Raw genomic sequence first — 144,179 nt, forward strand, 5'->3', positions numbered from 1 at the left:
CGAACTGACCAGTCATAATTAAGAAGGGTATCCCTAACCAAGTTACTGGACGTTCACAATTCATGGCTACAGACGATGACTTTAAAATGAGTGATCATTGTACCTCTTAACAGTTTATCTGACCAGGGCTGTGATGACTGTTGGGATGGGTGTTCCTAATCATACCATGAGAGACAGGGTATCTTGCACCCAGTGCATGTTATTCTTCACTTTACCTAACCATAGTTACTGGCCGTTCACAATTCATGGCTTGGGGGGTTGCCGATGACTTTAAGGTGTGTGTGTGTTAATATTGATGGTGTTGTTAACTCATTGTATTTCTGTCTGTGTTGTCAATTTTGTGAATTCACAACTTGCACTAAGCACTTTGGAAATAAACACAATGTGTTTTCAAGTCTGTGTTACAATTTCTGCATCATGTTTATTGACACTGTACATACATAACAATCATAACTATTTATGTTCAGATGAAAGCAGAGTGAGACATACTAAATGAAATTATAGGTTTTGGCTTTCATGTCACCATGTTGGGTGAGTGAGTTTAGTTTTACTGCTTTTAGCAATACCATGGAAATATCATGGAGGGGTGACAGCAGAAATGGGCATCACACATTGTACCCAAGTGGGGAATCGACCCGGGTCTTTGGCGTGACAAGCAAAAGCTTTAACCACAAGGCTACCCCACCGCCAGTCACCCTGCTGGAACACTTTCCAAATTTGATGATCTTGATTATCAATGCACTGAGAATTCCACAAGTGTTCAAAAATTGGATTCACATTTTTCAACCAATCAATGCAGCGCATACTTCCATTAGGTTCAACTGGAACTCATCTTTAAGCCATGTTGCATTTATTGTACATTAGAGCAGAGATACATAAGGCATTGGTACATTATGAACCAAATCTACAGTCGTATACTGTATAGTTGTTTTCCGTTAGTTTCTATTATCTCTTGCTTCGAGAACTTCTGCGTGTTGCTGTTGTGATCGCCCTCTGGCTGCGAGATCGGGTACTAACAGACACCTCTGCAATCTCCTCCTCCTCACCGTCCACTGGAGGGTCCGCATCGCCAGCCCTTACTGTAGCCGCGGTAGACTGTAACAGTAAAGTCGTATTTGGTGGTCGGGGAATTTGGAACCAGAACTGGTTCTTGAATATATGCTTGTCACTGGAAATTGGTACCAGAAGGAAACTGGGCCCTATCTCAGATATCGTAAGTTGGCGCTCGCAAAGGGAGACGGAAACCAGCTTAGTTCCGGAAGTAGCACCTCTTACAGGCACTGTTGTATGCCAAACACTGTTTTATTACATCTGTGTCATATGATATACTCACCGATGGTTTAATGTTCCACGGTTTTACTCTAGGTGCTCTGTAAAGAGGAGAACATAATATAATTCAGAGTGAGTGAGTGAGTGAGTTTAGTTTTACGCCGCACTCAGCAATATTCCAGCTATATGGCTGCGGTCTGTAAATAATTGAGTCTGGACCAGACAATCCAGTGATCAACAGCATGAGCATCGATCTGCACAACTGGAAACGACATGTGTCAACCAAGTCAGCGAGCCTGACAACCCTAGCCCGTTAGTCGCCTCTTACGACAAGCATAGTCGCCTTTTGCGGCAAGCATGGGATGCTGAAGACCAATTCTACCCTGGATCTTCACGGGTCATATAATTCAGAAGTTCATATAATTTCAATTCTCAGCTGATAGGAATGAAAAGTATGGAGTGACTGAGTTTAATTTTATTCCGCACTCGGCAATATTCCAGCTGTATGGCGGCAGTTTGCAAAATAATCAAGTCTGGACCAGGCAATCCAGTGATTGGGATACAATGAATTTGTGTCAACTGAATCAGTATTGATATGATCGAGTAACAGGCATCTGGTCACTTACAGAGGTGGCTTGAGTAACAGAAGTGTACTCACGGTTTGTCTGGAGAGTACATGTAGACAAGGTCATCTCGAGGCTTGTTCCGACCTCGACGCACTGGGGATGCTGAGGTTGCTGAAACACACATCATTCTGTTATTATGTGAGTGAGTGAATTAAAATTTAAAGACACATCAGTAATATTTCAGCCATGTCATAACCAGAACAATACAATACATTTTTAGACTACAAAATCTGTCGACAAAGGACAGTAAAAGAACTAGTCTATCACAGATTTACATTCAAACAACATAACTATACACACAAACACAATTAAAGGGCTACACATCGCCAACAAAAGAAGGTAGATCACCCTACTATGGACTTTGGGAACAAAGGCAGGGTTCTTCATGAATCATGCTTTTGAGTGAGAGAGAGAGTGAGTATGGTTTTACGCCGCTTTTAGCAATATTCCTGCAATATCACAGCAGGGGACACCAGAAATCGGCTTCACATATTGTACCCATATGGGGAATCAAACCGGGTCTTTGGCGTGACAAGCGAACGCTTTAACCACTAGGCTACCCCTCATGCTTTTGATGCAAGTCTTTAAGAGAATGATGTTAAGGACTGATACTTGTTCAGTTTGTGGGATTACAATCCTGCTTGTAGATGAGTGATAGAGGAATGAGTTGAAAGGACACTGGGTTCATATGCAGTAGATTGAACCTGGAGTCTTTCCTAAATTGTTAAGTCAATAAAAATGTGTAGTGCTGCAAATGTAATGACCCAAATAATTTACCTTTTCAATCCTGAAACAAAATAATATTCTGAATACATTCAGTTTTGTTCATTACACTGTTACAAACACCTCAACAGTACTCACCATCCTCCGATAGATCAGGATACACACGGACAGGGACCGAGGTTGGGATCGGGGGATGGAGGTATCAGCGTGATGTTCTGCTCGCCAGCGAACGTGATGTTGCCGAGGACATCTGAAGTCAAAGTGAGTGAGTGAGTGAGTTAGGTTTTACGACACTTTCAGCAATATTCCCGCAATATCACGGCGGGGACACCAGAAATGGGTTTCACACACTGTACCCATGTGGGGAATCGAACCCGGGTCTTCAGCGTGACGAGTGGATGCTTCAACCATTAGGCTACCCCACCGCCCCTAAAGTCAAAGTAGAGACACAAATACAGTATTTCGAGTTAGCATGGTCACATATCACTGCATATGGTGCCGTGTCAGTACTGTCATTGATATTTCTAGTAAACAGTTTCAATTCTTTCAATAGTTACTTTTTCAACAATAATGCAAATCACAAAAAATTGGAAATTAAATAAAAAAATCAAACAAGCCCACAGGGGTAGTGGGATGGCCTTGGAAAGGTTACTTGTCCTTATAAGATGGAAGACTTTCAAATTAATCTTTAAGCTTGAAATGCTGTACCATAGATCTACTTTGGTGATTTGACATGGAGAAACACGGATAATATATAATTCACAGCAAAGATAGACTGACTGAGTTTAGTTTTACGCCGCTTTTAGCAATATTCCAGCAATATCACAGCGGGGGACACCAGAAATGGGCTTCACACATTGTGAGCAAAGATAGAACACATTTAGCAGTTCTCATTGGCACTAACTATAGTAAGCAAGCACTGTATGCTGTTCTCATCAGTGGTAGTCATAGAGAGAGTAAGTGAGTTTAGTTTTACGCCACACTCAGCAATATTCCAGCTATATGGCGGTGGTCTGTAAATAATCAAGTCCGGACCAGACAAGCCCCTGATCAACAGCATGAGCATCGATCTACACAATTGGGATGAAATGACGTGTCAACAAAATCAGCGAGCCTGACCACTCGACAAGCATGGGTTACTGAAGATCAACGCTAACCGGATCTTCACCGGTTGGTGGTCACAGTGGCATATTGCAGTCTTCTCACTCAATCTGACAATATGAGAGAAGACCAGGGTGCGTTGTACGAAACAACCTAAGCACTAAGACTATCGTAAGTCTATGTTAAGGTATAGGAGTTATGATCACCTTAGGGCTAAGGTTGTTTAGTACAATGGCACCCAGGGCACGAAGCAACAAGATGCAACAAGATGCAACAGGAAGCAAGCAAGAAGCACTAGGAAGCAAGAATTACAAGCAGTCAAGTAAGTCTACAGTACAGGATGCACTATTGTTTGGTTAGATTCGCAGCACTATGAAGCAAGAAGCAGGACTATGATAAGCAAAAGCAGTCACTTTGTACAAGAAGCACTATGGAGCAAAAAGCACTATTATCCATGTGCACTAGGGAGCAAGAAGCAAAAGCAGTCAAGTAAGCCCACGGTACAAGGAAGCACATTGAAAAAGCACTGTGAACAGGCTAGCAGCACTAGGAGGCAATGGGGACAGATCTCACTACAAAGTCATAACCTGTGGGACAGGTGAGCTGTAAACATAGGAATATAATACTCAGTCTGGTTCAAGTGACAATATGAGAGAAGACCAGGGTGCGTTGTACGAAACAACCTAAGCGCTAAGACTATTGTAAGTCTATGTTAAGGTATAGGAGTTATGATCACCTTAGGGCTAAGGTTGTTTAGTACAATGGCACCCAGGGCACGAAGCAACTCGAAGCAACAAGATGCAACAGGAAGCAAGCAAGAAGCACTAGGAAGCAAGAATTACAAGCAGTCAAGTAAGTCTACAGTACAGGATGCACTATGAAGCACGCAGCACTAGGAAGCAAGCAAGCACGCAGCACTAGGAAGCAAGCAAGCACGCAGCACTAGGAAGCAAGCAAGCACGCAGCACTAGGAAGCAAGAAGCAAAAGCAGTCAAGCAAGTCTACGGTACAAGGAAGCACTATGGAGCAAAAAGCACTGTGAAGCAAGCAAGCACGCAGCACTAGGAAGCAAGAAGCAAAAGCAGTCAAGTAAGTCTACGGTACAAGGAAGCACTATGGAGCAAAAAGCACTGTGAAGCAGGCAAGCAGCACTAGGAGGCAATGGGGACAGAGACGGCTACAGTCCTACCTGTTTGAGCCAGGTGAGCTGTAAACATAGGAACTATGTAGATACTGTTGTCATATATACACCGGAATCATGCGTTGTCTAGTGTCATTGAGTAAATGCAGCTTTAAGCCTAAGGAATAATATTCCAGCTAAATCATGGCTGGGGGCACTTGTTTACATCCTGGACGTCAAGTGGTCTATATGTCCAATCATCTATCTGTTATGTCTTAATCCTTCTTAACCAAAATCATATCGTTTTAAGTTGATACTCTTCTACGTCAAGTCTATATCCTTCAAACACCAGTTCCATATCCTTCTACCTGTTTATATCCTTGAACCACAGTCCACATCCATCTACCCTAAGCCCATAACTTTCTTAACTCCAGTCTGTATGCTTCTACCCCAAGAATTATACTTCTACTAGTTTATATTCTTCCAACCCTTGTTTATATCCTTCTACCCTATGTCTATATCCTTCCAACCACAGTCCACATCCTTCTTGCCCATATTTACATCCATGCAACCCAAGTCCACATCCTACTGGTTTATATCCTTTCAACCCTTGCTTATAATTTCTCCAAAGTGTTCACATACTTCCAATGCCAGTCCACATCCTTTCTGCCCATGTTGAAATCCTTCTAACCCAGGTTAATATTCAGTTGACGAAAATCCGTACACTCCAGCCCATGACTATATTCTTCTATTCCATGACTGTACATTCTCCGGCAACCCATGAGGCCTTCCCTTTTAGTCTGTATCCTACAAGAGCTGCTACAGACTTATCTATGCTTGTGTGTTATCTGTAGGATGCTGCTGCATGCTCTCCTCAATGCTGGACACTTACCACTGGGAGTGCTGATGGCGCGACTTGTGTTCCGCGTACGCCGTGGTGGTGTTCGTATGTTCTCTCTATTGTTCTGCAAAATGTCACAGATTTACACATTACAGGCACGTAATCTTGAGGCATATTTCTTTTAAAACTATTCTAATCTTCATGAATATATTCATTTTATTGAACAAACTTGAAATTATTTCAATTTTTCACTTTCCAACTGACTGAAAGATTGAAACTAGGAATACAGAATAAGTATAGGGAGAATGAGTGTGATAACTTGCTGTTGTCTGCTTGAGCATCTTACTGAGTCGGAATTCTGATTGTTACATTGCTTAAAACTGAGAAAATGATACAATATCATTCATTTCATGAATTTCTTTATCAGAATGAAATAAAATAAACTATTTTATCATCTGTCCCTTGTGGATGAATGGATGAATGAAAGAAAGAATATTCTTTAGTCAATAAAGTTTTGTCATCATAAATATTAAACAGTCAGTCCCTAAAAGGACAAAACTGAACACCAAAAGTTATGTAGTTTCCAATATTTTTGGTGCTATGCATCTCTTTTCCTCAGGCATAATAAACGCTATGGAAACACAGAGAAAATATATTTCGCACCTCAACCTCACTTGGCGACACCTCTTGTTTTACCCCACCATCCTTGTCTGCCCATTTGACCGCCGATCGCCGACGTTCCTTGTCCTTCTCAGCAGCCTTGACCTTCTCCTTGGGTTTGGGTGAGTTCCGGACTTCCCGCAGCACCGTGTTGAGGGTCAGAGCTTTCCTGGCAGAGTTCAGGATAGCGAGCGTGGCCAGTGGAGTGCATCTGGTAAAGTTAATATATAGGGGCAGGTACATACAGGATATAGAAAGGGGTATATGAGGCGAGGTGAGGTGAGGTGAAAGTGGTTTAACGTCGTGCTTGAGAATATTTCGCTCATATGACGACGTGCATGCGTGTGTATGTGTGGCTGCTTGTACTAGCCCAGACTTAAGCTGGTTTTATAGTGCTAGCCCACTGAGATACCATGCCGCACTGAAGCAGGAATACCCCACTCAGACACATTATACTGACTCCAAGCCGACCAGTCCTTGGTGTACTCTTTAATGCCGAGAGCCAGGCAGGGGCCAACAAGTACCGTATTTTAACGTCTTTTGGTATGACCCAGTCGGGGATTGAACCCGCGACCTTCCGCTCTCCGGGCGGACGCTCTAACCTCTACACCACGGAGGCAGTTAGAAAGGGGTTATATTGGTATTCCAACAGTATGAGGGCACATTGAATGTCCCCAGTATGTTTATTGTTTGTTAACACACTTAACGCTTAATTCCAGGTACATGATGGAGGCCAGTATATAATAGTGTCTGGACCAGACAATTCATTGATTGACAATTTGAGCATCTAGTGAATATGAACACCTTTATGACATAGTAAGTTCATTCAACACATATCTTTTTTCACTACATTATGCAAACCAGGCAAGTACAGTGTGAGTGTGTGTGTTTTTTTGTTTAATGTCGCACTGAGCAATATTTAAGCTACATGGCAGCGGCCTTTAAAAAAAAAATTAGTCTGGACCAGTGAGTGAGTGAGTGAGTTTAGTTTTACGCCACACTCAGCAATATTCCAGCTATATGGCAGAGGTCTGTAAGTAATCAAGTCTGGACCAGACAATCCAGTGATCACCATCCTGAGCATCGACCTATGCAATTGGGTCCTGTTAACAGGGAAGTTTATGAAATGATCATGTGACTACACTCCACACTATATTAGAAACAGTGTAAGCATTTAGTATGTGGACTTTTTTCTACTGCAGAAAACTGACCCAAATATTGAGCTTCACAAACATGTTCACCAGCCAGTTTGAGGTAACTGGCAATGTAAATTACCATAGAGTAGCAAACAGCAGAGCCTAACTCTGGGCTCTGGGGTTAAAGACTACCTGCTGGGTGTGCCCTGTCTCTCCGGTGTTCTGCCCGCACCGAGAGGGGTGGAGAGTTTGTTCGTTGCTAGTGGACTCTGAGGCTTAGCCCCTGGTGTCCCACTGCCAGGTGTGGGTGGCTTGGCCACCCCAGGGGTAGGGGACTTCCCCTGTTGAGGGGTGCCGGGAGACTTGGCTGGGGTAGCTGGCTTGGGGGAACCGCCCGGTCTGGGGGACCCTGATGCAGGGGACATGGATAGCCGGCCCTGCAATAACAGTATCTTGTTGTGAAAGATGAAAAGATTAATAGGTTCAAGGATAGAAAGGCCCAAAATATTCAGCAATGTTCCTGTTATATGATGGCGGTCTGTATATAATCAAATCTGGACCAGACATCATGAGCATTGGTCCAAGCAATTGGAATACGTCAACAAAGTAAGCGAGTCTGACCACCCAATCCAATTAGTGGCGTCTTACAACAAGCATGGGTTGCTGAAGACCAGTACTAAACCAGACCTTTACGAGCATGGAGGCACCCAACATGAAGCAGGATGGAAATGTTTATCACACACACCAGCATCGCGTGTCATAATTCAAGTGCAAAAATTTTCAACAACATGTCAAACCCCGGTTCACAACACTTGCCCACCTTGACTATAAATACTTTACCTGCATCACAACATGCCAGTTGTGTAGAAAGCCCCAAGTGAAACATGTCGAAAATGTTTCTTGCTTTCTTGAAACCCTTTCACACAGGTGTTGTGTTGATAGGCCAAGCATCAAATTAGAGTGAACCTTTTGGCACAGATAAGAGACACAACTAGAAATGGATGCCCTGAACTACACATACCTGTACTGAGATTCTCTGCATCGGAGTGTTCTCATGTAGTCGTTTCTCTGCCGCGGCTTGCTGTTCCTCAAATATACGAAGGTCATACTCAATCTCTGTCGCCAGCTGCTTGTCTGCTGACAGAATGTCTGTGAAGACAAAAGTGTGAGTGACTGTCACGTACCATTCCAGAAGAACTCTGTGATAGTAAATAAACCAGTCCGGACCAGACAAACATACATTGATTTACCTATTAATCTGGACTGATACGCTAGGAGTATATATATCACTACAACATCTATATGCCTATGATAAAGCAGGGGTGGAAATAACCCATTGCCTGACGTCCGAGTCCAGTGTTTTTTTCTGTCGGGCAAGCAAATTTGTATATCACACTGTACCAGTGTCCAGTTGACTTTCCAATGTTAATTACGTTGTTTATTTAAAAAATCAGCAAGAAACGGTCGGTATAGTGGAAAAATTATCAGGGCAACTTTACATGTGCCACTGTACCAGAGAACACTATCAATTTTAGTTATTTCCAACCCTTGTAAAGTATATAGCTATGACAGGCTGTGACGCTACAAACACTGTTGATCAAGACCCCGCAATTTCACAAAGCTATGACTATCAGAAAGTGACGATATGACGACAAGACCATAGCCTGTCTATGCTACAGTATAAGAGGTGCAACGATTGCTAACAAGAAAAAAGTTCACGAGATCTTAGGTTAATGAGAGTTTTCTAAATAAAATGGGGACCAGGATCCTGTGCTACATGGGTTTTCTTTAACTTTGGGGATATTTCTTATGTAAACACAGTGAGTGAGTGAGTGCTAGTGGGAACAGTCCTTCACATCATCCTTCATGTGCCAGCTTGTTGTGGGAGGAATGATTTTTCTTTTCTTTGCACATGCATCATATTTTGTGTTCGATAAGACCCTACATACTTTTCTGCTCATACTGACATTCAGCTAAAATTTGACCTCTCACCTTTGACCTCATTCTTGTAGTCCTTCATGAGTTCACGCAGATACAACATAAGGTAACGAAGTACTGGGCTTTTCTGTTTCTCCAGCTGTGAAAAACAACATGGCAACGGTCACACAGAATAGTATTTGGTTTGGGATATCAGTGTCAGTTGAGACATCAGGAACCATATAAACACAGGCCCTTGTTCCACAAAGTAATAATAATAATATTGTCCATTTTCATGGCGCTAAACTCCACTGGGGCATGCTCATAGCGCATACAAGAGTCAAGGGAAAGTAAAAACTTGGTGGCAGTTCAAGGTCACTTTAAAAGTACAAACAGAACAGATGAGTCTTTAAGAGACACTTGAACTGTTCCAATGACAGGGCGTCTTTGAGAGAGTCTGGCAGTAAGTTCCATCTAGTGGCAGCTGCAACACTGAAGTAATCTTTGCTCTTTGACCATCACAACACTGATACTCAAGACTTTGTATAAAGGTCTCTTTGTGCAACTGGTCACCAGTTAGTTGTAATTCTGTGGTGTTTTCAACCCATTTTTTCACACTATAAACCTTGAAATCACAAGCTAAACTGGCTGAGCATTTGTTAGTTATTACTGTTGTACATATAAGCAAGGTCAATAACTTTTACTATCATACAGGTATTGTCTTGATATTGCTGAAGTTTTATTTGTAATTGTCTCCATCTTGGAGCCTCTCACCATTTTCTTCAGTGACGTCACTATAGGAACGATGTTCTCAATGACATTCTTCTTCAGCACCTACAAAACAAAATTGTGAAAATATATTTCCAAACATTTACATGGATAATGATTTTTGTCATATTGTAACATAGTTCTGTCCTAAATTAATTAAACAAGTAATACCTGTGTGATCAAGGTCTTCTTTGCAGTTGCCATGACAACAGCAGCCATGTCCTGTTCCTCGGCAACATCATCGTGAGGTCGGACCTTCAGGGAGGACAGCTTGATCTCCTGGAGAGAGTGAGTGAGTGAGTTACATGATGTTCAAGCAACTTTCAATAGTAATTCATTTACATTTCAACATGAGGAAGCTAGATCCCCCCTCACAGACCAAACAACACAAAAGAAATGCTACACCTTCTTTCCAAAAGTAGGTTCTAAGTAAAATCAGGTGGGGGTTTAATAGAAACTACTGGTAAGTGAATTCAAATAGGGAGGATCCAACAATATAGGGAGCTCCACAAATTGGTGACTGGAGTTTGGGCTGCAAACTTTTGACTTGTATTTTACCCCATCATACCTTACTGCCGAGGATCGTGAGGGCATCTTGCAGGACAGCGGTACTGTCCCCGTCCAGTGGTAGCACACCATCCACTGCACTGGCAAGGATCTGTACAAGAGCAAATACATGTGTTAACAACAGGGACTCGTGCTACAACAGGGACTCACAGGGACTCGTGCTACAACAGGGACTCACAGGGACTCAGGGACTCGTGCTACAACAGGGACTCACAGGGACTCGTACTTAGTGTTCTCCAGTTTGACATAATGCAAGATACTGCATCCAAAACTCATAAAATTATGTCTGTCAATGCACTTTTCACATTTTTATCCTGATAACAATAGAACATTTCCCCACAGTTGAAGAATCGAAAATAAATGTCTGTTTCATGTGTTTAATATTTAAGCTGTCTGGAGGGCAAGCGGAAGATCAGGCTTTTCAGGGGTTGTCCTATACGCAGCATATAAGTGTACATGTGAGAATCTATGGATATACTAAAGCCGATCCACAATTACTTTCAGACATACCGGGATATGCAAACGAAACAATGTAACTTAAGAATATTTCATATCCACTTTGTATTGACTAATGACAGCAAACAAATTTTACCAGCAAGCTTTTTGTAAACTGACATGTCTATTGTCCATCTCATATTTTAAGTGAGTATGGCATGTACATTCCATTTGTCAACTTTTACTTTATGTTGAATAATATACACCCTCAGAGTAAGGCACCTAATCCCCAGCACAAAAGTCAGCCGCCTAACCCAGCTTTCGGACATGGGAGCCGTGCCAATTTACACTTATCAGTGAGGTACACAAATTCCGCAGTCTAGACTACCAGTTGTTCGACTTCCATTTTAATGGAAGTCATGGTGGCTGAGTGGGTTAGGAAGCTGATTTTGTATTCTGGTGATTAGGTGCCTGACTGAGGGTGTGGGTTCGGATCTCGCATGGGACTCAACCCAACAAAAGTACTAGAATCTGTGCTATACTAAGAAAGTGTAATCCCTAATATAACATATGTTGTTCAAAAATTGTTTGATCAAGGTATCAAGTCTTACAAAATGTCTTTTAGTAGACATATGGAGGACACTTCCACTCAGATTGAGACTTTAGCCACAGGTTCTAAGTCTGGGTCTAGCAAAATGCCTTTCAGGAAGTTTACTTTGATGATGAAAAATTAACCAAATATCTACTGAACCTTTAGTCAAGTTATAGGTTTTGGCTGGTACACTGATATACCTTTGGCGGAGACTTTCCACCTGGTATCATCTGTATTTGATAGACATAATAAACACATGCATATGATTCAGTCAACATTGTACATTGAATTGTGGAAACGGTTTATAATATCATTAGCACTATTCCTGCCACAAATACTACTCAAAGGACTTAAAGACCTCCCAATTCTTTCACAGTATTTCAGTTTATGTGTCATGGCATGACAAACCAACAAGTAATCTGAAAATACATGGATTGTCCTTAACTCCTTTTGAGTGGTATATCAAGGCTGGGACAAGAATGTGCTGACCACACACTATCTGGAATCAAACCCGAATTACGTGTCAATGCTTTAACCACGAGGCTATCAAAACTACCCCTTCCCTTGTGTAAAGTAAGAACTGAAAATCGACAAATCACAAAGATCTTTAAATGACATTCTCTAGGTCTTGTAAACTATCTGATCCACTCACATCCTGACATATTTTTGCGGAGAGCTGGAAGCGATGTTCGTCCGTCATATGTTCCAGCATGAACAGATACAGCTTCAGGCGCTTTCTGGAAATAGAATCATTGGAGTGAGTGAGTGAGTTTAGTTTTATGCCACACTCAGCAATATTCCAGCTATATGGCAGCGGTCTGTAAATAATCGAGTCTGGACCAGACAATCCAGTGATCAACAGCATGAGCATCAATCTGCGCAATTGGGAAGCCGATGACATGTGTCAACCAAGTCAGCGAGCCTGACCACCCGATCCCGTTAGTCGCCTCTTACGACAAGCATAGTGGCGTTTTGTGGCAAGCATGGGTTGCTGAGGACCTATTCTACCCCGGATCTTCACGGGTCAGAATCATTGGAACATCCAAGAACCACTAAATAGAGGAGTGACTGTTGTTTGTCAAACCTGCAAGTAATGAACTCAAGGCCAGACAAAGAGTCAACGAGTGAGTAGGGGTTTATGCCGCTTTCAGCGATATTCAAGCAATATCACGGCAGAGGACACCAGAACTGGGCTTCACATATTGTACCCACTTGGGGAAACAAAGCCGGGTCTTCGGTGAGATGAGCGAACGCTTTAACCACTAGGCTACCCCACTGTCCATATTCTGCTGAAAATGTGCGCCAGACCGAGGAGACACGCAATCAACTATGTCATACATTGTTAACCCTTGAATATTATTTTAATCATCTTTAAACACAAGCAATCATCATAGTACATACCATATGGTGCAGTGAACCTATCTGAGCTCCAAATTATGCATAATAATTCACAATGACCCAATTAATTTTTTGTTTGTATTTGTCACAAGAGCAGACTAATGGGACTCTGTCATTCTATTCAACTTGCGCAGTTCAATGCTCATCATGTGGACAGGCTGGTCCAGACTTGATTCATTATAGACCGCAGTCATGTAATAATAATAATAAGTCATCTTCTATAGCGCACAGTCTCCAACCACCAAGTGATTGCTCGTGGCGCTTAATTAGAATCTGATTCTTATTACCCCGGATAACCCAAGCAGCCTGTTAGGCACTAGAAAGTTATAGTCACATGACTTTATCCAACCGGGTACCCATTTTCTGCTGGGTGAACAGAGGCAATTTGGAACAAACTCACTTGCCTAAGGTGAGACCACATGTATCACATGTGCTTCGTTGTGGGGCAGGACTGAAGTCCTAGAAACTCTCAGGAGTCAGGCTGCCAAACACGGTCACCCATCCAAGGACTGTCCAAGCTCGACGTTGCTTAACTTCAACTGATTTGTGACCTGAGCTCTGTTCACAGGACCACACGCCACCACATGTAACTGTGATATTGCTGAGTATGGAGTTAAACAACCAAGTAATCCAGCTATGTGACGGCTGAGGATGCTGAACCGGGTTCCAGTAATTGACAGCATGAGTGTCAATCTACACAATCTGGATACAACAACATGCAGCGAAGCGGTCACGGGTTTGAGTACAACAAACAAACAACTTACTCAGCATTCTGTTTGCCACTGAGAGAGAACATCTGCTTTTCCCGGTCTGACTGGGTGAACTTGTTGTACACTGCAATATGGAATATCGTCAATCAAAACAAGGATTTACACAACATCAGTATAGTCTTGTCTATACTGATGCAATTGCAAGATTAATTTTAATGTTCATTATGTGTCACTGTAAACAAAAGGCATCCAATGTTTTCTCTTGTAAAATGAAAATAAAAGACAAAGTCAGAACCTTTGTTGATTCCTGCATTCAGTCATATTATTTTGTCAATAAAGCTAACACATGCACCAATTTCAAAAACATACACAACAATCTCCATAAATCCGGTTTCCCCAAAAAGTGAACCGGGTTTTGACAAGCATTTTCTGAGATAGATACACCGAATTATTAAAACTGTTCAGAGAAACCCCAGGGTATCATCAACAAGTCTACAAAATATCTAAGAGATTGGTTGCAATTTATGCAAGTATTGTCAAATTAAAAACAGCATGTCCAAAAATGCAATATGGGACTCTCTAAAGGAGAAAGTGTACCGAGTAGTGCGAGACAAATTGACTGAGCAGGCGTTAAAGGACAGGATAATTATGTCATGGGAGGAGATGTCGGTGGAAAAAATACCTAAAAGCATTTCTGCTCGAAAGAAACGGCTTCGTTTGCTTGTGGAGGAAGACGGACGCCATAGACTGAAATGAGTGAGTTCTCATATGGTATTGCCTTTTTTGTTGACTTGTTGATGATACCCTAGGCTTACTCTGTGAAAAGTTTTAATAAATTCGGTGTATCCATCGCTGAGAAAATACTTGTCAAAAACCGGTTCGCTTTTTTGGGGACACCCGATATATACCGAGTACTTAGAAATTGACGGGTGAGGGAGAAGAAGATGCACTTAATGGTTAACAAACTTCAGTGAGTGAGTGGGGCATAATGCTGTGTGTCAACTAATCGACACATGTACTGTATGGTCTCATTAGGTAGGGTTTACACAGAGAATATGGTCAGGTGGACCTTATTGGAGCAGGGCCTTCCTACAATGGAAACAGTACTAGAAATGTGGTGGGAAGCATTGCTGGACAAAGACTGAATATAGCTGAATAACCTGAGTGGTCTTGATAGGAGTTGAAGTGGAAGATGCACTCTACGAAGTGATGGAAGAACATGGTGGGCTGTCTCTGGAGGAGGAGGTGGACCAGGCAGAACTCCGCTGTGGACAACAGGACAATTTTACACTCTACATGACTCTCACAGTTAACACATCAGTAAAGTAGATTCAATCAGCAGATTATGAACAAACATGTCTTAAAGTTCAGGCAAATCATAAAATTTAGATTACTGTAAACGTACTTATTTTCGCGTGGTGCAATTTTCGCGGAATTGACAGTTTAGACTACATCGCGCGGTCAATTATTCGCGCAATCAGTAATTGCCGGAACTGCCAGCTGTCTCTTTGGCCGCCACTAATAGCAGTGAAAACAAACAGAGTGGCTTAACCTGTCAGGCGGCGTTTATTGCTTACTCACAGGAAATCCCTATCTGTGCGATATACTAGTACACAGTAATCCGTTTACTCCCGGAAGAGATGAAAAACACATCAGTCTTATGTTCCGAATTCTGACGATTTGTCGAATTAACTTCTACTGTATATGAAGCTCTTTGTGATTTCAAACAAGCCGGGTTGTTGTGAATTAGATGATTGAGTGTTAGTGACTATTCGCTTCATGATGTACTGGTGAATAAAATCTTAATGAATAAATAAAAAAATGCTGCATTATTTCTTTCCGAGTCGTTTCACGGTAATCTGTTTTGTATCAAACCATGTCATGTGACCAATTTCCATGGCAGCCACAACACACATTGCTGTTTTCGCTAATTCGGCAATGGGATTTGGCTCATTATTTAATTATGTTTTGGGAAATCCATTACAGCGACAGTTAAGTTTGATCAGTCGTCATTTTAAGATTCCCGTTGATTTCTGTCTTCAAACGTGATGTGTTATGGTAACAACTCAGGGGCGAGCGTGGCTAGACTGAATGAATGACAGGTTTATTCGCGGTGTATAATTTTTCGCGCTAAAATGTTTTGCGCGAAAAGCGTGAAAATAAAACCTGCGCGAAATATAATACGTTTACAGTAAGTATAAAACAACTAATAATCCTAATATTATATCGGTGAATCAATACACTGGTCAAAAGTGATGGAGGTCAATGCCACTTACAATCTTAGCAAAAACCAAGAGCATTAGCATTGTGTTGACAATCATAATCAGAACAAATCTCAGAATTAAACTAGGGATTACTGGATCCTTGCGTGAGTAAGGGACATAACTTCGCAGAAAACACTGTGGCATCAAAGATGGTTGAGTCATTGATGTTTATCTATGCATTAATAGCCCAACGAAGCTGCCTGCTTACCAAAGTCCCTGATGTGAGTGTTGGTGTCCAGCAGCGTGGTGATGAACCGATAGAACAACACACCCTTCCACTTGAGGAAGTCCTCCTGGAAATACAGGACAGGCTTACAAACAGAATCTCATAAAGTGACATCCCCCACTATCCTACCCACTTGATGAAGTCCTGGAAATACAGGACAGGCTTACAAGCAGAATCTCATAAAGTGACATCCCCCACCAACCTACCCACTTGATGAAGTCCTGGAAATACAGGACAGGCTTACAAACAGAATCTCATCACATGACATCCCCCACTATCCTACCCACTTGATGAAGTCCTGGAAATACAGGACAGGCTTACAAGCAGAATCTCATAAAGTGACATCCCCCACCAACCTACCCACTTGATGAAGTCCTGGAAATACAGGACAGGCTTACAAACAGAATCTCATCACATGACATCCCCCACTATCCTACCCACTTGATGAAGTCCTGGAAATACAGGACAGGCTTACAAACAGAATCTCATCACATGACATCCCCCACTATCCTACCCACTTGATGAAGTCCTGGAAATACAGGACAGGCTTACAAACAGAATCTCATCATCACATGACATCCCCACCAACCTACCCACTTGATGAAGTCCTGGAAATACAGGACAGGCTTACAACAGAATCTCATCACATGACATCCCCCACTAACCTACCCACTTGATGAAGTCCTGGAAATACAGGACAGGCTTACAAGCAGAATCTCATAAAGTGACATCCCCCACTATCCTACCCACTTGATGAAGTCCTGGAAATACAGGACAGGCTTACAACAGAATCTCATCACATGACATCCCCCACTAACCTACCCACTTGATGAAGTCCTGGAAATACAGGACAGGCTTACAAACAGAATCTCATCACATGACATCCCCCACCAACCTACCCACTTGATGAAGTCCTGGAAATACAGGACAGGCTTACAAACAGAATCTCAACAGTGACATCCCCCACCAACCTACCCACTTGATGAATCTCATCACATGACATGACATCCCCCACTATCCTACCCACTTGATGAAGTCCTGGAAATACAGGACAGGCTTACAAACAGAATCTCATCACATGACATCCCCCACCAACCTACCCACTTGATGAAGTCCTGGAAATACAGGACAGGCTTACAAACAGAATCTCATAAAGTGACATCCCCCACCAACCTACCCACTTGATGAAGTCCTGGAAATACAGGACAGGCTTACAAACAGAATCTCATCACATGACATCCCCCACCAACCTACCCACTTGATGAAGTCCTGGAAATACAGGACAGGCTTACAAACAGAATCTCATCACATGACATCCCCCACTATCCTACCCACTTGATGAAGTCCTGGAAATACAGGACAGGCTTACAAACAGAATCTCATCACATGACAGGCTTACAAACAGAATCTCATCACATGACATCCCCCACCAACCTACCCACTTGATGAAGTCCTGGAAATACAGGACAGGCTTACAAACAGAATCTCATCACATGACATCCCCACTAACCTACCCACTTGATGAAGTCCTGGAAATACAGGACAGGCTTACAGAATCTCAGAATCTCATAAAGTGACATCCCCCACTATCCTACCCACTTGATGAAGTCCTGGAAATACAGGACAGGCTTACAAACAGAATCTCATCACATGACATCCCCCACCAACCTACCCACTTGATGAAGTCCTGGAAATACAGGACAGGCTTACAAACAGAATCTCATCACATGACATCCCCCACCAACCTACCCACTTGATGAAGTCCAGGAAATACAGGACAGGCTTACAAACAGAATCTCATCACATGACATCCCCCACCAACCTACCCACTTGATGAAGTCCTGGAAATACAGGACAGGCTTACAAACAGAATCTCATCACATGACATCCCCCACTAACCTACCCACTTGATGAAGTCCTGGAAATACAGGACAGGCTTACAAACAGAATCTCATCACATGACATCCCCCACCAACCTACCCACTTGATGAAGTCCTGGAAATACAGGACAGGCTTACAAACAGAATCTCATCACATGACATCCCCCACCAACCTACCCACTTGATGAAGTCCTGGAAATACAGGACAGGCTTACAAACAGAATCTCATCACATGACATCCCCCACCAACCTACCCACTTGATGAAGTCCTGAAATACAGGACAGGCTTACAAACAGAATCTCATCACATGACATCCACTTGATGAAGTCCAGGAAATACAAGACAGAGGCTTACAAACAGAACCAACCTCCCCCACCAACCTACTTCCACTTGATGAAGTCCTGGAAATACAGGACAGGCTTACAAACAGAATACAAGACAGGCTTACAAACAGAGATCTCATCACATGACATCCCCCACCAACCTACCCACTTCTGATGAAGTCCTGGAAATACAGGACAGGCTTACAAACAGAATCTCATCACATGACATCCCCCCACCAACCTACCCACTTGATGAAGTCCTGGAAATACAGGACAGGCTTACAAACAGAATCTCATCACATGACATCCCCCACCAACCTACCCACTTGATGAAGTCCTGGAAATACAGGACAGGCTTACAAACAGAATCTCATCACATGACATCCCCCACCAACCTACCCACTTGATGAAGTCCTGGAAATACAGGACAGGCTTACAAACAGAATCTCATCACATGACATCCCCCACCAATCCTACCCACTTGATGAAGTCCTGGAAATACAGGACAGGCTTACAAACAGAATCTCATCAGGTGACATCCCCCACCAACCTACCCAACTCACACCCAAATCTATCGCCCACCTACACCCAACCACCCAAATCTATCGCCCACCTACACCCAACCACCCAAATCCATCCTACCCCGGACTTCTGCACAAACGCGCCCCACCCCCTCCCCACCAAACTGTCCCACACCCATCATCCCAAATCCACCTCCTACCAACCACCCACACCCTGCACCCAACAAGAAAGACCCACCTGCAGGAGTCTGGTCATGAGGGTTAGGGTCTGCTTGCGGACAAGGGGTGATGGATCCTTCAGACAGGAGGCAATGTTGGCCACATATCTGTCTACCAGGGTCGTGTACCTGCCAACAATAAACATGTACTGTCATTGTATCATATTCTAGAGCTACTGTCTCAGGATAATTTAGAAAACATTGTAACAAAAATGCATGGAAAATACAGGGAATTGTCACAGGTTAGACACAGCAGTGCAGGACATTGTAACCTGGTTTGTTGTTAAACGCCACACTCAGCACAATCCCAGCTATATGGCAGCGGTCTGTAAATAATCAAATCTGGACCAAACAATCCTGTGATTGACATCATGAACATCGATCTACACAATTGGGATATGATGACATGTGTCAACCAAATCAGCGAGCCTGACCGCCTGATCCCGTTGGTTGCCTTTTACGACAAGCATTCGTTACTGAAGACCGATTCTAACCTGGATCTTCACGGGTTTTAGACATAGTGACTTCATGAAGGACATTATGACAAGCTCTAACCTGACACACAGGTCACACATAATGATGATGACGTTGTTCCTGATGTTGGGGTCATGTGATGTCTCTAGCTCGCGGGCCAGAGCTGCGATACATTTCTTGGCCAGGTTTTCGTTCTGGAGACACAGTTTGCCTGGCGAATTTACAGAAAACAGATCAGCAAGATAACGTTCGATATCCAACCAAATCAAACGACAAATAATAGATAGACAACTTAAGTCAGTGCAAGATGTTCATTACTGCCACAAAAACAGAAGTAAAAATCATTAAAGGTTTGTGTTAGTGGTGTTCCGATTAATTGAAATAATCGAAGATTGGTCGTAGTGACTAAATGACCAAGCAATCGATCATAATTTCTCATAATCGAACACAAACAATTCTGGAACACTTGTTTTCATTAACAAAATTTTTCACATGGTTGGTTTTGTCTGTTACATTCCGTAAGCACTACAAGCTCGTTTCAAGTCATGATTGAATTATTCTCAAGATTCCAAGAAATTTATGTTCCTAACATACTACTCATCCTTTAAAGATGTGAAATTTTGCCAAAAAAACCCAGAAGAACTACACACACTCCCCCCTATTTTAATGTGCATTAACAAATTTCATAAATGACGCTAACCAATTATTTTCGATGACTGATCGGTAGCAATGAACCAATCATCAATTATGAGATTTTAACCAATTCCCAACACCAGTTTGTGTAGATCTAAGGGGAATAGGGAGAGTGGGGAGGATAGAAATGAGGGAAGAGAGGACAGCCAATGTTAGTGATACCCACCTAGTGTGATGAAGGCGTGTGCTCGTATCTTGCCTGACATCTTGGAGTCCCGGAACTGAGAGAGAGGCTGTGAGAGCACGGTGCCCTGACTACTGGTGACCTCGACCGAACTGGGGAAAGTCTGGGAGCAGGGGATGTCCTGGGTACCAGACTCATCTACATCAGGGGAAGAGAAAACTAGTGAGTGGGTGGATAAATATTAACATGGATCAAAGAAAATATGAGAAGACTAATTTGGAAGTTTAGCGTGCTGTCTGTACCATGCACTTATGATAAATAGTGATTTTATACCTAATATACCTAGGCTATATATGTACTGTGGTGTACTTCTGATGCATGATTGAATGACCTTGACATTCAAGGTAACAGTGCGAACCTGGAATCAAACAAGAGTTTTCACTAATTGACACACTCTTAATAATAACTCAATACCTTCATATGTTACCTACGTCAGTTATCAAAGTCTTGATATTACAGGGAGCTGCTTTATTTGTCAATATATTTTCTTACCGTCAATACAAGGGGCAGCTATGAGAGACTGCACCAGCATGAACACACGCTTGGGTGTCTTGGCCGGGCACAGCTGTGCGATCTCTCCCAGGGTGAACAGGTAGCGAACTATCTGATCCTCTTCTTCACTGCCAACTACGAACAGCGAGTCAGCGGGTTTAACAAGAGCCAAGTATTTCAGTTATATCTGACAGCATGAAATGATAGGAAACCTAAAAGATGCTGGCAGTAGATTTTCTGTCTTTGTTTCTCTACCTTACTGTTTCCGTGGATTTATAAAGGATTCTAAACAGAGTGCCTTTTTTGACAAAATGTATGATCATATCTTAAATCAAATTGTCAGATTTTTTTCCGACAATAATTCACAGGTTTTTTATGCACTACATTCCTTCTCCATCCCCACGAGGACTATTAAAACAGATTGGCACAAAATCTATGGATGGAAAAATTCGAACAAACCTGTAGAGGTTGCTGATTCTTTGATGAGAGTCCTCCTTGGGGTACATATAAGCATTAAAATGTCCAATTTAATCTCTACGACAGTTGTAACTATATTTTGAATAAAATATTTACAAAACAAAAAACAACATTTTTGTCTTGTTCGACCACCCCTATGGAACCCAGAATGGACCCGTCTGCCAAGAACAGGTAACTCTAGGTGCTAACCTCGTACCTCACTTTCCATGCTGAAGAAATACAGACAGAATGTGGGGAGGTGGGTGGCCGTACCCCAAGGAGGACTCTCATTAAAGAATCAGCAACCTCTACAGGTTTGTTCGATTCTTTTTCATGAGAGATCCTCCTTGGGGTATAAGACAGACTCCTAAAGACAAGAGTCCTGGGAGTGGTATTCTGTCTGATAAACTACGCCCCCGACAAGTGGAATTTCCCAACTATAAAAAGGAAAAGGAACAGCTCACTTACCTGGCCACGTGACCTCTTCAGCCAATCAGGCGAGGGCGTGGTCCAGGGTCAGGGGTTATCTATTCTGCTCATATGCAAATGAGGCAGTGAACTACTCATGTAGTAAACAATAGTGCCCCACCCCCATCCCGCAGTTTCATAACTACCTAGGGAGGGAGAGACATTAAATCCCATGAAACCACAGCCAAGCCTAGATTTCTAAGGAATAATGTGCCAAATTGACATACGGGGAGAACAAACCATCACCATAAAAAACCCAACACCAAGTAAGGGTAAAGGGAAGGAAAGTTGACCGCAAACCCGCCACCAGTAAAAAACAGATAAAATCGTAAATCTAAAGCTCAATTGGCTAGAGAGTTACGACTCTGCCCACTGGAGAGAACTGACTGACCCAACCGAGCACGCTCACTGGAGTGTCTGTCAAGTTGATAATGCCGGATGAACGTACTCGGCCGGCTCCAGATAGCCGCGGAGCAGATCTCCTCAATAGGCAGAGCCGCAGCATAAGCCTTAGATGTGGCTACTGCTCTAACCGAATGAGCTTTTAACCCTTTCTGTGTATAGCTCGTACAAATGGCAGAGACAAGCCACCTAGATATGGTCTGCTTGTTCGCTGGAAGACCAGCCTTACCTCCACCATAACAGCAAAACAATTGGTTATCTCTCCGGATAGCCAATGTCCGCTTGATATAAGCCTTGAGGGTCTTATGCTGTGACATGAAAGGCACTGTCTCTCTTAGGACGGTAAGTATCTGGCAACCTATTGCTAACTCTGTCTTTATGGAAAAAAGTCAGCTGGGGTTCGGCCGACATTGCATGAATGTCACCTACTTGCCTGCCGGAGGTTACCGCCACAAGTAAAGCAGTCTTCCGAGTCAACAGCTGGAGGGAAACAGCCGAGAGATCGTAAAAGAGAGGACCAGACAGCCAATCAAGAACGATTGACGTCCCACTGGGGACTGATCTGCCGGACAGCCGGACGGATTCTGTCCATGCCTGCTAAAAACGCTGTACAAGAGGTGCTGCCCAAAGAGTGCACCATCGACAGGTATATGAAACGCTGAATAGCCGTTGAGTAACCTCGAACAGTAGAAGCGGCTAGCCCGCTTCCAACCGAGACTGGAGGGACTCAAGCACCGTGACTAGATCTGCAGAAAAGGGATCGAGAATCCCCCTGCCGACACACCAGCGCGTATAGCAGGCCCATCTATCCTCATATTGAACGTTTGTCGAATCCCTCTGCGAAGCCAGAATTGTGTTTGCAACTGCTGCAGGAATTCCGCTCGCATGGAGGCGATTCCGGACAGTGGCCATGCCACCCACTGAATCCTGGGATTCGGGTGCAGCGCTCCGTTCTGGGATAGAAGGTCCGGTCGAAAGGGTAATAGTACAGGAGGCTGAGCCAGAAACCTGAGAATTACCGGAAACCAGCTTTGAGCTGACCAAAGAGGTGCAAGGAGCACTAACAGTCGAGCTGGTTGGGTGGCCAACTGCGATAGGACCTTGGATATCAGTGGTATCGATGGGAACGCCCACAGTACCCTGTCCGTCCAATCGAGTTGGAAGGCATCGTTGGCTACCGCTCTCGGATCCAGTGTCATAGAGCAAAACACTGGTATCTGGTTCGTCGCCCCAGAGGCAAACAGATCCACCTGGAACGACCTGTATAACTGGGAGATAATCCTGAATATCCCCCGGTCTAGCATCCACTCGTGTGGAGCTAGTATACAACGGGAGAGCGCATCTGCTTGAACGTTGTCTACCCCCGGGAGATAGACTGGGATCACCCGTATGTCGTACTGGTCGCACCATAGCAGAAACTGCCATGCCTCCTGTAGCAGGGACGCTGATACCGTGCTGCCTTGCTTCAGGATATAGGTCATGGCCGTCTGGTTGTCCATCTCTAGACGAACCACTTGGCCACGAACCTGATCCACTAAGCTCTCGAACACCCTTCAGACTGCTCTCAATTCTAGCACATTGATATGCAGACTGATCTCGTGCTCTGCACAAAGGCCCGAGACTGACCTGTCGCCCAGAAAACACACCCCCAACCTGAGAGGGAGGCTTCTGTCTGAATCGAGAGCGTGGGTGTTGGGGACTCCAGAGGAACACCCCTGGATAAGTTCCCGGCGTCCGTCCACCACGCAAGTGAGGGGTTAACCATTGGTACATGTAGGTAAGCGTCTTTGAGATCGATTGACGTGAGCCAATCCCCTGTCTCGACTGAGGAGATCACTGAGCGCAGTGTCTCCATCCTGAAAGACGGCACTTCTATCATTTTGTTCAGCCCTTTTAGATTGAGTATGGGTCTGAACCCTCTGTCCTTCTTGGTCACTATGAAATACGTGGAGTAAAATCCCTCGTTTTCATGACATTCTCGAACCACCTCGATGGCTGCCTTGTCCAGTAGAGACTGGACCTCGGCACGGAGAATGTTCGCTTTTGCCCGGGAGATGGGCACAGGAATGTGCCTCACCCCAGTGAATGGTGGCAGACCTCGCTTGGGTGTGGACAGGACCCAGGGATTTGAAGTGACCTTCACCCATTCCGGGAGGAAGAGTGTAAGCCGGCCGCCTACAGGGACGTGTGGCATGAGGCAGTGCACTCCCACAGTCGGCAAGTCTCCGCTTGTGTGTGTGGGAGGCAACAAGGGTGTCCGAGGGAGATTTAACGGGAAGACAGGGCTGGCTTCCCCTTTCCCGGAAAAGGCTGCTGCGCAGGTGCAGCCTTTCCCTTGCCTCGTGCCCTCCTGCTCTTCTTAAGCTGCAGTGGAGCAGTCCACTTTGCAGGATCCTTCGCCGGCGGAAGGCGCAGATGTGAGGGTTGCTCTGGTTATATTAGTAGGGGTTGCTCTTAAGGGCGGAGTCCTTAAAAGTACTTACCGCCTCAGCGCCTCGTGAACTACATTCAGTGACCCATGGAAGAGTGTGGAACCCATATTGTAAGGCAGAGAAAGTTGCGCCTGCTGAGTGGCTGGTGAATAGCGCACCACCGACAGCCACAAACGGCAGAGGCCCATGCCAGGGCCCATCATCATGCTAGCACAACAGCGGATACTGTCGCGTGCAAGATGTGAATGGGCGCCTGTCAACTGTCAACGAGGGTGGCTTCATCATCCCCACATGCTCCCCTGTCTACCAGTTCTTCTTGCAATGCAGATAGGTATGCTGAGTAGACTGCCACCCGCAACTGCTGAGCCGCCGTCCTATGCTACTCTTCAAAATGAGCGATAGGCCGACTACAGAGCTGGGGCGTTGGCAGGGAATGGCGGCAGTCGCCGGCCCTGCCTGGCCGAAGCCAGGGAGGAAGAGGAACCACCAAGTGTGACAGACGTAAAGACGCACTCATCCACCACCGGCGGCTCAAACAGTGCCTCCTCTCCCAACGGGTACCGCCTGCTAAGCTCCGGTAGATCGCAACGAGAGTGAGTACCCGAGAGGAAAGGATTAATCACCTCGCCAACAGGTGATGGGAGAATATGAAGTTTAGCCTCAGCCACTCGCGAAGGTGCAAAAGCCTCCCCGGAAGGCTAAATTCGAGGGGTCAGGCCCAAGCACAGGAACAGTAACCTGAGGCAGCGCTTGGCGCACGTCTCGCGACACCTGCCTCAGAGACGAGAGTAACGAGACCTCACCCTCAGGCTTGTCTCTCCCCATCCTCCTCCATGTCAACATCATCACATCCCTTGGTAACCTAACCCTTAAAGAGGGACGGTGGGCACCGTTGACATAGAACACGAAGGGCTCAAGGGAGAGATCTGAACCAGAGGGTTCGATCGCCTGTCCCCGCTCGACCCGGAGCCGTGGGCTGAGGCAACAAGGTAGGAACTGCCGAAGCAGGTCGCCCAGCAGAGCCTCTGGGCGCCGAGGGACCAGACCAGGACCAGGTATGCTCAGGCGCCATCGGGCGGCAGAGGAATCCTGCGCATTACCGGGGCCAGGGCCCGGGTCAGCACTAGGAACAGCAGACAGACCATCCCCGAGCTGAGACTCGGGTAGGTTGCCCAGGGATAGGTGCGCTCACGGACCTGAGCCCAGGCCGCCACCATCCCCAGCAGAGACACCTTGACCATCGAGATTTACACATTGCGAGCCGAGGCTCCTGGACGGAGCCCAGACATCGCGACTTCAATCATCAACTTCACATTAGTCATCTGCTGCTGCATTTGTTGCTGAAATAAGGAAGCAATTGAATCAATATTTAAGGCAGCAGCAGGGGTTTGGAGGTGGAAGGAACAGGTGACGACTCCTTAGAGACCCTAAGCTTTCGGCGTCCCCGACTCAGACGGTGGCTTGAGCTAGTGGAAGATTTTTCTTATGTGATCTCTTGGAAGGGGTCCTGATATAGATATCGCCCGCCCGCATGAGATAGGAAAAAACCCAAAAGTCGGCGTGTCTCGACTTTTGGGTCTTGGGTCGAACAAGACAGAAACATTGTTATTTGTTTTGTGAATGTTTTATACAAAATATAGTTACAACTGTCGTAGGGATTAAAATGGACATTTTAATGCTTATATGTACCCAAAGGAGGATCTCTCATGAAAAAGAATTAAGGATATGAAAATATAGAAGGGAAACTGACTGCAGAATGTTTGCTTAGAAACATAAATTTTGAAGGCACCATTACTAAACTGTCATAGACAGTCATGTAACCACTCACGCTGACTGCTTGATAACTTTTTCCCCTCATTTATTATAATGGCATATGTATTTCATCATTTTTACCGGTGTCTTTGACTGACTGACTGACTGAGTATGGTTTTACGCCGCTTTTAGCAATATTCCAGCAACATCACGGCGGGGGACATCAGAAATGGGCTTCACACATTGTACCCATGTCGGGATTCGAACCCGGGTCGTCGGTGTGACAAATCAACGCTTTAACCACTAGGCTACCCCACCGGTGTCTTTGAAGATTGCTTCAATGATGATTGGCAACATATTACTGAACCGAAAATATATGACAACTTGTATTTTTTATGAATAATGCCCATCATAATCATGCTGTATTGTGTGAATATCACAACTATGGAGGCCTATCTACTTCGCTGGGATGGCTGAATGAAAGGGAGACAACTCACTGGACGAAGCCTCTTCATTGAGGATGATGTGAGAGAGGTACTCATCACATGCGTTCAGCAGGCAGCTGCACCAGCTCTCCCTCACTCTCCGACTTGTGCTCTCATCCGACCCAGCCTCACACAGCTGCAATACACATGAAAACATCCAAAATCCTTGACTTCTTCATTATCTTTCCATAAGCTCCTAAACTGTCTGTACTAGTGAGCTAAGTGTATAGTCAAGCATATATGTCCAGAAAACAATCTTTAACAACCAGTTCTGAATGTAAATAATACAGGCAGGGCTTTTATATTGTGGATATTTTACAGACCCCGTCATTTCTAACACCATGGCATCTACCCAGATGGTCAGCAGATATGTCAGCACTAATTAGCCATGCTAGTTGGAGTATCACATAACTATCAAATAACTGGTTTTCATACAGAATGTCTGTTTTCTTCTCAGCTTCCGACTCAATGTTGTCTAAGTTGGTTATATGCACCCTAACCCTGAACTACTGCAGCAGCAAGACAAGTGGGCGTGTACCTTTGAGAGAGTGTTGATGATGACAGCTATCAGCTGGGGCGAGGAATCAAACTTCTTCAGTCTTTCTTTCAATGCATCTGGAACATATTGGCATTGTGCGGAATCACAGGACAAGCAAGAAGACTTGATGTGAAGAGGCAGTGGCTATTTCCATTTTAGGTAAATAAATACTACAATTTTTGTAAGATTAAGTTACTATGAGCCAGGTGAAGAGCCTGGCAAACCTGTGATTTCAAGTTCTCATATGCTTCATTGTCCTATGACCATGTGTGTAATGCGTGACCTGATGATTCTGCATCCAGTAAAGAACTTTGTTTTATACAAGGGCATTGTTTTGTTCAAAGGAGTTGTTTTGTTCAAGGACCTTGTTCAGCTCCTCCTTTTCAATATTACACATTGTAAAATACATCACTGTCAGATTCACCATGTTTCATGTGGACAGATGGAGGGTGATGATATGCTGAATAGATCTGTACCATGATACAAATCCAAACTATGTACCATTATCAGACTTCGAAATTAAGCATGAAAGTCATCAGGTCCATGTAACAACCCAAATGTTGAATGACATACAGCTGCTAGATTCAAATACCAAGGACCATAGAGTGAGTGAGTTGAGTTTTACGCCACACTCAGCAATATTCCAGCTATATGGCGGCGGTCTGTAAATAATTGAGTCTGGACTAGACAATCCAGTGATCAACAGCATGAGCATCGATCTGCTAGCCTGACCACCCGATCCCGTTAGTCGTCTCTTACGACAAGCATAGGTTACTTAAGGTCAATATTCTCACCCGGACTATCACGGGTTCCAAAGACCATAGAACATCCTTTCATGTCAAAATTAATGATTATGCACAACACCAGGAACTTGTATCTACACATCAATGAGCACCACCTACCAGCAATGTCAGTGCGTTTGTCAGCAGGGAGATGCTTGGCGACGCATCCGATGACGGAGATGATTTGAGGCCAGGTGCTGTTGTCACCTAAATTATTTGAATGAGAGGAGTTCATGAAACGAGCACACATGTTTAACAGTATTATGGCTTCTTAATTAATAATGGAGGTGATGAAACGAGCACACATGTTTAACAGCATTATGGCTTCATAATTGATAATGGAGATGATGAAGCGAGCTTACATGTTGTTTAGCGCTGCATTTTCTCAATATTATCACTTCATCAGTGGCCTGTTCACAATTTAGTCTGGGCCTGACAAACCAGTTACTGAGACAGTGAGCTACAATTTATACAGGACACGATGACAGGATGGAAGTGGCCAAATCACTTTTTGTTGTTTTTGTCAAAAGAACGGGATGCTGATGACCTTATCTTCCATGTAAGCCTACTTTCCAAACTACACTACGCCACAAGCTTCCTGGTTGGAGTGAGTGAGTTTAGTGTTACGCCACTTTTAGCAATATTCCAGCAACATCATGGCAGGAATCACCAGAAATGGGTTTCACACATTGTACCCATGTGGTCTTCGCCATGACAAGCGAACATAACCACTTCATTGACTTGGCTTCCCCACCACCCTTTCAGTTTAGAGAAGGTCCTGCATGAAAAGTTGACCTAAAATATTTGTTGTGTGATTTGATAACTTGGTTGGTTGTGTTCATACTTCATATCAGATCATAACAATGACTCTCTGTATCAATCACTGGACTTCCTGATCTGATTCTTTACAAGCCAAGGTCATAGGGGGACAATATCGGCAACTACCGCACTTTGCATCATGAAAGGCAACATACTGCTCATCTCACCAAGGTCATAGGGCAATAATATCTGGAAATATGACCGCAATTTCTGGGCATGATGCCAGGCAAGCTAATGCTTAACTCAAATGAACATATTTAAATGGCAATTCACCGCACTTTGCATCATGAAAGGCAACATACTGCTCATCTCAGTTGAGTGCTTGTCCCAGTATGTCATCAGGAACTCATTCTTCATCTTGGGGAAGGACGTCGCAATCTCAGCCAGAAGCAGCCACGCCCCCTAGGGAAACATGACATGTTTGTTCAAGAGCACAAAATGATCACACTTGTATTTTTGTAATTTTCTAGTCATTGAAAAAGAACATCATTAAGGATTTAATGTTTAGAAACCATGACCCTAAATTTTACAGTTCACCATTTTCCCCTCAAGATGCACAAACCTTATTGTTCTGTGTGTCCAGGTGAGTGTGCAGGTGGTTGACGACAGCACCCTTCAACTTCCCCTGCCGCGACCAGTGTTGACATGCCCTCTGCAGGTAGCGCCTGACGGTTGTAAAATATTGTACAGATACAATACCTTGGTTAGTTGGTTTATTGTTTAACGCCACACACAGCAATATTCCAGCTATATGGCGGCGGTCTGTCAATAATCGACTCAAGACCCGACAATCAAGTGATCAACATCATGAGAATTGATATACACACACAATTGCGATGCGATGACACGTGTTAACCAAGTCAGCAAGCCTGACCACTGATCCCGTTAGTTGCCTTTTACGACAAGCATGGGTTGGTGAAGACCAATTCTAACCCGGATCTTCATGGGTGTACAATACATACACACACACACACACACACACAGTTAACTTTCCCTACGAAGAAGTTTGACAAAATGAAAATGGAAGAAGTTTGGGTCAACATCACTGTGAGCAGTATTTCACTTATCGGTATGTCCTGGGTGTCAGTTTTAGATGGGAGAAGGTCCCAGTGATGCAGCTCTCGGACATTATCACTTTGGTGAAACCCATGAGAACAGGCATGAGGCTGATAAACTTAATAATAATAATCGGATTTGAACCAATGTTCCTGGCATCATTAAAGGAGGAAACTCAGAACTGCACAAAATCTACACACCGAGTCATGATGCAGACTTATTTTGAGTGTAAACTCTCATACTGAGTAATTATACACAGATTTTCTTCATTGATTTTTGTAAGTTATGTTGCACACAGCAATATTCCAGCTAATTTGGAACAGTTTGAAAGATCAATTCTGGATCCATGAAACGATTGATATTATAAGCAAACCATCAATTATCACAGGGTGTGAAGAGAACTAATTAGCAAGGTCACCAAACTAAAGCAATTGGTAGTCTCTGCCAAGATGGGTTGGCAGTGAGGGACTCTAACTAAGGAAATGGAGACTTACTTTAAGTCAAGACTCTCATACTGGGTCATGATGCTGAGGAGGCTCCACACCAGCTGGTGTTCTTCATCCTTGGATCTGAAACAGAGCCCCACTGGTTACATGGCTCTCCCCAGGTGAGGTGAGGTGAGGTGAAATTGGGTTTAACGTCGTGCTTGAGAATATTTCGCTCATATGACGACATGCATGCGTGTGTATGTGTATGTGTATGTGTATGTGTATGTGTATGTGTATGTGCGGCTGCTTGTACTAGCCCAGACTGATGCTGGTTTTATAGTGCTAGCCCACTGAGATACCATGCCGCAGTGAAGCATGAATACCCCACTCAGACACATTATACTGACTCCGAGCCAACCAGTCCTTGTTGTACCCATTAATGCCGAGCGCCAGGCAGGGACTAACAAGTACCATATTTTAATGTCTTTTGGTATGACGTGACCTTCTGCTCTCCGGGCGGCTCTCCCAGGGTATGTTGAAGGTCAGGTAAGTGCCGACAACTCACCCAGTGCTTTTGTAATGGATGGAAGTTGGTGGTAATGCAGTGTATGAAATAAGGCCCGTCAGACCACCAGAGACGGGTTAAGATTTCAGACGGACGGTCTAGATTTACAGCTAGCCAGCCCGATGGGCTGGTAAAAAATTGAGATGTTATATACATCTGAGTCATATCTTGGTGTCTGGTGTGATTAAATCCATTTTGAACTGGTAACATTTTGAAGTTACCAGCCCTGATTCTGACTGGAGTTTTGGCTTATTTCATACACTGGGTAATGTCTGATCCATATGGACATGAGATTGTTGAAAGGGAAGAACGAGTGCACTTAAATCCCAGAATTGATTTATAACAGATATGAAATGAAAATGATAACTTTCTATTTAATATTGCATTGAGCATACAAGCACAAGTGCCCACCTGAATATCAAATCTATTGAATGGGCAAAATACATGATGTTTGTGTCTCTAATTAAGAATACTTAGCAACCTACCTGTTGTACGGCACCACGTTATTCAGGACAATATCCTCCAGTGTCTCAATACACTTGTCCTGAAGAGTTGACTCCCTGTCCATGACAAGGGGGAGAACTCCATCCAACCACGCCCTGCAACATTAAACACAACACAATTTGATGAGGTTGGTTTAACACTACCTTGAACAGTATTTCAGTTATAAACATTCCAGGATGTCAGTTTGAATGGGGAGGAAAGTCACGAGTTCAAGCAGAGAAGAGTGAATTATGCACCATTTGAAAACAGACCTGAAGAAGAAGACAAACTCAATCTCAGTCACTTTGTCATGATTGATCAACATCTGGCTATCTAAATACGATGACATATGTCAACCAAGTCACGGAGCCTGACTAACCGATCCCGATAGTCGCCTCTTACAACACGCATGGGTTGCTGAAGATCAATTCTAACATGGGTGTGTGCAAGATGGAAGGAACAAAAATAACGACACTATTATGATTTTGATCCCGTACTGCAATACAAGGACTTTTGAGGTGAGGTGAGTTGAGGAGAAATTGGGTTTAACGCCGTGCTTGAGAATATTTCGCTCATATGATGACGTGCATGCATGTGTATGTGTATGTGCGGCTGCTTGTACTAGCCCAGACTGATGCTGGTTTTATAATGCTAGCCCCCTGAGATACCATGCCGCAGTGAAGCAGGAATACCCCACTCAGACACATTATACTGACTCTGAGCCGACCAGTCCTTGTTGTACCCATTAATGCCGAGTGCCGAACAGGGACCAACAAGTACCATATTTTAACGTCTTTTGGTATGACGCGGTCTGGGATCGAACCCGCGACCTTCCGCTCTCTGGGCGGACGCTCAAACCACTACACCACGGAGGCGGTCCAAGGACTTTTGAGCCCTGGATCAGTGGACGGTTTATGTTGCTTGACCGGACACATCAGGCATAAGTGCAACAAGTTTGTATAAGTTTTCAAGTTCAAGTTTCACCTTTTATTGAGATCAAATAATTCTAAAAATCTTTCAGAAATGGCATCAACAAGTTGTTTTCTCTGATATGATGAGATACAACTGATGAGATGTGATGAAGTAACATCTTACCGCTGTATCTTGGGGTCAGTGGTGTGCTGCAGCAGAAGCTCCGTCAGGGACATCATGGCCTGCTTCCGCACCGACAGCGCAGGGTCGGCACAACGTTCCTCCAGTATAGCCAGATCCTATGAGTATAAAGAGATCATAGTGTTTGTTTGTTATATTACATCACACACAGCAATATTCTATCTACATGATGATAGCTTGACAGCCTGGATCAGACAAACAAGTGCTTGTTATGATCAAGATGACGGAGATTCGAACTGAAAGTTAACATGAATTACAATGATTTAAAATGGAACTTATGTTATTTAGGATCAGCTTGAGACGAGGCAGCATGACGCCTACCTCTTTCCTGTAGTCGGGGGCCTCGAAACGGATCATACATTCCAGGGCTTGCAGAGCTGCCTTCCTCACGTTCACCTTCTGGTCTTGGCTGCGACGGCGCAGCATGGAGATGACGCCATCATCGTCTATCAGGTCTGTACAGACACACAATGACAAAGAGACATTTAGGAATATCTTCATGACTGGGTCATAGTGATATTTTAAAAACAAGAAGTAAAAATTAGCATGTCTGAGTGTATGTTTTAATGAAAATACATCCTTGTTTGCACTGTATTTCATCAACCAAATCCTCAAAATATTTAAACCACTGCCAAAAATAACAAAAAGTATAACAACATTAACAGGAATCCTTTTCTTCCTTTCCGCCTATTAACACGTTTCAGCAACAGCAAACTACATGAGGCTGGACAGTCCAAGTGTTAGACAGGGATCACTTTGAAATGGGGTATATGTCCTGCAAACTCATGAAACTTCATCACAGAAAATCTGGGACTTGAACCTGTGACAATTGGTGCCTGAGACGCCCAAGGGAGACAACTTTGCATAACAACCCGCAGCACCTCGGACATCACCCACTTAAGCATGATGACCCTTAACTGACTGAGTTAGGTTTCTACGCCACTTTTAGCAATATTCCAGCAACATCACGGCGGGGGACACCAGAAATGGGCTTCACACATTGTACCCATGTGGGGATTCGAACCCGGGTCTTTGGCGTGACGAGCCAACGCTTTAACCACAAGGCTACCCCACCGCCCCAATGACCCTTAACAAACAGCAAGCAAGGCTAATGTGTCCCTAAATGGTCCTGCCTCTATCATCACAAGCAATTGATCTACTCACTTGCATTGAAGCCAGGAGTCAGGTCTATCTGGTTGAAAGGTGTTTTAGCCTGGCTGTCCACGGTGACACCCTCAGCAGATTTCTCTGCTGTGGAACCCTCAGCCTCCACCGTCTGGTCGTTCTGATTCGTGGGGGTGCCCTCGGTGTGAGCAACTGTCCTTGTGTCAACCCCTGGGGTAGGGATCAGTCTGATAGGACCACCCACTCGGGGGCCAACTTTGGGTGTGACCATCTCTCTCAGGGTGCTGATGAGACCCCCGTCACCCGATGACAGAAGATGGGCAAACGCAGAGATAGCCCTTGTCCGAACACTGTATAAAGAATAGTGTATAGAATTAACGTGACCAGGGTTCCAGGTCATTTCTTTTTAACCATTCACTACTTACTCGCAGGTTATTCACAATGGGCATTGACAGTTACCTTTGGGTAACATGTATTTATTTTCTTGGGTCCTTTACAGATTTTATGTTACTAGGCTCAAATACTTCTTGAGCCATTTAGTTTTTACTCCCTTGTTATTCACAGTGGGCATTTAGTTTCCTTTGGATATTCAATAAATATTTACCCACTATGGTCTAGTCTGTTGGGTTTTGCAAACTGTACAGGGTTTTAATGTCCATGCTTAAAACTAACAACTCTGTACATATTAACACAGCATGTGAGCAGCAGGGTCACTTACGTAGGAGCAATATCGGAACATCGGGATATGAGCAGAATAACCAGAAAGCGATGTGTTGTGTACACCGCCTGCTCAGCTGGAATCTCATCTAAAACAGAGGATATTTTCCTTTGTGAATATTACTGGAAAATTCATTGTGAGTGAGAGAGTTATCTGAGTTTGAGCCTAGTTGTCTGTCATTAAAAGCTTAAACAATGCATCTGATGAATAAACTGTTTAAAAATATTTCTCTTCCCTGCTGATAAATTATTGTGCATCCCTTCTTGAGACAAAACATTGATGCCATTTACAAACTTGAAAATAAACCTCACAGATTTCAAAACTCATGGCATTAAAGCAATTAATTCTGAAGTGTTTTCCACCATGGACACGACTACAACTGCAGCAACTACAATTCATATGCTCACCCTTCAGTTCTCTCTGGGGAACTGCCAACAAGAGGGCAACAACTTCCAGTGCCATCACTCGGCTGTTTATCTGAAGATCATCATCATCATCATCATCATCATCATCATCATCATCATCATCATCATCATCATCATCATCATCATCATCATCATCATCATCATCATCATCCATATCCATAGTACACTGACTGCCAATCTAATTTCTGTGGGAAGATGTCATTACCCCCATAGGAAGTCTATCAGCAGAACTTATGTTGAACTATCAACCTACTTAAGTCTAAAATTGTCTATTATAAGTACAGTCAAGAGAAGCATTCACATATCAGAGACAACAGTCAGACTGAGAGGCCAAAGTTTGCTCAGGGTTCACCTGACCTGAATATGTCAATGAGACAAAACAGGTAACACTGGGCAGAAACAATGCTATTAATAGGTATTTTGGTGCACTTTCCAAACGTAATGCCTGCATCACTTTTTTCAAAGTTAATCTGATTCTTCACAGACTTACCTTTAGTTTATAATTATAGAATCAATATTAACATAGACAAGTCTCACTTTTTGATGTTTGCTGAGTCTCTTCACCCACTCCATCATCTTCACATACGCCTCGTCAGGCAGATCCTCGAACAGAGAAACTACTGTCTGGAACACAAAACCAACACAATAACCCTGTATTACTGCTGAGACCTGTGAAGATGGGGGTTACTTATCTCATGGTCTCCATACCACAGCCATACAACAATTACAAGTTAAAAGTTAGTATCACAGAGTGAAAGCTGCAGCTGATCTTGATGTGTAGTTCAGTTAAAATGTCAACAAAGACAGTCCCTTGACGAAAGATTTACGCATAAGTACTCGGGACATAAACACTAAACACTGAAATCAAAATAATCTGTACAAAATATGATGACATCATCAGAAGAAATATATATGATCTGTTTGATTGGCATTTAGAAGTTGGTGACTAATAAAAAAGTAAGATTGTTTATGGATAACAACTCTTGCTTGACAACGGTATAAGAATCCATCTTGAAACGTCGCATCATATATAATAAAAGAAGTTGTTATCCATAAACAATCTTACTTTCTTAGAAATATATATGCTGATGGTCAGCTTCCTCAACTTGTTTGAGGGGCGGTGGGGAGGCCTAGCAGTTAAAGGGTTCGCTCGTCGCGTCGAAGACCTTGGTTTGATTCCCCACATGGGTACAATGTGTGAACCCTACTTCTGATGGCCCTGCCATGATATTGCTGGAATGTTGCTAAAAGCAGCATAAAACTGAAGTCACTCACTCAACCTGTTTGAGAGATGTTTAAAGAACACTGACTGACTGAGTTTGGTTTTACGCCGCTTTTAGCAATATTCCAGCAACATCACGGCGGGGACACCAGAAATGGGCTTCACACATTGTACCCATGTGGGGATTTCCGGTCTTCAGCTGATCTATCAACGCTTTAACCACTAGGCTACCCCAACCGCCCGTTTAAAGAACAAGGTGTGCCTTTTGAGAGAACCTGTGCAAAAGCATGGTCAAACAAAGGTCAACCTGCATAATATTTCAAGACAAATCCAGAACATATGTGTCAAGCCCTATTACTAACTACATATACACCAATTATTTTCACGGACTGAAACAAAATGGCTGAGTAATGGTCACAATAGTTTTTCAATATGGAGTGAGTGAGTGAGATGTGCTATTATGGGAAGAAACATATGAAGAATATGAAGAGCAGCTCAACTCTGGTTTCTTGGAGATAGATTACAGAGACAGAAGAATATGAAGAGAGAGATAATTACAGAGAGATCACAGAGAGACAGAGAGACAGAGAGAGACACAGAGAGAGAGACAGAGAGAGAGAGAGAGAGAGACAGACAGAGAGAGACAGACAAAGAGGGAGAGAGAGAGACAGACAGAGAGAGAGAGAGACAGACAGAGAGAGGGAGAGACAGAGACAGACAGACAGAGAGAGAGAGAGACAGAGAGAGAGAGAGAGAGAGACAGAGAGAGGAGAGAGAGAGACAGAGACAGAGAGAGAGAGAGAGAGAGAGAGAAAGAGAGAGAAAGAGACAGACAGACAGAGTGACGTTGCTTTTAGCAATATTCCCGCCATATCACGGTGGGGGACACCAGAAATGGGTGAATCAACCTTGGGTCTTCGGTGTGACCAGCATTTAATACAATAAGAATTGTTGAAGGTTATATAGTACCCAAGACTTTTTCTATATATACAGGTTATTGTACCTGAAATGGCCCTCAAATGTGAGCTTTAACAGGACAGGGCAAACAGCCTATTAGAACAGGTTACACTGATATGAGTCAAAATTGTTGCTCCATTGTGATTGAAGAAAAGAAAATTCAAATACTTGTTTGCTATTGTAAATCGTTTATAGGGTTTACATCACAAATAAAAGACTTGTGTCATTGTGAAATAGTAATGAAACATACCTGTGCAACTTTGGTCCTATATTCCGTCTTGTCAGGAACCTTTGTACACAGGTGCTGTAAGAGATGCATTGTAGGGGAGATAACTCTCTCATCTCCTTCTTTGATCAAGAACCTGAAACAATTGTGTCTATGTCAAGGCAGGTGAGGTCTTGTGTGTAATCTGGTGTGCAATGTGGAGATTGAGGGTAGTAATGTACCTATGGGGAACCTAACCAGGGTCTTCCGTGCGACGAGCGAAAGCTTTTACCACTAGGCTACCCCACCACTACTCTAGTAGGAAGAAAATACTCAGTGACTAAGTAAGTCTGGCCAAGTAAATATTCAAGTCTTGGCCAGACAATCCAGTGATTGATCAACCTCAGAGTATGATGATGCCAGCATGATGACACAGGCCATCATGCTGGCATCATCATACTCTGAGGTTGATCAATCACTGGATTGTCTGGCCAAGACTTGAATATTTACCACAGTCATTTTGTTAGCATATTGTTGAGTGTGTCATCAAACTACAGACAAACAATGAACCCTTACAGTTTAAGCTGGGAGGCCCATGAAATCTTGCATGTAAAGTTGTCTTTTAATTTACAAAATAAACTAAATATGCAGTGGTAAACACTTTCAAGTATATCAAAACATTCAAATGGCACAAGCAAAGGTTGATGTATCATATTTAAGGCCTTTTCAAGAGTATAATCATATTTGTGGACAAGTCAATTTCAAACTTTTTTTTGAACCGTGAAGATCTGGGTTAGAATTGATCTTCAGTAACCCATGCATGTCATAATGGGTGACTAATGGGATCAGGTGGTCAGGCTCGCTGACTTTCTTGACACATGTCATCGTATCCCAATTGCGTAGATCGATGCTCATGCTGTTGATCACTGGATTGTCTAGTCCAGACTCGTTTATTTACAGACTGTCACCATACAGCTGGAATAGTGCTGAGTGTGGCGTAAGACTAAACTCACGCACTCTTTTCTTTGGACTAGTGAAATCAGACTATTTTCTTTCTTGCATAGTTGAAGTGATCATGTGGAACATACCGTATGAACTTGACAGCATTGTCCCTGGTGTTGACGACAGGCCGAGGTATATTCTGGGCTATGACAGACTTGTTGTTGCCGATCAGCATTAGAACATTCTGTAGCAGGTACTTGAACGTCTGGAACGCATCAATGTCAGAACGCTTACTACACTTCAAGTCATATATCCTGAAGGCTATCCTAGTAGGTTTAATCCACCAAAAGATGACTCAAAGACATATATTTGAACACATGAATGCCTTATGGTTCCCTTTTAAATGAAATCTCAGAAATGGGAAATCTTATGGCCACCACTTTGGAGCAAATTTTCATTTCTTTAGAGCATTATAAACATCAAACTTTGACAACCATTAGGACTAGATTCTATCTCATAAACTGAGTTTATGCTACCATGGTTTACATGTTTCTTTCAACTACACTTCATTTCGAGGAGTGAGTAGATGCAAAAATTGTGATTGCTGTGAATAATAAGGATCGGATCGGAGGGACAGATGATTTCGCTGCAGTTAACATAATATTCTTGAATTACGCTTTGAGCAAAATTACACTAGGCTGCAAACATAAGTCCAAATATGCAAAGAACATGTTTTATTACGCGATAGCATAACAACAGGATTTACCAATACGAATTTGTTGGTAATCTATTTCCGATGACTGCCCAACACAAGAAGATGAATGATGGTTATGTACAGAACATACCATTTTGATACTGATTTTAAGGGTCAAGTTAGGACCTCGGCTTACTGAGATTGGCTTATCTGCGGTCACATATCATAGATCATAGCGCTGGGACAGATAGGTCTGGCTGATTGGGTCTAAGGTAGGACCCTGTTGGCCACAGACTAGCGGGACTCAAAATTGGTTTAATGACAGTAACAAGACGCCATGGTTATACAAGTTGCAAACACTTGCTATTCGTGCTGACTATGCATGCAAACTCTGACTTTACTATGTTTCAGTTAAAGTAAAGCTTCATAGGATAATATTTAAAATGTGAGTAACTTGGTTTTTTTGCCAGGGCTACAGTACAACAATCTCCAATCGGACATCTTGAGTCCTACAGTAGGTACCCATGTTGGATGGCTAAAAATGGTGTAGTAGGGGGTTGGTTACCAAGGTAAATATAGACCCATCCCTTCATTATAAAATAAGCAAGTCTGAAGTGAAATGAGGACAATATGACTTAAGTTCACTACCTCTGAACTCACAGTGTGTTCCCCGTCAAAGTTACAGTAAACAGAATGACTCTTTTCACTTTGGGGTGATACTAAATATTACTATATCATCACTAAACCACCAATATCGATTCAAACATGAACAAATTTAAGAATGAAACAGATCTGACAAGTAAGCCCATTTGATAAACCAGGGTATTTTTCATACATTCTATTACAATTATGACCCTCAGTCTATCTGTGAAGCTGCCTACTAACGTGGTGTACTTACTGCTGTTGTCATGGAAACGACATGGCCATGGATAGGTGAGCATATCGCAGTCATCCCCTGAAGAAGAAAGTAATTGAATGGTTGACATATGGCTCAGGCAATTCTGGGAAAATACACTGTAAACATTGTACTGGAACTCTACCCTTGTTCTACTTGGTGAGAATTGTGAGAATTGTGTCCTGCCAATTTATCTTATTGCAAAGAGCAGAAACAATGTCGGAAGAGAGAGGTCCAGGGGACTAAAACAAGTTGGGTTGGAATAGCATCAGCAGTTCGTGGGTTGGTAACACTCGTTCTTCCAACACCCATGTATACGTAGGTTTGATCTGAGGTTTTGGTGTGTTATATAGCACAGGTATTTCTGTTAGTTCTCTGTTTACCACAGAAACTTGTGAAGTATGGTTGATGGAATGTCTTACCTTGTATGCAAAGCATGCAGGAGACATATGACTTGGTCTGGGCCTGTAAACACATAATGTTGAACAAGATACTACGTCATCTTAGTCCACATGTAAATAAATCTAACATATGTCCTAATATTATACTTCAAGCAAATGAAGCACACACATATGTAATGGAGAGTTACAGTGATAATACCATACTGCAAGGTCATTACATGATATGTCTCAAGATGTACATAGGTCAGAATGTGTATCGTGATACACACATTCACGTCAAATCCTATGGAAACTTTTGGACTAACAATATTCCAGGTTCCAATTTAAAAAGGCTAGCTGTAGATAGATATTGCAGCTATATGGCGGTGGTCTGTAAATAATTGAGTCTGGACCAGACAATCCAGTGATCAACAGCATGAGCATCGATCTATGCAACTGGGATACAATGACATGTGTCACCAAGTCAGCGAGTCTGACCCCTGATTCCGTTAGTCGCCTTATACAACAAGCATGGGTTGCTGAAGATCAATTCTAACACGGATCTTCAAGGACCCAGTATAATTATAACAGTACGAAACAAACAGTACAGAGATATGAAACCCTAGGTAATAAATGGTATCTCACCAGCTGCCAAACTCTGTGGTGATGAGATCCCCATCCATCCTTGATATCTCTGCCAGAACCATAATGGCGTGATGGGCTGTCGACTCCGAAGACTTGAGCGAGAACGTCTCCAGTAGAGCCACAAGATCCTGCACACATAAATAATCTGTCACGCATCTTGTATTTGTTCTTCTCAGTATAAATCTATAGATGCCTACAGCATACAGCATCAGGAAGCCTTGACAGTAGCCTGCGTTTAGTGCAGTTCTGAACAGTGTTTCAGTTATGTCACTGTGTAATGAGATAAGACATGACATCACACTGTCATGTGACCAGACATGACATCATACTATCATGTGACCAGACATAACATCATACTATCATGTGACCAGACATGACATCATACTGTCATGTGACCAGACATGATACCATACTGCCATGTGACCAGACATGACATCATACTGTCATGTGACCAGACATGATATCATACTGTCATGTGACCAGACATGACATCATACTGTAATGTGACCAGACATGACATCATACTGTCATGTGACCAGACATGACATCATACTGTCATGTGACCAGACATGATATCATACTGTCATGTGACCAGACATGACATCATACTGTCATGTGACCAGACATGACATCATACTGCCATGTAACAAGACATGACACCTGGGTATATTGAGAGCTGACATCACATTAGGGCAACATGACATAAACAAGTGACATGACACTTGTGTATGTGATTCCCCATGCCATCAGTAAGTGCTGTAACTTTACATGATATCAAAGGGTGATTTGATCCAACATGACATCACATGATAAATGACCGGACATGACACCATGGCATGATGTCACCCATCATGACATTATGGCATGTGACTGACCTGAAGCAGGTCCTTCATCATGGCATGGAAGCGAGCTAGCTGCCTCGGCGTCAACTCCTCCTCCTCCAACCCATCATCCTCCTCATCTTCATCAGGGAACTCAGAGATGTGTAAATTCTGGAATGATATACATAACACACATGCTGATATAAAGTCCAATGTTGGAACTAGACCTTTGTCAGCTACTACAATTGATATATCGATAATTGTGTAACAGTCTTACTTTTACTGAGAACAGCAAGAATGTTGAAGAAAGGTTGTTACGACTGCCTCAGTGCTATGATTGCTTTAAGAAATGGAGTAATTGAGTGGCAGCAAATTTAGGTCTTCATACAAATGAACAAATTCTTATGTAAGCATTACGAAAATAAAGAAAGTGGCAGAATTAGCGTGTCTTGTCTAATGCAGTGAAGCCGAGACAGGTCAGTACTTTTTCAATTTAGCCACTAAATGATAAACTAAAGAAAAGACACTGATAACGTACAGTTTCAACAACACATGCTACATTCTACACAAACAACCGCTAGTGACTAACTGTGTTCTCTGCCGAAATCTTCCTGCCTCTCTTGGCGCCACGCCCCTTCTTGCTTCGCTGGCTACTCTGGCTCCTGGAGGCTGATGGAGAAGTCCGCTTCCTCTTACATGATCCTGCAATGCATTGTCATATTTAGGTGAAGATAAGGAGTTGAACAAGAGAAGAGCATGCATGTTTCAGAATATTCATAATACAAATAACACAGGGCTATAACCACATTCATAAAAACTTCTCATACCATTTAGAGTGAGTGAGTGAGTTTAGTTTTACGACGCTTATAGCAATATTCCAGCAATATCACGGCAGGGGACACCAGAAATGGGCTTCACATATTGTACCCAAGTGGGGAATAGAACCCGGGTTCTAGAACTTCGGCACGACAAGCAAACACTTTAACCACTAGGCTACCCACTGCCCCCATACCATTTAGAGGCATTGAACATGGTCTCTATAATTCATCAAATACGGTAATAAAGTCAGAACACTCCTCTGTATCATATTTATGTAATTACACAATGAAATCAAATTCTTTTTCCTGGCAAATTCGATTTCCAACGGTTTTGGGCTATATATAATATGAATGGCAATGTGAAAGTTGATAAAACAAAATAAAATAGCTGCATATGAAACAAATACTGACCTGAACATATTACCTCCTCTCTCAACTATGAATAAACAATGGATGACTATTGTTGACTGTTGCTTCACTAATATTCTATCAATAGTTTAACTGTAAACACAAAAATACCAAATGGACGTACGTCACAAACAATATGTGCAATCAAACCTGAGTCATTAACATGTTTAAGTGCTTTAAGCACTGCGCTACTCAACTTCCTATCTTGGGACAGTGAACACAATACTAACCAAGTTTATTCCAGAGCTTGAAGACATCCACAGCCTTGATGAAGAGCTCTGGGCTGTACACCTTGAAGGCACCACTTCCTGGTTACAGAAACACAGGTAGTAACACTACTGCATGGAACACAATCTCTAACTCCAGCTATCACTTCAAAGCTTAGGTGAAATTCTTGTTGATCTACGTCACCATGCTTAGCTTGAATGACAATAACCTGTGTTAACGATCTACTCACAAAACTTCAAAAATTAATTACTTTCTTCATTATACAGTACTACATCATGTACTTGACGTCATTTTGTAAATAATTATGTCTAAACAAAACACTCTTCTGGGCCTCTTCTGGCTGGCTACACCATTTACATATTTTCAAAATGTCTATATTTCCATCAATCACAGATGTGTAAACATTAGACTGTAACCATGGTAACCATGCATCAAACTATCGATGGATTGCAATTGTTGAGTCTCCGATAGCAATTAATCGATGGTAGAAACAAAAAACTATCGATGCATCGATAGTATGTGTGACTATCGATAGTTTAGTAATTGACTTCTGTTGATAAATGCGTAGCGTAAAATACAGATGTTTGGGTGCAGACTTGCTGCTTCATTGAGTTGATCTGGGTTTCAAGTTTCTTGTCAGTTATTAAAAGAGACTGAAACTACTCCAACTTGTTCTTATTTCATATAAACTATACATTCATTTGGGAAATGACTTCAAATGAGACAATTCAAGGAGAGAAATAATATTGCAATAGTTGGTGTCAATAGACTATCGCTATTGCAATGGTATGTTGCAACAGACAATCGTTATCGTAATAGTTGTTCCCCATCAATAGTCACCCCTAGTAAACCTGAGTTAGAAGATAATCTCACAGCAAGAGAGATACAAACAAGATGATGATGATGGCTGCTGTATGTTAACAAAGTTTCACAAACATTCAGGTTTTGGCAAACAGAGCTGAGGTGTAACTTGTAAGAGACTTCTGCTTACCTGGTACAGTGATAAGCTTGAAATAGGTGGCAGCAGACAAGATGGCTGCTTCTCTCTGTCCAGAGCCAGATGTTAACTGCATGTTGAGATAACACACAACGTGGTGATTGTTTGAATTCAGAATAAAAGTTACAGGTCCAGTAACCCTAATCATCAAGGTTATAATTACACTAAAATGGTAAAATCTGAAGTAGTTCCCACATTCAAATACTACAATATACGTTGTTCACTGGTCTCGAGGGGGACATGGTTTGATGTACTCTCGATGTTTGTTCATGTTCCCTGCGCCCAAAGGAACATAAAGAAACATCGAGGGTACATCAACCCATGGGTCACAAAGGGACAAGAGAACAACATATTTATCATACCGAACACCTCAATAGTAATTTTGAACTGTTTGAAGCATGGGTATCGGATCATAGTATGTAGTACCAGACGACAAGACAAGAAAATCAAATTTAGAGTTATCTCTCTTCCATCGATTTGCATTTGCAAACCATCAGTGATTTCCGACATCATATTCATATGTGATTCAATGTTATTCGAGATAAAGAATTACTACAATGAGAACAGCATTCCCAGCGGGGTACATAGAAAATGTTACTCGCTTGAAAGTGGGGTACACTGAAAATAATAGGAGACAGCTCAGCCAATCAGAAAGCGACATTTATGTGTGAGGCAAGATAATAGACATGATAGATAGAAAAATCAAGGATTTCAAGATACCTTCTTTCTGAGAAAGATGCTTTAGATGTGAAACTAAATTTTGACAAATCAGTTACCTAAAGAGTATACCTCAACTAGTAGCTGCCATCCAATTCCTACCTTACAACCGCTATCTATGAGATATCCCAACACGGCAATGATGGCCTTCACGGACACATCATTCTCCACCAGAACAGTCCAGAAACCTGCAAGTTTGAGCATTTCCATTTGCATTTGATGTTAGAAGAAATCTCTAAGAAATGTACCAGTAAGATAATGCATTTAAAATAATATTCCTCACTATTAACATATTAACTATCTCTAAAATGAACAATGTGGTTCAGGTGAAATTGAGTTTGAGTTTGGTTTTACTCTGCCTTTAGCAATATTCCAGCAACATCATGGCGGGTGACACCAGAAGTGGGCTTCACACATTTTGCCCATGTGGGGAATCAAACCCGGATCTTCAGCGTGACGAGTGAACACCTTAACCGCTAGTCTACCTCACCGCCCCTCAGATGAAATTAATATTATAGCACATTTAGCCTGTTTAGCCAAGCTTGGACATGCTGAAATGAATATAATATACAAAGAAATATATCAAAGAAGGTAATATATAAGGCCAAATAAAAAAAATGTTGTGGTTCCGATTACACCTCTTTAAAATTTAGGGTAGGTAGGTAGGTAGGATTTTTTTTTTTTTAAATGTTGTTTTAGAAGTAAAGTACGAACTAATAACACATTTATCAATCTGTAATTGTTTATTCAATCAAGCTTGTGGCCATCATGTCAACTTTCTCTCTCAGAATGATAATGAGTTATTAATGACCGATATCTGTCGGTGTCGGGAAAACAACCATGGTATCTGAAAGGTCATTTTATTCATACCGCTTTAAAAAAAATATGATCGGCACAAGAATTCAAGGGTCGGTCGGGTAATCAAAACCACAACATTTTTTTTAGTCCTAACAAAAGGGTAAGAAAACCAAGTTATCAGTCATAAGAATTTGTAAAATACGTCCACAATGCTCTCAGTTTAGCACAATCAGATATGAGTGATGAGTTCATATGCTCAATGGAATATTCTTATAAAACTCATACCCTCTCCTGTGTTGACTTCTTTCTGCACCAGCCAGTCGGATAGAAGTGACTTAAACTCCTCCAACTGGGTTGTGAAATAGCTGTTGGACTGGAAATCTTCCAGGATGTCCTCTGGTAGGGCTTCGATCTCGGTGAAGTCATTGTCCCACACACTCTTCACCCAGTCTGAAATTAGTTTGTAAAGCATACACTGTTAAAATCTCTTGGGATTATCAGATCAGTGCTAAAGCCTAAGGCATGGTTTAAAACATAAACATGAATTTGATAAAGACACAGTTAAAATATGTTTTGATGTCTAAAGAGCATACTTAGAAATAATCTTTTACCAACATGGATTTATTTGCAGAACATTGGAGGTGCATTAACATAATTTTCACATTTTACAACATGCACAGGTTCTGCTCATTCAGAAAACTGCACAAAAATTACCTTTGTAAGTTCATGTAAACATAATAAGTTAACTCAAATAATTATCATGATTATGATTTAAAGAAGGCACCTTTGTTTTTGGCTTGGCATTAGAGATATTAATGACCGAATTGTCAGATACCATTTGGCAATAACAGACCTCAATACCCTAATAATATCCTTTAATGAGGGAAGGATTTCACGAAAATAGTGGAAAGTGCTTTTCATAGACTTAGTCACCATAGGTGCATGTATGGTTGTGGTGAGAGACTCAAGGAACACATTTTATATACATCACACAGGCCATTCTATCAGTGAAACAAGGAGCGTTTCTTAATCATTTGCATTACATCATCAAACCAATGTTGTTTAAATAATTTAGTTGACAGGATTCTTTGAATGTTGGCGATTCTTGAAGCATGTTAATTAGGTTAGTCCACTTGGGCCATGCTTATCAGTCCGGTAAGACTTCCGCCCATATCCCCCTAAATGTTAACAATGACGAACAATTTCTTTGAGTGGCATTTTTAGAAGCAGAATATGTCTTTCAGTATGTTCAGATACAATTAAAGAAATATGTTAAAACTTATCCTAATGAGGAATATATACTATTATTCAAGTGATATGATTTGACTAGAATGAAATTTGAGGGGGATATGGGTGGAAATCTTTCCCTAAATCATACTTATTAGTAAGTTTAGGGCACTAATGATCATGATGATGCTGACATGGTCAGCTGACCGTCTGATACACCTGTACCCAGTGTGTACCGGAACATTATGATCATGCATTTCCATGAATTACATCAACAACTGAGGAAGGCAACAAGATCTATCTGAACCAAAAAATGGCAACAAAGTTTACAAATATCCATTATTAATTATAAGTGAGTGAGTGAGTTTAGTTTTAGTATATGTGATCTGCTTCTCATAAATCTAAATTCAAATGTGTTCGTTGTTTCCATGCCTGCTATGAACACATAGGCGCTTGACTCTGATATGTTTATATATAAGTATGACCTATATATATATATATCTTATATATATATAGGTCATACTTATAAACATATCAGTCAAGCGCCTATGTATGAACATGATAATATGTGTCAATATGATATAACAGGTCAACGTCCTTTGTTCATTAACATGCATGACGTGAATAAAAAAAACCCAAACATATGAAGTACAAATTGTATTTTATAAAAGTTTCACCTCTTGCAGGAAAAGGTAGTGTCAGCCTGTGTAGTGATCATGGTGATAAATTCGCAATTCATTTTGAACTGTTTCGTAGTTATGCGTTAAATCCCCGCATATTATGTCTTTCAGACAAATTCTGTTTAATGTCCGTATACATGATAGAAGACCTTTATGATCATATCAGCGAACGTCTTGTCAATATTTGTCAACAAACAAACTGTCACCAATTTGAGAGGAAAAGTACATATGAAATTTGGTCTAAAGAATATGAACCGACGTGGAGGGTAAAGTCTATGCAAGGTACATCGTTTCACAAAATATTCGAGGGAATACACTGGTTATTACCTTCGGAAACCAGGGAAATTGAAGCGCTGACGCGACTTCCACAGTCCGCTCTATCTCCGCCATTTTTCAATTTTGCCGCTATTTCGTCCACTTCCGCCTATGATTTGAAAACTAAACTAAAATACGAAAATGGATTTAAGGGATAACATAAATAATAGCTCTGGTGTATTGGTTGTGCATCATATCGATTCGACAACTATCAATACCATCGTATATTAGTGAATTTAACACAACTGTAATTAACAGGGTTTTCTTTATTATAAATAACATATAAGGTTTAAAAACGGGCACTTGTTAGATAAAATCTAAATCGAAACGAAAGAACGTAATGATTGGCTGCTGGGGACACACCTTCGACACCCATTGGCTCGACCTACCGAACTGGGTCCACTCGAGGTCATCGTTTTGTGGCAACAACATGGAGGTGTTGAGAAAAGGTAAGACTCGCGTGAAAGATTAAGTTCCGTTGTGTTAATCATTCAGGTTTTCTAATGCATTACGCTAAGGAACCCGAAAGATAAATCTCCAAAGATGAAAAGACGCCTCCATGTTTGACATAATTTCCTGATGTGCAGTAATCTTGGTTCGATTGAGTGAAGTGAAGTGCAAATGTTGAAATGTGTTGACGTGTTTTAAGTTATTTAACCAACAAAAAGCCAAAAGAGCTGCAAAATAATGTCATGTCATACTCAAAGTTTATGGAATGGAGCCCATGGAATGACTCCACAAATACTCAGTTGTTTTAGACAGCTAGATCTTTACCAGAAGTCCGCCATCACAAATGTTGTCAATTGGTATCCAGTCACCTGGTCACTATGTTCAACTGTTTGATGCTTACTTTACCTGGCTTGGTCCAAAGACGTATATACGTCTTTGCTTGGTCCTATTCCGCACATGGGTACAATGTGTGAAGCCCGTTTCTGGTGTTCCCAGCTGTGACATTGCTGGAATATTGCTAAAAGTGACGTAAAACCATACTTGTAAACTCACTCACTCACTCACTCACTCACTCACTCACTCACTCACTCACTCACCTCACTCACCTCACCTCACTCACACACTCACTCACACAAAAGTATACATTTTGCAGAAATGTTTAAGTCATATCTCAGTGTGCACAAATATATATGGAATGGATGCTGACCAAAAATATTGGGTCCTAGGTCAGAAGTGATAATATTGAAGTTCCTGTGAATGAAATGATTATCAAATCTTACAGTACACTCCGCTACACTGTTTCATTAATTTATCAGATCCTCATCAGTCTTGCAAGAAATTTTAAAATTAATTTCCGGGGCCCTCTTGGATCCCAGATTTGTAAGTCAGTGCAAAATCATGATAATCCAGAATACACCTTTGGAAATCTAAAATCTTTTTTTGCCTTATTTTTTGGGTTCGATAGTAGATACAGTTTTGTGGATCACTTACATGGATTTTGTTTCGGTAAACAATATAACCCAAGGATTTGTCATTTATGATATATATATATGATAAATTATGTCATGTATAATTATTTTTCCTAGGTTTGACAGGAGTTAGCTCCCTTGTACAAAGGAGTCATGTGATTCGACGTGGCACTGCAACTTTGTCTGCTACCAGAGATCTGTTAGAGCAAGAGTTGGAAGGCATCAGGGATGCAGGCACATGGAAATCGGAGCGCGTCATCACTTCTCGTCAGGGATCTGCCATCCAGGTTCAGGGCCAGTCAAGTAATATCCTCAACTTCTGTGCCAATAATTACTTAGGACTGTCGGTGAGTGGGACACAGTTGCATTATCATGATTATTATGTCTGCAATGCCAACTTCTTACACTCTATGTATTAGTGGTGGTCCGGTTAATTGAAATAATCCAAGATTGGTCGCAGTGACTAAACGACCAAGCAATCAATCATGTTTTCTCATAATCGAACACAAACAATTCTGGAACACTTGTTGGCTTTCACACAGTTGGTTTTGTCTGTTACATTTCATGAGCACTACAAGCCGTCCAAGTCATGATTGAATTTATCTTAAAGACCCCCAAGAAATTTATGCTCCTAACATACTAGTCATCTTTTAAAGTTGAGCAATTTGCAAAAAAAACCCAAAACCCCCAAAATAACTACAGTGCACTCTGTCTAATTCGGACCAGCTTGGGACCGACTAAAAAGTCCGAATTATACAGTAGTCCGTAGTACACACATTTTAATGATGGAGTTATGGAGTTATCTCCCTTTGACGAACATACGATCGTGCATGAAACACATGTTACATGAATGCGTATAATAAAGACGAAACACTGACAAAGTACATTTACATTTGTTTATTACATACAGCTTCAGTTTGTGAAGAAATCAGTCATCAAAGACTGTGACTGGCTTTTAAGTGACTGTTTTAGAATCAGGGTTGTTTATTCAAGGTTTGTTGGCCAAGCGGACTTCCTGCTCAGTCCGAATTATATAGCAATGTTTTTACGTGTAAGTACCTTATCGGGCCGACACTTTGGTCCGAAATCCGACATAATGAGAGTCCGAGATACAAAACATTTTTATTATGACAACAAAGAAGGATTACGTCGGGACCGTGAGTTTAGTCCTGTTTATACAGCAATCCGAGAAAGACAGAGTCCGAGAAAGACAGAGTGCACTGTACATGTTTTTTCTTTATGTTTTTGTGCAAACAAACATAACCAGGAAAATCTGATAAATGACGCTAACCAATTATTTTCGATGATTGATCAGTTGTAATGAACCAATCATCAATTATAACATTTTAACCAATTCCCAACACTAATATGTATACAGTGATTGATACACTATTACACAGCACACACTAGTATTTGATCTTCGTAAAAAAGAGGCCTGTGAAGATCCGGGACAGAATTGGTCTTCAGCAACCCAGGTGACTTGGTTAACACGTGTCATCGTCATCGATGCTCCTGCTGTTGATCACTGGATTGTTTGGTACAGACTCGATTATCTACATACAACCGCCATATGGCTGGACAAACAAACAAACAAAATCATAGAAACAAGTCATTCATGCAGGCTAAGTTTCATGAGATTATTAGAAACCTGTTCTTTTCTCATTTTCAATGATGTTTACTTGAGGAATTTGAGTCTTATGATTTTAACTTCTTGTTACTCTGTACAAATGAAACTCACAGTGCTGATTAGTGATAATGCCATTTACTAGATGAGTGAAAAACATGCATTCGTGTTGAGGAACTACTTCTCATTATTGCAAATGCCTTCAAGGGTCACCCAGAGGTCATTGAAGCTGGCAAGAAAGCTCTAGAGTCTCATGGTGCTGGTCTCAGCTCCGTCCGATTCATATGTGGAACACAGGTAGGTGTGATGTCTTACTCTGGTTGAGGTCAGCTGAAATAAATTCTTGTTCCTTATGACCTTTTTCAAAACTGCAAAAAGTGCTAAGGAGGATTGTTGTTTTTTCTAATTGCTCCAACTTTTTGATAATTTATTGAGTCCTGAATCATATTTGCTATAGTCTGTTTGCAGTGAAAACGTACCGATAAATTACACTCTAAATAAAAAAGTAAATCGATTAAAGCGAAATTAAGATTGAGAATCCTCATGATTTTACCTTGCCAATTGAACATTCAAATCTCAGAATTTTATTCAACTTAGGATAAAAGTTGTTTAACAAATGATCATAGTTTCAAATCGCTATTATTGGTTTGTATTACAAGGGGGTATACACATTAGATGAAACACCTAGAACAAGTAGGGCTGGTCTAAGTTAAAGCTCATCACGTACCGCACGTGCATTTGTTTCACTGTTCCATCTACTGCACTTACCCCTTGTAATACAAACCAATAATAGTGATTTGAATCTATGATCGTTTGTTAAACAACTTTTATCCTAAGTTGAATAAAAGTTCGAGATTTAAATGCTCATTTGGCAAGGTAAAATTATGAGGATTCGCAATCTTAATTTCACTAAATTTGATTTACTATTTTGTTTAAAGTGAAATTCATTGGTACGTTTTCACTGAAAACAGACTATAAGTGTCTTTATTATCCATATTGTGAAACATACCCAGTGTCATATATATATCATATGTGCACATGTCACTTTTTGCCTAGCAACCATTGTTTCTCTATTTCGTTGTCAATGAACGTGGTGTCAATGAACAGGGCAGTCACACTTGCTTACCATGTTTTACTGCACAAATGTACATGAATAAAATGGATAATAAAGAAATTATTACACGAGCAAGTGTGCCAGACGATTTATACGAAACTTGTGCAAAATTGTGTATTATTTTTTGCCCTCGTTCTCGCTCGGGCAATACAAAATTTCACACTCATTTCGTATAAGTCGTATGACACACTTGCTTGTGTAATAATCTCTATTTATGTTGCAAGGACCCTTTAAAGAATCCGTGTCACGGCTACACGGTACCTCTACAAATCTGACACACAGTGACTTGAATGAGGGATATACCATAAGTGATTGCAATAATCAGAGTAGAAAAAGATGTTTCTTGAACATAAATGAAGTTATTAGTGGAGGAGGCATAGAAAGCAAGAAATTGGTTTATACAAGCCTTATCTTGGATTGTATATTATATATTTTGATTGAACACGGTTACCATGGTTACTACGATGTTAAATCTCTCCAGGATATCCACAAAGACCTTGAAGCTAAGATTGCAAAGTTCCATGGCAAGGAAGATGCCATTTTGTACATCAGCTGTTTTGATGCCAATGCTGGCATCTTTGAGGTGCTGTTGTCGCCTGAAGATGCCGCCATTTCAGACGAACTGAATCATGCCTCCATCATCGACGGCATCCGCCTCTGTAAGGCACAGAGACATCGCTACAAGCACAGGGACCTCAAGGGTAGGGGCTGTTATAAAGTACATCATGGAATTTGTCTAGGCATTCTCAGAAGCTCATGTCAGTTCATGTCAGTATAGCTGTTACTTTGTTTGTTTCTTGTTTAAAACTGCACCCAGCAATATTCCAGCTATATGGTAGCAGTTTGTAGATAACTGAGTCTAGACCAGACCAGTGGTCAACAGTATGAGCATCGATCTACCCAATTAGGAGTGAGTGAGTGAATTCAGTTTTACGCCGCTTGTAGCAATATTCCAGCAATATCACGGCAGGGAACACCAGAAATGGGCTTCACACATTGTACCCATGTAGGGAATCGAACCCGGGTCTTCGGTGTGACGAGCTAATGCTTTAACCACTAGGCTACCCCACTGCCCCAACCCAATTAGGAAACGATGACATGTGTCAACCCAGTCATCGAGTCTGTCCACCCAATCCTGTTAGTCGCGATCGCCTCCTAGTTGTAACTAACGGTATGGTTTTGACATCGTAGTGATGATAGCGGCAAAGAAGAGGAAGAGGCTATAATGTTTTCCTGGATCAAACAGAAATTTCAGGTTGGAATAGGTTCCTAGCTACCTACGCTTGTCGAAAGAGAAGACTAAATGGAAAGGATGGTCAGGCTTCCTGTATATCGTCTTATCTCAACTGTGTATATCGATGCTCATGATGTCGATCACTGTTTTATCTGGCTCAGACTCACTTATTTAGAGACACCATCATATTGCTGGAATATGCATTAAATGACAAACAAATAATTGTCTTTTTCAGATCTTGAGAGCCAGCTTCAAGACACCCAGAAGCTTCGCCAACGGTTAATCATCACTGACGGTGTCTTCAGCATGGACGGAAACGTCGCACCTCTGCCGTAAGTATGGCACACCCCTGTGGGGTTCCAGGTTAGAATCCTTGGCAGTCTATGCTGGTTGTAGCAGACAGCTAAATGGATCAGCTGGTCAGGCTCAATGACAGCACTGATTGTGTGTCATCAGAGGTTGAATGGTTTTGCTTATGATGTAAATTATTTTATCATCTGGTCAGGTTTCACTTACTTGAGGCTTCTTTCACATTCAGTAAACTATGGTACTAACAAACACAATCCCCCATGAAGCACCGGGTTGGAATTGGTCTTCAGCAACCTAAACTTGTCGTAAGAGGCGACCAACAGGGTCTGGTCATCAAGCTCCGTGACTTATTTGATGCATGTCATTGTATGACATTTATGTAGGTAGGTGCTCATGATGTCAATCACTTGATTGTCTGGTCCAGACTCGATTATTTTCAGACTGCCATCACAAAGCAGGAGTAATGCTGAGAGTGGAATTAAACAACACACAGAGAGACAAACAACTCCAAGAGACCACTAATGTTATGCATTACCAATATACACACAGAGCTCCAGATACGATTTAGCTCATGTGGGTACTGTACCCACTGTATTTTTTGGGAGTGGGTGTTATGAATGTTAAGTGGGTATTTCATTTTCCGTTACCCACTGCTTTCAAATATGTGCATATTTCGGTCATTTTACTCACCTAAGTATTATGTGACTGAGTAAGTTTACTGAGCAGGTATGTTCTGCCTTATGTCATACCCAATCAAAACCAACTTAAAATGTAATGGACATGATTTCATAAAAAATCACTCATCCTATACTGACAGTACAACACTTGTCCTATACTAACAGTACAACTTGATAGCAATCGATGTCTTTTTCATTAGGCAAGCGATTTTTATAAATATATTCCGTACACATTTGTTTTAAACTTTTTGCGTATCTAACATTTTAAATGTGTAATTGGTACGCAACAATTATTTTTCAATGCGTAATTGGAAATTTTATATGCATATTTTACACGGATACGCAGCTTATCTAGGCCTCTGTACACATCTCAACTCAAGTACAAGGCAAGAGTCTGGGATGAAATGTCTTTACAAAACAGTTTGTTATATCGATAACTTCATTGTAAGCATGTTGATTATAAGAATAGTTTACTGAAGATTGGTGGGTGTGGGAGTGTGGCATTCAACGCTACTGTCTTCATGGTGCTGGGTGTCCTTCCTCCTCAGTCAATAACTTGCTGCCTGCTCCATTGTTACCAATTTACCGATTCCGTGAGATTCTGATTTCATATATGTGTATCTGTTCACGGAACACTTTCCATTCATTACCATCTGCAGAGACATCTGTGACCTTGCTGACAAGTACAAGGCCATGGTGTTTGTGGATGAATGCCACGCCACTGGCTTCTTTGGCAAGACAGGCAGGTGAGAATACTTAATCCACTGCTGGAAATGTTGTGATGAAATAGTCCAAGGGTTGATACAGCCCATTATCATGCTTGTTCAACACCGGAAATGTCACATGATTTCGGTACACTTACAGAATACCGGATACATACCAACCATATTATTTAATGTCACGTTACCCTGACCCTAACCCGAACCCTAAACCTTACCCTAACCCTTAACCTTGCCCTAACCCACCCGAACCCTAACCCTTACCCTTAACCTTGCCCTAACCCTAACCCTAACCCTAACCCTAACCCTAACCCCAAACCTTACCCTAACCCTAGGGTTAGGAAGGTATCCGGTATTCTGTAATCTTACCCATGATTTCAACCACACTCTAACTGCATAAGATCGTTTTATTCAAGTTTAAATACAGAAAATAGTGTCGAGCAACCTTCATCATCAGAAATATTTTAGTTTCTGTTACAGTTTTCTGTATTATTCTGTGATATTAAACATCTTACAACTGTAGTCATTGCCAACAGCTATCCATCCTCGATAATCTCCAGGGTATACGTTCCAATATACTTCACTACACCCTGGATGTATCTACTGCTCGGCCCGATAGTTTTATTACCTCCCTAGGCTGGCTTTTTATCCAATCAGGTGTCTACGCTTGGAAGTTGAGCACACCAATCCCAAGGCTTCTATCACAACTCAATTTCACTTCTTTTCTAACCGATTAAACCTGGCAAAACAATTGTTGCCGAGGCACCCTGAAAGAGGCAGTAGGAGTTCTTGCATGTGTTTTTTAAGGTTTTAGACCTGTCAATTTGTCTGTATGATTTTTCCCCTAAATCTGAGTTGCACAGCGAGCAAACCTTTCAGCTGCTATTTATGTTGACACTGGCAAGCTCACTTGTAACGACTTATCTAACTGGCTGCTGTGAGAATGCAGAGTCAGCAAAGGGAGGTAATAAAATTACCGTAGATGCAGCCAGGGTTCTAGTGGAGATTTATCAGACCACACCTGTGTCGGTTGTCGCAGTGATTTTACTTAGTACTTCAGGGTTCACCCGTCTCACATACACGTTATGTCATTGACTGGTAATGCTGTTTCTCTACACAGAGGGACAGAGGAGTATTTCAACCTGAACAACCGAGTAGACATAATCAACTCAACTTTGGGCAAAGCTCTAGGAGGAGCAGCAGGTAGGGTTGCTTCAGGGTTTACAACATTTTACTGGTTGTTGATGCAAGTTGTTAAGGCCAGACACGGCACCTTAAATTGACATTTTTTTACTTAAACATGTCAAAATTGAGATTTTGATATTTTTCATATATTTAACACATGTACTTCGCTATACAACACATTGTTTTCGATATAGAGTCTTTTTTAATTTATGCAAGGTGCTTTTGCGTACATTAAGATTATGCATGATGCTGGTATGCCTCTAAAGGGTATGCAGGTAGCTCTGTATTCCTATGTAGGGTGTGCAGATGGGAAGGGGCATGCATATAAAGGATTTGCAGCTGGGTATAAGGTATTCCTGTGGAGGATTTGCAGCTGGGTATAAGGTATTCCTGTAGAGGATTTGCAGCTGGGTATAAGGTATTCCTGTGGAGGATTTGCAGCTGGGTATAAGGTATTCCTGTGGAGGATTTGCAGCTGGATGGGGCACAAATATATATGCCACCGTATAGGGGCTGTGGTGTATTGGGTTGACAGGCTTGGAGATGGTGAGGATTCATAAGGTTTATTGACTGGAACCTTTAACATGCCGTTTCGGCCATTACAGACCATCCCAAGCTGCCTTGGGGCAGGGAGCGATCCTTTACTTCCACTCCAGGGACCATTAATTTACACAGATGTATTTTTATGTTAACACGACAGAGGCATCCATAGAAAGGATGTGCAACTGGGTGGGGGCACACATATTAAACATGTGCAGCTGGATAGGGGCACATATATAAATCATGTGCAGATGGGTATGGGCACACATATAGAGGATGTGCAGATGGGTAGAGGCACGCATGTAATGGATGTGCAGCAGCTGGGAGGGGGGCACACATATAAAGGATGTGGAGCTATATAGGGACACATGTATAAAGGATGTGCAGATTGAAGAGGCACACAGAACAAATGTGTGCAAATATAAGGTATAACTGCAACAAATAACCATCGCTGATGCTGACAATGCAGTTTTGTATCTCCAGGTGGCTACACTACGGGTCCAAAGCAGTTGATCGACCTCCTGCGCCAGAGGTCGCGACCATACCTGTTCTCCAACACTCTGCCACCACCAGTAGTGGCCTGTGCCAGCAAGGTGAGAAGGTCAAGGGTGTGACAGGCACTAGGGTGTTAAAAGCAAGGTGTGTTTGGTTGTTACAAGATAGCTTTTGGTTTTTACAAGATTAGTATCCCTGATGTAACAGGCAAGATGTTTGGGGTATTGCAAACAAGGCTAGGTATCCTTGATGTTATAGGCAAGGTATTCTATGGTGTTATATGGAAGGTGTGGTTTGGGTGTCACAACATCATTATCCTTGATGTTACAGTCATGATGTTGTAGAGTGCTACCTGCTCCATATAGTTTGTCTTGTGTAACAGGGAAGGGGTTCAAGGGTGCTACAGGCTCAATGTCCTTGATGTTACAGTCATGGTGTTGTAGAGTGCTACCTGCTCCATATAGTTTGTCTTGTGTAACAGGGAAGGGGTTCAAGGGTGCTACAGGCGTCAATGTCCTTGATGTTACAGGCTCAATGTCCTTGATGTTACAGGCTCAATGTCCTTGATGTTACAGTCATGTTGTTGTAGAGTGCTACCTGCTCCATATAGTTTGTCTTGTGTAACAGGGAAGGGGTTCAAGGGTGCTACAGGGTCAATGTCCTTGATGTTACAGGCTCAATGTCCTTGATGTTACAGGCTCAATGTCCTTGATGTTACAGTCATGTTGTTGTAGAGTGCTACCTGCTCCATATAGTTTGTCTTGTGTAACAGGGAAGGGGTTCAAGGGCTACAGGCTCAGTGTCCTTGATGTTACAGTCATGATGTTGTAGAGTGCTACCTGCTCCATATAGTTTGTCTTGTGTAACAGGGAAGGGGTTTAAGGGTGCTACAGGCTCAATGTCCTTGATGTTACAGTCAGAGTGCTACCTGGTCATATTGTTGTCTTGTGTAACTTGTGTAACAGGGAAGGGGTTCAAGGGTGCTACAGGCTCAATGTCCTTGATGTTACAGGCTCAATGTCCTTGATGTTACAGGCTCAATGTCCTTGATGTTACAGTCATGTTGTTGTAGAGTGCTACCTGCTCCATATAGTTTGTCTTGTGTAACAGGGAAGGGGTTCAAGGGCTACAGGCTCAGTGTCCTTGATGTTACAGACTCAGTGTCCTTGATGTTACAGTCATGTTGTTGTAGAGTGCTACCTGCTCCATATAGTTTGTCTTGTGTAACAGGGAAGGGGTTCAAGGGCTACAGGCTCAATGTCCTTGATGTTACAGGCTCAGTGTCCTTGATGTTACAGTCATGTTGTTGTAGAGTGCTACCTGCTCCATATAGTTTGTCTTGTGTAACAGGGAAGGGGTTCAAGGGCTACAGGCTCAGTGTCCTTGATGTTACAGTCATGATGTTGTAGAGTGCTACCTGCTCCATATAGTTTGTCTTGTGTAACAGGGAAGGGGTTCAAGGGTGCTACAGGCTCAGTGTCCTTGATGTTACAGGCTCAATGTCCTTGATGTTACAGGCGTGGTGTTATAGAGTGTTGCAGGCTCAATGTCGATGTTACAGGCGGGGTGTTATAGAGTGTTGCAGGCTCGGTATTGTTGATGGGGTGTAACAGGGAAGGGGTTCAAGGGTGCTTCAGGCTCAGTGTCCTTGATGTTACAGGCTCAATGTCCTTGATGTTACAGGCAGGGTGTTATAGAGTGTTGCAGGCTCGGTATTGTTGATGGGGTGTAACAGGGAAGGGATTCTAAGGGGATGTTCCAGAATCAAAACATGCTGTCTTGGTTTGAATAAGTTTTCCTCTGACATTCATGGGTGGTGTCCCTTCCAGGCTTTGGATCTGATCATGGCTAACACTGACCTCCCACAGAAAGTGCTGACCAACACCAACAGGTTCCGATCCAGGATGATGGATGCAGGATTCAACGTTGCAGTACGTAGAACTCAGGTTCCTCTTGATGCAGAGTGTCTTGTTCATGTTCATATACTAAAGTACTGTCGGAAATAGAAAAAAACCTGTTTTTTTGCATTTATATCTACAATTTATGTAGTTAATATGTGAAAGTGTGAAATATCTGTTAAACTAAGTTCGGCCTAACTAAAGTCTCAGGGGGGAGGAGATAGGAAACGTAGAAAAAGGACTTTACTGAGGAGAGATTAGTGCAGAAATGAGTAATGCGGGGTTTTTAAGCCCAAAGCGACTTATTTTGAACAGACCATGGTTTTATGCAAATTAGTGTGTGATAATACTTTATTGCAAAGGACACTTTTTAAATACCCATTTCAAAAATAAACTTATCTTCATTATAAACAATAGCTGACGTAAACCATAATAACTTTAATACTGAAACTATTAAGGATGTAGCTACCATGGAGTCTCACTATCACTAGAAAAAGAAACAGGTAGGAGGGGTCGTCTCAAACGGTGTGTCAGCACGAGTTCGCAGACGGTGGTTGGGGTCGGGCTGGGCGATAGAGATATCAGTTGAGATAAGATAATCCCTTAGGGGAAATAGACTGGGGAAGCAAACGGCATGTCATAACAATTTACAAATACTATCCAGTCCTGTCGGTGATCGGGTGGTCATGCCACCTATATATTTTGAGACTTTTAATACGGAGGCTGATTTAAGCTTTTTTTCTATGGGTATCATAATCTTTTACATATCTTCTTATCTGTCAATCAATAAATGAGACAGATGTTCAACACACATGATAAAGCATAAAATATCTTTGAGATGACCCCTTGGGCCCGTAGGCAGTACATGCATTTCATGCCAGGTGAGTCGACGGTCTGTCGTCATACCTGGCTACGCGACGTAATTGCCATCTATAGTCTGATCTAGTTTTGCCCAATTTACGAGTAAACGCGCTTTTCTGGATATCCTATTATGCATTCCACTGAATGCCCAGTAAGGCTGATGTGGGTTATTTCGACATATGCTATTTGCAATTGTGTAAATTTTAGGGATACAGAGTATCAGCCTAAAAACAGTTTTTTTTCTATTTCAGACAGTACTTTAGTATTCACATTACCATTGGCAGCTCTTGTTACAGTATCAGTACATTTTGAATCCTGTCAATGATTAGGAAACATGAACTTTACTGATGCTTGTGTTTCCTCAGGGAGACCCAGACCATCCCATCTGTCCGGTGATGCTTGGTGATGCCAGATTGGCCAGTAACTTTGCTGATCAGATGCTGGGTAAGGGCGACTGCCAAATACCTGTAACACTATCCACCAGACACATCACTATCCACCAGACACATCATCCTATCCACTAGACACATCACTATCCACCAGACACATCATTATCATCCACCAGACACATCACTATCACCACCAGACACATCACTATCAACCAGACATATCACTATCAACCAGACACATCACTATCCACTAGACACATCACTATCCACCAGACACATCACTATCCACTAGACATATCACTATCCACCAGACACATCACTATCCACCAGACATCACTATCACTATCCACCAGACACATCACTATCCACTAGACACATCACTATCCACCAGACACATCACTATCAACCAGACACATCACTATCCACTAGACACATCACTCTACACCAGACATATATCCACCAGACTATCACTATCAACTAGACACATCACTATCCACCAGACACATCACTATCACCACTCTCCACTAGACATATCAGACACATCACTATCCACCAGACACATCACTATCCACCAGACACACACATCACTATCCACACAGACACATCACTATCCACCAGACATATCACTATCACTACCAGACACATCACTATCCACCAGACACATCACTATCCACTAGACACATCACTATCCACACATCAGAGACACATCACTATCCACCAGACACATCACTATCCACCAGACACATCACTATCCACTAGACACATCACTATCCACTAGACACATCACTATCCACCAGACACATCACTATCCACCAGACACATCACTATCCACCAGACACATCACTATCCACTAGACACATCACTACACTAGGACATCACTATCCACTAGACTATCACTATCCTACCAGACACATCACTATCCACCAGACACATCACTATCCACTAGACACATCACTATCCACTAGACACATCACTATCCACTATCACTATCTATCCACTAGACACATCACACATCACTATCCACTAGACACATCACTATCCACCAGACATATCACTATCCACTAGACACATCACTATCCACTAGACACACCAGACACACACTATCCACCAGACACATCACTATCCACTAGACACTACACACTATCCACCAGACACATCACTATCCACTATCCAGACACTATCCACCAGACACATCACTATCCACTAGACACATCACTACACATCACTATCCACAGACACTATCACACTATCCACCAGACACATCACTATCCACTAGACACTATCACTATCCACTAGACACATCACTATACCAGACACATCACTATCCACTAGACATCTATCCACTATCCACCAGACACATCACATCCACTATCACTATCCACTAGATCACTACACTATCACACTATCCACCAGACACATCACTATCCACCAGACACATCACTATCCACCAGACACATCACTATCCACTAGACACATCACTATCCACCAGACACATCACTATCCACCAGACACATCACTATCCACTAGACACATCACTATCCACCAGACACATCACTATCCACCAGACACATCACTATCCACCAGACACATCACTATCCACTAGACACATCACTATCCACCAGACACACACATCACTATCCACCAGACACATCACTATCCACCAGACACATCACTATCCACCAGACACATCACTATAAGATCACACATCACTATCTATCCTCTAGACATATCACTATCTACCAGACACATTACTATCCATTACACACATAACTATCCATTAGAGACACCACTATCCACCAGACACTTACTATCCACCAGACATGTCACTATCCAGTAAACACATCACTATCTACCAGACACATCATTATCCATCAAACACACCACTATCCATCAGACATGATACTATCCACGAGACACATCACTATCTGCTGTACTCATCAATAACAGTAAAAACACAAAGTTTCTACCAGACATGCAGCTCTCCACCAGACACTTCACTGGACACTCTCTATCCACAGGATATGTCACTAATGACTATCCACCAGACACATATTCAGTCTCAGATATTCCATATTCAGGAGTTTTCAGGTTTCTTTTTCTTCTTCCATAGATCGAGGTATCTACGTTATTGGGTTCAGCTTCCCAGTTGTACCCAAAGGTAAGTACAAAATTTGGTGCTTCCCAATTTGTTTCATCTGTTACTATGGTTACAATGTCCTCTGATGGTTTGGAAGGAGAGTCAAACTTTCACTTCATTTATGTTCGACTGCCAGTGCCAATCACTATTCTGTCTATTGTTCAATAATAATACCATTTTCATAAATGGCAACAAAAATAATGTGCAACATCTTTTATACGTTATAGTTATATAGAAAATGCATTCTTTATCATGATGTACAAAATGTGTAAACAAAAAAAGTTTTGATATTTTGTTTATTTACATGTGTAAAAAAATTATACTAAATCTTGAATTTAGAAGAAGGGAGAAAAGGATGTTGTCAAACCAAGTGGACATTTTAAGATATAGTATGGATAATTTTACAGGTGAGGTGAGGTGAAATTGGGTTTAACGTCGTGCTTGAGAATATTTCGCTCATATGACGACGTGCATGCGTGTGTGTATGTGTGGCTGCTTGTACTAGCCCAGACTTAAGCTGGTTTTATAGTGCTAGCCCACTGAGATACCATGTCGCAGTGAAGCATGAATACCCCACTCAGACACATTATACTGACTCCGAGCCGACCAGTCCTTGTTGTACCCATTAATGCCGAGCGCCTGGCAGGGACCAACAAGTACAATATTTTAACGTCTTTTGGTGTGACGCGGTTGGGGATCGAACCCGCGACCTTCCGCTCTCCGGGCGGACGGATAATTTTACAGTGAAAGATGAAACTTAATTCACATTTGAACTCTTACAAATGTAAAGCTATATAGAACTAATTGGATACTGTCATTGTCAATGTATTCTACATCCTCGATAATCTCCAGGGTATACATTACGATCAGCCTCCACTACACCCTGGATGCATCCACGGCTTGGCCCAATGATTTTATTACCTCCCTTTGCTGGCTTTCTATCCAGTCAGGTGTCTACGCTGGGAAGTTGAGCGTACCAATCACAACTCACTTTCGCTTTTTAAATCATCTAATTGATTAAACTTGGCAACACAATAATATATTGTTGCAGAGGTACTCTGAAAGAGGTAGAAGGGGTTCTTGCATATATATTTTTAAGGTTTCAGAACCTGTCAATTTGTCTGTATGTTTCCCCCCCAAATCTGAGTGGCACTGAGAACAAACTTTCGCGGCTGCGACCGCTATCTTTGTTGACACTGGCAAACTCGGATGTAAAGGCGGCTTAGCTAATTGGCTACTGTGAGAATGCGGAGCCGGCAAAGGGAGGTAATATAATTATCCGGCCAAGCCGTGGATGCATCCAGGGTATAGTGGAGAGTGATCGTAACATATACCCTGGAGATTATCGAGGATGTGTATTCTATAGACCTATATAAACCTTTTGGTAATATATTAAGGTAGGTATACTGTTGACATAGGATTAAAACAACAGTCACACAATCCTACTCTCATAGATTTGAATGTTTTTTCCACAGGAAAGGCAAGGATCCGAGTTCAGATTTCTGCCTCACACAGTGAGCAAGACATTGACAGGGCAGTAGATGCCTTCATTGACATCGGCAGAAAACTCAACGTTGTGCAGTGAAAGTCTCACACACATATCTCAGAGGATTGGTCAAATGTTCTATGGTTAAGGTATCTAACTGTCCTATTCTATTCACAAACTACAATATAATTAAATACTGCCAGTACATAATGCTTTGGGCACACTATGTTCTTCTAAACTTTCTGTGTAACTCCCAGAAGTCCAAACCTCCCTACACTTGCATGACGCCAACTGTACAGTTGACTATTGTTGAAGCAAAGTGCAGGGTTGGAATTACTAGGCTATGACATGTGTTGCATGACAAATATTGCAGATGTAATCTCATTTTATAGGCTGATACGTCGATGTTGACTCATCTCTGTTGGCTAAATATGATGTAGGAGGAAGGGAAGGGTGTCAATGATAAGCCTCCTTGTGCAGTCCTTGGCAAGACTGGCATGCAGGCAAGGGAGATTATGATTTTACGCCTATTTAACACCATTCCAGCAATAATATAACATGGGGCCAAACATGGGTTTCACACATTGTACCCATGTGGGGAATCGAACCAGTGTCTTCGGTGTGACTAGCAAACACTTTAACCACTAGGCTACCCCACCACGTTGTCCAGGTATGAATGGTTGGTGAGGGGAATAATTGACCATAAATAATTATTACATTTGTTCCTTTGAAACACCAAGACCAACTAGTAATTTTGGTGGGGCGGTGGGGTAGCCTAGTGGTTAAAGCGTTGGCTCGTCACGCCGAGGACCCAGGTTCGAATCCCCACATGGGTACAATGTGTGAAGCCCATTTCTGGTGTCCCCCGCCGTGATGTTGCTGGAATATTGCTAAAAGCGGCATAAAACCAAAACTCAGTCAGTCAGTCGGTCAGTAATTTTGGTAAAGAATTACAAAAACTTCATCTGACAAGGAAATGAGAAATACAAGATGAGGCAAGAAGTTCTAGAGAAATGTCAGGGATGCCAGTCTTGTTGTGACAGTATATTCATGATGATGATAAAATCAAACCGCTGACATGTTCTTGCATAATCAGCCACAACTATGCAATGTTTATAAATAAAAAAAAGAAATCATTATTGTAGTACTAATTGTTGTAAAAACAAATTCAAGATGATCACATAACAAAGTGATCCTTTGTTAAAGTGATACAATATATGTCTAGGGCATGATGTCATGATATTGAGATTATATATTTTGGAGGCATAATTTGATGTAGAATCTCGGTTGATGTTGCGGTTGTAGGGTTTACATAGGTTGTGTTGTCAAAGTTATATAAATATTTTATCTGACATTGTTGTACCTGTATATAGTACACTTAAAACAATGCACGAGTCATATTTCACAACCTTGTTGATGATGTGATACACTAGTTAGAAGAGAATATGTGAATGTTTGTATTTTAGATATCAAGAGAACAAAAACATTTGTTTCAACGTACAAATTGCCAGTATTTGATATTGCAGGCAATTCAAAACTTGATCATATTGATCACTGTGCTCACAAACCCAAATAACAGTATGTATGAGTAATGCCAGGCACATTTTGATTCAGTGTTTTTCAATACACAATGAAATTATTGATAGTGATATTGATCTCTTGAAACAATTGTAATTTTGACTGATGGATGATAGAACTTAACAGGGGGTATTTGTGTTTCAAGTCCTGTTTTGGTTCCATGGAACCTCTTTCTGTTACATATTTGTGTCAAACACATTATAGATCAGAATTGTCAAAATCATTGGAATATGATCTCTAGTAAAGAATTGTGTTATGATCCAGGGCCTAGATTTTCAAAACTCTCTTGGCACTAAGACAGTCATAAGTTAATGTTAATGTATGGCACTTTCAACTATCTTAGCACTAAGAGAGCTTCGAAAATCTAGGCCCAGATTGATGGGTATCAAGTATCTTTTGAAACTTAACGAGTAATGGGTATTCCATGACAGAAAGATAGATGTTGTGTATCTCATGAAGCAATACACCGGGTGTTGCTTATCACGACACAGAAGGGTGCATTTTGGGTATCCCATGATGAAGACTGAGGGATGTCATTTGTCATCAGCTGATCATATGACCAAATTTGTTAATACCTGTTGTCATTATTCAAGCCTTGTTCTGGTATGGAATATTGTGAACTTCACAATCAGCTTCATAATTTTATCAAAATCCCTTGCTGTCCAACATTCCATATTCATACTTTGTTATATTTCCGATTGTTTTTGTGGTGGTCCGGGCAATTTGTTTTTGTAACCTGCGATGCATATTGAGATCTCAGTCCATCTGTCAGTCATTGTGTCTGTTTGATGTGACCCAAATGGTGACATGATGTTAGCTGACAAAAAAGATTCTACTTGTCATACATTTGTATGTGACACTCATTATATTAAAAACTGGTTTAAGGGACCATTCATAATTCATGGGTGGGGTGGGGTAGAAAGTAAGGTAAGTGACCCCCCTGCATGTCTGGTACAAAATCAATGACCCCCCCTCCCATAATTTTTAAGCATAAATCTTTAATATTTACATGTACAAAATTGCTGACCCCCCTATTACGTGTGTACAAATTGCAGAACAAAATGGGTGACACACGCACACGCGCACGCACACGCACACACACACACACACACACACACCAATCATCAACCCCCAGGCCATAAACTATGATAAGCTTCATCTTACAGGTATGGCAATTTTCCGCAGATTTTATTTCAAATTGATCAATTCACACACCCCATTCGGTGACACATTATTAGGTTTTCAGCTGAAAATAGATTTTCCTGTTGCCATCCCCGATCTTATGACAGGTAAGAACTGTTGCAGTGTTGCCAACTGAACTAGTTGTCCAAGTCCTGTTTTAAGGTCTGTCCGAGTTACTGAATGTTTGGATGAGAATCTCATGGTTTTGATCAGGGTATATTTGTCTCAGAGTAGATTGGTGATTTGTTGACACATCACGGACATGTGCTCACATTAAGTGCTATTTTATAACTATGAATACATAGTTTCTGCTGTGCCTTTTCTGTTGTCCAGAGTTATTTTACATATTCTCTATATTGCTTTGTTGCACGTTAATCAGAAATATCTATGCTTTGTATTGCGTTTTGTCGATAAATTGTATCTGTATTGTGAATTAATGCATGTATACATATATTTTACATTTGGCATTGACAAGAAAATCAGATTATGAGAATAAAACCGGTATGCCCTTTATATATTGCTAATGCTGTTGTAAGAGCCATTGAAGAGATTATGTGAACAGTATTGTTCTATGAAATACACAATGCCATTTTCCGTCGTGGGAGCTGTGCCAATTAACACTTATCAGAGGGGTACACAAAGTCTGCAGTCTAGACTACCAGTTGTCAGACTTCCATTTTTGTGGAAGCCGCGGTGGCTTTGTGTGCTGGGGAAGCGGTGCCTGACTGTGCTGATTTGGTGGGACTCTGAGGGTGTGGGTTCAATCCCAGATGGGACTCAACCCCCAAAAAAGTACTAGAATCTGTACTTTACTGAGAAAGTGTAATCCCAAATATAACATATGTTACATTTGACCACTTTCTAATATGGCATTGTGTAATTCATAGCTTTCGGCCGTGGGAGCCGTGCCAATTAACACTTATCAGAGGGGTACACAAAGTCCGCAGTCTAGACTACCAGTTGTCAGACTTTTTGTGGAAGCCGCGGTGGCTGAGCGGTTTAGGTGTCTGACTTTGTGTGCTGGCAATTAGGTGCCTGGCTCTGAGGGTGTGGGTTTGAATCCCAGATGGGACTCAACCCCCAAAAAGTGTAATCCCAAATATAACATGTTACAGTATTGTTCTATGTTGGAATGTTCCATGCAGCATAGATCATGCTCATGCTATCAGCCATCGGTTGATCAGTGATCACTTGCAGGCTGCTGTGATATATAAAACCTGAAAGGTTCTACGTTTGGTTGGTTTATTGTTTAACGCTGCAATATTCCAGCTATATGACGGCGGTCTGTAAATAGTCGAGTCTGGACCAGACAATCCAGTGATCAACAGCATGAGTGAGTATGGTTTTACACTGCTTTAAGCAATATTCCGGCAATATCACAGCAGGGGACACCAGAAATGGGCTTCACACATTGTACCCATGTGGGGAATCGAACCTGGGCCTTCGGCGTGACGAGTAAACGCTTTCACCACTAGGCTACCCCACCGCCCTTCAACAGCATGAGCATCAATTCTACGCAACTGGGATACGATGACGTGTCAATCAAGTCAGCAAGCCTGACCACCCGATCCCATTAGTCGCCTCTTACGTATGTTTTATTGAAAACCAATTCTCACCCGGATCATCACAGGCTGGATGGCATTGTAGGGATGCAACTCTTCAATGAAATGCTGCACCTTGGACTGAAGGGAGGCACCAGCGGACGTGATGCTGGTAACTGAATACCATGCCACACCTACAAACACAGCTATGGTAATGGTAGACCGAGGTTCATCAAGGACCTAACCATAAACAGCATATCCTTGCACTGCTGAGGTATGCAATTCTTCACCTAATTATGGTGGTGCCTTAATCTTGGTTAAGTCCAGACACAGCAGCCATTATGCCCACCTGATGGTAACTTGGGGATGTGTTTATAAGCATATGCTGCATGTTCATTTTATGGAAACCATAATATATAAATTTTTATGTTTTTATTATTTTTATGCTAACATTTGTATAACGCCAATATCCAGCTCAGCTGCTCAAAGGCGCTTTGTTTTTCCCTGTTTTTGATGTCAATCTCAATGGCTCAATACAACTCTTGCAGCCACTATTAGTAATATAGTATATAGTAAATATTGGCAGACAAAATGGGCAAGCACGCATGAACTTCAAATAAATGTTTATTTCTCATATCATTTTATTCAAAGACATAAAATCAAATTGAATCAGGTCTTCAAGTTCATTTACAATGCAACAAATTGATCACTTGCTTATGAAGCAATTACAAATTAAGCTGTCCTTCAATGTTGATATTTTAAATCCATGCTAATGAATTTCCTGCACATATTTCATTTCAAAGGTGTCGCACTTGATGCATATAATTTTCAGATGAGAATTCTAAACAAAGTAATTCAATGGAGATTTCAAGTTCAGGTTCTTGTGAACCAACTAGACAATCTTTTCAGTCAGCAGTAAAGTAATGTCAATAAATATTTGGAAAAAAATATTCTGAACAAGTGATAAATTTGTTGAGACCAAAACTGTTATTTCTCAAAACAAAGGTTAACAGTTCTAACAAAAAAAGATGTTTGAATCACATTATAAACATGTACATCACTGCTAACGTGTAAGTATTTTAGAAATATTTGAAATAGTATACACACACCTGCCATTTACATTGAAATATTAATCTATTATAACTGCATAGTAAACCGTACTTACGAAATGGTGGTAGTAACTGAAACATCTCTCAACATTTGGATACACATCCAATATGGGTGCTCATGGGTGAATGAGTTTAGTTTTATGCCACACTCAGCAATATTCCAGCTATATGGCGGCGGTCTGTAAATAATCGAGTCTGGACCAGACAATCCAATGATCAACAGCAAGAGCATCGATCTACTCAATTGGGATACGACGTGTCCACCAAGTCAGAGAGCCTGACCACCTGATCCCGTTAGTCGCCTCTTACGACAAGCATGGGTTACTGAAGACCAGTTCTAACCTGGATCTTCATGGGTCGGTCGTACATCCCCAAAACACACTAAGCCAAGTACCAGAATTTCACCTTAACCCTGAATAACTCCATCATTTTACAGTGCTACCTGATATAAACTGTTAAACAGAAACCAACAACAACCATAAGAAACAAACAAGTTTATGCCAATACAATTGGCACATATGTATATTGCTTGAAACCATTATATGCACATGCAAAAATGAAAAACTTACCATGGATACAACACCAGCAGAGTGACATACAGCAGAAAACTTGCATGTCTAATTTACATATCTCTACAGCAGTACCACCTAATTTTAATGTTACACAGATGTTCAGAAGATCACACCTCCGAGGTTTAGGTTGAAAATGTAAAACAAGGCGAACGAAAAGCACAGCGGTCTACATAACTTGTGCCCAGTGAGTGAGTATAATTTTACGCCGCTTTTAGCAATATTCCAGCAGAAATGCACGTCAGCATTGTAGCCATGTGGGGAATTGAACCCTGGTCTTGACTGAGTAAATGCTTTAACCACTAGACTACCCTACCATCCCATTTGTGCCCTGTGAAATGAGACACTCTCTCAGGAGAATTAGGACAAGTTATAACTGCCAGACTCAACACATTATAAAATATTATTTAGTTGTCATTCAAAGTGATGATTAAATTTCTTGCTAGCACATCATGAGCTGAACCTGAGCACCATAACAGGCTCTCTATACATCCTGATGAATATAACAAAATTGCGAAAGTCAGTATTTATCTGCAGCACTAATTCTAACAGAATGGCATGAATAACATGAAATCATAACATATTGTCACAACAAACATACACTTTGTAACATTACGTTCTCATATGCAACGAATAATAATACAATCATTTGACATTAAGTTCTCATATGCAACGAATAATAATACAATCAATATTGTAAAGTTTGATACATGCAGATACACAGTAATTATGTACATAAAAATGAAAGTTATAAATTAGTTAATTTCTTATTTATTGACTAAAACATACATAACATATTACCACATTGTTCATGTTGAATTTCCAAGTATTAACAAATAGTATGATGTATGAGTGAGTTAAACTTCACTTTAAACAGTATTCCACTAATATCAAGACATGCCTGCTTATTGTGGGAGGAAAGCCCAGAGTAACGTAAGGTCTGAGATGTTTTACCACTCTGGTTTGACCATGAAGCACTGATACAGTGTAACAAACCTAACAACATAATCGGATCAAGCTGGAATCGGAACGACAATCAGTTTTCCAGAGTGTTCAAGGGACACAACTCTGCTCAGCCAGAGACATTATCTAGAAGACTTCATTTAAATACTGATTCCAGTTGCATAAATATAATAAATAGCAAATGAGTCCTTGGCATGCCTGTACTCGATTTTAACGATAAGGAAAAAAGTTGGATCAAATCTTTAAACATCCTCAAACAACTGCTGTACCTTGTTGACATTTGTTAATTATGTTGATTTAAAATCACCCGGCTGGTATTGGCAAATCAGGGCAAGTAATTTTACATGGCTGTACCAGAGTACACTAGCAATTTTAAAGTTATTTCCCCCTGGGAGATGTTTTAACAGATATAATAAGGACTCTATCAGATGAGGGATATATTTGAGTGGAGAATTTTAAGTGGGGGATAAGTTGGATATTACAGCACTAAGCCATATGATTTCTTTCAGTTTTATGCTTTAGAATGTTATAATTAAAGATTGTTGACACAATAATTGACTAAAACTCCTGGTTATCAGATGACACAGGGATTTCATCAAGTTCTAATATAAATATGAAATACTAGTATGTAAGTATAAGAATGTCAGAGTGCAATAAAAATAAAATCTCATTTCCAATTATGTAAAGCCCAAAATATGTATGTGCTTCAGACTTCATTCTCTGGCATTTGTGCACAACAATTTTATGAACAGCACTTTAAGAAAGGCTAGGATGAATCAATAAACTCAGTATGTCAGCAAAATTGGAACAGTGTTGATACAATTGGAAGTTAATAATACTTGAGAAATAAAATAATAATGTATACCTCCTGGAGCTCTAGATTTAGGACTGGAAAACCCAGAAACACATATTTAATTTATTGGGGGATGTGGAGAGGCCTGAATGCATTTATTGGTTGTACTTATTCAGGCCTTTCTTTCCTGAAATTAATTTTGCATAGAACTAGTCACAGTACAAAGTTTTGTGGCCATTGAACTGCAGCAACGTGTTCTTCAGCCCTGAGAGCACTCTACCCCCAAGGGAAATTGAGCCAACTGTGGGGCCCTTGAACAGGGCGTGTCCGTGGGTCATGTGACAGGGTCAGGGGTCGTTTGGTAAAACTGGCCTGCAGGTAACAGCACTAAAACACAGCATCATTTTCCAAAGGCTGAAGGCTAAACCTTATCACAGAGTTCCAGCTTTAATGTTTCCGCGCAGATTTTATTTGCTTTTTGATGTTTCCTGGTAGTTTTGTGACCCACACAGCTTGGACGTCCCCGACAGCTGGTGAATTGCCTTGTTCTCGTACACCTCTTCCTTGCGCTCACTTGGTGCCACGGCATTGTTGATCAGGGCTCGGGCCACAGTTTCGGTCGGTGTTGTTATTGCAGTAGGGAATAGGTAAGAGATTGGCTTGAGCAGCACGCGGGCGACTCTCTCGCCAGGACGATCTTCGGTTCTGTCACACATCAGGACCCTGGAACATACAGGTGTAAAAGTTTATTTCTTAATTCCAGACTCAATTTTCTTACTGAGTAACCGTAGTCTTAAAATAATCAAATCTGAAAACCTGTGGTCAAAATCATGAGCAATGTCAAGGGTCACTCAACCTGACCACCCTATCCATTAATTTGCCTCCGAAGACCTGAGTTCTTTTCCCCACATGGCTACAAAGTTTGAAGCCCATTTCTGGTGTCCCCGACCATGATATTGCTGGAATATTGCTAAAAGCGGCGTAAAACCATACTCACTCACTCATGACGTTACTAGAGACCAATTTTAACCTGGATCCACACAAGTTAAAATCTAAATCTTAGAATGAGTGAGTGAGGGAGTGTGGTTTTACACCACCTTTAGCAATATCACGTCTGGGGACACCAGAAATGGGCTTCCCACGTTGGACCCATATGCAGAATCGAACCCATGTTTTAGGTGTGACGAGCAAACGCTATAAATACAAGGCTACACCAGTGACCCCTTGAATCTAAATAATGTAGGCATGTCACTGCTGCCTGTCCTTTCGTTGTGTAAAGTGCAAGTCAGCAATACAAAGCATGTACAATGATCCACTGCATGTGGACACAATGACATACAATAGGCAGTTCATACATCAGAACCCTAAAATCCCGATTTCAATTAATCTTACATACGTAGGTTGCGAGAGACAGTATTTGACCTCCTTACCCTGGTCTGTAGATAGAGATCCTGTCAAAGTGCATGACCTTCAGGGCCTCTTCCACCTGACCCTGAAACATACAAACAGGGGCATGAATGACAAAACGGGGGCATGGATCACACAATGGGGCATGGATCACACAACGGGGCATGGATCACACAACGGGCATGAATCACACAATAGAGGCATGAATCACACAATAGGGGCATGAATCACACAACAGGGGCATCAATCACACACAACAGGGGCATGAATCACACAACAGGGGCATGAATCACAACAGGGCATAAATAGAGGCATGAATCACAACACAACAGGGCATGAATCACACAACAGGGCATGAATGAATCACACAACAGAGGCATGAATCACACAACAGGGGCATGAATCACACAACAGCATGAATGACACAACAGGGCATGAATCACACAACAGGGGCATGAATCACACAACAGAGGCATGAATCACACAACAGGGCATGAATCACACAACAGGGGCATGAATTACAACACATCACAACAGGGCATGAATCACACAACATGGGGCATGAATCACACAACAGAGGCATGAATCACACACAATGGGGCATATAGAATCACACAATATGGGCATGAATCACACATCAACAGGGCATGAATTACACAACAGGGGCATGAATCACACAATGGGGGCAAGAAATGAACAGTGGCATGAATCACACAAAGGGGGCATGAATCACACAACATGGGCATGAATCACACAAAATGGGCATGAATGACATAACAGGGGCATGAATGACACAACTGGGGCATGAAACATGAACAGTGGCATGAATCACACAACACTGGTAATGAATCACATGAAAGTGGCAAGAAACAAATACAAAATACGCTACTTCTTGCACAAAGTATTAAATGCTGAAGTGCTGAAGATGAATGGTTACTGCTGAAGTTTGTGGTGACCCTGACCTTGGTCCTGGTGTACAGCATGCTGCTGTTCTTGTTGGCTCCCTGGGAGGACACCAGGCTGAAGTGCTTACAGCCCCTTGCCTTGGCCATTTCAGCAGCAATTAGCACGTAATCGTGGTCGACACGAACAAAGCCTTTCTGTGAAAAATACAACAACAAACAATTATCATGAGGTATGATTATTTGACTGACCTTCATGATCATACTTGCTGCAAATAACTGATAACTTTCACTACAACTAATATATCCAAGCTCTGATAATACTTCCATGTGGCTAGCTGCTGCACTAACTGGACCTTCTGTGTCACTAGCTGCTTCACCAATTGGACCTTTTCTGTGTCTGTGGTGGTGTGTGGTCCTGTGTATAGAGCCAAGGTCACAAATCTGGTGAAGCTAAGCAACGTTGGTCACAGAGAGTCCTTGGATGGGTGACCATGTTTAGCAGCTTGACTTCTGAGAGTTTCTAGGACTTCAGTCCTGCCCCACAATGAAGCACATGTGATACATGTGTTCTCCCCTTAGGCAAGTGAGTTTGTTCAAAATTGCCTCTGTTCACCCAGCAGAAAATGGGTACCTGGTGGGATAAGTCATATGACTATAACCAGCAGCTTGGGTTATCCAGGGTAATAATGCTATTATATTATATTACAATATGTGCTATTCATTGTTAGCGCTATGAGCATACCTGTAGTGGAGTTTGGCACTATAAATGGACACATTATCATAATTACTATGATTAGCAGTTGCATTATCTGAGCCTTCTGTATAACTGACCACTACCTGGCCAGTCTGTGTGACTAACTGCTGAATTACCTGAGCCTTCTGTATAACTGCCCACTACCTGGCCAGTCTGTGTGACTAGCTGCTGCATTATCTGAGCCTCCTGTATAACTGCCCACTACCTGGGCAGTCTGTGTGACTAACTGCTGCATTATCTGAGCCTCCTGTATAACTGACCACTACCTGGCAGTCTGTGTGACTAACTGCTGCATTATCTGAGCCTTCTGTATAACTGCCCACTACCTGGGCAGTCTGTGTGACTAACTGCTGCATTATCTGAGCCTTCTGTATAACTGCCCACTACCTGGCAGTCTGTGTGACTAACTGCAGCATTATCTGAGCCTTCTAGGTGACTAACTGCAAGATCTTCTTGGTCTTCTGTGTGACTGGCATCTGCACTGAACCTTCTGTGAGATTAGCTGCTGCACTAACTGTGTACCTCTGTTCTACTCACCACACCAGCCTTGCCACGAGTCGTTCCCAAAGCACAGTACCCTGTATCCAGACCTTCAAAAACCTCAGCATGCTCCTCCAGCTTCTCAAAATCAACCACCTTTTGCTCCTACAAACAAGACATCAGCCTAAAATGTGCTTCTCAAGACATCTTCTTGGGCATGATCAGTAAACTTCATCCCTTAAATCCCTCAATTGTTATGGAAGTGCAGTATTTCAATATATCATGAGCCACTACTGTTAGGTACATACACTAGGACTGAGGGCAAAAACAAGCTCTATCACTACTGCTCCCAGATTTGATGCTCAGATTTGATGGATTTTATGGCGCTTTTAGCAATATTCCAGCAATATCACAATGGGGAACACCAGAAGTGGGCTTCACACATTGAACAAATGTGGGGAACCAAACCTGGTTCTTTGGCATGACGAGCGAACGCTTTAACCACTAGGATACCCCAGTCTTGTAGAAATTGGAAATTGGTTGCCTATAACAACAGTCAATAACTATGGCTTTACGTTACTCTTGGCAATATTCCACAAAATCAAAGCTAGAGACACCAGAAATGGGGTTCACATTTTGTACCCATGTGGGGAACTGAACCTGAAAAAGACAAGCGAACATTTTTGCCACTTTGCTATCCAACCACTAGTGCTACACAGGCGATTTCAGGAATATGGCTATATGTTTATGATGTTGTCAAGTTCAAATTGTTTTCTTGATAATCACTATGCAATTTCATGCTTGAAAGCTTTTCCATGACAAAATACCTATGATGAGTGAACATTTTCTATCTGTATCAAAGAACTTAGTCAGTTCATAATACATTAATCCTCACATGTTTACACCACTTCAAAAGGAGGTAAACAGGTAAAACAATGTTTGATTGGTTAGTTGGTTTAACACTGCACTCAGCAATATTCCAGCTATATGACAGCGGTATGTAAATAATTCAGTCTGGACCAGACAATACAGTGATCAACAGCATGAGCATCGATCAACACATTTTGGACACGATGACATGTACCAACCAAGTCAGGGAGCCTGACCACCTGATCCCGTCAGTGGCCTCTTACGACAAGTATGGGATGCTGAAGACCAATTCTAACCCGCATCTTCACGGGCAAAACAATGTTTGATGGCCGTGATTTAGGTATTGGTTGTACATGTTAGTTATAGACCTAATCAGAGACCATATAATAGATTATATTATATGGTCTCTGACCTAATACAGACAATACCTCAACAGTTCATATCATAAATATACTTTTCAAACAACCAAGGTAGCACCACAACCAAACATTGCCCATAACATCAATCAGTAGATTTCCTGCTCCAAGCTTGTTTTTTTTTCGGACTGCTGAAATACACATAGCAACAAAGAAACAAATTCTTGCATAACCACAAGCCACATACACATCTGTTGACAATTTATAGGCAATAACAGCCTGCATATTCACTGTCACTTCCACTGGTTTGGACATAAAGGAACACTTACAAATTCAGGTCCAAAGCTAGGATCCAGCTCCACTTGACGTCTACCGATCAGAACCACCCTCTTGTACAACTTGGCAGCAGCCAACTCCTTCATCAGCTCCTTGCCCACCTCGCCGGTGTAGCCAAGGACGAACGCCTGATGCCCCTCTGTTCTGTATCTCTCCCAGTTTGACTGAGCAGCCTCGGCCATACTGAAACACAACCATCGGTCAGTGAGCGAGTGAGTAAGTGAGTGAGTGAGTTTAGTTTTATGCCACACTCAGCAATACTGCAGCTATATGGAGGCGCAGAGCTCCAGATAAGATTTAGCTCATGTGGGTACTGTACCCACTGTATTTTTTTAATGTTGAGTGGGTATTTCCTTTTCCGTTACCCACTGCTTTCAAACATGTGCGTATTTCAGTCATTTTACTCACCTAAGTATTATGTGACTGAGTAAGTTTACTAAGAAGGTATGTTCTGCCTTATGACTATGTCATACCTAATCAAAACCAACTTAAATATAATGGAAATGAGTTCATAAAAAATCCCTCATCCTAAATGGACAGTACAGCACTTGTCCTATACTAACAGTACAACTTGATAGCAATCGATGTCTTTTTCATTACGCAAGCGATTTTTATAAATATATTCCGTACGCATTTGTTTTAACTTTTTGCATATCTCACATTTTAAATGCGTAATTGGTATGCAACAATTATTTTTCAATGCGTAATTGGAAAGTTTATATGCGTATTTTACCCGGATACGCAGCTTATCTGGGCCTCTGGAGGCGGTCTGTAAAAAATCGAGTTTGGACTAGACAATCCAGTGATCAACAGCATGAGCATCGATCTACACAATTGGGATACGATGACAAGTCAGCAAGCCTGACCACCCGATCCTGTTAGTCACCTCTTAAAGAGAGGAACAGCCAGGTGTACGCGAAAACACGAGCACAAGTGCCAACAAAGTTATTGATTCATTTAGCTGTGCTGTGCCGTCTCCATCCTTTCTCGCACACCTGGCTGTTCCTCTCTTTGCAGTCATCCCTCGTAACAAATAGTGAACTGTGCAAATATTTCAATGACAGTTTGTTAAACAACTTTTTTATTTCTCTGACATAAATTCTGCAAAAACATCACAGAGTTGGTCTAATGTTTGATTATGATCAGCTTTACATTTAGTAATATATGTTTATTAGTTTTCGCAGTTAGATAACAATTCATCGGTCCGCTTATAAGCCAAATGGACTATAGTACAACACAGGAAGTGAGGAATGACATCATGATTTAATCAACTTTAATAAAGGAAAATATTATGGGAAACATTCCAGTTGAAAACAAGCATTGTCACTAAGGTGACATAATCCCCCACAGCAAATTATCAAATCAAACTTATAAAGTAATGAAAGTTTAAGATGAAGTTAAATGTCAACAAAAACATGACCAGTCAACCTCTCTTGATATCTTGCTCTTTAGTTGTTCAAACACACTCATGTTTTCAAGACTGACTTTGACCTTGACATGAATGTCATAGTGTATGAAATATGCACAAATAGTACTAAAGAAATTGCTTATTGAAAAACATTCAAGGGAAGTCTTGAAAGTCTATGAAGATCCAGTGAATCGTTCTTGAAATATCTTGCTGACAATTCAGGTGAACATGCTGAAATCTTCAAAGTGTCGTCGTGACCCTGAAAATTATGTGAAGGTCACCAAAATTGACTGGGCCCTGGGCCTTCCCTAGATGAAGCTTGGTGTCAAATATGAAGAAAATCCAGTGAATATTTTTTGTGATAACTTAACATGACTATCTTAACATGCTGAAATTTAACATGCTGAAATCTGTGACCTTGAAAATTAAGTGAAGGTCACCAAAATCGACTAGGCCCTGCGCCTTTCCTAGATAAAGCTTGGCATTGAATATGAAGAAAATCCAGTGTAGCGGTTCTTGAGATAGCTTAACATGCAGGTAAAACGTTAAAGTCCCCTTGTGACCTTGAAATGAAGGTCAAGGTCACCAAACCTGACTTGGACCTATCTTATACTGTGATGAACCTAGGTACCAAATATGAAAAGAATCTAGTGAACGGTTCTTAAGATATTCCAATTCATACGTAAAAGCCTAATACTATATCCCCCGCAGCTAAATGCGGTGGGGATAAAACCAAACTGACAGCTAATTTACTGCAGGCCACAAGGGCCTGCAAATATTTGAAACTTCCGGCCCGATACGATAACAACCGACGCTGGGCCTCCGGGCCGGCGATTATTTCAAACGCTGTTTGTAATACAATTTGTTTGTATCTGCACTGTGACATAGCTCTGCCTTGGAGACATGTCAGTTGAGATACATCTGTACATACAGGTACTGAACTGCAACAACTCCAAGATGGCTTTATTCTGCATCACATTAGTCCAACCGGGCTTCCATCTCCAGCGACAAGGCCATTAGGTGACACTGCAGCAATCTGTGTCATGTATATTTATTAGATTGTGTCAGTATCCTTAATGGAGGTTAAAGTACTGTAAACTGACAGATTTTTTCAACCCAGCCAAATGCAGTGATTAAGTTTGAATCCAAGTTAAAATTAGTTAATTTGGCAGAGGGATAGCCAATAGAAAAGCAAGCTCATCATGTAACATTTTGATTTAAATAAATAACAATATGGCCAATAAAACATAAAAGGATTTTATTTTTGAGCAGTCCAAACTTTGGGAAAATTAATTTTTATTTTTTTTCTTATTCTTGAAAAATTACGACCGGCGGATCCGTAAAACAAGAAATCAAATTGGTCTGGCCTAAATAGAAATAACAGTACATCATCTGTGCAATTACCAATCTATGTTTGTCACCTTACAACCCTATTTTTCTGTACACATCTGAATTTACTGATGAAAAGCAGGCATCACACATGTGCTGAACTCTACCCCAGTGAATAATGTACAGTCCTACATCCTACTAACTGTTAATGAGATATGTATGTAGCTCCTGTAAGTCATGTCCCACTGCAACGCCCAAATAAATACAAAATAGAAGTCACTTGACACATTTCTAGCAGAATTTGTTAGAAATGACTAAATTTGGTTTATAGTTAACTAACAGATTGGCAACAAAGGGAGCAATATTATATATACCCAAGGAAACCCATCAATATCCACCATGGATGACAACTTATTAATGTATCTGAAGCCCTGGTTGATCCAGGAAGGATATTTATAGTCCTACTGAAAACAAACATTTCACATTATGACTAACTATTGGTGATGCATTTTCCACAAATTAACAAATCCCAAAATTCACAAAAAGCTGTGTCAATTTCATAATACCGTTTTCACATTGGTCAACATGAAGCTGAAAATGGATGAACACCCCACCCAAATCCATGTACGCTTCACTGACAAGAATCATGAGCCTGTAATGGAGAATAACTGCAATGCTGAGCACATGCTAAAGTACACAGGTACGCACCCCTTTCCACTCAGTGCTGCGGCTCCCATGTTGCTACCTTGTTCTGGACTGGTCAAGAGTTGCACAGTGCGGTCAACACGGCTAAAACACCTGAGTCACGGCAATCAATAACCTGTGACTTCATTCCACAAAAGTAGGTCACCACACAGGTGAACCATACCTGAAGTTTGTTTAGTTTGTTTGATGTTTAACGTTGCACTCAGCAACATTCCAGCAACATTCCAGCCATATGGTGGTTGTCTGTAAAGAATCTAATCTGGAGCAGACACTTCACTGATCGACAGCATCAGCATTGGTCTACGCAACTGGGATACGATGACATGTGTCAACCAAGTCAGCGAGTCTGACCACCCGATCCCGTTAGTTGCCTCTTACAACAAGGGTTGCTGCAGATCAGTTCTAACTCGGAACTCCAAGTCAAATCTAAGTCAAGAAGAACATGCAGACTAATTCAATGCAGTGATAGCTACGTATACATTAAGTCATGGAAATCAGCTGCACAGATCACAATGTCACTGTTCCGTTGTCCTTGTGCTGTAAACATGGCAGTCTGCAAAACCGGTAAGACAGATTTCTTTAATATCTGAACATATTTTTGATGTCTGTTGCACAATTGCCATAAATGGTTTATAAACGTTATTTCTGACAAAAATTCGGCACACATTTTTTTTCCCAATTTTTTCAAAATAACAAATCTTATTTTGTTGTAACCATAGCAACACTGTTTGAAATCTGATAATACTTTGTTTATAAGCCCCCGGGAAGATTTTGACAAGAAGTCTGTATAAAATTAGTATTAACATAAAATCAAAATGCTTTGCTGTGCTGCCATGATTTTTTTCAAATGTTAATATTAACTTTGTTGTAACCAGTCATGAATGGACTATTGCGATGTTTTATTAATCTGGAGAAGAGAAGTTCCAACGCTAGTGTTTTGGCAGTTGACAAGGTCAAGATTACCTGAACATTACACTTCACTTACCTGGCAAGCTCGTCAGACATTATTCGTAATGAATATCTGCAGGTGTGATCACAGGTGGTAAACGAGAAAGCGCTTTCGCCATCAGGACTGTACTCGGGATATATTTCAGCAACATATACCTTATTACCATGGAAACGGTAACACATGAGCGACAACAACAAAACTGTAACAATGCTGACAAGTCTGTGACTGATGTATCGATTCGCTGCTCCTGATTTAGCTATTAGGACATGCACCAGTGCAACCAAATATTTATGTCTAAAGGCATGTGCATTTAATTTTTTTTTAACAATTCAAATTTCTGTCTTGACTAACCCTTACTTTTTTGCACAAAAACAACATCTGAACACCCTGTGTAACTGTAAGCTTCATGTACTACACTTCACTAATCCCTGTGTTATATGTAATTCGCCATGCTGTCTTGGGCTTAGTGTCAAACGGTAATTCAAGATAATGTGCACATGTACCAATTACCGTACGTCTCACACAGTCACAGCAATACATCAGTGATTGACTAATCATGACACAGGGCCCTCAAAGATCAAACATTTTATTTATTTAGAATATGCATCTATACTTTAACTTGGATAAATTCATAAGACAAGAGGGCGACCTGGATTTGTCTGCTGCAGGTGACAGGGCTCAATTTAAGGAAATAAAACCTACTTGCACTTGGTGCAACCATTGGTAAATAACCTTGCATAAGATTAAAACAGGTTGCACATTCTGAATGATATAAAATTATATATAACGATTGTGTTTTGTTATGGATTATTTAGAACATCACTACAAAAATGTAAATGTCATTATTCTGGGTTTAGTAAGATCATTTTATCTTACTTCATAAATTTCATGACATGAACAGTAAGAGTCATGCAGTCAGGGTAGTCATCACTGTTTTCCAGCTGAAGTCAGCAGCAAAATATTAACATGCACTGGGTACAAGTTGGTATATAGAGAATCTCACCCAAGTGTCTTCAGATATCAATTATATAAACACGAGTTGATAAAGTTACAAATATCCAAGACTTGCCGAGGATATTTTAACTTTTATCAACGAGTGTTGATATATTTGATATCAGAAGACACGAGGGTGAGATTCTATTTATCATCAAACATCACTCTTCTTTAGTTTTCAATGAAAACTGTACATCTCTGAACACATTACTGCCATTAGACTTGCAGTGCAGCGATGTCATAGCATTGTGACGTCATCAAATACATGACGTCATAGCATTGTCAAGGCATTGTACAAAATCTACTGTCAAAACGATATCTCCTAGGAGATATCGTTTGATCTCACACAAGCAATATCTCCTGTGGAACACAGTTTTGGATGATAAAAACATGAGGTTGCATTCTGCAGTTTCAGGCTGCACCGGTGCAAGTTCTAAATGTTGATCATCACCATATCGTTTTTCAATAGTGTATGAAATTTATTGGATTTCATACAGGAAAGTGAATGAGTGAGTTTAGTTTTACACAGATTTTAGCAATATTTCTGCAATAGCACAGCGGGGACACCAGAAATGGGCTTCACACATTGTACCCATGTGGGGAATCGAGCCCGGGTCTTCGGCATGACGAGTGAACTAGGGCTGGGACGAGTAGGAAAAAATGGAATCGAGTACCCGCATGTACTTACCCGAATCGGAATCAAGTACCCAGAAATGTAAGGAATACAGCGCTTCTGTCAACTTTCTGAATATTCAATCACGATTTGACAGAGTTTATTATAGAAAACTTATAAGGGTGGCAATAAGACATTAAAAATGATCTTAAGCTATATAATTTACGTCTGTTTGACCGATATAAAGAGTAACACCATTACTAACATTGCTCGTTAAAATAAACTTTTCGTTCCTACTGTTACTGTAACTTGACTACTCACTGCTCATGCGCAGATAAATTACAGTCGTTAATAATAACCTCCATTAATTGGACGATACCAATCATGTAATGTGTGTTACGTCAATAATGAAAAAGACAAGTTATTATTTGCCCTTGTCATTACAGAGTTCTCTCCTTTTCCGGGTACTTGATTCCTAGAAATAGGACTCGATTCCAGCTGTACCCGACCCGGATTCGAGAACCCGAGTACCCGTCCTGGCCCTAGAGTGAACGCTTTAACCACTAGGCTAGCCCACCGCCAGGACCGCCCCCATACAGGAAAGTAGTAAGAACTTTTGAAATAGTTTGTCTTAACCACTAGACACTGTGTTCCTAAAATTTTAGCAATGCTAATATAGATATGTATGTAATGCACTTTTAGTTCACAATCATTATAATTTTTTAACATTTCCATTTGAAAGCTGTTATTTCATTTTTACATTGCACAACCAATGTAGCAGTTCAAAATATTTCAATGTTGACCCAGCAGAAACTTCAGGACTGGTTAAAGTGATTGATAATCAGAGAGTTCTGTGGAACTCCCTTCCACTGGACATTATGAACAGTACCACACTCAGTTCCTTCCGGGATGGTGGGGTAGCCTAGTGGTTAAAGCGTTGACTCGTCACGCCGAGGACCCGGGTTCGAATCCCCACATAGGTACAATGTGTGAAGCCCATTTCTGGTGTCCCCCGCCGTGATGTTCGCGGAATATTGCTTAATGCGGCGTAAAACCAAATTCAGTCAGTCAGTCAGTCAGTTCCTTCCAGCAAAAACTCAAAACGCATCTCTTTGCAAAAGCCTACCAGTGATCAGCGCTCTTGAGCAATCTTTCTTGGAAAAGGCGCTATACAAATGACTAGTTTTATTTATTATTATTATTTATCATTATTGATGGGAAGAATTATTGAAGAATGTTGATATGAAAATGATTATTTGATATCTTACATAAACTATTGTGATGAAATAAATTAATTAATACCCACAACACACAAAAAATATGTCTTTATCCATGGGCTACTCCTAAATTAAATTCAGAAAGCTCCTTTTGTTTGCAATCCATGCATACATGAGTTAACACTCACCAATGATGTGAAATATGTTGATATCATGCAATTTTTTTTCATCTTTGAACAAAGTTACTTCTCCGCTATTTATCTATAATCAATCATTATTTAGTTAACTGTTGTCAATCTCTATGATTTATATTGACAGCCAGCTCTATGAAGAATGATTTGTGAAAGACAATGTACAATGTGAATGACCCCCAAAGATTTATGTAGTAAAGTACTGTCGGAAATAGAAAAAAAACCTGTTTTTGCGCATTGATATCTAATCTTTATGTAGTTAATATGTGAAAGTGTGAAATATCTGTTAAACAAAGTTCGGCCTAACTACAGTCTCAGTGGTAGGGAGATAGGAAACGTAGAAAAAGGACTTTACTGAGGAGAGATTTAGTGCAGAAATGAGAAATGCGGGGTTTTTCAAAGTCCAAAGAAACTTATTTGGAACAGGCCATGGCTTTATGCAAATTAGTGTGCGATGGTATTATATTACAAAGGACAATTTTTAAATGTCCATTTTGAAATTAAACTTATCTTCATTATAAACAATAGCTGACGTAAAAAATAATAACTTTAATACTGAAACTATGAAAGAAGTAGCTGTCATGGAGTCTCACTATCACTATAAAAACAAACAGGTAGGAGGGGTCGTCTCAAAAGCATATCCAGGAAGGGTGTCGCAGACAGTGGTTGGGGTCGGGCTGGGGGATAAAGAAATAAGCTGAGATAAGATAATCCTTTTGGGGAATTAAACTGGGAAGCAAACGGCAGGTCATAACAATTTACACATAATATCCAGTCCTGGCGATCATCGGGTGGTCATGCCACCTATATATTTTGAGACATTTAATACGATGGCTGATTTAAGCTTTTACATGGGTATAATACCTTATAGGTATCTCAACATAAACTTTATGACCAATAAATGAGACATATTCAACACAAATGAAAAAGCATAAAATATCTTTGAGATGACCCCTTGTGCCTGTAGGCGTGCATTTCATGCCAGGTGAGTCGACGGTCTGTCATCATACCTGGCTGAGCGACCTAATTGCCATCTATAGTCTGATCTATTGTTTTGAGCAGCTATTCATAATTTTTCCCGATTTTACGAGTAAACATGCTTTTCTGGGTATACTATTACGCATCCCACTGAATGCTCAGTTAGGCTGATGTGGGTTATTTCGATATATGCTATTCGTAAATTTGTCAATTTTAAGGATACAAAGTAACAGCCTAAAAACAGTGTTTTTCTAATTCCGACAGTACTTTAAGTAAGTGACCCCCCTTACCATAATTGTAAGCATACACTTAAATATTTTTTTATGTACAAAATTGCTGACCCCCAACACCAACTCCCTCACCCACCCACACACTACATGGGTACAAAAATGATGAATCCCCCCTACCTCCCCAGATCAAAATAGGTGACCTCCCCTTAAAATCATCATCACTCTGCCTAGTCATAAATTAGGAATGGTCCCTTAGCATCACTTGTCAGTTTCAAAGTATCTTGGGGGAAACAGATGGGAACATCCAAAAATGCCAACATCATCAGCGTATGATGACAAACACAACCACGTCCGTTAGCCTAACCATCACATCCATTAAGTTACCACCAGTTCAAACTGTTTGTAGTGTTCTCTAAAGGCAATGGTCTCACGGGATTTTAACATTAATTTGTTGACTGGAGCATAGCACTTATGCTCAGTGGGGCATAGGGTGCTTGTATGTGGGTCTATGACTTGGTGCATGTATGTGGGTCTATGACTTGAGTACAGCTGCTTCAATTATTGAACGTAACGCATTGGGTTTTGTCACCTAAGATGCCTAAATTTACTATCACTAGTATCAGCAACTTTCATTGACTGAAAATCACAAATGGCCCCAGGGCTCGATTTAGTGCTTTGTTACTTGCACTGGAGCAACACAATATTACAAAGTGCAACCTAGTTATGAATCTAACTGCACAAGGTTTGAGAAATACCGAAATAAATCAACAATAAATCTAACATTATAAGCATAAATATGTCAGCTCAATTTTCTTCTATACTTTGAATAGCTAGGGCACTAAAATATTGCTATTCATATATACGCGTTTCAGTTATGACAGCTCTTGTAAACAGGGATCAGCTGTGTCTCTGTGTGTTGCTATGGTTTCATAGGTACTGCATCACGGAAACATGTTTATGTGCACTGAAACCTCTGATGTTTTAACACACTATGTTGCAACTGGAATTTGGCTGGCTAGGTTTCAATCTTAGGTTGCACCTGGTGCAAGTAGGTTTTCAATCCTGGGTCCTTATATTTTGCTAATATAGTAATAATGTTCTGAGGTTTCTGTTTCTAACGAGGCCAGTATTGCAGAATGGGTGACCTGTCAGTCATCACGGCGACAGACTGAGGAAAGGTAGACAGAAGGAGAAAGGTGGAACTTTCAATGAGGTTAAATATGATATACATGGTATGCTGCAACATGTCCCATCTGGAACAGATGTCATACAAAACATTGTGCATCACTAACATTATTTGTGCAAATTGACCATGCATCAATAACCTGCACACTGACTACTTCATGTGATGCCTGGAACATGGCCTCATGATAAATGACGACACGTAATTATGCTGAAAGGGTCATTGTCTCCATTTTTTTGTTGGGCAAAACATTGAGTGGGGACCTATTCTAGCCGAGAATCCTGATACTGTTTAGATTGTCAGTGATTCTGCTATAAATAAATGGGACATTTTCAATTTTTCACTGCATTGTATTGCAAATTCTCCTGTGTAAGAAATAACTACAAGAAAGCCATGATAGTGTTACAGAAAACGAATCTGATTCTTGGCCTGATTGTCAGTCATCACTAAAACTTCATACTGAACAAAACCCAACAAAGATAAATCAAATCACTTTTCTACATGACCAAAAGGGTCACGTGTCTTCATCATTGTAAAAACCTGTGATTAGGTCCGGGTTAGAATGAACCTTCAGTAACCCATGCTTGTCGTAAGAGGCGACTAACGGGATCGGGTGGTCAGGCTCGCTCACTTGGTTGACACATGTCATCGGTTCCCAGTTGCGCAGATCGATGCTCAAGCTGTCGATCACTGGATTGTCTGGTCCAGACTCGTTTATTTACCGACCGCCGCCATATAGCTGGAATATTGCTGAGTGTGGCGTAAAACTAAACTCACTCACTCACTACATGGCCATATGGGACATGTGTCTTCATCACTGTCAATATATAGGATGATATGTTTGGCATTACACTTTCTCAGTCAAGTACAGATTCGAGTACTTTTGTTAGGTTGAGTCCCATCCAGGATTCGAACCAACACTCTCAGAGTCAGGCACCTAATCGCCAGCACACAAAGTCAGCAATCTAACCAACTCAGCCCCCGTGAAGTCAACAAAAATGGAAGTTGGACAACTGGTAGTCTAGATCACATACTTTGTGTACCACTCTGACAGCATTCAGCCATGAAAGCCATGCCAATTTCAAAGATATGTTTGTCATAAATGTTGTATTCACCAACAAATTCTACGGCTTTCAAGTTGAGCAGAAATCCCAGGCTTTTCTAGATGGATCTTTCAGTTTGTCTATATCCAATGCCCACCATAGTGAGTGAGTGAGTGAGTTTGGTTTTACGCCACTTTTAGCAATATTCCAGAAATATCACAACGGGGCACACCAGAAATGGGCTTCACACCTTGTACCATGTGGGGAATCGAAACCGGGTCTTTGGCATGACAAGCAAACGCTTATTAAGTTTAACCACTAGGCTTCCTCACTGCCCCACCTGCCCACCATAGATTCAATTGCAGACTTTAACCAATTTCTGCTGACCACTACCCCAGCAGTTATAAGAACACCTATTTACTTTTGGATTAGAAATTTAAAATACTGAGGCTTTTATCAAAAAAGAAGATAAATTATATTTGAGCATCAGCTCCATTCCATGTTCTATCTTGACCCTACAGTTTCTCAAAAACCGGAACGAATCCTTCCCGAAGATAATACATATACACCATGAACATGTTACTATAGAAATACTGAAAAGATATTTGCAGTTTTGGGTTTTTTTAATTTTGACTGAGCCAATCTAATTATCTGTAACAAAGTGTAAAATAACAGAAGTCCAGGTTCAGAACTTTCTCACCTAAGATAAACTTTTTCCTGCCCCTTGGCCACTGAGTACAAAACAACAGCCATCTCTATTGTTTTCTTCCAGGTTGAGTAACATCTGTGAATTCTTCTAGGAGTTGGAAAATGCACATAAATGCATTGACAGATCCAGTGTAATGACTGCCATTCACATCTGGGAACCCAGTCACAGTGACAATGCATCCTAATTCCCTACAGGGAGTCTCTGTGAGCATAGTTGTGTAAGCTTGCTGGCTAACGAGATGAGCAGTCATCACCATATTTCCTCAGCTTTGTATTGACTCAACTAACCAATTTACCATAAATCCTTCAAATGTGGCCTGTTTTTCATTTATTTCTCAAGGTTCTAAGACCAAAGTTCTGAAAGCACCAGGATAAAAATATTAATTTTGTTCAACAGTAAATTGGAACAAGTACAATAATTGTATGCTACTATTTATGTATTTCTTTGTGAGATTTTACACTTTGATGATAAAAATAGGGGAATGTGGAAGAACAGTTCAATCTGTATTCCGACACAAAAGTTGGTTACGGAAATTGAAAGCTGTTTTAAAGTAAATTAGTTCTCAAAAATTGTTCAAGCTAAATCATAAATCCCACTTCTAAGTCTCTATCTACCACCAGGTTTGAAAAGGGGCATTACATAACCCTATTTCTTCATCAGATATTTGATCCAGTCTGTATTCAATCTGACCCGTGAAGATCTGGGGTAGAATAGGTCTTCAACAACTCATGCTTGCCACAAAAGGCGACTATGCTTGTCGTAACGTAAGAGGCGACTAACGGGATCGGGTCGTAAGGCACGCTGACTTGGTTGACACGTCATCGGTTCCCAATTGCGCAGATGGATGCTCATGCTGTTGATCACTGGATTGTCTGGTCCAGACTCGATTATTTACAGACCGCCGCCATATAGCTGGAATATTGCTGAGTCGGCGTAAAATTAAACTTACTCACTCACTATATTCAATCTGGTGCCTATTTAGGCACCTGTTAATTTTGTTCAGTCTATCAGTAGAACTAGAAGAAGAAGAATGAGGACAATTTTTTAAGATATACAACTTCTTCATCATCTTATTCTGTACAGGCAACGATTCGACATAGAGTCTAACGTCATTGTCAATGCCAATCGAAGAAGTCAGTCTATCAGTGTTTATTCACACATTCATTAGTTTATTCCAGGAACTACGGTACATGGATTCTGCAAGCACCACTTGGTCAAGCTGGACAAGTCTGAGGACAGGAGCTTGGGGTATCTGGGGTTTGTGGTACAATGATCTCATCATGACCACCTGCAACCATGGTAATAACTCATTGCTTCTACACTGACATTAGATTGGCAAATTGGCAGTCCCAGGTAGTTTTACTATGTTCAAGTTATACAACCTTTTAAGTCGAACCACCATGTTTATGATGCATATCAGTGAAGTACTTAATGATTATCTTCAAATCAGGAAACAACAACCAGTGTATAAAACATAGCCCGTCCCACCATCCTTGACGGTCTATTTTCGTGAAGGAAGGTCTAATATTATTGAATAAGTCAAACCGTCCTTTGGTCGGGGGAAATATTTGAAAAAATAAACTTAACTTGGTTTGATCTTTGCCTTATCTGTTATTTTTTCATTGTTTTAGTTTTTGGGACTGGCTGTATTTGTTCAGGACTGGTCGCTTTTTGGACAGCCAGTCCTTGGACAGGTCATATTTCAAAACTATATTATACACTGCAACAGCATAGTTTTACACATGGTGCATATTACAAAGTGCAGACCTGTGCTGCAAAGTGTACCAGACTCATTAGTGATGATTCTCCTTATCGGAATAGAATGAAGATCATGCAGGTATAATGATTAAAGCCTAATTATCAGTCATTTGTGGTTTAAACATATTTTTATTTCGCCAAAGCAGAAACCTGGAGGGGCTGTGGGGTAGCCTAGTGGTTAAAGCGTTGGCTCGTCACGCCGAAGACCTGGGTTTGAATCCCCACATGGGTACAATGTGTGAAGCCTATTTCTGGTGTCCCCTGCCGTGATGTTGCTGGAATATTGCTAAAAGCGGCATAAAACCAAACTCAGTCAGTCAGAAACCTGGATAGGCGAACAAGCATAGTGGCTTATATAAACGCCGCTCCAGTACATTGTTCAAATAGCTGGATACATAAATGAAATAATCTGACAACAAAAGAATAATACCATAACAGATATATGATTGAGTAACAAATATGTTCGTTGTGGTGTTGGTTATGCCTAGCAAGTAATGGGCTGAAAATCATGTTATATAAAATTTGTCTGACACTGAATATATATGTTGAGGGGATAATAACTTTGTGCTTGTCCTGGGTCCCTATCCACAAAACGTTCGTAGCGTTACGACATTCTTAAGTCTATGATAAACTATAGAGTTACGACAGGTCGTAACGTTACGAATGCTTTGTGCATCGGGACCCTGGCTTCCACAAATATATCCTTATAGCACAATATATATGACAGCTTTCAGGTGAAAGTGTATACTAATAAAATCCCCATCTGTAGTGATAATGGTGGAACATATTGCATTAATAACAGATGTATAAGACTATGCATCTGGAGCCTGTGGGGGGCCAGTAACCAGAATGATCCTTTGTAACATGATCAATGATTATGAGTGACACAATCATCATCATCATAGATGGTTAACATTAGTGTTGGGACTCGGAAACCAAATCCACTATCAATTATCAGAGGGTTTGTGGTCAATGATTATCGATTATAATCAAATGTATACATTTTTAATGCACTCAGCAATTTTAAGGTTTTTTTTATAACTAATACTGTCATGCAATGAAATGCACGCATGCAAGAAAGACACTGGAATTGTAATTATACAATAAAAGTGGTTTAAGTTTTACAATGCACATAGCTTTATGCTGTTGAGTGCATGTTTGTTCGTGAATATTCATCAAATTTAAAGGTTAGTTTACTTCATTCGATCAATCCCAAATATGTTTTTTACAATCGATAATCATTTTTAATCCTTCTTTCGATCGATTTTCGATTACTTTCGATCATCGGAACACCACTAGTAAACATACAGTGAACAAACCCCTACCCTCACTGCAGCTGCAACACGTACACTACATAAAGTCATTGTACGGCATTTAGAGCAAAATAAGTGAGTGAGTGAGTTTAGTTTTACGCCACACTCAGCAATATTTCAGCTATATGGCGGCGGTCTGTAAATAATAGAGTCTGGACCAGACAATTCAGTGATCAACAGCATGAGCATCGATCTGCGCAATTGGGAACCGATGACATGTGTCAACCAAGCCAGCGAGCCTGACCACCCGATCCCGTTAGTCACCTCCTATGACAAGCATGGGTTACTGAAGGTTCATTCCAACCCGGACATTCACGGGTGAGCAAAATCAGGTGAATATGATATTTTTTTAATATTACGTAATGAGCACAAATGTTTACTCATTAGTACTTTGTTTAATATCAAGGTATTAGTATTAAAATAACAAATGTAATGAAATTGCTTTGGTTGAAACATTTCAATATTTTTGTAAAGCCAAAGAGCAATGCAATGTAACTTACAGCCTAATGACAATATACTGTAAGGGGTCTTGGCAAAATTACCTCCACAAGTCATGCTTAACAGAATACATCGAGCACAAATGTCATTAGTACTTTGGGATGTGTTTGTTTAATATCAAGGTATTAGATCTTGAGTTAATGCGTTAATCAATATCTGTAATTTTTACACAAGCATGCTTAACACACAAATAATTGACTCGTAGATCTTGAGTTAAACGTTTCTCTATTTTTGCACACACAAATAATTGACATACATATCGTTTAGCTGTAAAATTAGTGATCTAAATTCAGATTTGTTGTCAAATACTCCATGATTTTCAATATCTTTTCATCAAAGGGTTTTTTAATCCATTTCATGTAATATGTGTTTCATGCACAATCGTATGTTCGTCAAAGGGTGATAACTGCATTAAAATCTGTGTACCTATAATTCGGACTTTTTAGTTGGTCCCAAGCTGGTCTGAATTAGACAGAGTGCACTGTATTTCTTTATGCTTCCCTTGGTAACATTCCAACCATACAACTACAAGTACAACAGGATGTATACAAATACCAGCGTGATGAATAACGCTCGGTCTTTAGCATCCTGGAGCTGTTGTTTGATGCTGCATTCAGCAGTTTTCCACTATATCAGGAATAGATACCACTAGTCATATGAAACTAGTCTGCAGCAATTGGACAAGTGATTCATGCGAACTATCTTTGAACTATTTTTGTGAAATCCACCAGTCCCTCTAGATTTTCACCGACTGACTTTAGGCGGTGTTTGCTGGTTTATCATAGTGTTGGGAATTGGTTAAAATCTCATAATTGATGATTGGTTCACTACTACCGATCAATCATCGAAAATAATTGGTTAGCGTCATTTATGAAATTTGTTAATGCACATTAAAATAAGGGGAAAAACATGTAGTTCTTCTGGAATTTTTGTCAAAATTTCACATCTTTAAAGGATGACTAGTATGTTAGGAACATAAATTTCTTGGAATCTTTAAGATAAATTCAATCATGACTTGAAACGAGCTTGTAGTGCTTACGAAATGTAACAGACAAAACCAACCATGTGAAAAATATTTTTAATGAAAACAAGTGTTCCAGAATTGTTTGTGTTCGATTATGAGAAAGCATGATCGATTGCTTGGTCGTTTAGTCACTACGACCAATCTTCGATTATTTCAATTAATCAGATCACCATTAGTTTGTTGGTCAGCACATCAATGTGACAGTAGTCTGTAAATTATCAAATCTGGACCAGACATTCCAGTGATTTACATCATCAGCATCAATCTACACAATTGTGATACATTGACATGCTTCAACTGAGTCACTGAGCATGACCAGCCGGTCTAGATAGTTGCCTCTTTAGACAGGCATTAGGGGTGACACGGTATGCTCCTACCACGGTACGGACGGTACGGACCGTATTGTGGTACAAAGCCTTCAGTTCAGTCCATTTCGGTATATGAGATATGATCATAATGCACAAAATCGACAAGAGCTAAACCTTACAGAAATGCATAGATTTTGACAAAATAATTCAATTTCCAAACTCATTAGAAAAAGGTTCAAAAAGGTTAATAAAATGACGGTACAAAAACCGAAAATACCGATTTTTTGGATTGCATTAAGGTATACCAAACCGAATGTAAAATACTGCAGTTCTACTAATACCGCGGTATACCTGAGCTTTTCCCAAGTGTGCCACAGGGCATTTATACAAGTTATACACTCGCACAGGGCTCATGATAAGGGTTGTATTGGCGTATGTACGGATAAAAAATATGCACGATACGGAAGGACATGTTTTGGAAAAAGTAGCAGATACGCACCACTGCAATGTTGTATGGTCTTAGAATCATTTACAGACGTATTTATCCGAAAAAAGTATTGTTTTATTGTTCATTGACCTGTTTACACAAGAGTGGCAATGTTGTGGTGCATACATGAAATGAAACACAAGATTACTGATACTCCATTCAATTCAATGGATATATAATTAATATCTATGAACTAAGTCACGGTCTGGCTTAAGTATCCTAATCCTAACCCAAAATAAATAGCAATTAGCATGAATTAATTCTTTCCCAAAACGTGGCAAAACTGTTCTTATATGAAATAAATACATAAATACACAACCCAACTGTACTGATACTGAGCCTCTGGTGCACTTGTTTTAAACAAAATATCTCGTGATATCATACATTACCAACATGAGGATATTTTTAGTAATCGTCTATTGTAAATACGGAAGTGAGCGAAAACTGAGGGACTGTTGTTTTCCGACTTTTCGTACAGCAGATCGGCTTTCTCACAAGGTACGACAGCACAACTGACGAATATCATCCACCAACACATAAACAAAAATACTCATTTATCAGCGTAATGTCAGTGTGAACATTTATTACGGACAATATAAAGTGGAAACTGCCCTTTGCCCTTCTGAACCCTACCGATGAAGCTGTCCAGTGGCAGATGGTTCTGTCATCAGTGGCCTAATCGGCGATCGATAAAGTGGCATTATGACGCGGTTTTGAGCCATCACCCGCATGCAACCTCGCCAAAAGTACTTACTTGCAATTTCGTTCAGTGTCCGGTTCGTGCTGAATCTCGTGCAAGAAGAAAAAGCTGCCAATTAAGACAGAAACAACCAAAATCCCTAAGCTAACGGACGGTATTATCACGTCGCACCGAAACCACAAAACCTGCATCTCCGAAATTGTGATGTGAACTACGTCACCACTTTATGCTGAGGGACTGGTTATTGCTCAGCCCGGTTCCCTGGGTTTGCTGCGCTCAGATGAAACGAGGCTCATAATATATCTGCTTTAATCAGTGTAGCTCTTCGTCACGCTGGGACCCCCTGTGTTTGCGACCAGTACTACACCATAAGCATGCAATAAACCGGCCATACGGATATAGTAAAGGGTCCCATGGTGATAATATTATAATATTACAAGCAGAGGTGGCCCGTCAAAGTTAAGAGAGGATAGAAAACCAAGAAGTTATACATCACAAATATTTATATTTACAGAGAAGCAATAAAAAACAATGAACAATTATATTTTATTACCGTTCGCCGTAATCTAGAACAATTCCTCGAAATGATGTCAACGTCTATTCCTTTGCCCGCAAAGATGAATTATTGTCGATTAACAATTTTTTTTTATATAAAATGTATAGCTGCCATAGTTTTGGTGTCTAAGATCGATCGATCAATCAACAATCATAAACTCCTTGTGCAAAGTTACATAATCTCTCATTTGAGTTTTCCCGTTACTTATTTAAAGCATCTAGGCTACATTTGTGAGGTGAGGTGAAATTGGGTTTAACGTCGCGCTTGAGAATATTTCGCTCATATGACGACGTGCATGCGTGTGTATGTGTATGTGCGGCTGCTTGTACTAGCCCAGACTGAAGCTGGTTTTATAATGCTAGCCCACTGAGATACCATGCCGCAGTGAAGCATGAATACCCCACTCAGACAAATTATACTGACTCCGAGCCGACTAGTCCTTGTTGTACCCATTAATGCCGAGCGCCAGACAGGGACCAACAAGTACCATATTTTAACGTCTTTTGGTGTGACGCGGTCGGGGGCTACATTTGTACAATAACAGTACGTACATACAGTAGCTGGTCATAAGTGATTCATCATGAGTGAAATGTCCATAGACTTACATGTTAATTAACTGTTGCAAGAATAATTTTCATAAATTGAGTAGAAGTCATTTTATTTTATATTTTGCAAACATCTTGAAATCATCTTCAATTACGTGTATTTAATTTTCTTTCATCTTTCAGTTGATTAGTTATAGAATGACACCTGATTAAGCACCATAAGTACAACTTAATATTAATCTATCCCATAGACAGCCATGTTAAACCTGATTAGTATGTGTAAGATGTGTTGTTTAAATAGTGGCAGATTTCTTAATAATCATCGGAAAATTGAATGGAAATTATGTGTATGTAGCTGAGATGATTTCCCAGCTGGTAGTTAGGTATACTGAAAGCGATTTGACCGAAACTAAATTTATGGAAATTATTCTTGCAAAAGTTAATTAACCTGCAAGTGTATGGGAATTTCACTAATGATGACTCATTTATGGCCAGCTACTGTACGCTCCTGCATTGAACAGGGTATTAACGTGAAAAAAACAGAATTTTTTTACCTGAAAGAATTGAAATTCCTGATGCATTAGTTTTGTTACCTAATTGGCCACAGGAGGCTAAAGTGAAATATCCGTTTTACGCGCAGTACGTATTTCAGTCCTATAGTATACTGTGAAGGACGTAGTAATTACAGACATTGTCAGTACTAATTACACAGCACGTACTTATAGATACGGTAACTGCGTTACTTGCAGTGGAAATAGTAAAGAGTGTCCCGTGACTTGTAGTACAAAGTAAAGAAAGTACCGTGACTTTAGTAGGCATAGTAAAGGGAGAACCTTAACGCGGCGTTTCAGTGTGCATCAAAGGGACGAGTTTGTGAAACCGGGTCGTTCGAAAAACCGATTCCACTGCAGATATCTCTGAGACTGAGACTGAGACTGAGACTGAGACTGAGACTGACCCGGTTTCACAAACTGACAATTTCTTACCAAAAGCCGTTGACGTATATTCGTCCCTTTGTTTACGCACTGTAAAACACCACGTCACACCATGCGGTCTACTGCAAGTCACGGGGCTCTCTTTACAATGGCTACTACAATAAAATTATTGAGTCACGGAACCACGTGCAACCGGCCGCAGACTCTCTTCACTATGTCTACTACAAGTCACGGGTCTCTCTTCATTATGTCTACTACAAGTCACGGGTCACTCTTCACTATGTCTACTACAAGTCACGGGTCACTCTTCACTATGTCTACTACAAGTCACGGGTCTCTCTTCACTATGTCTACTACAAGTCACGGGTCACTCTTCACTATGTCTACTACAAGTCACGGGTCTCTCTTCACTATGTCTACTACAAGTCACGGGTATCTCACTGTGTCACTATGTCTACTACAAGTCACGGGTACTTCACTATGTCTACTACAAGTCACGGGTCACTCTTCACTATGTCTACTACAAGTCACGGGTATCTTCACTATGTCTACTACAAGTCACGGGTCTCTCTTCACTATGTCTACTACAAGTCACGGGTCTCTCTTCACTATGTCTACTACAAGTCACGGGTCTCTCTTCACTATGTCTACTACAAGTCACGGGTCTCTCTTCACTATGTCTACTACAAGTCACGGGTCACTCTTCACTATGTCTACTACAAGTCACGGGTCTCTCTTCACTATGTCTACTACAAGTCACGGGTCTCTCTTCACTATGTCTACTACAAGTCACGGGTCTTCTCTTCACTATGTCTACTACAGTAAGTCACTATGGGTCACGGGTCTCTCTTCACTATGTCTACTACAAGTCACGGGTATGTCTCTTCACTATGTCTACTACAAGTCACGGGTCTCTTCACTATGTCTACTACAACGGGTCACTCTTCACATGTCTTCAGTCTATGTCTACTACAGTCTCACGGGTCTCTCTCTTCACATGTCTACTACAAGTCATGGGTCTCTCTTCACTATGTCTACTACAAGTCACGGGTACTCTTCACTATGTCTACTACAAGTCACGGGTCTCTCTTCACTATGTCTACTACAAGTCACGGGTCTCTCTTCACTATGTCTACTACAAGTCACGGGTCTCTTCACTATGTCTACTACAAGTCACGGGTATCTCTTCACTATGTCTACTACAAGTCACGGGTCTCTCTTCACTATGTCTACTACAAGTCACGGGTATCTCTTCACTATGTCTACTACAAGTCACGGGTATCTCTTCACTATGTCTACTACAAGTCACGGGTCTCTCTTCACTATGTCTACTACAAGTCACGGGTCTCTCTTCACTATGTCTACTACAAGTCACGGGTCTCTCTTCACTATGTCTACTACAAGTCATGGGTATCTTCACTATGTCTACTACAAGTCACGGGTCTCTCTTCACTATGTCTACTACAAGTCACGGGTCTCTCTTCACTATGTCTACTACAAGTCACGGGTCTCTCTTCACTATGTCTACTACAAGTCACGGGTCATCTCCACTATGTCTCAAGTCACTATGTCTACTACAAGTCACGGGTCACTCTTCACTATGTCTACTACAAGTCACGGGTCTCTCTTCACTATGTCTACTACAAGTCACGGGTCACTCTTCACTATGTCTACTACAAGTCACGGGTCTCTCTTCACTATGTCTACTACAAGTCACGGGTCTCTCTTCTCTTCACTATGTCTACTACAAGTCACGGGTATCTTCTTCACTATGTCTACTACAAGTCAATCTCATTTCACTATGTCTACTACAAGTCACTCTCTTCACTATGTCTACTACAAGTCACGGGTCTCTTCACCACTATGTCTACTACAAGTCACGGGTCTCTCTTCACTATGTCTACTACAAGTCACGGGTATCTTCACTATGTCTACTACAAGTCACGGGTCTCTCTTCACTATGTCTACTACAAGTCACTATGTCTACTACAAGTCACTCTTCACTATGTCTACTACAAGTCAGTCACGGGTCTCTTCACTATGTCTACTACAAGTCACGGGTCTCACTATGTCTACTACAAGTCACGGGTCTCTCTTCACTATGTCTACTAAGTCACGGGTCTCTCTTCACTATGTCTACTACAAGTCACGGGTATCTCTTCACTATGTCTACTACAAGTCACGGGTATCTTCACTATGTCTACTACAAGTCACGGGTCTCTCTTCACTATGTCTACTACAAGTCACGGGTCTCTCTTCACTATGTCTACTACAAGTCACGGGTCTCTCTTCACTATGTCTACTACAAGTCACGGGTCTCTCTTCACTATGTCTACTACAAGTCACGGGTATCTTCACTATGTCTACTACAAGTCACGGGTCTCTCTTACTATGTCTACTACAAGTCACTGTTTCTCTCTTCACTATGTCTACTACAAGTCACGGGTCTCTCTTCACTATGTCTACTACAAGTCACGGGTCACTCTTCACTATGTCTACTACAAGTCACTGTTTCTCTCTTCACTATGTCTACTACAAGTCACGGGTATCTTCACTATGTCTACTACAAGTCACGGGTCTCTCTTCACTATGTCTACTACAAGTCACGGGTCTCTCTTCACTATGTCTACTACAAGTCACGGGTATCTTCACTATGTCTACTACAAGTCACGGGTCTCTCTTTACTATGTCTACTACAAGTCACTGTTTCTCTCTTCACTATGTCTACTACAAGTCACGGGTATCTTCACTATGTCTACTACAAGTCACGGGTATCTCTTTACTATGTCTACTACAAGTCACTGTTTCTCTCTTCACTATGTCTACTATGTCACGGTCACGGGTCATCTTCACTATGTCTACTACAAGTCACGGGTCTCTCTTTCACTATGTCTACTACAAGTCACTGGGTCTCTCTTCACTATGTCTACTACAACTCACGGGTATCTTCACTATGTCTACTACAAGTCACGGGTCTCTCTTCACTATGTCTACTACAAGTCACTGGTCTCTCTTCACTATGTCTACTACAAGTCACGGGTATCTCACTATGTCTACTACAAGTCATTGGTCTCTCTTCACTATGTCTACTACAAGTCACTGGTCATCTCTTCACTATGTCTACTACAAGTCACGGGTCACTCTTCACTATGTCTACTACAAGTCACGGGTCATCTCTTCACTATGTCTACTACAAGTCACTGGTCTCTCTTCACTATGTCTACTACAAGTCACGGGTATCTTCACTATGTCTACTACAAGTCACGGGTCACTCTTCACTATGTCTACTACAAGTCACTGGTCATCTCTTCACTATGTCTACTACAAGTCACGGGTATCTTCACTATGTCTACTACAAGTCACGTCTGGTCTTATCTTCACTATGTCTTCACTACAAGTCACGGGTCATCTCTTCACTATGTCTACTACAAGTCACTGGTCTCTCTTCACTATGTCTACTACAAGTCACGGGTCTCTCTTCACTATGTCTACTACAAGTCACGGGTCACTCTTCACTTCTTCACTATGTCTACTACAAGTCACGGGTCACTCTTCACTTCACTATGTCACGGGTCTCTTCACAAGTCTACTACAAGTCACATCTCTTCACTCTTCACTATATCTTCACTATGTCTACAAGTCACGGGTCTGTCTTCACTATTCACTATGTCTACTACAAGTCACAAGTGTCGGGTCTCTCTTCACTATGTCTACTACAAGTCATGGTCATCTCTTCACTATGTCTACTACAAGTCACGGGTATCTTCACTATGTCTACTACAAGTCACGGTATATCTTCACTATGTCTACTACAAGTCACGGGTATCACTATGTCTACTACTATGTTCACTACAAGTCACGGGTATCTATGTTCATTATGTGTGTCTACTACTAAGTCGTGGGTCTCTCTTCACTATGTCAACTACAAGTCACGGGTCTCACTTAAATATGTCTACTACTGATCACGGGTCTCTCTTCACTATGTCTACTATAAGTCACGGGTCTCTCTTCACTATGTCTACTATAAGTGACGGGTCTCTCTTCACTATGGTGAAGCCCATTTCTGGTGTCTCTCGCTGTGATGTTGCTAGAATATTGCTAAAGCGGCGTAAAACCACACTCACTCACTCTCTTCACTATGTCTACTACAAGTCACTGGTCTCTGTCTGCTATGTGCGGCATATTGTCATATAAGTCACACAGCTAGAATATTGCTGAGTGTGGCGTTAAACAACAAACTAATCTGAAGTGCACGTTATACGACCTACGTCACTATGGATTTCAACTCTAAGCACAGTTAGCAGACATTTAACAGAAGCGCTGGTGAAATTTGAGTTAGCATAAATCCAGACTAATACTGACGGGTATTTTTCTTTTTCTTTCTTTCCTTTTTGCTTGTTTGCAGTTTAACGCCGCACTCAGCAATATCCCAGCTGGATGACAGCGGTCTGTAGACTCTGTACATAATGGAGTCTGAGACAACGAGGAGATCATTATTAATCAGATCGTCATAGTCTGTTTGCAGTCAAAACATACCGATGAATTTCACTTTAAACAAAAAAGTAAAGCAAATAAAGTGAAATTAAGATTGCGAATCCTCATAACTTTACTTTGCCAATTGAACATTAAAATCTCAGAATTTTATTCAACTTAGGATAAACGTTGTTTAACAAACGATCATGGTTTCAAATCGCTGTTATTGATTTGTATTACAAGGGGGTATGCACATTAAATGAAACCCCGAGGACAAGAAGGGTTGGTTTGTACGGTAGTCTAAGTTAACGCTCATCACGTACCGCACGTGCATTTGTTTCACTGTTCCAACTACTGCGCGTACCCCTTTGTAATACAAACCAATAATAGCGATTTGAAACTATGATCGTTTGTTTAACAACTTTTATCCTAAGTTGAATAAAATTCTGAGGTTTTAATGTTCAATTGAAAAGGTAAAATTATGAGGATTTGCAATCTTAATTTCACTTTATGTGATGTACTTGTTAGTTTAAAATGAAGTTCATCGGTACGTTTTCACTGCAAACAGACTATAGGTATAAATAATGGTAGTACAACGTTGTTAATGTAATTGTTTCATGACATCAGAACTTTATAGCCTGTAGTCAGTGAACACGGGAATTTGTCAATGTGAAAAACGTATGGTATCTTTCACCTGTATAGTTTATACCATATTTTATTTACTATTTTTGTTGTAAACTGCATTCCACAGCTATCAGCAGATTTAAATCGAGCATGTCACGAGACTTTTATTTAACTGCACTGAAACATAATACAAGCATAATAAATATACTCTAGTAGGGAGTACATTTTGAGTAGAAGATTAAATATCACTCTTTAAATTCATATGATTCACCACAGACTGATTACTATACAAAATGCTAATAGATAATATACGCCAACTACTTGTCTAATTAGCAAATATTACCTAACTGGTTGGTAAGATATACAAACACGTGTCTGAGTGGAAAGTGAAATTAGTAAACAACTACTGTATATTTATACCTACATGGACTTAAAGAAACACATATGGTCAAAATGTGCTCCAAAATTCAGAGTTGCCTCCCTTAGGAATGTCAGAAACCGATGATCGTGGGTTCCAATCGCAGTTCCAGGGGTGGTGGGGTAGGCTAGTGGTTAAAGCGTTCGCTCGTCACGCCGAAAAGCCCGGTTCGATTCCCCACATTGGTACAATGTGGGAAGCCCATTTCTGGTGTCTCCCGCCGTGATATTGCTGGAACATTGCGTAAAACATCACTCACTCCTTTGGGTTCAAGTCCATACCCTTGCCCGTGGGCATTATCCGTGTGTACCCGAGGCCAACGTCATTTTCCTCCCTCACCAAGCTGACAACTGCCTGATGTAATGAAAGCAGTGTTTATGCGATGTCAAGACGTCCAATCCGCTATATTTACAGATGTAAAACCGAACCCTGCAGAAGTATTAAAATCTCAGTGGTGTAAAACCCACGCGAAAGCACGGCTGTTATACCTTGTTATACCTGTTTAATATACACTTATGAGTGAATGAGTGAGTTTAGTTTTACGACGCACTCAACAATATTCCAGCTTTATGGTGGCGCTCTGTAAATAATCGAGTCTGGACCAGACAATCCTGTGATGAACACCATGAGGATCCATCTACGCAATTGGGATACGATGACATGTGTCAACCAAGTCAGCGATCCCTACAACCCGATCCTGTTAGTTGCCTATTACGACAAGCATGGGTTACAGAAGATCAATTCTAACCCGGATCTTCACGGGTCCAAAAACAAAGAGGAGAACGGGAGTAAGTATAGACAAATAAAAACAACACACATCAAACGAAGGTACCAAGCAAACAAAAACAAGATCAAAATAAAAAATTAACAATCATTAGACACTGCATGCATAAGGTATTCAAAATTGTAATTTATATATTGTATATGGTTCATGCGGTTGGGGAAAAAGCTTATTATTTTTCCTGTTTGATTAGATACCATCTCAATGTATCGGTAGTATTATATATTAAAACTTTTAAGCATAGTTTGATTGAATTACAAATCAAACGATAACTAAAAAAGTAGCAGATGTATTTTACAGCATACGAATATATTTCGTTTGTCACATACAAGGCCTAAATGAGAAAGATACGACTAATCTTCTCCGAAAAAATGTCCTACAAAGTCAAAATTGTGATCTTTGTTGCAGCAGAATCAGGAAACGACAGAAAGCTACAAAAATGAGACAAAACCAAATTTAGGTTGAATCAGACTTTGATCCGTGGATAATATAATACCTGAAACTGGCGCCTTCGAAAGAAATGTGTTACTAGTAAATTTAATATCAGTAATATTCAAATCTAATTATCCTAGACGGCCGAACTTCACCGATTACCCGAAGTTTATACACACTTCAACTTTATAATCAGGAAATTAGAACCGAATTTATGCCTTGATATTGCTTTGAGTTTCCTTCGCCCATCCTAGATCTTGGAAACAAGTGACAATCTGACCAAATTATTACCGTAATTGTAAGTTTTCCTAGTATCTCGTGAAGACGAACAGCGGAATCAACTCACTGGTTCTGCGCGTTGGGAAGCCGTACGATTCCCTTATTGGCCGCGCAATCGCCGCAAGTGATACACTTAATTGTTCTCGAGGGACGTCGCTTTTATAATAGACAAGTGTTTTCATATCGGCCGTCGTCATCTTCATCAAATCTCGCCTTGTGATGTCCCGATTAGAAATGAAAGCCATACAAAGAGACGATTTGATAGATTGATTTTTGAGCTAGTAGAATATCCCCTGCTAAGGTGGGTAATTAACCACATTTAAGACGTTTTTGGAGGCGAAGACTTGTAAATGGCGCGGTCTACGCACAGAACAGGAGATTAAACAGGAACTCGTCTCTTTATCAAAGTGTAATTGTTTTCAAACGATATATAAAGTCACAACGAATTCATGTTTAGATTAAATCTGCTAGTGAGCCAATATGGCCTCAGCTCAGTCCGGGGACCTGTCGCATCCGACTGTTGGTGAAAATATTCAGTCGGAATTAGATGATACCACGAAGAATTCAGATGAGGCAGAGGAACGGGATGAAAGTGTTTTAAAAAACGCCGAAAATGACCTCAGCGTTGATGTGGTGCCGAACAGTCAAAGGGAGGCAACTCCTACAAGCATGTTAAAGTTTTCAATCTCAGCATTGTTGGATCTACACGAAAGCCCAAGTCGACCGACTGTCGACGCAAGTTCCACCTCGACAGCTGGTAAGAAGATTGACGTTATTCGGTGTATTTGATGCACTTTTAAATTCTAATATTATATATATATTTCATAAGAAACAGAGAAATATGTATCTGGATGGATAAATTCATTAACATGTCATGACCAAAACGTTGCTTTTCATGTTTTGAGGCAAAAACATGAGTTTTGTATTTACAAAAAGAAAAATTATGAATTAATACCGAACGATGTGGATTTGCTTGAAAATTTTTTTCTGACAACGTCAACCGAATCGGACAAGAATTTTCATATTTATTGGGGATGTTGATAGAAACAGTTATACATACCGTTACAACTTGAGATATTCGACATGTTAAATGCATATCTAGTACAATTAAAGTATGTGTGTAAACATGAATTTTAAAATGGATTTGTCTAAATACTTCGCTGGAAACGTTCTACATTTCATTATAAATCTATGTACAGGATGAAACATTTCCAAATGTTTGTCGTTACTACAGCGATACAAGCGTGTTAGATCTCGTTATTCATCTATGTACATTGTGAAACATTTCAAAATTTTGGCTTTAATACTTCGATACAATTGTTTTTAGATTTCTAAAAATATGCATTTATGGACGTTATGAAAGGTTTCCACATTGCCTTTACCGAAATTCATAATAGTGTTCAAGTTACGACCGTGCCATTTTACTCTAACCGTTGGCGTTCAGATTGGCCTGTATAATTAACAATGAGCATGTAGACAAACAACAAGTATTGGAACGAACTGGCCATCATTGTTAACTGTCCGTGGGGGATCTCCGTTTAGGACAACCCACGACCAACTGGAACTTCGTTGCCTTCTGCGATACTAGTTAGCATCATGTATACAAATCATTATTTTATTATAACAAATGTCCAATAACGGGTGCTTATCTTAAGGACCCGTGAAGATCCGGTTTAGAATTGATCTTCCGTAACCCATGCTCGGGTAAGAGGCAACTAATGGGATCGGGTGGTCAGGCTCGCCGACTTGGTTGATACACGTCAGAATTTAGGACATGTAAACTGTGTATGTCGCCAGCTATAGCCGATGAATTCCACTACCTGTTTAAATGTGAAGCTTTTTATGAATGCAGATCCAAATTTATCCCAAATAAATAGATACAGTTCCCTAATATAATAAAGTACAAAAAATTGTTGAGTAGTAGCAATGTAAAAGAAATCAAGAACCTTGCACAATTCATCTGTACAATAGGTAAGTGTCTTCGAGTGTGATTGTATACATGAGTGCCGAATTTCTAAAGCGGATTTTATATTTAAATATTCATAATTGTTTTCAGTCACAATGTCTTAATGTCAATTATCTGTACACTATAACCGTCATCTTGTAAAGTACAAATTATTGTTATGCTTGGAAAAGTCTTCTCCTGTACCACCGTGGGTGGTTCTTTTTGTGAATAAAATGAATTGAAAATTGAAATTGATTGTCATCGTATCCCAATTGCGTAGATCGATGCTCTTGCTGTTGATCACTGGATTGTCTGGTCCAGGCTAGATTATATGCCATATAGCAGGAATATTGCTGAGTGTGACGTTAAACAACAAACAAACAATATTTCAAACTGAAACCTCGTTAACCCGGAAAATAACGTCCGGAATAAAGAATCAATGTAACACGGCAATGTGTTTGAAAAGCGTTTAAATATATTCACTAGATAGTTACTGTGGGTCTTTCGTCAAGATTATTGCACTTGCATAGCGATGAGTTTGGCTGCAGGAACGAGTGAGGACAAAGGTATGTGCCAGCGATATCGCGCTAGTCCACTGAGATTCTGCAGTTTAACATGGCATACGTTATACTGTTTCCATAGGCGGTGGGGTAGCCTTGTGGTTAAAGCGTTTGTTCGTCACGCCGAAGACCCGGGTTCGATTCCCCACATGGGTCCAGTGTGTGAAGCCCATTTCTAGTGTCCCCGCCCTGATATTGCTAAAAGCGGCTTAAAACTAAACTCACTCACTCACTGCTGTCATGAAACAAGAGTTGTGCATGTTTGTGTTGGGGCGTTGAGGTGGGATTTGGATAGATTCTCTGTGCGGTCCAGGGTTCGAACCCATGTGTGTGTGTCTGTTTGTTCATCAATACCATGCATATGTTCATGGCTTCCATCAAAGTGATATTTTGGGGTGACCTGGGTCGCTTCAGTCTTTTCACACACATTTACCTGATACATTGTAATAAAACTGAGACACTGGTTTGGAAACCAAAACATCTTCTCATAAGGATGCGTTACACAGAAACATAAGACTATTTATCATATTTTATACATTAACATATAGGAACACAGGGGCACAGCATGACGCTTTTGCAGAATTTCTGCTTTCACCTTGGCCGGGGCGTAATTGTTTTGAAATACCGAAAGCTGTTAAAACAGAGCTTAATGATAAAAGCGTTTATTATCATAGAACTAAGTACGTGCCTTTGTCGTGGAGGTTACAGTGAGTGAGTGAGTATGGTTTTACGCCGCTTTTAGCAATATTCCAGCAATATCACTGCGGGGGACACCAGAAATGGCCTTCGCACGTTGTACCCATGTGGGGAATCGAACCCGTGACTTCGGCGTGACGAGCGAACGCTTTAACCACTATAGTCTGTTTGCAGTGAAAACGTACCGATGAATTTCACTTTCATCAAAAATGTAAATCAAAAGAAGTGAAATTAAGATTGCGAATCCTCATAATTTTACCTTGCCATTTGAACATTTAAAATTCAGAATTTTTTTCAACTTAAGATAAAAGTTGTTTAACAAACGATCATAGTTTCAAATCGCTATTACTGATTTGTATTACAAAGGGGTAAGCGCAGTAGTTGGAACAGTGAAACAAATGCACCTGCGGTACGTGATGAGCGTTAACTTAGACTACCGTACAGACCAACTCTTCTTGTTCTCGGTGTTTCATTTAATGTGCATACCCCCGTGTAATACAAACCAATAATAACGATTTGAAACTATGATCGTTTGTTAAACAACTTTTATCCTAAGTTGAATGGAATTCTCAGATTTAAACGTTCAAATGGCAAGGTAAAATTATGAGGATTCGCAATCTTAATTTCACTTTATTTGATTTACATTTTTGTTTGAATTGAAATTCATGGGTACATTTTCACTGCAAACAGACTATACGCCACTCCAAAGCCCCTGGAGGTTACAGTTTACACAGATAACACCGTATATGCTAACTACGTATGTATACATGTATGTTTAACTACTGTTATAACAGTGAGTGAGTTTAGTTTTACGTCGCACTCAACAATATTCCAGCTATATGGCGGCCGTGTGTAAAAGAATTGATTGCATGAGCATCGATCTGCGCAATTTGGAACTGATGACACGTGGGAACCGAACCCGTTAGTCGCCTCTTACGACAAGCATGGGTTACTGAAGATCGATTCTATCCCGGATCTTCACGGGTCATAAAATTGGGAACATTGTCTCTCTGCATTAGGGATATTTTGTTATCTGTTATCATGGTCCACGTCAATGTCACTATTCTATATCTTCTCGGGTATACTGTTATAACAAGCTGAGAGGACAACTAATTTTAGTTGGTTTTAAATGTATGTCGTTATATGCATTTCGACTGAAATATTCAGCAACTAACGGGGACTAAACGGTTATTCGTTACATCCACCACTTCGTCATAAGCGTGTTTGTAATGAACGTAGTGTACTGACTGTGTGACATCGGTGAACGGGTGTGATAAGATAATAGGGGTGGGTATTGCAGAGAATGTTGATATATTGTGACATGCAGTGAACGAAGGTGTGATAAGATAATGTGAACAGTCGGGAAATACAATGTCAAGTTTTGTTTGTTTTTAACGCTGTACGCTGTAATCAGGATCAGACGATCCAGTGATCAACCGCATGGGTTACGATATGTGTCAACCAATCAGTAGAGACTTGGGTTACGAAGACCAAATCTAAGGGTTAACAACACAACTATAGTCACATGGAAATGACACTGGAACACAGTACAATTCGAGGAGTGGTGGGGTAGTCTAGAGGTTAAAGCGTCCGCTCGTCACGCCGAAGACCCGGGTTCGATTCCCCACATGGGTACAATGTGTGAAGCCCATTTCTGGTGTCCCATGCCGTGATATTGCTGGAATATTGCTAAAAGCGGCGAAAACCATACTCACTCACTCACTCAGTAAAATTAGAAACAGTCACTTCTTGTTTTGACAGCAATGTACTTTTCGGATGGTTACGAAATGTATACACGAGGCCATCTAAATAAGTGGAAAGTGTAGCCAAAGTATTTGGAAACTATCTATTCTGATACATACACCAAGGGCACGGCAGATAACATTCAGAAGGATACAAGAGCTACAGTTTTACAGCTAAACCTACTCACATTTAAATATGATCAAAATGAGTATTTATAAAGCGCTGTATCCATCCACAAGGTGCATGCAGGCTCAAAGCGCAAATATAACCAAGTGCTCACTAAAAAGGTATAAATAAAACAGGTGATCTTACAATTCTTAGGCTCAACTGTTCACAGAGTATACCGGCTTTTTAGACGACTGAGCCAGGTTACGGTGCAGTTTGACATTTGCGTAAATCCTCCTGTAGCAGAATAATTCTACATTCTTCAAGCTAAACCTACTCTCGTTTAAATACAGCCAAGAACTCACTAAAAAAGGTATAAATAAAACAAGTGATCTTACAATTCTTAGAGAAATACTGGATGGTTAAATTTCGAAGTTTCACTTCGCATGAAACGTATGCCAGCTTGGAAACCCAAACACTGATTATATCACATGACTGTATAAGGCTACCACTTCAGTAGGTGCCTCGTGCATTTACAAAGTTTGATGAAAATATAACAGTTTCTAAATTCAGAAAGTCCATATTTATTGCTTGGAAGCGAAAACTTTGAAAATATAAATAGGACAAGGTACCATGTTGTCGTTTAGGCAAACTGTAATGTCAGTCCCGGAAACAAATCTTCTCATGTGTAAACATATAAAAATCACGACTATTGAATAGCACTTTTGACATTCACTGTTCTGTTTTCGAGCTATGCTCCCTTTGCGAAAGCAGTGTTTTTCTTTAACCGACTGCAACTATCAATAAACGCCGGGTCAACCAAGACAATGAAAAAAGACCCAGGATAGACATTTGAAACAATGTTCGAAAAAACGAAATCAAACAAAACAACGTCAGCGTCTAATAAACGTCAGATCGGGAACCGCCGATAACACTTTTTAGGAATTTATGGTGTATACAACTGGAAAACATGGCGCCAAAGTGCCTACGAGAAACGAAAAAAAAACTGCGTCGCAAGGCACAACATCTACATTACAATAGTTCCTTATTGATTTGGTGGTGTGTGTTCCTGTGCATAAAACACAAATCAGGTGTATAGTTAAGCAACGTTGGGCTCGGAGAGTTCATGGATGGGTGACCGTGTTTGCCAGCTTGACTACTGGGAGTATCTACGACTTGTCTATGTAGTCCTGCCCCACAACGAAGCACATAGGATAGGCAAGTGAGTTTGTTCAAAATTGCCTGTGTTCACCCAGCAGATAATGGGTACCCGGTGGAATAAATCATGTGACTTTAAATTTCTAGCACCTCACAGCTTGGGTTATCAGGGGTAATAATGAACTGTCAGCTATGAGCATGCTGTCGATGTGGATTTAGCGCAATATAAATGGACTAATTATTATAAATGATAGAATTATAAAATGATTATGATTTACCCTGTGATTGAGTGAGTTAGCTTCAGCGACACTTTGAAGAATATACAGGTTATATCACGGTGTGCCAGCCTAATGCAGGAGAAACAGCTGCATTAATGTAGGTCTATGACGTTTACACACGAGAACGCTTCTAGTGTTGACAAACGTGGAACAGCGAACCTCGATTCAAATCGACATGACAGGTTCCATCCGTGCCAAACAGACTCAGCTCTACACAGACTATTACGGCATCGTAGAGAACTACAAAAATAATATACTAGAAGGTTACAGTACAATTAAGAAAGACTGCATTGTAATCTACTGTTTCCGGAATTTTGTGTAATATCTGATTATTCCGACAATAACACGGCGGGGGACACCAGAAATTGGCTTCACACATTGAATCCATGTGGGGAATTGAATCCGGGTCTTCAGCCTGACGAAAGAACGCTTAAACCACTGGGCTACACCATCTGAGTGGGTTAGGTCGCCGATTTGGTGTGCTTGCGATAGATGCAATATTCTGAGAGTGCGGGTTCGAATCCCTGATAGCCCTCAACCCAACAAAAGTACCAGAATGTGTAAAGAAAGTGTAATGCCAAATATGTAATGCTACTTTGATAACTTTGTACCAGATAAACCGTTTCTATTATTGCTACAAGTATCATTTATGTGTTGATGTTCATGTGTATTGGGGCAGTGGGGTGGCCTAGTGGTTAAAGCGTTCGCACGTCACGCCGAAGACCCGGGTTCGATTCTCCACATGGGTACAATGTGTGAAGCCCATTTCTGGTGTCCCCCGCCGTGATACTGCTGAATATTGCAAAAAGTGGCGTAAAATTACACTCGTGTGTATACATACGCTTCACTTTTTGAGAAACATACCATGGTAGAATCCCCGAGAAGTTCAGTGATACCAAACGGTCCCGAAGAAATTTGAAGCCAAGGCGTTACACAGAGTAACGGTAGTTTACCTTGTTTGTCTACTTCCGGCTTGTCGCCCACATTAAGCACATTTTGAATTTTAGAACATCAAATCTAAACCTTCCGATCGAAACCGGCAGAACATACCGAGAGAAGAAAGATTGTGTAAACTATGTAACTATAATTTAATTCGTGACGAATTCCATTATCTTTTTAAATGTACATCACTTAATTCTTTCAGGAAAACATTCATACCCCAAAATATCACGATTGGGCAAATTTATCAACTCTCAACAAAGTCATGTCGCCTGTCAATTTTAAACTTAGCAAGTGTTTATCACTCTTTATCTGTCACTTGTATAAATTGTTACGTAAATAACTCATCATCATGACGCATGTTTGTTTTGTATGTACATTTGTAAATATTGTATATTCTTTGCTCTTGTACCACCGATGGTGGTTTTATGAGAATATAGAAGTTGAACTTGAAGTTGAAGCTGACACATCGTGATAAAAGGCGGCATTAAACCCAACTCACTCACTCACTCTTCAGAAACCACGTGCCCCGCCCTCCCTGTCAACAAGGAGCGTTTCAGTGACAAGATTTGCGGCAAGGGCAAACGGAACAGGACGACGTTTTCGACGCGGCAGCTGCAGGAGCTGGAGAGGGCGTTCAGGAAGACGCACTACCCCGACATCTTCACCCGGGAGAAGCTGGCTTCCCGCATCAAGCTTCCCGAGTCCAGAATACAGGTAGGGAGAAGTCATCGTAAGGGACTCTTCTTGTAATGAAGTCTGAACGGAGGAGTCTCCCGCCGTGATATTGCTGGAATATTGCGAAAAGCGGCGTAAAACTAAACTCACTCACTCACTGAACGGAGGGACCATTACAGCACCCCACCCTCATCCACCCTCACACACACCTCCTAAATCCCCACCCCTCAAATTATGAATATTGGCATATTTTTACCTTCCCTGATCGAAAGGGTTACCTGCGTATCGAGACGCTCGTATAATTGTTTAGATATGTGTGTTTACCTGCTTGTCGAAATTCCACAATCTACAATATTTATGTGCGTATTCCTGCAAATCAAAATTCCCAACTCTGAAATACTAACGTCGGTTTACGTATGAAAAAAAGCTGCTGATGTGGGTTAACCTTCGTATCGAAATTCTACAATATTGAAATAATGTGGGTTAACTTTCGTATCGAAATTCTACAAAACTAATATAATAATATAATGGGTTAACCTGCGTATCGAAATTCTACTAATATAATATAATAATGTGGGTTAACCTGCGTATCGAAATTCTACAATACTAATATAATGTGGGTTAACCTGCGTATCGAAATTCTACAATACTAATATAATGTGGGTTAACCTGCGTATCGAAATTCTACAAAACTAATATAATGTGGGTTAACCTGCGTATCGAAATTCTACAAAACTAATATAATGTGGGTTAACCTGCGTATCGAAATTCCATATTCTACGCTACTAGTATAATTCCCATTACTTAAGCTGACTTTCCTGTGTGTTGCACATTCCGAATCAACAATAACGTCTCCGACTCTGGAAAATAAATGGTCAGCACAAAATATACGTCCGCTGACCTGGTCATCACTCATTAAGCTTGGGTGAAATCACACCACACACACGCACACACACACACGTGCACGCAGACACATACGCGTGCACACACGCACACACGAACCACATACATACATATGAGGGATGTTTGATAAAATCTATAGAAATATTTGAAACTCTTTCAGGTATGGTTTCAAAATCGCCGTGCGAAGTGGAGAAAGAAAGAAAAACAATGTCAAACGCTGTCCCTTGCCGGGTATGGAGTTACCTGCCCTTTGTCCTGGCCGACCCAGTCACAAGCCGCCGCCATACATCTGGTAAGAAACTGACGTCAACCTTGACCTTTATGCTAGCAAACTATACAAGGCCAGTTTAAGATTATAGATAAACATTATAGATATAGAAAATTCCAGATTCAGCTAAATGTGTGAGGGACGCCCGATGTGCATGCTGTAGATGTTTTCCATTTCAGCGAAAGCCACATTTATGTTGCCGACAAGAAAGAAAGATTATATGCGGATTGAATTCGAACTGAATGCCATCATAGTTTGGGAGCTAAGGGACGCAACTCTTAGGTCCCTAAGTGACCCATTCCACGTATATGTTTAGGTTCACACACCCATCACCGGGATTGGGCTAGGGTCATGATTACTTTATATGATTATACTTTCAGTTATCACAGGACGTGGATATCCTCAACAGCAAAAGTATCTTCCTGCATGTTTTTATTTATCATAGACTGGAATTTTCAATAACATGAAAATCATCTATTTATTTGCTTTGAAGATTAACATATATCTGTTTATTAAAAGGAAGACTGGTTAAATGGTTATACTATTATAACAGACAAAGTCATGCAATTTCTATCCGGTCCCCTTTGCCAGAATGTGTGTTATTTGTCGCTAGGTTGCAAGTTTGGATATGTTTCCCCCTTCCTTGCGTATATAATCTGGGTGTGATTTCTGTTGAACGCTAACGCTCACGTTAAGACGACGTTGCTCGCATAGGTGACGCAGACGCTTGATGCGCCGAAAATCGCCATGGAGAATTACGTTCAAGGCAAGAATCCTGGATTAGCCCAGATTCTCCTTGATTTCGTACCTTGGTTTATCCGCGCCACACCCATGGCGGCTCTTTTGTTTGAAGTGGGGCGGTGGGGCAGCTTGGTAGTTAAAGCGTTCGCTCGTCACGCCGAAAACCGGGTTCGATTCCCACATGGGCACATGTGTGAAGCCCATTTCTGGTGTCCCCCCACCTTGATATTGCTGGGATATTGCTAAAAGCTTCGTAAAGCCGGGTCTTTGGCGAGGGTACACCATCGCTCTTATTCTCATAAATCATACAAAATGATATAGAGAACATACATATATTTTGATGGCATACAAAGTGCCATTATGACTAATACACACTAGAGAAATATTTTTTTCAATATGAGGGTTATTAAAATAATAACAAGTGTTTGCCACTGATGTGGCAATGTCCCCCGCCGCTAAAGAATCGAATATCTATATTTACTACTTTTTATTTTTGGGTCACATACAAGATGCCTGAAATGACTGGTGTCTGCATAATCACCCAATGTAGGCTGTCAACATACTTGAAAACATTGGGTGCAATGTTTTATGAGATATCGCCTTTAAAAAGCGGTCAAAGTATCGTGGTGACCTTGAAGATAAGGTCAAGGTCACCCAAATAAACTGGTGTCTGTGTAATACCCCAATGTAAACTGTCACCAAATTTGATGACATTGGGTACAACAGTCCATGAGATATCGCGTTAACAAGAGTTAAAAGTGTGAAAAGTGTCGTGGTGACCTTGAAAATAAGGTCAAGGTCACCCAAAATCAACTGGTGTCTGCGTAATCCCCCAATGTAGGCTGTCACCAAATTTGAAGACATTGGGTACAACAGTCGATGAGATGCTGTGTTAAGAAGAGTTTATAAAGTGTTCAAAGTGTCGTGGTGACCTTGAAAATAAGGTCAAGGTCACCTAAATACAGTGGTGTCTGCGTAATCCCCCAATGTAGGCTGTCACCAAATTTGAAGACACTGGGTACAACAGTGCATGAGATATCACGTTAACAACAGTTTGAAAAGTGGTCAGTGTCGTGGTGACCTTGAAAATAAGGTCAAGGTCACCCAAATCGGCTGGTGTCTTTGTAATCCCCTAATGTAGGCTGTCACCAAATTTGAAGACATTGGGTACAACAGTTCATGAGATATCGCGTTAACAAGAGTTAAAAGTGTGAAAAGTGTCGTGGTGACCTTGAAAATAAGGTCAAGGTCACTTAAATCAACTGGTGTCTGCGTAATCCCCCAATGTAGGCTGTCACCAAATTTGAAGACATTGGGTACAACATTTCATGAGATATCGCGTTAACAAGAGTTTGAAAAGTGGTCAAAGTGTGGTGGTGACCTTGAAAATAAGGTCAAGGTCACTGGTGTCTCCAATTCGACTGGTGTCTGAAGACATTGGGCGCAACAGTTCATTAGATATCGCGTTAACAAGAATCGGGACGTACGTACGGACGTACGTCGTACGGACGTACGGACGCCGCTGAATACATAGTCCCCCGTTCCGCGTTGCGGCGGGGGACAACTAGGGAATGTATTCTTTCTTACATCATCAAGAGTTGTAAATGATGCAGGGGAGATATATCAAACCAGCTGGTATATAGCTGGAATATTGCTAACAGCGGCGTAAATCTAAACCCAGTCATTCACCCCTACATGAGGTCGAAATTAAAACAAGAGGTATCTTATTTACCTCAAATTTAAACAAATACTAGCGACAAAAATCTTTCTACATTCACAAGGAATATATTCTAAAAGCAGAATCGATTTTTCAATTCCAACTTTATTATAAGCCATTAATATTTAAAGCCATTTACTCTTCTGTAAAGCCGTTTATCATTTTGTCAAGCTATTTGTTATTTTATAAAGCCGTTCATCAATTGACATAAATTACTCGTAATATTAGCTTGAGCCGTAAAATTATGTATCACTTACCAAAATGACATAAATATGCAAACTAGATGACCGAAAATTACATTCATGCACTTGATGTTTACAAGAGATACTCCTCACAAAAAGTTAAGCAACACAAATTTGTAGTCTCATTACATTTTCATTTCTTGAAATTGGAAATCATGGAATGATGCAATAGAAAGGTGAAACATATATACACACGATTAACGAAATGAAATGAAATGCTATTGAGCAATAATAGTCTAACAAGTCATCAAAAGCATGTACCCGTGAAACAGTCGTGCAAAATGTGCTGCATTGATGGAGCAAAATGTTAACATTAAGGTTCAAGTCAGTTTTGGACAGTGAAGCAGTGTTCAGGAACGCGTATGACCACCATGAGCACAAATGCAAGCTTCTACACGTCTTTGCATTGATCAAATGAGCCTTTAAAGTTGCTGTTGTGGAATATTCTGCCATTCTCTCTGTAACGCCTGCTCAAGGTCATCCAGAGTCTGGGGTGAACATTGAGACCGTAAACACGACTTCCAATAATGTCCCAAGCATGTTCAATGGGATTAAGATCAAGTGACCTTGCAGGTCAGTCCATATGTGTGATGTTGTTGATCTAAACAACATCGTTAACAACTCTTTCTCGGGGCATTATCATCCATTGACGGGCATTACCATCCATAAAAATGAAGTTATGACCCGCTTGTTGTACCAGAGGAATGATTACAGGTAGGTTTACACCGATCAGGGTGCATGTGTGAAGAGTGGAGCACATTCATGCCACACATTTTGCATGTTGTTTCTGAGGGTGGTTGAGTTCGAGTGATGTTGTCAATGTTATCAGATAACTCAATTTGACAGTCACTAAAGGTTATGTATTCTTTGAATATTTACCTTTCAGTAACATGTCGGCAAAAATCGCTATCGAGATTGATAAAAATATTACACTGAAAATACTTGTTGCTTAATTCTTTTGTGAGGAGTATATATAGATTACTTTGATGTTAGAGACAATGATTTGATAGTTAAAATCAATCTCTGGTATTTAGAAGCCAGAACGGTGATTAGCGTAGTAGAAAGTTCAACAGACGCAACCTACTGGAAGGTACCGCCAGATGCTCATCTTGACATCACTCAAGGGGGTAAGTGATCTGGTTTTAATGAGATTGGATCCAAATGAGGGAGTTTTAGTCTTCACCAATATCACTGTTATCAAAATAAATGTGGATTAAATGTTACATATCGATGGCATCTAGAATGATAAGGTCTCAATGACAGCCATAGCTGGTATATTGTACACTTAACGTAATCAACTACATTATCGTTGACGTTCAAACATATTACGTGTAGGCACGTGCTTTTGACAAATTAAGACTCGGATGGTTATTGTTTGTTCGTTGTTTAACGCCGCACTCAGCAATATTCCAGCTATATGGCGGTGGTCTAAATATAATCGAGTCTGGACCAGACAATTCAGTGATCAACATCATGAGCATCGATCTACCCAATTGGGATACGATGACATGTGTCAACCAAATCAACGAGCCTGACCACCCGATCCCGTTAGTCGCCTCTACGACAAGTACGGGTTACTGAAGACCAATTCTAACCCGTATCTTCACGGGTCGGATGATTAAGCCCATGTGGAACTAACATAATCCATATAATTGAATGACTAAAAAAACAAATTTTCAGTTATAACTACACCACTTTCGTTAGTTTATGTATATGTTTCTGAGGGAAAAAACGAAGGAAAATTTAATCACGATCAGTTGAGTATTAAACAACGCTATGTACAAGCTGCCACAGTTTATGTCATTAGTTGTTCAGCGTGTTCCGATCTTTGCAATCAATAGTATTGCTGGAATTAGCCTTATCATCTGGGAATGAAAGATTTTTAACGCCGCACTTAGCAATATTCCAGCTGTAAGATGGAGGTCTGTATACAACTAAATCTGAATCATGAACATCGTTGTACGCACTGGGCTGCAATGACCTACATCAGGGAACCTGACCACCCGATCCCGTTAGGTGTTTCTCACGACCAGCATGGTTGCTGAAGACAAATTCTTCACTGGTTATTTTAGACCAGTCAATCCAGTGATTGACATCATGAGTATCGATCTACGCAACTAGGATACGATGACATGCATTAACTAAGTGAGCGAGCCTGACCACCCGATGTAGCCCGGATCTTCACGGTTCGGTTTTATCCCCGCGGCGTTGTACCAAAAGGCGTTAGAATTGGATACTTCTTGTTACCCTGCATGCTGCTCAGCATTTAAGAGGTGAGGTGAGGTGAAATTGGGTTTAACGTCGTGCTTGAGAATATACTGCGTGTGTATGTGTATGTGCGGCTGCTTGTACTAGACTTAAGCTGGGTTTTAGTGCTAGCCCACTGAGATACCATGCCGCAGTGAAGCATGAATACCCCACCTTTCAGACACATTATACCTACTCCGAGCCGACCAGTCCTTGTTGTGCCCATTTATGCTGAGCGCATGGCAGGGACCAACAAGTACCATATTTTAACGTCTTTTGGTATGACGCGGTCGGGGATCGAACCCGCGACCTTCCGCTCTCCGGGCGGACGCTCTAAGCACTACACCGCGGAGGCGGTCCGGCATTTAAGAGGATAGAACAAGGACGAGTTGCCTCGGAGTGACCATGTTCAAACTGCGGCATGGTACCGCATCTAGGTACAAACCCAGCAACACACACACGAACGCACGCGCACACACGCGCGCTCTATAACTGTGATAGTCTTGAACGCAACCTTAAACTCCTGTCGTACTATTGTAGTTCTACGTGCTCTGCGCCAATGCGACGGCCAGTTGGTTGAAGCGCTCTATAAAGTGAAGACTGGGTACCGTGCCCCGGACATCACATTCCTCGGCTTCAAATAGTTTGTTTCATTTAATAGTTTGTTTCTCTGAACTGTTTCCTTGTCCCATAGTCGACTGCACGTGGGTGTGTGGGTGTCATATTATATTCACACCAGTGAGTGAGTGAGTAAGTGAGTTGGGTTTTACGTCGCTTTTAGCTATATTCCAGCAATATCACGGCGGGGACACCAGAAATTGGCTTCACACATTGTACCCATGTGTGGAATCGAACCCGTGTCTTCGGCGTGACGAGCGAACGACTTAACCACTACGTTACCTCCCCGCCCTATATTCACACCATGCCGACATTTGTCACATAAATGGAGATACGGTTGATTTGCATGCATAAGATAAAAGCCAATTGAAGCAAAGAGGCTGTTATTGGACTGGATGATAATAATTATGACAAGTTTAAAGATAACCTTGACGTCAGTTTCTAATATAATCATAGGTGAGGTGAAATGGGGTGTAACGTGTAACGAATATATCGCTCATATGACGACGTGCATGCGTGTGCATGTGCGGCTGCTTGTACTAGCCCAAACGTAAGCTGGTTTTATAGTGCTAGCTCACTGAGATACCATGCCGCAGTTAAGCATGAATACCCCACTCAGACACATTATACTGACTCCGAGCCGACTAGTCCTTGTTGTACCCATTAATGCTGAGCGCCAGGCAGGGACCAACAAGTACCATATTTTAACGTCTTTTGGTGTGACGCGGTCGGGGGCTACATTTGAACAATAACAGTACGTACATACAGTAGCTGGTCATAAGTGAGTCATCATTAGTGAAATTTCCATGTTATTTAACTGTTGCAAGAATAATTTTCATAAATTGAGTAGAAGTCATTTTATTTTATATTTTGCAAACATCTTGAAATCATCTTCAATTACGTGTACTCAATTTTCTTTCATCTTTCGGTTGATTAGTTATAGAATGACACCTGATTAAGCACCATAAGTACAACTTAATATGAATCTATCCCATAGACAGCCATGTTAAACCTGATTAGTATGTCTAATTTGTCCTTGTTGTACCCATTAATGCTGAGCGCCAGACAGGGACCAACAAGTACCATAGTTTAACGTCATTTGGTATGACGCGGCCGGTGATCGAACCCGCGACTGTCCGTTCTCCGGGCGGACGCTCTAACCACTGCACCACGGAGGTGGTTCTAATATAATTATAAAAACGAGACCAAGAAAATGTTACGCATAATGCTTTAGACATATTTGATAGAATATGAGTTGTTTTTCGTGTGCAGTAAATGTCTTGTACAGACAAACATACATCGTTATTCTATAAAAAACGTAAGCAAACTATACTGCGTTATTTCAGGCGTCTGTTGCAGCTGCAGGAATGGTTATTTGTATATAGCTGAGGAGGGGGAAGGATATGGGAACCCATTAGGGAAATAAGTTTAATGACATGAAAGATTTCTGTGTCTAGCCATTCAGTCAAAGTTATCACATTACATTTCTCCGAAAACACGAGTTGCTGTTACAAGAATAATAAAAAATGAAAAGTGATATCAGATATCAAATAATACGAGCAAACTGTGGTTGCGTTAAAGTGAGTGACTGGGCCAGTGTAGTATAGTGAGTGAGGTGAGTTTTACGCCGCTTTTAGCATTATTCCAGCAATGGGCTTCACACATTATACCAATGTGGGGACTCAAACTCGGGTCTTCAGTGTGACGAGCGAACGCTTTAACTACTATGCTACCTCACTGTCCTAGTTGGTCAGATCGCCTCAATGGTGTAGTGGTTAGAGCGTCCGCCCGGTCGCGGGTTCGATCCCCGACCGCGTCATACCAAGAGACGTTAAAAGATGGTACTTGTTGGTCCCTGCCTGGCGCTCGGCATTAATGGGTACAACAAGGACTGGGCGGCTCGGAGTCAGTATAATGTGTCTGAGTGGGGTATTCATGCTTCACTGCGGCATGGTATCTCAGTGGGCTGGCACTATAAAAAACCCAGCTTAAGTCTTGACTAGTACAAGCAGCAGCACATACACATACACACGCATGCACGTCGTCATATGAGCGAAATATTCTCAAGCACGACGTTAAACCCAATTTCACCTCACCGTCCTAGTTGGTCATAAAGTCTGAAAAACACAAACAATCAAGTGTGTGAAGCCCATTTCTCGTGTCCCCCGCCATGATGTTGCTGGAATATTGCTAAAAGCGACGTAGAACCCCAATTCACTCGCCCACTCACTCAAACAATCATTGGCAGGAAGTAACGTGATCACAACGATCGCACGTGCATTTCACTGTAAGCACACAGGCATTGCAAAAAACGCATGCCAATTGCAGTGTTGCCGCAGTTGCACGAACTCTGTGTTGTAGTCGTCAGACAATACGCTGTCTGAGGACCCGTGGATAACAGATGGCCACCATAGCAGATCGCCCAAGGCCTGGTGTGCCGCGTGTGATGTCACACCAAGATGACGTACTAATCAGGTTATGCCATCACGTTACTGCAACCTCCACAAATAGGCAGGTGTGTTCAGAGGTTGAGTGTCAACACAGATCATCAGAAATCGAATGCACCCATCAGGTACACGAGTGAGTGAGTGCGTTTGGTTTTACGCCGCTTTTGGCAATATTCCAGCAATATCACGGCGGGGGGCACCAGGAATGGGCTTCACATATTGCACCCATGTGAGGAATCGAACCCGGTTCTTCAGCGTGACGAGCGAACGCTTTTACCACTAGGCTACCCCACCGCCCTCAGGTACACGAGGTAGAACACACGCAGAATCTATCCTGAAGCAATTTCATCGTGTTCCAGTTGGGTCCGCTGACATGTCCGATTCAACCAGGTTGTCTTTAGTGACGATACCGCTTCACATTGCCAGATGCCGATGCTGATGGCTTTCCCATTCCCACAACCTGAACCCGATCAAACACATTTGGGATGCGATGGAAGGACGAATACGAAAGCAGATGAATCAGCCCCAGACATTGCAAGAACCTGGTCAAGCATTCGTTGACCATAAGTGAAGACTTCCCCTGTGTGTGTGTGTGTCCGTCCGTGCGTTTACGTGCGTGTTTGCTACTGCTGGTTTTATACCAAGTTTATTTAGGAACTATACCGCAGTTTTATCCCAGTAATGTCGAGCACCAGCCACGGTAACAACAAGTATCGTTTGGTACAACACGGCCGGGATCGAATCACCTACCCGCGAAGATCCGGGCTAGATCGGGTGGTCAGGCTCGCTGACTTAGTTGACACATGTCATCGAATCGTAGATTGATACTCATGCTGTTGATCACTGGATTGTTTTGTCATGCTGTCAGTAACTGGATTGCCAGACCAAGACTCGATTACATACATACCGCCGCCATATAGCTGGAATAATCAACAGGTACACAGAGCGGAGTTCAACAACAGACCCAGATTGGTGATATTACTCCTACTATTGATTCCAGAGCCCGGAACACGCCTCTGAGTGGGCTCTCACAATGGTATAGCAAACAGTGACGGCGTGTTACCTCAGTAGTGAGGTTATGTACTGGTGTTGCACAAAGGCAAGTAGTTGTTCAAGTAGATCATGGCGTTTGAGTATCATAGACAATACTGCGATACTGAGGCCCGTTCTTGAATAATCTAGGATTTTGGAGAAGGACGAGTGGGTGGGGGTCAGATGTGGTGGGGATGGGGTATGTGTGCACATAAATCATGAAGTCCAAAGCTTAGGGGATATACTCGTCAGGAATTTTTTTTCGGGGGAGAGGGGTTGGGGGTGCGCACCCCCTCAGTGGATCCGCCCCTGTAATAGTAATTAATCATCTTGTAGTTTCTTTTTGCCTGTTTTTTAAACAAGGCGTGAAAACCGGACTCCCGGTTTTGTTCATTTAACGCAGTTTTAATGGCTGGCTTGGTTTGAGAAAGGCATGATATTCAAATTCATGGGGAAAAACCAATAGCAGTATCTGACCCGTCCCTTTTTAGATTCCCGGCCCAGTGCCTTTTTAAAACGTCACCTCTACACCCCACCCATTATACTTCTACTGAAAATATCACCAGGTTGTGAGATGTCGAATTGTACAGAACCGTCAAATTGCTTGTGGTATTTTCTTTGCAGAATAAATGTAACTGAAAACCAATGTGAATGTCATTCAATGAAGGTCAAGGTCGTTAAAGTGAACGTGACAAGCTCAAAATGAAATGAAAGTTTCTAAAGTGTTTAAATTGTGTAAAAGCCTGTCAACGACATTTATCTATGAATCGTCGCGTTGTCAATTTCACAAACCATGTCACGCGACGAGTGACAAGCCAGAGATCATATACCTGGGAATTTCTGCCATTTCCACGTCTAAATGCTACATTTCATGGCATGTTTGATTCATCGAGGGAACATGAGCCGTTATTGGAAACGATATCATATGGCAGGTTCATTTGCCCATTTCACTGCTCCTACAACAAAGGCTTCCCGTGGACCTTGTGAGCACTCCCCGACCCATAATGGCTACTCATCAGGTTAAAATGTTCTTGTTTTTCATTAGCATAAATGTCACGATAGTCCTTTGGTGTATGCTATACAGGTTATTGGGAATTGGATTTCGAAAGATCGGCCTTGAAGGATTGAACTTATTCTGTTCATTAGACGGCTAATTAACATGGATCATTATGACGAGGTCACGTGGTTGTTGCTGTTGATTCTGATTCTGGCCATTGTCAACAAAATGTAAGGTGAGGTGAAATGGGGTTTAACGTCGTACTTAAGAATATTTCGTTCATATGTGTGTATGTGTGGCTGCTTGAACTAGCCCAGACTTAAGTTGGTTTTATAGTGCTAGCTCATTGAGATACCATGCTGCAGTTTAGCACGAATACCCCACTCAGACACATTATACTGATTCCGAGCCGACCAGTCCTTGTTGTACCCATTAATGCCGAGCGCCAGGCAGGGACCAACAAGTACCACATTTTAACGTCTTTTGGTATGACGCGGTCGGGGATCGAACCCGCGACCTTCCGCTATCCGGGCGGACGCTCTTACCACTACACCACGGAGGCGGTTCAGCAAAATGTAGACTTCTGTTAGTGGCATTTAGAAGCTGGTATGATGAACAGGAACGATCTTTTATGGATAGACAAACTTCTTTATTGCAATGGATGCGACGTTTCGGTGTAGATGCTGAAACAAGCAAGCATCCATTGCAATAAAGAAGTTGTCTATCCACAACAAATCGTTCTTGTTCAACAAAAAGTAAAGATGTAAAAATGATACAACGGTAGGCCATTGTGGAGACATTAAACAACAAACATCGGAGAAAACCAACCAATGAATTGGTTACAGAATGCTACGTGGAACAACTGTTTAGTGGTGATCTGAGGTATCTGCGGCTGTGATTCCGCTCCATCGATGTAGCTACAAGACCCCTGTGATATGTTATTACTTGTTTACGTATGTTGTATTAATTAAATAAAAGAATGTAAATTAAAACAAAGAACCTTTGAACGAGTCTTTACCGAACTAGAAGACATGATATGCTGTAGATGTCCGTTACCAAGTCGTGACCTGCTCGTTGCATGTCGTTGGAAATTAGGCTGTACGTTCCCGCAGCCTGTCTTGCGATGGTGACTTACGTCGTTTTGGAACCGTTGCCTTGATTACGTGCTGGTGGCTGTAACCGTTACCAGTGACAAGACGTTCAGCAATCGAGGTCTGTGTAACCGCTGTTTGTCTGTACGTAACTGCTGATTTGGTAACCGTTGCCTTGACTTTAGTTGCGTAGACCGCTGCTATACGTTACAGTGACAAGACGTTCAGCAATCGAGGCTAGACTGTACGTTACCGCTGTTTTGTCTGTACGTAACTGCTGATTTGTCCTTACGTAACCGTTGCCTTGACTTTACGTTGCTGGTGGTACACTGTACGCAACTGACAGTAGAGGCTGTACGTAACCGCGAGAAGACGTTCAGCAATCGAGGCTAGACTGTACGTAACCACTGTTTTGCCGTTCTCAGCAATGTGACGCCGATCTCTCTGTACGTAACCGATGGTAAACTGTACGACACCGCGACGGTAGGATATACGTAACATTTGATAGAATGTAGGTAACTTACGATAGACTTACGTAGCCGACAGTAGACTGTATGTATTCGTTGTTGAAAGGCTGTCAGCAACAGATGGTAAACTGTCCGGATCTTTTTGTAGACTGTGTAAAATCTAGGCGTAAATTTGTAGGTGAGTTTTCAAAGTATGAAACAGTCGGAGTCAATCTAACCTCCACCCTAAACTCATGATAAATGCCTTTCACACATACCATACATCGATACAATTCAGCCATCATATCCAACAGTCCAGTTAATTTACAATTTAAAAAACTAAAAGTCTACGGTAAACAAGGAGAGTACGGCCGTCAATGGAAATAAATTTAGCGACAAACGAAGACGGCCATTTACAATGTTTTCCTGTTGAATTGCGGGCCATGAAGGAGATATTTTATGTCAAAACAAATATTTAATTCCGCTAATCGTCAGCGACAACTCCACGATGTACCCATCATGCACTGCGGACTGCCAACACACTTTATGGGAAATCGAAAGATAATTTGTTCTCAAAGAGTTCTCCCGTCGCCATCTTGAAAATGTCAATAATCCCATCCCTTCCGTAGGAAATATTGCTGGCTTCAATCGCCCGGCCGACGGTAGTGTTGCACACGTTACTGTGTTTTGCACACGTTACCGCGTTTGACGGCGTTAAACTCCGGGCAGCGCAGGAAGTAAGCCACCAGCGTTCATACCGTCATTTCCTAATGGCCTCGAATTCACTTAATCTGATTCTTTCATCGCTCTCGCTCACTGTTGGGATTTTGTTCCAAGCGCAAACGAGAACTTTATTTCATGTCTGAATTTGACCCGCTATATTTGCCGTTTCCCCAAATACCGGGCTTTTCTATCGTTGCAATCGCTTCGTGTTCTTTTAAAGTGATATGGGAAAAGACTCGACGGGATGGAATTACACTAATCCACTGCGGACATCAACACCACTTCAAGGATGATTTAACACAGAAAGGCTAAGGTTGAAAATCCCAGTACTGTCTTTACCGGTTTTCTGTTCACGCAGTCGATCAAAATGTATTCCTATTAACAAATGGACGGTTTGTGTTATGGTTGACTGTGTTTTGGCTGATTTTTGTGTTTGTTCTTTAACTCGACATTCAGCAGTATTCTAGCTACAACTCAGCGGTCAAAGCAAATACGAGATTGATATCATGAGCAACGCTCAATGCTGCGGGGATAAGATGGAACCCCATCTACCCCCGTTGCCACTGAGTCTATTGACAAACAGAGGCGGCTGGAGTTGCTGGGACCAATGGCGTTACTGGAGCTGCTGTGATTGCTGTGATTGCCGTGGTTGCCGGGTCCCGGGTTGCCGGGGTTGGCGGGATTGCCGTTGTTGCCGAGGTTGCTGTGGTTGCTGGAGTTGCCGGGTTTGCCGTGGTTGGCGGAATTGCCTTGGTTGCCGAGGTTGCTGGAGTTGCTGTGTTTGCTGGAGTTGCCGTGGTTGCCGAGGTTACTGTAGTTGCCGTTATTGGCGGGTTTATCGTGGTTGCCGAGGTTGCTGGGGTTGCTGTGGTTGCTGGAGTTGCTGTAGTTGCCGGAGTTGCCGGGTTTGTCGTCGTTGCCGAGGTTGCTGGAGTTACCGGAGTTGCTGTGGTTGGTGGAGTTGCTGGAGTTGCCGGAGTTCCTGGAGTTGTCGGAGTTGCCGGGTTTGCCGTGGTTGGCGGGTTTGTCGTGGTTGCCGAGGTTGCTTGAGTTACCGGAGTTCCTGGAGTTGTCGGAGTTGCCGAAGTTGCCGGTTTGCCGTGGTTTGCGGGTTTGTCGTGGTTGCCGAGGTTGCTGGAGTAACCGGAGTTGCTGGGGTTGCCGAGGTTGCCGAGGTTGCCGGAGTTGCACGGGGTAGCCGTGGTAGTTATTCGAGACCTATTCTAAACTTCAGGCTGATGGTTAATCATAGTCGTAAGTTTGTTTGTTTATTTATGCGCCAGGGTTAACTTAGAATACCGATAATACTTAGTTTACACCATGCCGATTGTACAGTACCGATTGTATATAGAATACTGATTATACACTGTCTACAGCAACGACTGTCAACGACTGTACACCGTCTACAAAATAACGACTGTACACACTCTATAGAATACCGATTATAACGTGTCCACAACATAACCTTTGCACATTGTACATACATACTCGTACATAGATTTCAGTATACAGTTTATACACAGTGTGGAAAATCTTCTGTCTGTCTACATATCGACTATACAAGTCTACAGTACACCAACTATACACAGTCTGCAACATACTGATTACCCATTGTCTTCAGTACACAGACTGCCCACAGGCTGCCGCACTCTGATCATCCATGCATATCTTTGAGAATCAAAATAATGTGTTATGTTTCAATACGTTTTATGTAACTTCTGAACACATTTTGAGGAGATAATCCCCGAAGGGCAGGAGATGATTACAGGAAGTTTAATTACACACGTACTTTTGAAGTAACGATGATTAGGGCCATGTAAGCTTTCAAAACAGTACTTTATTTCAATATTAAGTTTCGAATCACACGCTGCTAGTAATTACATTTCTGCTATATGCGATTCCCATAAGCAACAAATAAGCGCTTGAAAGCAAAAGAAACTGAGAGATGTAACTTTGCTGTCAGCTTTAAAGGAAACTAAAACCGCCCTTCAACGGCTAATTGTCAGTTGTCAGTTATAACTTTTATGTGAGCTTAGCTACTGGTTTCCTGATAAGATATGAAAGTCATATGATGCTCATGCTGTTGATCACTGGATTATCTGGCCCAGACTCGATTATTTACAGACCGCCGCCATATACGGAATATTGCTGAGGGCGGCATAAAACTAAAGTCACTCACTCACTCATCAAGTAAGATTCGCTCCACTATAAAAGGGTCGATTTAATCACTTGCTACAGTTTATTGCATGTCAATATCCGACAGTATTTGATGCTCTCCGGGATTTGCTACAGCGCTATGGACCAACAGGCATTATAGGGGGCAACGGCTGAACAATATACAAGGTTTCGAGAATGTCAGATGAGATGTAGTAGTTTGAATAGATGCGGCAAAATGTCCTTTTCTTTGCCCACAGGTAGACACCGTATTGGAATCCCAACACAACCTGAACGTCTTGTCCGGCCATGAAGATCCGGGTTAGAACTGATCTTCACTAACCCATGCTTGTCGCATGAAGATCGGGTTGTCGGGTACGGACCGCCGCCATATAGCTGGAATATTGCTGAGTGCGGCGAAAAACAAAACTCACTCACTCACTGAATGTCTTGTCCAACCATATATCGTCATATAGTCACGAGGCTTATATTTACAGCCGCCATATCGCTGGAATATTGCTGAGTGCGGCGTAAAACTAAACTCACTCGCTCACTCACTTATATCTACACCGCGAAATATGAGCTCCAACATTACGGATTTGTAACTGCGGTGCATGCATTCCATGGCAAATGACATTTGATTTTTATACGAATGTAAAACGCTAATACCAGAGAAAGATTACTCTCGATCATCCGACGAAATTGGTTGCAATTGGCGTAGAAAATGTTGGTCGAAACCACAAGTACATTCGGGCCAGTGACTTAGAATCAGGCAATCCATCATGCACACCGGAAGTCACACCAGTGTGAAGTACCGGAAGCGAATGCAGTCCTCCTGTCTGACTCGCTATGTGTACTACAAGCCATTAGCGGGAGAAACTCAAACTCGAGATAATGTTCAATAATTATCATTCTGTCTGGACCAGACAATCCAGTGATCAACAGCAAGAGCACCGATATGCGCAAATGGGAACCGATAATATGTGTCAACCAAGTCAGCGAGCCTGACCACCCGATCCCGTTAGTCGCCTCTTACGACAAGCATAGTCGCCTTTTGAGGCAAGCATGGGTTCCTATTCTACCCCGGATTTTCACGGGTCTTTACAAATCAGAATTGAAAGGTATTACTTGGCTTGTTGGCCCCTTTTAAGTAATAAATATAAAATGGTAAAACTCATTAGCCATGTTATATTGTAAAACTACACAATTCAAAATACATTTTCATTAAATGCACGGTAAGCTTGCATAATTTATGCTTTGTATATTCAGAATACTATGAACGTAATCAACAACATTTCAAGGTAAAACAAGAAAACATTTTTTACATTTTTTGCCTACATGAAATATGCACGAATTTCTGTTATATATGTTTCAGATTTATGAACTAACTGCTCTCATCTCTACTAAAATCTCTGTGATGTTGTTTCTGTCCAGTGCGCTTCCTGGGCTATCCTATTACCTAAAACGGGGTGATGAGCAGTTGTATTTTTAACAATGTGTGGTAGTATTGGGATATAAACAATCATAGATCAATGGAACCAGTCTAGTTGGATCACGTCTCACATAGATATTCATGGAAATGAAATAAAAAACATACATATTTTTAAACTGGCTCTTGACAAAGCAGGGATACAGATTATTCCCTTCAGCAAACTAGAGATAAGAGCAAACTCAAAGCCGCCATAGCCCAAACATGGCAAGCCCAATGGGGCGGTTGTCAGATCGGCAGATATACAAATTCATCTCCAAATCCTATAGTCAATGCCATCTATTATGAAAGGAACAGTCATCTCATGCATTAGACTTAGATGTGATAGCAGTGTATGCCCCTCTTGCCGTCGTGCTGAATCAGCTACTCACTTGTGAAAACCATGTCCCAGCCCGTGTTCAGTTGAAACAAGACGTGCCGGTAGGTCCGCTGTCTGTGGTGGACCCTCAAGGCTAAAAGATGGAATAGTGCGTACCAGACCAACTGCTTCTATAATATTGTCAGCTGCTCGGAAGTACATATACAGAACAGTCAAAGATATTTTAGTAATGTCTGAAATATAAAACGTCTTATCAATACAAAAATAAAAATCTTATCAATACAACAGAAATGTCAGTACTTAACTTAGATACGAGCACCTACATAAACACATGAGTCCTAAAAGGGGCACGTCAGCCGAATTGCTCAGAAAAGGCGACCACTCACGCACTTAAAGTAACAAGAACAGTAAGAGGAAATAGAACGTCAATAGAATCAGAAAATCCACAAATTCAACTCAATGGCTGTTTCAACCAGGCCTGAGTCTGAAATTATAGATTTTCCACTGTTAACACAAAACTGAAACAATCACCCTGCTTGATACACAAGTAAGGTGACATTCATCCGTGGTATGGGAAAGCGTGCGAGAGATGAAACAACATAGATGTATGTATACTCTGAACATCTGACTGAAGAAGATGGAGACCATTGCCGTTTGGCCATCATGCTCAAGCATCAGTGCCAGTTCCTCAACCACCATCACCCAAAGACCATATCTGCTGCACCCCAGCTGTGCTCTGGGGTGGAAGATAGACACGGACAACGGAAGCCATCATTTCATTGTTTTCTCATAAGATAAAGTTGAAAAGGTGCTCGCCTTCTATACAAAGACAACGGATGGCCGTCCTTTCCTTGCTTTCTATGACAGTGAAGTTGACAAGATGTTTGCATTCTTTCCAAAGACCACTGATGGAGGCCCTTTCCCTGTTTTCTCAAGTTGCTTGCCTTCTATGCAAAGACTACGAGTTGTGCCCTTTTCACCCGGAAATGTTATTTTAAGCTGTCTAACAGCTGCCTGTCTGATAAACGGTCAATGAATTGCATCGTTGCTCTGGACGACCGTTGCATAACGTAATGTTCCAAAGTGATGAGTTCTCGTGCGGACTGATTTGGGGACAAAACACACAGATTGGTTCACTGTGAATCGGCATCAGCTTTAACGGTTCTGTACCGCTAGTTACTTTGTTACTTACGCGATCCGTATATTCAATATAATATTGTATTAGTCACGGTGAGCATAACGACATTGACCCCAGAGTATTGTCTCGATAGTGCTGTCAAATGTGTCCCTTCCATGGACAACATGATTTGACGTTCTGGCAGTTAGTGTGAGCCCGCCCTATTCTATTACAGACCCACGCCCAAGTCTCTCGTGCGTCACGTTGACGTTTGCAGGACGCCTATCCTAAAGTCTGGACTCATCTAAAAGGATGATACATTGCTATCAGCGAGTCGTCCGGATTCTACACTGCAAATATCCTGGCTAGAATGTCTGGCTTGAATATTTAATGATTGTACAAGCTGTCGCTTAGCATGAAGATGATTTCTTTTAGTCTTCGTATCCATGAAGGAAACAGTCTATGTTAAAGTATAAGAGTTATGGGTATTCGTGCAACGATCGCTTTCTGGAACAAGACGATTGCAAATCTTCAGTAACTTGACCTTCGGTGGTATGTGCAGGTGAAGAGCATTTTCACTAGCTGATTAGGCTCTAGGTCTTAAAGCCTAGTTTCTTGCTGATCGACCCTGGTGTCGACCAGCATCGCTTTCTAAGAGACTGATAATGAACATTTTGTATCAGCAGGCGGAAAAAGGCGGACAAATTATGGATGTCAGCCTCTGTATTGTGAGGGACACGACTATTCTCTTCCACATCCACAATGATCTCCGTAGGAATCTGTTCAAAAGTCTGAAAACACGTATTGAGACTCACTGAATGCATAGGCTATTGCTAGTGTAATGAATGACAAAAGCCGACATTACAGAAGGAAAAGAGCCTTCTTGTCACTGTGGATAAAAACATATTAACGATACTCAGCATGATTCGACTACTGAAGTCTCGAAGACAAGAATGCTCCCTTCACGCGTGCACGGAGGAATTGCATGATCAACGTGCAATGTGATCCTAGTTGGACTTTGGTTCCAAAACCTTTCTATATCTGGCGGTCATTTTTCAGAGCTGATAATCTATCAACGACCGACCAAAACAATTATATTTCACGATATCCTACTTTACTCCAAGCTCATATTACAAAACATCACATTTGGGACCAACCTGTAATCTGAATGTCGATCAAACAGAGCGTTGATTTAAGTAGGTAAATGAAATTTGAGAATTCGCTGAAGTCTCAGTACAGAGATAAAAATGTGCCTACAAAGAAGTTGATAAGGATATTAGTTTCTTAATTGTCAATCATGACATTGTATCTGGCGACGCGTTTGGTTCAGAGAGATGAATCGTTTCCTCCTGCAACGATGGGATGGGAGACAACGTGCCTATCGATGTCGAAACGAACGTTTTTGCGCAGGACTGCGTTCGACAGGTGGACAGATTTGGCGGAGAAAGCGTCAGAGTGTGGGGGACCATGTCATACACGGGTATATCAGAGCTGGTGGCACGTAAGTTGGTGATCTGTAGATTTACCAACGCCGTTACTATTGTTACCTAAACTGTAATTGAACAATTCACTGGTTCATATTTTGTGTCTATACTATTCCACATCTCCTTTCAGAGAGCCTGGTATATGTTTACAGCTTTAGATTCACGGTTACCTTGACCCAAGGTCATTGGTGTGTCATCATACACCCCAAGGTCATGACAAGCTGTTCATATTTCTCAGACTCGTATATTTACACACAATTGTGATACTCCTGTACCATCATTGTACCATTAAACATTCACCCACACATTGTAAACACTGGATTCGAACCCGAACATTTTGCAAATGCAAACAAACTAACACCACCCACACAGCAAATCGTTGCAAATGTATAATCCATTAAGAGACTTCAAAGCGAGATATAGACCAAGTAAGTTTCCAAAAGACCAAAGACGTTTAAATATCAGGTTTCCCTTGAAGGCCAACATACACTGCATCTCTGTATGTTTGTCGAGCCTTTGTCGAACTTTTTGAACTTTTGAAATACTTTGGAACTAATCGTGGCTATCGATTCTTTGTTTGATAATTGCCCTGATAAACCAAATAATGCTTTGAAGCAATGTCTTGGAATGGTGGAGACAGTCAACACTGTACCGAGAATAGATGCTCTGCCCAAATAACTACCGGGACGATATATGTGCACGAAGTGCTACTTATATAGTGTTCAGAAAGATCACTACGGATTGGTGTATTTTGGTCAATGGTCCCTGTTGATGATGCGTATGGCTACGTATGTGACGATGGAAGACACATGCTGACGTATCCAACTCTCTTTTAAACTCCCCGCAAACGCGTAAGCATTGTTTCATATATATTCAAAGTAGATTTGGTTCTAAATCATATCCTTTTCTGATAAAACACGTTTTGTTTGAAAAGACACTCACAAAATTAACGACACTGGCAAAGGCTGTTTGACATTTGATAACATTTTCAAATCTCTTCTGTATTTGGTATGACAGTATCATATGGCAATGCTCTTCTGTAATGAGGACACCCTTTCGGTTACTATCTAAATAGATAAATATATTTATAGCAGTGAAAATACTTTCCTCTGAAATGAATGAGCCAATCAGTTTTTGTTGCTTCGTAATTATGTATTTCTTATAACCTCAGATATTTCTACAAAGAGTAATTACCCCCATCTAAGTGGGGTGAGTGAGTGAGTGAGTAAGTATATTTTTACGCCGCACTCCATTATGTCCCACTTGCCGGACGGGGACTATGCTTGATAATGCTTTTTTCATTTCATATCCAGACCCGTGAGGCTCCGGGTTATAATTGGTCTATAGTAACCCATGCTTGTCGTAAGACTTCTTTATGCAAATAGAAGCGACGTTTCAGGGTAGAAGCCAACACCATTATTATTCCTTGTTTGACAACGGCGTTAGCATCTACATTGAAACGTCGCATCTATTGCTTTTAAGAATTCGTCAATCCATATATTTGTTTCTGAATAGGTATTTGAGAAAAAAAACTATCGCAGCTTATCATTAATTCAATCCTGATATAACACATACTGGTTTTAATATTTGTTTTCTTGACTGATATTTGTTATTAATTTTGTTAATAATATTCCAAATTTCATTTTACTTCACTCACGGTCAGATTACCGCTACTGGTGGCTCGTAAACTCTACAAGCTAAATAATGGATACTGGAATATATTTTTCTTGCTATAATAATGGTTTCAGACACAATTTATCCTGTCATTTTTTCAAATTTTATGTAATCTTATATTCATAGGTACTTTCAGACTGAATCACCTGTAGATTGTGACAAAATGTGCCCACAGCTGGTTGGTATTTTTGGCTTGGTTTACGAGAAACACACATGGTAATCGCAATCTCTGCAAATAAAACATTACCTAGCTGAGACGGAAATACAATTCAAATGTCAATGTGTCTAGTGTTTTTCTATCGCAATTATCCCACACTCTTCAAATGGTTTTATTTCGATATATACTCTCCCAAAAAAGAAACGCATATAGGAATTTCAACTGTATTTTTATGTTTATTTTGAAACATCGTGTAGGCTTTATGAGTCAATGAAATGTAGCGAAATTGCACACTGGGAATGCAGACTTATCCGTCTTTGGCACCAACTCGAGGAAAGTCAGTTTGAGTGTCACATGGAGACGTGTGGTGGCGCTGAAGTCAATACCTCGTGTGACCACCGTGTGCATCCAAAACTGCACGGCATCGCCTCGCATCGAACGAATAAGTCTCAGAATCTCATGTTGCCCAATCGCAGCCCACTCTGCCTGTACTGCCTGTGCGAGTTGCTGAAGTGTCTGGGGCTGAGGGTTACGGCGTTGCACTCGTCTGTCCAGGGCATCCCACAGATGTTCGATCGGGTTTAAGTCCGGTGATCTTGAGGGCCAGGGGAGCACATTGATGTTGTTGTTCTGGAGGAAGTCTCTAGTGTGACGTGCTGTGTGGGGCCTGGCATTGTCCTGTTGAAACAACTCCCTCTGGCGATCAATGATTGGAAGGAGGTGTGGGCGTAAGATTTCGTCACAGTACCGTTGAGCTGTCAGGTTGCCCTGGATCATCACCAAATCACTTCCGTGAAATGGTGCTTTGGTAAACATTCATGCGTCGGGCGACTGCACGTTGAGACTGGCCAGCTTCAAGCAAACCAATGGCGATATGACGGTTGGCTTCACTTAGACGTGGCATTTTGCGTTCGTCAACAATATTCCAAATACAGTGAAAAATCGACAGACAGCGATCAACCTTTTATACCCATCATTGAGACTATCTGATCCCCAACTTTCACGTGCATTGCATGTGAATTGTGTATTCTGTGACACTACACGCCGAAATTGAAAATCATGCTATTAAATTCGGGTATTGTACGGATGGTGCGTCTTGTTGTGATGTTTCAAAACATAAACACCATAGGACTCATAAACAGAGCAAAACCTTTTGTAAAACGAATCACGTTTTAATTCATTGCTACCTGAAATTGCTATTTTCATGATGCGTTTCTTTTTTGGGAGAGTATATTTGGACAGCAATCGTCATTAAGAGAATTCCTATGTTTGAATCCCGTTAATCATGTCGTGGTTGCATCGATATACCCGCTTTCAATTCGAATCAAGCTCGTCCCAGAAGTGGAAGACCAAGAGTGACCACTCCTGCTTTTTCCGGGTGTTTCACCTATGTCACATATTTGCTACAGCAACGGACACTACAGGACAGCTGCATGGTCTTCGAAGAATTTCCGACCAAACCATCAGAAGTGGGAATTCGAGCATATCGACTAAAGACTAAAACTTGGACCTGTTCTAACACTATACACCGACAACGACGTGCCCAATGGTGCAACAGGGTACAGGCATGGAACCTGGGAAACTGACGACGCGTGTGGTTCATGATTGATCGCGTTGCAACATGATGGGATCGACGTGTGATCGACGTCAGGACGAACGTTTTGCGCCGAACTGCGTTCGACAGATGGACAAATTTGGTGGAGAAAGCGTCATTGTGAGTCGAGCCGTGTCCTACACGGGTAGATCAGAGCAAGTGGTGATTCAAGGCAATCTTACAGCAAATCGTCACACCGACCAAATCCTGCGACCTCACCTCCTCCCACTTTTTAAGCACCAGAGGGAGCTGTTTCAAGACGACAACACTCGACTTCACATAGCTCGTGTAACAGGTGCCTATCTCGCCAATGCAAACGTAAGTGTCCTCTCCTGACCTTCCAAATCGCCTGATATGAACCCGATGGAACATCTACGGGACTATCTTGATCGACGCGACCGTAAACGTCACCATCGTCCTCAGACACTTGGACAACCTGAAGAACTTGCCAACGCGCGTTGCAGGAGGAATGGCGAAGACTACCCTAAGCAAAAAGCAAAGACTTGTGCAATCCTTCCAAGACACTGTCGAGCAGTGACGGCTGCAAAGGGTGATGTCACCAGGTACTTGACCTCCGCCGTGATATTGCTGCAATATTGCTAAAAGCGGCGTAAAACCATACTCACTCACTCATTGCTTCGCTATTAATCCTACAGTGATGAAAGGTGTGACGAAATGGGAATTAACGTTTACTTCAAGATTATTGCACTTGCGTTGTTGCGTGTGTGTGTGCGTGCGTGCGTGCGTGTGTGCATTTGTGTTATTCTCAATCCACGTAAAGACACTATATCTTTCAACCAACAAAAATGCTACATTTTTTAAAATTTGAAATACTATCAAAAACAGGAAATAATTTCTAAGAATAAGATTAATATTTGATTTGGAAGAATGAAGTATTTCTTGTTAAGAACTATGAGAAATAGGATAGGAAAGTATTCCTTTTAATTTCGTGAAATGGCTGTCATTTCCTTGTTCCGGCTCAGCTTACAGTTTTCAATAAATTGAACAAACACACGAATACTGCTCATATATTTGTACAGCAATAAATGAATCTATTTCCTATCGCAGAAAAGGCTAACGCAATATTAATGTCGTCGGTGTTGACAGAATCTTTCAACGTCGGTGTTGACGTACCTTAAACAGCAGCATCTGTTATGTTTGTAAGCCGATAGATGCCACCAACCTGGCTCCAATTTCACCCCCCTGACAAAATAACGGTATCATATGAGACGAGTTCCGTATCATGGTTTACTCTCACACCCTCCTTGTTTTCCTCCCCGCCCCCCTCGAGACCCACGCCACCCTCCCACGCGAGTTGATCGCTCTCGGGTCATACCGGGTCACGCTTCAACTCGATTTAGCCCGAGAAATCTGAGTGATTGTTTGAACTGAGCGGTGATGGATATGAGCGGTGGGTCCCCCTTTCCACTTATCAATGATCACAATATTGCTTGAGTTGCTTACGTTCAAAATCTCTTTAATAAGAACGACGTTTTCCTTTCACTGATTGAAAAACAGACGAAAATAGTATCCAAAATTCTCTTTATGAAACAGGGCAGCTCAAGTTCCACGTTTTAGATCGCAGATGATATTAAATAAATGATTTTGTTCTTACGTAAAAATCTATGGAGTTTCGTTATTGTTTAACTTAATAACAATGGGCATTGGGAAGCTGAACGAAGAATATCGAAGATTGGAAATGCAGTTGTGGATATCATTTCTAGAAATTAAACATAACGAGATTACGTGATTCATCGCGAGACTTGACAGGCTTCGATGTTCCGTCACGTGATGACCCATCTTGTTTGTATCCGCGATGTTCTAAAATAATATAAACTTCATCAGTTGAGAAGAAAGAAAAACAAATCTGTACAAGACAGACTTTGGTTCATACAAAATAAAAACCTCATCTGTCCCCGTCACTCAAAACTTATAGGATCATTTCGGATGAAATAATACAAGACAGTTAAGCGGGAATGATGTAAGTGATGACAGTCTATTTAGTCCAGAACAGCTAATTGACGTTGGTCACAGTCAGATTGTGTTAAAGGATGATCATAACCCATGATAAGCTTAACAGTCAGCGTGCACCGAACCGTGAATAGGACCAATTTGTGGGTAACACAATTAGGGTGTGGGTACGGGCTGACGTCATCATTAGCAGTATCGACATGTGTGTGTGAGTATTGGGGCTTGTGTGTATGTTGCATGTGTGTCCGCGTGCGCGTATGTGTGTGCGCGTGCGCGTGTGTCCTGACTTTGCTGCTACAGAACACAGGGTCACGTTGTCAAGCTGTTCATTGAACCGTTAGCCATATTTGTCTAATTTACATTTGAGTGTGTGAAAGGTGTGTGTATATGCGTGCGTGCGCACTCGTGTGTGTACAGGTGTACGTGTAAATGTTTGGGCTTATGAGTGTGTTTATTGTGCAAGTGTGCGTGTGCATGTGCGTTCGCGTGTGCGCAATTTGCTATCTACGGAACACAAGTCAAATCCATTAATCAGGCTTACGGGTCTCCAAGGGGCACGTTGACCATGCCATCGAACCTTCAGCAGTATAATCTAAATGTATGAGTAAGTGCTGGCGCGTGGCCAAGTGTTTTTGATTTTGCTGTCTACGGAACACGAAGCTTGTCTTTTCCATATGTCATTTCCATAGCTTGGAACCGGTCATTGGTACGTAGACACACAGTCAACCACGTCATCAAGCCTCACCCCGAGCCATTAGGTTAAGACAATCACACGTTATACAAGAGTATAACACATACGCTTGTCCGGAATCTCCACCTGTTTGTGCAAAGGTTAGATGGTCATGATGTCAATCTCTGAATTGTCCTGACTTTGATCTGGTCAGGTATATCTTGAGGACAACTTAAATCTTTTATAGCATTTTTGGGAAAGGATAATTCTCTAAGAAATATTACGGACCCACCCACTGCTGCTTAATAAGAAATGATGTTATGACGGCCTTAAAATATTCCGGTGAAGAGGAAATTCTATGGAATATACTGAAAAACGGGTTCATGTTCTCAATAGACATATAAGTAGAAAATAGGCTTCTAATATATATTTTGATTCGTTCATGCTTACTTTGATTTCCTGAAAAGATGTAACACATTTTCAACGACAATTAATTAATCAATGGGTTAAAAGATCTCTCATATAGCGACTCTTTCATTGCCAAATAGGGGTTTGCCAAGCAGTTGTAATACGAACATATATACATTATTGTAACTTTCATGATTGAAATGATACATGCGAAGGCATGCTGGAAAGAACAACCTACCCCTAAAATAAACAAAAATAAACAAAAACAACAACAAACAAACCAAAAACGCAAGCAACACACACAGACACACACAAACGCGCGCACGCGCGCACACAGACACACACCACACACACTCGCGCGCGCACGCACGCAATCTCACACAAGACAAAAAAGAAACAAATCTCCAGAACAACCTGGCTCTCTTACTGATTTCAGTTAGTAATGCACTGTGAACTGTCATGACAGTTGCGCCATGATGACCCACAGATGGTTCGTATTGGAGAGTGTGTTTAGTTTACGCAGACTTCTTTTTGGAGGCTGGAGGCTAATCTGAGGTAATACAGGCGAACCACGGGTACGACTGGCTGTTGACAAACCTATAAAACCATCTCACATGAGTTAAATCAAGATGAAAGAGTGTTTCCAATAAACGTAGATACCTATATGACATGCGACATGATACCTTGTATAACGGATATATTTGTTATCTGCGTTCACCTTTATAGCGCCTCTCGCAAGGATATGATCTGGCTTTGATTTCATGAAGCGCAATAGACGAGATGAAAATTCGGTTGAGGATTAACGCGATTGGCAGGACGTTGATTAAACAGATACCATAAAACATACTCGGATCACAAATCTACAGTACAAACAAACCACACAAAACAATTACATCGCACAAAAATCACGCTTCCGTCACGACCTTTTCATCCCTTCTACCACCCCCAGCTCCTTGGCGACCCACTGCCTCATATTATGGGTCATCTGAAGAGATGATGGCGGGATTGAGGCCCTTTTCAGTATCCTATCTGCTGGTTTACGTCAGCCAGCCATATTGTCCCCCACAATAGAAACGACAAGCCTTTCTGTCTCATCAAGGCATCGAACACAGGGTATGTAAACACGCAGAGCCTATCAAAAGGCCTGAAATAGACCCCGGTTCGACCTGTTCCTAAAGGGACATTCACAAGTGATATGAAACACTCACAGATCAATGGCGGGGGAGAATACTTCGTCTTCAGCACGATCGCTTTTCTAAATTTGTCCCCGAGTACAATAGAACCCTCTATGAGGGTCTCAGGGGGACGTAGACAGTGACTACGGGGCCTACATATGGGCTCAATTTAACCCCAAGCGCTGCTGATCCCCTCTATTCGTCCATTGTGCCATTGATCTATTGGGCAATAATTCTACTTCATGCTCTCTGTGTTTAAACTTTCAACAGATTCTCTGTACGAAAGAAAGCTTTAAAAGTCGGAATCGGAATATTTCGAGATGTTTCTCCACGCTTGATGACGTACGAGGCGTTACTGGGGTCGATGCGCAGATAAATTTGACCAGAAATAGATATCAATATTATCAAGAAAAACACCCCCCCCTTTCCATTTGAATGTGATAACGGTGACATGTCAGCCCGCGGTCTCGTAATCTAACGCATTCAACGAGATCACACGTGAGTGGGACAATTTCAGTTCGGTTGATGGCAAGTTATTGTGTTAGCGTCTGTTTATTTAACTCGAGAAATGCAGATGTCTCAAATAACCGTAAAACATTTCTTCACACTCAGAAAGTATTCACATTTTTCTGGGTTGGTTATTATTTTCATGTCCCGATCATAGCGTACCAGCCTGGTTTCAGGGGTCTGCTGCGCTAACGCTTCAGTGTCGAAGCGTTAGCGCAGCAGACCCCGGGAACTAGGCTGAGAGTGTACTGGCACACCCTTGACGGAAGCTGATACCCTAACGATGACTGGGTAATAATAGGCACCCCCAAAATTCGGGTTAGAACTGGTTTTCAGCAATTTCGGCAAGCTCGCTGATGCATATCTTCATATCCCGGTTGAGTAGTTCAATGCTCTTGGTCACTTGATTGTCTGGTCCAGACTCAAATATTAACAGACCGCTGTCACATAGTACAAATATTGCCACGTGAGGCTTTACATAACAAACATGCACAAATGCAACATATATACATCAAAAGCCTATGCTTGGCAACCAGAGTGATCAGCTGGTGACTTGTGATATTTGTTGGCGTGGGGCGTTGCTCATTTTGTCGTTTTATACTTGTCTGGTCCAGAAGTCAACATGGACGATGCTGCTCATAACCACTGACTAAAAGTTAAAGGTACCCGATTGATATATGGAACGAAGACGGAATCGGCTCCAGTTTACCATAGTTCGCGCACTGCTTATCTCTGAAGTAGAACAGTATTGTGCCATCACACTTTCTGGCGACACCCGGGAAGATCCGGGTTAGAATTGATCTTCAGTAACCCATGCTTGTCGTAAGAGGGATCGGGTGGTCAGGCTCGCTGACTTGGTTGACACATGTCATCGGTTCCAAATTGCGTAGATCGATGCTCATGTTGTTGATCACTGGATTGTCTGGTTCAGACTTTTTTATGACAGACCGCCGTCATATAGCTGGGATATTGCTGACCACCCGATCCCGTTTGCGTGCGTTGCTGGAGACCAATTCTAACCCAGATCTTCATGGGTACTTATGATTACGAACTAGTAGTTATGAAACAGGCTACAGGCATTGCTGCATCAGAAATTGGTTGTACTTCGTCACTTTAATCTACTAATACCCGCTATGTTCGACTCACTTGGCCGAATTTGATCCACTTCTATCCACTATGTTTGATTCACTTTTCCACTTTCATCCACTTCTATCCACTATGTTCGACTCACATGGCTCACTTTGATCCACTTTCACCCACTATGTTCGACTCACATGGCCCACTTTGATCCACTTTCACCCACTATGTTCGACTCACTTGGCCCACTTAGATCCACTATGTTCGACCCACTTGACCCACTTTGATCCACTTTGATCCAGTATGTACAAACTCACTTGCCCACTTTGATCCACTTCTACCCACTATGTTCGACTCACCTGTCTCTTTCGGATCCACTTCCAGACTCGATTATTTACAGAACGCCGCCATATAGCTGGGATATTGCTGAGTGCGGCGTAAAACTCAACTCACTCACTCACTCTCTGATCCACTGTAATGGACTCATTGACCGCTTGTGTCTCCTTGACCCAATAAGGTCACTCTGAATAACGACATCCCATTTCTGACTCAAATATGGAACTGCATAAGTTTAAATATAGACAGTTCCTTTGAAATTCAAATTTAATGTTCTAAAGTTAACTGATCAGAGTCTGTGTAATCCGCCCCACAGTTTGTTCAACACATATTTAAATAGCTGCTACAAGAGTACCGCTATTTTCGAGGCTTTGTTAGGAGCCCGAGATTTCTATGAACTGATATTACAGTTATTATAACTGTATTTGTCCTTTGTAAGATTAAACTTTTAAAAGAATCAAACCCATCAGACAAAGAATGGAATACGCCATCAACAATTGTTAACGTCACAAATAGGACGTCATTCGACCTTGGCCTTTGATGCTCCCAACATAGAAACATACAATTATATAAGCTTTTCGAACGTCAGTTTTGTTATGCCTGCCCGTACCACCGTAGCATTTGACCGTATCGATTTGATCGATTAAAATAATTTTTGGATTGATGTACGCTATGTACTGTCTCACAGTCCCTGAACCACATTATTTTCTCAACTGCCTAGCCCTCCCTGTAATGCTAAATCCGTATTTGAAGCAAGTCTAGATTTTCTCAGGTTCAGGATCTCTGAATCTTCCAACTCACTGGGGCTCCTTTTCAATTTAAATGGGTATCTTTGTTACTATCACAATTATATATATTCAGAGACTAAGCATTAGACTAACTATGTACTGTTTATCAAATTGAAAGTTGTTCGACACTACTACTATCAAGATGTACCGATGATCATATATTGACCACGTGTTAAATTAGGTCTTCCAGTCTTATAGTATGACTCGATGAGTACCTTTCACCAATAGTAACCGTTGTGCCATTTTTGTATATGCGTCGTTGCTCACCAATCTCCCTTTTCGGTAAAGATGTGATTTTTTTTACTTTTTTACTACAATTAGTAATTTTAATAATATTTCAAAATTATTTATATATCCAGTTCAAATACCCTTTTTGAACTGCTCAAACCAGTCATGTTTTTGTTTGGCAGCTAAAAAACAACCCACACACTTTTGTCAAAAGCGGAATTGTTTCTGCATAACCTTTTCAGTGCTATATGATTCAACCCATATTTATGTAAAACGTTATGGAGATGTGTCAATTGTATATGTTATAAGAATGCATACCTCCATACATGTATATATAATTTGATGTGTATCAAACGTTCTGTTTTTTAATTGATTATATTTTTATTAATTAAATTGTTAGTACAGGTATGGAGTAAGCATATCAGTCTGTATTCTATGAAGACACGAGGAATTAAATATAGTTGATTGAATGATTGCTTGACTGAATGATTGATTGATTGATTGGTTACAATTGTGAAGATAAGTGAATGGAGTGACCCGTAGCGTGTGTCGAAAGTACATGGTAATGTTAACGATTAAAGCAAATACCGTCTAATGAAAGATAGCGCCTGGTTAATGAGGACAGCTTTTGTCTGTGAATATCTCCAGATCTTCCGTAAACACAAATGTGTCCAATATTTGTCAACCTGTGGTAATGTCCGCGTTGGTCTGAACACAGTGATATCGGTAACATTCTCAGTGAAAATCGGATGGACAGAGGTCACGAACATTACCACGAATCATTCGTTGTTGAGTTAAGAAGTACGCTTTCTTTATCTACACATCTACTTGGGATTTATGGTATGAAATATAATTATGTAGAGGACAATGAATTCATTCTGTTATAGTACCACTCTCTACCCCCATCAGTGAGTGAGTGAGTGAGTTGGGTTTTACGCCGCTTTTAGCAATTTTCCAGCAATATCGCTTCGGAGGACACAAGAAATGGGCTTCACACATTGTACACACGTCGGGAATCGAACTCCGCCCTATCCATCAGATGAACAACCGCCAATATGAACATCGTATTTATCAACAATGTAAATAAAATAGTAATGAGAAATGTTCCTTAGAACATTTCTTTCTACACGAACTCTGACAGATATACCATCACTCTGGAATGAGGCGGTGGGGTAGCCTAGCGGTTAAAGCGTTCGCTCGTCACGCCGAAGACCCGGGTTCGATTCCCCGCATGGGTACAATGTGTGAAGCCATTCTGGTGTCCCCGCCGTGATATTGCTGGAATATTGCTAAAAGCGGCGTAAAACTAAACTGACTGTCTCACTCACTCACTCTGGAATGAAGTCATACGCTACCACGATAAGCACTCGAACCCTCATAGTTACTAGAATATGAAAGATCTTGGATTCTGGTACATACTGATCAAAAGTAATACAATACAGACACTGTATTAAATATCCAGCCAGACATCAGGGCTGGTAACTTCAAAATGTTAACAGCCCAAAGTGGATTTAACCAGACCAAATATGGTGAATTTACTCAGATGTATGGAACATCTAAAACATTTACCAGACTACCGGGCTGGCTAGACTTAAATTTAGACCGTCCGTCAGAAATCCTGCCCGTCTCGGGCTGTCGGACGGACACTGATATAGAATCCCAGGCTTGTCTGAATATGGTCAAATTCTCCCACCTGTGTCTCATTTGCTTTGAT

General features: G+C 41.3%; 4 protein-coding genes across 4 annotated transcripts; 2 read left to right on the forward strand and 2 right to left on the reverse strand.

Annotated features, from left to right (window-relative positions):
• Positions 1 to 397: 397 nt before the first annotated feature.
• On the reverse strand, positions 398 to 46,385 carry LOC124286899 (condensin-2 complex subunit D3-like). The gene is given in 45 exon segments (XM_046723340.1): positions 398 to 1,095; positions 1,334 to 1,370; positions 1,928 to 2,006; positions 2,757 to 2,808; positions 2,810 to 2,868; positions 5,732 to 5,804; positions 6,344 to 6,551; positions 7,669 to 7,913; positions 8,498 to 8,625; positions 9,469 to 9,553; positions 10,168 to 10,227; positions 10,333 to 10,440; positions 10,730 to 10,819; positions 12,408 to 12,492; positions 13,918 to 13,987; positions 15,024 to 15,128; positions 16,336 to 16,420; positions 19,317 to 19,425; positions 19,852 to 19,981; positions 20,630 to 20,785; positions 21,140 to 21,274; positions 27,147 to 27,270; positions 27,673 to 27,749; positions 28,575 to 28,661; positions 29,576 to 29,675; positions 29,836 to 29,938; positions 30,824 to 30,898; positions 31,808 to 31,921; positions 32,901 to 33,016; positions 33,240 to 33,373; positions 34,083 to 34,393; positions 34,762 to 34,849; positions 35,169 to 35,238; positions 35,724 to 35,810; positions 37,616 to 37,727; positions 38,659 to 38,777; positions 40,105 to 40,161; positions 40,524 to 40,566; positions 41,127 to 41,254; positions 42,002 to 42,118; positions 42,537 to 42,649; positions 43,404 to 43,481; positions 44,393 to 44,468; positions 45,218 to 45,303; positions 46,199 to 46,385. Coding segments are annotated over 45 exon segments (4,851 nt in total). The 3' UTR covers positions 398 to 945.
• Positions 46,386 to 48,504: 2,119 nt separating this feature from the next.
• On the forward strand, positions 48,505 to 65,057 carry LOC124286905 (2-amino-3-ketobutyrate coenzyme A ligase, mitochondrial-like). The gene is made up of 12 exons (XM_046723344.1): positions 48,505 to 48,584; positions 49,671 to 49,900; positions 51,385 to 51,474; positions 52,773 to 52,992; positions 53,761 to 53,857; positions 55,171 to 55,257; positions 56,351 to 56,433; positions 57,439 to 57,548; positions 59,280 to 59,381; positions 60,575 to 60,653; positions 62,709 to 62,756; positions 64,211 to 65,057. The coding sequence occupies exons 1-12, from the start codon at positions 48,566 to 48,568 to the stop codon at positions 64,318 to 64,320; spliced, it is 1,275 nt and encodes a 424-aa protein (XP_046579300.1). The 5' UTR covers positions 48,505 to 48,565; the 3' UTR covers positions 64,321 to 65,057.
• Positions 65,058 to 72,359: 7,302 nt separating this feature from the next.
• Positions 72,360 to 94,914, reverse strand: LOC124286906 (oxidoreductase HTATIP2-like). The gene is made up of 6 exons (XM_046723346.1): positions 94,755 to 94,914; positions 77,058 to 77,247; positions 75,560 to 75,667; positions 74,326 to 74,463; positions 73,387 to 73,448; positions 72,360 to 72,679 (listed from the first exon to the last, which is right to left on the reverse strand). Exons 1-6 carry the CDS (start codon positions 94,889 to 94,891, stop codon positions 72,424 to 72,426), a joined length of 891 nt encoding a protein of 296 aa, XP_046579302.1. The 5' UTR covers positions 94,892 to 94,914; the 3' UTR covers positions 72,360 to 72,423.
• A 9,309-nt stretch (positions 94,915 to 104,223) lies between these two features.
• On the forward strand, positions 104,224 to 121,044 carry LOC124286886 (paired box protein Pax-3-like). Its single transcript, XM_046723324.1, has 3 exons — positions 104,224 to 104,500; positions 111,685 to 111,884; positions 120,943 to 121,044. Exons 1-3 carry the CDS (start codon positions 104,224 to 104,226, stop codon positions 121,042 to 121,044), a joined length of 579 nt encoding a protein of 192 aa, XP_046579280.1.
• The last annotated feature ends 23,135 nt before the right edge of the window (positions 121,045 to 144,179 follow it).

This window comes from Haliotis rubra, unplaced genomic scaffold (assembly GCF_003918875.1).
Source record: "Haliotis rubra isolate DU_JTF1 unplaced genomic scaffold, ASM391887v1 Scf395, whole genome shotgun sequence".
NCBI lineage: Eukaryota > Metazoa > Mollusca > Gastropoda > Lepetellida > Haliotidae > Haliotis > Haliotis rubra.

What these genes read in the sequence shown, in the direction of transcription:
- LOC124286905 (XM_046723344.1), top strand. An exon ending in TTCTTTGGCAAGACAGGCAG is followed by an intron (nt 55,258 to 56,350) that starts GTGAGAATACTT and finishes TTCTCTACACAG; the next exon opens with AGGGACAGAGGAGTATTTCA. An exon ending in CTTCCCAGTTGTACCCAAAG is followed by an intron (nt 62,757 to 64,210) that starts GTAAGTACAAAA and finishes TTTTTTCCACAG; the next exon opens with GAAAGGCAAGGATCCGAGTT.
- LOC124286906 (XM_046723346.1), bottom strand. Translation starts at nt 94,891, where the DNA reads ATGCAGGTTTTGTGGTTTCGGTGCGACGTGATAATACCGTCCGTTAGC. An exon ending in CTAGCTTTGGACCTGAATTT is followed by an intron (nt 75,668 to 77,057) that starts GTAAGTGTTCCT and finishes TCTTGTTTGTAG; the next exon opens with GAGCAAAAGGTGGTTGATTT. An exon ending in CTCGTGGCAAGGCTGGTGTG is followed by an intron (nt 74,464 to 75,559) that starts GTGAGTAGAACA and finishes TATTTTTCACAG; the next exon opens with AAAGGCTTTGTTCGTGTCGA.
- LOC124286886 (XM_046723324.1), top strand. Translation starts at nt 104,224, where the DNA reads ATGGCCTCAGCTCAGTCCGGGGACCTGTCGCATCCGACTGTTGGTGAA. An exon ending in AAGTTCCACCTCGACAGCTG is followed by an intron (nt 104,501 to 111,684) that starts GTAAGAAGATTG and finishes CTCACTCTTCAG; the next exon opens with AAACCACGTGCCCCGCCCTC. An exon ending in TTCCCGAGTCCAGAATACAG is followed by an intron (nt 111,885 to 120,942) that starts GTAGGGAGAAGT and finishes TCTGTGTTGTAG; the next exon opens with TCGTCAGACAATACGCTGTC.